The sequence below is a fragment of the Pogoniulus pusillus genome, chromosome 9 (assembly GCF_015220805.1).
Source record: "Pogoniulus pusillus isolate bPogPus1 chromosome 9, bPogPus1.pri, whole genome shotgun sequence".
Lineage (NCBI taxonomy): Eukaryota > Metazoa > Chordata > Aves > Piciformes > Lybiidae > Pogoniulus > Pogoniulus pusillus.
This window is the reverse complement of record NC_087272.1, coordinates 18498984-18620879: the sequence shown is the minus strand read 5'-3', so window position 1 is coordinate 18620879 and position 121896 is coordinate 18498984. Positions and strand designations below refer to the sequence as shown.

General features: G+C 37.3%; 5 long non-coding RNA genes across 10 annotated transcripts; 2 read left to right on the top strand and 3 right to left on the bottom strand.

The window, feature by feature from the left end:
• The first annotated feature begins 1444 nt into the window (after nt 1-1444).
• On the top strand, nt 1445-83262 carry LOC135178149 (uncharacterized). 3 transcript variants are annotated; one of them, XR_010303383.1, is made up of 11 exons: nt 1445-1635; nt 7905-8059; nt 18854-18926; nt 20596-20928; nt 30810-30970; nt 38412-38548; nt 39843-39958; nt 42649-42838; nt 47160-47263; nt 82933-83026; nt 83106-83262. It is a non-coding gene; the product is annotated as an uncharacterized LOC135178149 (long non-coding RNA). The 3 variants fall into 3 exon arrangements; XR_010303385.1 differs by lacking the exon at nt 18854-18926; XR_010303384.1 differs by lacking the exon at nt 30810-30970.
• On the bottom strand, nt 13929-18670 carry LOC135178152 (uncharacterized). Its single transcript, XR_010303390.1, has 3 exons — nt 18398-18670; nt 16191-16251; nt 13929-14099 (listed from the first exon to the last, which is right to left on the bottom strand). It is a non-coding gene; the product is annotated as an uncharacterized LOC135178152 (long non-coding RNA).
• LOC135178156 (uncharacterized) lies at nt 54908-70560 on the top strand. The gene is made up of 3 exons (XR_010303394.1): nt 54908-54982; nt 59980-60053; nt 70282-70560. It is a non-coding gene; the product is annotated as an uncharacterized LOC135178156 (long non-coding RNA).
• Nucleotides 83263-85031: 1769 nt separating the features above from the next.
• LOC135178155 (uncharacterized) lies at nt 85032-95993 on the bottom strand. Its single transcript, XR_010303393.1, has 3 exons — nt 95903-95993; nt 88262-88327; nt 85032-85840 (listed from the first exon to the last, which is right to left on the bottom strand). It is a non-coding gene; the product is annotated as an uncharacterized LOC135178155 (long non-coding RNA).
• Nucleotides 95994-97724: 1731 nt separating this feature from the next.
• LOC135178150 (uncharacterized) lies at nt 97725-109739 on the bottom strand. 4 transcript variants are annotated; one of them, XR_010303389.1, is made up of 5 exons: nt 109693-109739; nt 109359-109394; nt 109097-109179; nt 103273-103383; nt 97725-97875 (listed from the first exon to the last, which is right to left on the bottom strand). It is a non-coding gene; the product is annotated as an uncharacterized LOC135178150 (long non-coding RNA). The 4 variants fall into 4 exon arrangements; XR_010303386.1 differs by lacking the exon at nt 97725-97875 and adding an exon at nt 98545-99353; XR_010303387.1 differs by lacking the exon at nt 97725-97875 and adding an exon at nt 98545-99353 and having other exon boundaries at nt 103273-103380.
• Nucleotides 109740-121896: the final 12157 nt, after the last annotated feature.

Genomic DNA, 121896 nt, shown 5'->3' with positions numbered 1-121896 from the left:
GTGTTAAGGGAAGAGCTAAAATTCTGTCATGTATCAGAAACTATGGGAAACAAAGAAGAGATAGCTTTGAAAAGGGTGAAATATTAATAGTGATGTGTTTGAATATTAGAAGAAAACCTTTCTGGTTTGTTGTACTACTTGCATCAACAATCTGGAAAGGAGGCGAAATAAGTACAGCAGATAGATGGAAGTTTTAGGATGCTTCAGCAGAATGAAGTCACCAACATGATGACAGATACGATGAAAAGCTGATCATAGTAGGACAATGCCCAGTGCTGGCAATTTGCTAAATGCTGTTCAATATCTTTGGATTAAAGTATTTCTTAATTAAAGAGAAAACTTCTATGTATATTCTCAGTGACAGATATATTTCCCATCTCCCCAAAAAAGAAAAAGAACTTTTATGTGTTTTTGCTTCAGAGAGCAAATGAGAGAACACAACAGAAAGACACTTTATGTTGACTCCTGAGTTTAATGGCAGGCTTTAAAGTTGAATATATGTACATGCAGTATATTAGTTGTGTAAGCAGAGATCACCGTGACAGAAGCATTTGGGAAACTGAACTGAATTAGTTCCTAATACTGCAAAGCTGGTTGTTGTGTTCGCTTAGCATCTTGCCTTGCACGTTGTCTCACTGAGTAAAAGTATGAAACCAATCACCACAAAAAGTAGTTGAAAGTCTACTCTTATCCATACTATGAGCTGTGTGGGCTTAACTTGCTTCACCTATAGGCAAACAGGATATGTGTAGGTCTACACAAGTCCTTTGGGTAGGTGCAAAATCACAGGGCAACCTGAGAGCCTTCTGTGCTTCAAGAGAAAAGCAGTAACAGAATTTTCTCTTCTCAGTTTGTAGCTGAAGAAAGGATTGGTTTCTATATATATTAAAAAAACCCAAAACAAGAAAACAAAAACCCCAAACACCACTAAAAAAAAAAAAAGTCACTTATTAATTTCTCTAGACAAGACTTTGTGCAATGAATGACATGGGAGATTTTGTACTAGAGAGGAAAATACAGGCAACAGAGAATGAGTTCTAGCCATGGTCATATAGGAGCAAATTTTGCACTTGCAATCTAACTACATATTAAAAATTCTTTACAATGAATTCTGATATCTATACCTTTGGATCCATAAATATTTATGTATGATAATGGTACAGGTGTTACACAAATGTATGTTTAGAAATTAAACATGGAAATTCATACATTCGCATTATTTGTAATTAAATAAGGCATATATACTTTGTAGATACATTAAGTTAACTGCTTTATTTTGCTTGATCAGAATGTCTTAGTTATCAAGAGAAAAATCATTAATGTATTAATTTTTTCTTTCCTTTGGTAAACATAGAGTGAGCTCTGGTGTTATATGTGATCAGTCTTCTCACTTCTGGATTATTTCCTTGTCTCTCTGTTTCTTTTGCATCGCGATGTAGGGAAAACCCTCTCAGAGCTGGCTTTTCTGCTACAAGAATCATGTTGCACTATTAAATACTGGAAATCACAACCTTCTTGGACAGCCAGAACACATATTTGCCCAAGAATGGCATGCACACAGATCCAGTGTGGCTAGGAAGAGCAATTTGTGCTAACAATTTGCTAACAACATGTCATTATTAACTTCAGGAAAATGTGAGTTTTGTGGGGTTTGGGGTAATTTGTATTTTGAGGGGGTTCTTTGCATGCTTCTTTTGTTTTGTTTGTCATGTGTATGAGGTGGGTAGTTTCTTTGTGGGGCAGGGTGGGGTTTGGTTTGTTTGGTTTGAGCATTTTAACTCATCATTTAATTCACTTTCACTTTAGTCACTTTCCAGCTTTGGGGGTAAAGGGATTTTTTTTTTTTACTGGATGGAATAGTGAATACTAGTAGATAAAGAGTTTCTGAGAAGTGCAAGGTATACAAATATAAACAAAACTTTGGTAAGTGTTGATTTCTGGAAGCTGGGAAGAGTGTAGCCTGCAGCTATTCCATTGTGCATATACAAGATCCATTTGTAAGAATTTATCAATAAGTCATAATATTCCTAACCAGAGTTTTCCATCAGTTGTCTTACCTCTAGTGATAGCTGAAAGAGTCAATATAAATGGTGGGGTATTGGAGCTAGATCATAGAATAGAATCATGGAGTCATAGAATCAACCAGGTTAGAAGAGACCTCAAAGTTATCGATATTTGTCATTCCTCTGGTCCCATAATCACCAGTTTGAAAAAGGACATAACATTTGAAGCTTGACTGTTTCTTTCTCATCTGTTTCTGATGGCATTTGAATGCCATGTGTATGAGAAATACCAGAAGCTAGACACCCAGCATCTTATGTCATCAGCTAGGCTAGTGAGGCACAGGAGTAAAAACAGAGGCACACAGGAAAAAATCCAAGTCAAGCTCAGTCACATGTATAATTCTCAAGATGCTTTTAGGAATCTAGCTTAGATCACTTTTCTAGGACAGCTCCCTTTTTTTCCAAACTGAAATTATTTTTATATTTTGTATAACTGAAGGAGGAAGAAATTTCTTTGGGACTTTTGTAGGCTTTTCTGGTTTGGGGGTTTTTCATAAATTAGGTTTTACTTTCTATTTAAGTGCCGTTTTCACTGACATTTAAAGCGGGGCCATATCACTCTGGTTGCTCATGTTAAACAGAGGCATTTCAAACCAAAAAAGATTTAAGGGAGACTCAAATGCCTTAAATTACTAGAGCAAAGAGAAGGTTAGCTTTTTTTCCTCAGTTGAACATTTTCTTCTATTAAACTCAGACACTTTGATCACTTTTTCTGTTCATCCGCAAAATAAGAGCTATTATCTTCCTGGCTCTGCCCCAGTATCTACCCTTTCTTCTAATTCAAATGAGAGAGGAGGCTGGCAAGTGTGATTATGACAGAGCTGTTTCACCCATCTTTCCACTTTTGAGATGTTCTGAAAAGAGGCATAATTTCAACAGATGTTCTGGCAATTTTGAGGATAGCTTATGGACTAGAGAATTCTGTCACTTTTATCTACAGATCTGATGAGAAACATTTCCTTTCTTTTAAGAAAATCACCAGCTCCATTTACTGTTTTCCCTTCAATAAGAGCTCCAGCAAGCAATAAAATGTAAATCAATAATTCTGAGCAGCAACTAACAGCTGAGGTAGACTTCTGTAAGCATTTCCTCATAAAAAGCAAAACTATGTGGTTGCATTTGGGAGTTTTTTGTCATTTGTTGTTATTTGGAAAAAAAATGTACATATTCCTCACCTTCCCCAAAGCCTTTTCTTTTGTGAGGTATCAGTTTTGCTTACTGAAGCTGAAAATAAAGCATCAGAATGAAAAAGAGGGCATTAATGATAAAATTTGGGTTCGTGTCACTTCTTCAGTATCACTCTAATGGAGAAATATCGCTGCAGTGAACTCCTTATCTGAATGTGAATAGCTTGGCAGTCAGCCGTATACCTGCTTTATGTGCTGAATGATAGCTTTTGTCTTGCCCATTACAAGCATTTGTGCTAATATGTTAATCTAATAATCTATTGAGATTTTGCTAGCTATGATGCAACAATTAATCCAGCAATCCTTTCCAGTTTTCCCTTGGGCACTTAAGTTAGTGTTTCTTAAGCACCATAAGTAGGGAATACTTTAATAGATGGTTGTTCCTTCACCCCCACAGCAACCTATCTTACTCGCTAAGATTACAAAAGACAAGCTGCACCAGAATAAAAGAGTCAGTCAATGCAAATATTTCTATAATCCTGTCACAAGTTGCAATCATGTTACCAAGTTCACAAAGCTGACTTTGGTGGTCTGTGTACGTGGTAGATAGAATAAGTTTTAAAAAAAAAAAAGCTGAGTTTGTGTCAAGTGTTTTCAAAAAACATCCTTAGCATTAAAGCTTTGATCTCTTTTAAGTAACAAAGAACAATTCATTTCTTTAACAGAAAATCTGCACTCATTACTTAGTGCCATGGTCTAGTTGACTGGATAGGGCTGGGGGATAGGTTGGACTGGATGATCTTGGAGGTCTCTTCCAACCTGGTTGAATCTATGATCCTATGTATTCTTGTGCAATGGCAGCAGATCTAGTTCTTTGCTGCCCTCAACCCATGCACTCGTATGACAGGTACGTGTGGTGCTTCCATATAGTGTTACAAAGTGTTTCAGTTTCCTATTTCCTGGGATTTCTCTCCATTTTAGCTTGGGTTATTTTTCTGTTATATTTCGTCCATTTCTGGTTTTATCTGCTCAGATAGTAGTTTATTTGTGTTGATATGTTTGTAGGGAAGTCAGAGTTAACTTGTTTGACAATAGTTTACGCATATCATGTAACATCAGTGATATGAGCCTCAGGTGTTCTGTAGCATCTGCAGCTATGGAAGTAAGAGTTGTAACTTTTCAGTGGATACCACCTCTGTACAGTAGATCTAGACAGTAACAAAGGTTAATGTGGACCAATGTTTATCTTGAGTATTCTGCTGTATGGTAAGGGTCAATCATGCAGTACCCTTTTATAATAATTGCAATTTGTGGGATGACTTTTTGTCATAGTTGCTGCTGAAAGCATAATTCTTTAAATGTAATCATTTCTTGGAAAAGCCCTTGCAGATATAACAGGCCTGCTATGGCACATCCTAGGAAATTGCATTCTGTCTAATGGTGTACTCTGAAGACACACTTTATATATGTCATAGGGCTAGTATATAATTTTCTACAGAACCACATTACATACCTGTGGAGATTTTTTTTTTCAAATAGATTTAGTTTTAAGGGACTATTCAAAAAGGAGCACTTAAAGGATTAATTGTGATTATATTGCTTGGATTACATAAGGATTTATTGTTCATTGATGACTAGCCATTAGGTCCCTGTGGATATTGTTTGGTGTTTACATTAAGGGAATGTGGTCTGTGAAACACATCAAGTGTAATAATCTACTTCACAATAAGACTGCACAAGCTCACTGTACACTGGTTTCCCTCTATAAGCAGCACCTAAAAGTGCTGACATTTTCTGCAGTATAGGTTTAATGATTACAGGGATTTAGTTCAAGGTGTCTTACTGAAACAGGAAGTAATCAGTTATTCGCATTACAGCTAAGAATATCACTAATTGATACTGTTTGAAGGTTATATTACTAGTTTCTTCTAAAGTATTTTTATGGCCAATTCATTAAAGAGGCACTTAGGATTATTTAGTCACAGCAATCACCATATTCTGTTTTGCGACAGCAGTAATTACAGCTGTAATATAGAGAAGAAATAAAGATAGTGTAATCTGTCTCCTGCAGCAGAACCATTTAAATTATAGAAACTATGTATCCATATTGCCTATGATCTGGGGCATCCCTTCACAGGCACTTGCACCTGCATAGCCATACCATTTATGGCTACACCTGTGTAAGACTCTTATTCATCTCTTTAGGTACCTTTCAAAATGATTAAAGACTAATGTATCACAGTATCACAGTATCACAGTATCACCAAGGTTGGAAGAGACCTCACAGATCATCAAGTCCAACCCTTTACCACAGTGCCCAAGGCTAGACCATGGCACCAAGTGCCACGTCCAATCTTGCCTTGAACTGCGTCTTCATCTTGTTCAAGCCTGGGAAGAGGTGGCCTTGGTACCCTTGTCACACATGATGAAGGATAAGAGTCAAAAAAAAAACCCCAATCCCCTGAAAAAACTAAAATTTCCATGGGATTACTGTTTTAATAACTTAATATTTCCCATCAATCATGAACAAAGAATTTAGGTAGGCCTCTATTTCTTTCTGAGACAATCACTACAATTATACATAGAATTAGCCACTCTTGTTGATACTAGTATTTGCTCAATGGTTTTGCTTATATGGATCATGGTTTAAAATATTTTTGCCATTTTGAGCATTATTAATACTTTTTCATGGCACATATCTGTCTTTTCAGAGTGAGACACAGAGTGCTGTCTATTTGAACAATGAATAATTCTGCCAACTGATTCAAATGTAAAGCTGGCTGGTGGCAACTATGATGCAATAAATTAGAAACTATCCTGCCTACCTGAGATTTATCTGTTTGTTTACTTAACTTTTCCATATGTGCAAGGTGTTCTAGTCTACTTGGTCAGAGTGGTTTTTGTTGTGCTTTTTTTTTTAATGAAGTTCAGACTTTATCCATTACTTCAACTGTTTTAGAGTGAGGCTCTATTCCACTGGTGTGCTGAATTAAAAGTTGGGTTTTCTCCTCACATTTGAAGAAATCTTTTTTAAAAAGAAGTTTGATACATTTAAAAAAATAGAACACAGTTCTGCTTATTCTTAATATATATATATTTTTTTTTTTTTTAAAATTTATTTATTTATATAAAATGAAACAGAAGACAAGCCAGCCATGTTTTAGTTAAACTTTGCCAGTGGTAGCCACAACAAAAAAGCTCAAACAGACAAACAAAACATTAACAACAACAACCAAAAAAACCCCACAATATTTTTTAGTATTGTCTTTGAACCTTTTGCCTCCTGCAAAATTAAATAGGTATAGGTCCCTCTTCTTCCTTCTGTTGTGGTGGATGGGTATCCAACTTAGACTTAACATTCATGGGAGAAAAGGAAAAGGAAGATGTTTTGTGAAACCAATGGATCACTAGGGAGCCACAGACATGTTAAACACAGGCTCTGGAGAGGAGGAGGCTCAGGGGTGACTTCATTGCTGTCTACAACTACCTGAAGGGAGGTTGTAGCCAGGTAGGGGTTGGTCTCTTCTCCCAGGCAACCAGCAACAGAACAAGGGGACACAGTCTCAAGTTGTGCCAGGGAAGTCTAGGCTGGATGTTAGGAGGGAGTTCTTCACAGAGAGAGTGATTTGCCATTGGAATGGGCTTCCCAGGGAGGTGGTGGAGTCACTGTCCCTGGAGGTGTTCAAGAAAAGACTGGATGAGGCTCATAGTGCTATGGTCTAGATGACTGGCTAGGGCTGGGTGCTAGGTTGGACTGGATGATCTTGGAGGTCTTTTCCAACCTGGTTGATTCTATGATATGTATCATATGTGCATATATATATTCATGCAAGCATATATGTACATTCTCTTTGCTATGAATGACTTGAAGTTAAAGGGATGTACTACAGGTAGATGTCTAAACACAAAGTTGGTGTGTGTTGAGATGCTCTATTATTTGCCTGGTAGCCACTTTGCAAGTGTCTCAATTGGGAAATTATAGTAGAAGAAATTGTTGCTTTTAAATTGCAGTTTTTCAAATAGTAATCAGTCAAGAGCATGCTGATTTACTTATTCATGGCATATAAATGCAAACTGTAGAAGTTAAATCTTAGAAACTCATTTCTCAGTCTTGGCACAGATGTTAAATTGAAGCTCAGCAAAGGTACAGCTCAGCATTAGTGTCAGGACTCAATACATAGGTTACTGAAATCCTACAGGTATACAGAGAACTCATTTTCTTCTTCACTTTAATAGCTGTAGAAGACGCTCATTGCACCTTAACAAAGTTCATATTTGACACTTGAGAAAACAAGATGACCATTTTCTTCCAAGCCTACAGCTTGTGGTTTAGATCTTAGTGTTATGTATGCCTATTCTTTATATGCCTCAATTTCGAGGGAAGCTACTTCTCAGTTACCTTGTGAATTGTGTCACCAACTGTGCTGATTTAGTTTATGTTCCCTGTGATCCCTTTAAAGCGGTAAATTATGGTTTCTATTTCACGATGCATATAGTTCTTTGATTTACTTCTTTCCACCACATTTCATTATTTGTCAAACAACAGCAGGGATTCAAGCTTTAATTCCTGGTAACATTAATGGTCTGCTGTAGAACTCAGTGTTCTAATGTGATTTTGGACACTTTGATACATTGATGATATTACAACCCAGCTTTGGGAAGCTTTTACATTAATAAATGGCTGCAGGATGCTGCTTTTCTCTTGACATTTTAGATACAAGCATGAGGTAATAATGTAGGACAAGGAACTTTAAGCCTGCCAAATGTCAATGTCGGAAGTACAATTAAAACCTCTTCATCTCAAGTAAGCCATCAAGTGGTCCATCTTGGAATTCCCTATTATGAAATAGTGAAGATTTTTAACCTCATGTAAGTATCAGACAACCTCATTAGCAATGAATGTTCTATGATATATCATGGCATCGTTCTCCAGTTCAGTAAGTTTAAATAAGATTGTATTTATTTCTTTTGCTCTTTGAATGGAGTGAATTGACTTAATATTTTCCTTGGGGGTTTAGTCACTTTTTGAAACCAATGCTATAAAGTTAGGAAGACTTTTGCATATTGAACTATTTCCATATTTTATCTATTATTTTACAAATTAACTTTTCGTATTCTTTTTTTTGATGATACTAATATATGTACCAAAGAATGCATCTGTGTAAAGAAATTGCAGCGATGAGAGACAGGGAAGTAGCTTGATGCAAGCTAAGTTCTGTTTATTGTACTTTCAGCACTTGGTTATATACTTAAACATACAAGCTAAACGATCATGCCAAATCCTAACTGGTCATTAAGACAGACCTCAGTACATACCTCATCAAGACAGCCCTCGTACATTAGCAACTAGATAAGCAAAGATTAACAAACCGCAGGTTCATGCTTTACATTGTTTTGTCTGCTGCAACATTCTCTAAGATCATTTCGATCCTCTATTTACTTAACTCAGTACTTTTCCCCTTTATACATTCTGAACCCATGGCTTATGTTCCAGTATGTCAAGATCAAGTAACTGTACAGCACTAAAAGTCCTACCATTCCCAACAAGAAATGTGTTTTTGGTTCATAGAAGGAGAAGCAAAATATTTAGAATTCTCAATCAGCTGATGAGACACAATTCATGTAACCCCTCCTTCCTGATTATTGACTTTCTTTTAAATCCATCTGTCTTTCTGTCACACACATACACAAGCTGATATGTACTTTGCACAACTGTAAGATTTATAATTTGATACAAAACCAACACAGGCAATACTTAGATGTGCAGGGAGTAGAGCAATGTAAATATATATCTGCATTTGCATTAGGTTTTGGTGTGATTGTATAATGCACGGTACATTTATATTCCATTTTAGCTATTAACAATCCATTAACATATGATCTGTGCTTCTTTTTATTTCCATTGTATCCACAACTTGAAAATTACTTTAGACTCTACATATCTCTGGGATTTTGGGGAATAGTGGGTGATAGTGGGCTGTGGGCTGGGGTTTTGTTCTGTTTGGAGTTTCTGTTTGTGGTTGTTGGATGTGTGGGGTTTTGTTTGTTTGTTGTTTTGTTCTGTTTGTTTGGGGGGTTGTTTGATTTAGTTTTTTATTTAACATTTCTTATCTTTAACTGGCAAACCGCAGGGTTATTTTTTTTTTCCCCTTTGCATTTCCCAGTTGATACACCAATGGTCGTGAAAACCTGGTAAAAAGAAAAATCTAAATTCTTATGTATGCAGTTAAACAAGAATTTGAACTCTAATTCCTAAAATTATTTTTTGAACTCAACTGTATTTCATGTGATTCTCTACTTGAAAATTCAGTGAATTTAACACAAAGAAACTAGTGGCAACTGCTCTCTGGGAACAGTCAGTTCTCAAGTTCTGAGTAGCTCTCTGCCTAGAAGGGCTCTTATTTTCACAATTTTTGCTTTGGGGCAGAAGAAATAAGCATGCATGCAGCAGACATTATTAACTGGTGCATGCCAGAGAGTAGCTTCCTATTCTGTGATATCTTCGAGACTATCTCTCAAATGAGGTCAGAGATGCACCTGTAAATGTGTTGTGTTCCAAACCTTCTTTTGTCATAGGGACAGCTGAGAACCATGACAAGGCATGTCCTTTCCTTGCTTTCAGAACCAGCAGTAGAGTTTGCTTGCACTCACTGTAAATGTCTTGACAGAGGCACCAATGCTAGCTAGGTACACAGACAACAAAGACACAAAGAGAAGCTGTGCTCAAGGCATGGAAGTTAAGCAGTACAGGAACAGACTCTGACCACCCCAAGACAGAATATTCTGTGAGAGTAACCTACTTAGCCTGTAAAAAAATTAAAGAAACACTCCTGCCTTTGTAATTAGTTAATTGCATCTTGAGCAGCAGGAGCTGACTCCTCATATCGATGTGCTTGATAGGTTCCACTTCTTATGTAGTCAAATAATTTACTGCAAGCAGTTCCTAGGGAACTGCCAGGGCCTATGATTCACTCTAGGATGCTTCAATGTCAATACTGTGAGGCACTGAATTCAGATTATCATTTCAAAACAGGCATTTTGATGTATTGCTGCGAGTGAATGTATGCAAAAAACCCACTCTCCTTCATATCCTGCAGTTAAATCTATGGACCTAGATGCTGCAGGAGTCTGTGTTTACATAACAGAACTCTGTTTGGTATCTCCAAACACTGCCATGAACCAACACGTTCACTCTTTTCCTCTCTGAAGGGAGGACAAAAATCTCTGACTTCTCATTGATTGTATTCTATTCCCAGATTTAGAAAAAAATCACAGCAGGCTGCTTTGTGTATAGCAGGGGACACTGTTGCATAGTGAGACAGAACTTCCTTGGAGATGAATGAGCTTTTATAGCTATCTCGATAGTATTATGTAAGGGATTACACTAATGAATCTGAATTCCTCTTTCCTTGGTGTGTTCACATATCTGTTTAGGTATACAGTTGGATATGTCTATGTCCTTGACAACTGCTTTATTCCACCTTGTAATGGAGGAGCAGTAATTTATGTCAGGTGATGTTTATTTCAAAATTAATATTGTTTAATTTTCAATATTTTAAAGAATAATTAGGTTCTTCTGAAAGTGTCGTGGAAACATTATACAAAGGAATAACTAGATCTAGAAATAACTAGCAAAATATATAAACATTAATTGAAGTCAATTGAATTGGAAGAGAAGGTTCCTCTCATCAATACATCTCTTGCAGTTAGTTATACTGCTTGTCTAGTTGTACTAGATGGACTCCAGGGGCGACTTTGTGCTTATGTCAGAAGGCAATTAGTGAATTACTGGAGGCTTTAAGTATTTACAAAATTATCTCCCAACTCGTGGAGCTAGCTACAGCTTCAGACAATACCCAACCACTTTCAGGGAATTCTATTAGTGTCTTATCAGCTGCTAAGGCTTCTGATTCTTCCTCAACTTTACAGGATGCTGGGGAAAGGAGGCAGACAATCTCTGACCTAGTCCTGGATCCTCTGGATGATCTGTGTACCTCCAGGTCTTCCTGTCTCGGCAGGAGACTTTCAGGTGTGGGCAGGATGTCTTGCGATGTGCAGTCTCAGCACAATGTTATGCTGGCTATGCAGGCTGAGTGGAGGCATTTAGAGCCTGTTCCTGGTAAACTCAAGGAAGTGGAGTTTCCAGGCAAACAAATTCAAAGCATCAGAGTTTGTTCCTTTGTGGCAGAGCTAGCTTACAGCTTAGCATAGCAAGATGCAATAAGGTAGTAAGGTAGTATACTGTCAGGAACAGAGAGCAATAGCAGCAGCAGGTGATAGGAGGCATGAGTACAGTGGCAGAGCATGTTGTGTTACCTGCTCATCTGATCAATACAGCCCAAGAATAATGGACCTTTAGACACAGAATAGGCAATCAGAATGACAGTTATCCAGGCTTGACTCTATTAGGTGAAATCATAAGCTTGCTGTATCCTGTTTACCACAGGATATAAACAGGAGCAAAACATGTCTGGGCAAGCCAGAGTCTTTAGACTCAGTGGCTCCATGTTCTTTGTCCTCTTTCCTGTGGTTGCTTCTCCCCACTATCAGAAGAAGGGAGAGCAGAAAAACATGCCCGAGCAAGCCAGGACACATATAAGCCTATTTTGGCCTACCATGACAGACCTCTTCTAACTAACATGACACACATAGCTGCTTTGTGTTACCTGTAAGGTTACTTCACTCTGGGTACTTACTGGATAATCTACTGGATAACCAACAGTTGTGTCTAGTAGTTTACCCTTCTTTATTCCTTACCCTTCAACCAATGTATCTGCTGTTCTTTTACAGCAAAGCTGCAAATCTCCCTTTACAGTCATCCACAGATTTTCTACAACCTGTTATGATCTTGTTCCCTTGTTAATATTAAGTATTTCTTGTCTGCTAGCATACACAAAACAAAGTCTCATACCCTGCCAGCATTTTCTGTGGGAAGGAATTTTTGCTACCTTTCTTTTTATGTTTATTTTTCCCCAGCAACCCCTCGTTTCTGTGCTGTAATTAGAAATAGATTTCAGAGCCTTATAAAGTAATCTGTCTTAAATTAGAGTCTAAAACTAGTAATCAAATATCTTGATAATAGTACTTCATTATTGATTTGGATACATACCCTTTTCTACTTATGCTTTATGCTTATAAATTCAATGACTTGCATATGAAGTCACTGAAAAAAATTCTTCTAGATGTCCATAGCCATTAATAACCAATAAAAAAAATGGTTTTACTTTGTCTGCTGACACTACTGTATTGAATGTTTTGATTCAACTGGCTAGCCTTCGATCGTTTTTGCACGGATCTATATTCATGTACCAGCTGCTTCTTATTGATTCAAGGTTTCAAATACACATTTTTACATCAGCTTCTTTTCTTTCCTTCCTGTGTACTTTTTTTCCACCCCTCATAAGTTCATATTTGTTTTTCTGGAGGAAGTGATGCTGTGTAGGTTGGTTTTGGGGGGGTTTTTTGTTTGTTTGGATTTTCTTTTTTTAATTATGATATTTGTGTGATTAGGGAAACTAGGCACATCTCTTGAAAAACTTCCTTGGCTTATAAATATTTGGGTTACATGATAAAATACTTCAGGTTTAAAAAGCTTGACATACTTTAATGTAAATTTATACCACCTTAATATTTTTCTAAACCAAGCAAAATTAATCTAAGCATTATATACGAAGTGGGTACTCGAACTGAATGCATCAAAATGCTGCCTGTATACACAGTGACTGAATTAATACAAAGAATTTCATAAACGGACCTTCAGACTTGCAAAAGTTGCCTAGTATGAGTGTTTTCCCTTGTAGAGGGACAAGAGAAGGGAAATTACGTTGTCTTGAGATTTTCTGTATTAAGGAAGATCAATCACCTTTTCTTCCCTAGACATTTTGCTGACGACAAGGTGTAAAACTTCCTGTCTAAACAATATAGAACTATTTATGCAACATATTAATGTACAAAGTGTGGTGTATGATTCTGTCACAGGTCAGAGCTACACGCCTCTGTTGCTAACATCCCATGATCTGGGCTTTGTTGGGTTTTTTTATGTTTCCTTGGAAAAAAAATCAGAAAGAGAAGCACTCTGATTTTTCATTATTGAGTTAGGAGCTCCTTCATTTTTATTTGCAAAATAAATGTTAGGAGGCATGCCTGGCATGTTCAGGTGGCCTTTTGGAAAAGAGGTGATATTTTACACATCTTTAAGCATGCTGTGCCCCAGGGCAAAGCTAATTTTGTCTACTAGATTTTTTTTTTCATTGTTGAATTTGAGTTATATTACATAGCATGCATGGGAAAGCAATATGTTATTATCAAGACTAATATTATTATTTCAGTACAGGTACTAAAATCTTTTTATGAAATTATTCAGAACTTATGATTGCAATGGAGAATTATTGTCTTAGAAAATTATACTGTCCTATGGTGTTATACTCTCATTGACTTTTGCAAGGTATTATACACTGTGAGCATGCTCTTTACCACTGCAGAACTTATCAAATAGTTCAAGGATTGTACAATGGAAGTAAACAGACTGATGTATGCATGCAAATATAGCAAAATATTTCAGATGTATACATCTGTGCTCATTATAATACTCACTATAATATTATATTTAATAGTAGATTTGGTGTTGTTTTTTTTTAACATGTGCTGTATCTGGCAGCCTGTGTGTTGCAAGAAGTGCTGAGAAAACAGGAAATGCTTAGGAGAACTGGATGAATTAAAGCCAGGTAAAAAGGAGGACTAGGCTCAGTGATTTTTATTGGAAAATGTTATTGCAGTGAACCTAAAAAGCTTTATCAAAGGTACTAAGTTGAGACATTTCCCAGACTATATCTTTGGAACAAAGTGTTGACTCCCAAGCCTTTGCTTTAGAAACATCACATCTCTGTTTGGAGGTCATGACTTGGAACACCTTAAAATACACAAATAAATACACATAAAACTTATCACTCCTATAAAGATATTATTTATGTCACGTACAATTATGACAACAGTTTTCTACTTAGTTTAGTAGCAAAGTGCTAGTTAGGATTCTGAATATTTCAGGAAAGTGTTTGCAACTGTATTTAATTATTATTCACACACCCCTCCAGATTTAGAACAGTAACTTTGGTCTGTATGTGTAATAATAATTAAGATTATTAAGCAGGTAAGATGGTTTGCTAAGTTTTTTGAGTAGATGTTTTATCAACAAAAACTGGTTTCCTGGCAGTAAGAAAAGAATTTATGATCAGAAGAACAGTTTTCAAATTCACAGTATCATTTTGAACAAAGTCATATATGGACTTGTCAAGACAGCACAGAAAAGCAGGAGATGAAAAAGAAGAATAGATGCCCTTGTCATCAGTGCTTTAGTAGTCACATAGATTTCATTCTCCCTGAATAACTGAGTTCCTGAATTATTAAAGCATCTTCTTACTTTCCTTCAGGAGAAGATGAGAAACTTATTTTTAAAAGTGATATAAAATTCAAGGTGATCGTTCTTAATGCTTTTAGTTCAATACATTAATATGATTTAGTAAAATTCATTCTACTATCTCATGCTGCCTTTCTACAACTATATAGTTTTCTGAACCCCTCTAGTTTCAGTGATCTCCGTGTTTGACCAGGAATTTGTCTTGCTGTATTTCCCCTATGCTTAGAGAAGTGAAAAGTCCTTTCCAGAGAGTGATTTGTGTGTTCCAATTTGTCCTCTAAAGCAATGTCTCTCATTTTGCTACTAGTAGAAGGGGCCTCAGGAAATCAGCCTTACCATTATCCTTTGAGAATAACCAAGCCATCAGATTATCAAAGGAATTTGGTAAACAACAGAACAGACTGATTATAATCATGTTTAATTAGTGAACTGCTTTTGATGATTTACGTTTTTAACATCTTAACATTCTTGAATGAAGCAGCTAGTGAAACTGGGAGTTTCATTTTACCAATGTTTCACTCAATTTGGATGTTGGTGTGTAAAATTGTTAAACCGGGAAGGGTATCTTTGTTAACCTTCACATTTGTGTATTGAAAGCAGCCCACATCTATTGTTTCAGTATTGTACTAGTTCAGTTTTTTCAAATTCTCCAGGAATCATACCAAATAGAATAAACAAAATAGCAGCATACCCATATACTTTATTACCATCCAATGTGACCTAATCTTTTCAGTTATTCTAAAGTTAGTTTCTATATAGATTCTAGTTTTTGGTTTTACTTTGGCACACGTGGAACAAACATAAGTGACTTCTGTTGAAAGTAGAACTAAACAATACAGAACAGTGGTCTAGAAGGTTAAATATCTGAGCCCAAAAGCTCTATTGTCAAGAAACTGTTAAGAAAATCAGCTTTCATTCAGGTCTAATTCTTGGCAATTTAAATAGCCTTGTGCAGAGTGTAATTGTGAATGCAATGTTCCAAGAGCGAGAATTAATATAACCTAACTCGAGTTAACAAGGAGGACTAATTTAATTGAACTCAGGTTAAATTTATTTTGCTGAGATGATTAACAGAATCAAATGCCAAGTCAATTGAGAGTAATTCAACCTCAACTTGAAAACATTTAGGACATATTCAGTAACAAAATTTTCTTGAGGCAAGATTATGTGGGTTAGATTTGACAATACTGAAGTTCAAGTGTGTTCAGGAAATTATGCGAGCAGGAACGGCTGACAAAAAATTGTACCTAGAAGGCCAATCATGTTGATTTGCTTCAGTTTTTCATGCAAATATGAAATTGCAAACATTGGCCCTTTCAATGTAGTGTGCCAACAGAAAAATAATAATTTTACTGAATCTTCAATCATAGTAAGGATAAAAACCAAACAACCAAAAAATACCCCAGCCAAAAAACCCCAAAACACACACAAAAAAACCCCAAAACTCAACCATCAAATAAAAGAAACCCAAACATTTAAAATATTTATATCAGACATTTGTAATAATTTCTCAGTTTGTCAAAGCACTCTTCAGCCTGTAATAGAAATATAGGCTACTGTTCCACTGAAATAATGCAAAATTAGTACCTTTTGAAGTTAGAAACCTGATTAAAGGATGTATTTTTGGTGTATCAACCAACAGAGAAAACTACAAGGGAAGAGAAAAACAAGCAAACAAACAAAACCCCCTTAAAAATACTATTAAAAAAACCAAACCAAACATTGAATATTAATTATTGAATAGACAATGAAAAAGGAATGGATAAAATGTTTGATTAAAAAATGTTTTAGAGATATGGGATAAAAAAGTACCCATTTGAATAGTGTAGGGACCAGATGATCTTCACCCTAGAAGTTCAAAGTAGCTGGTTTCTAGACCCAAGTTAACAGCAGGGTTTTGTAGTGAATCTGCCAAGTTGGAGTGGCATCATTTTCAACAGGAAAATACGGTATCCAGCTTAGAAGAAAGGAAGAGATGCCAACTGCAAGCTGGTTAAGGGTTAGTGTTGAAATAACATGTTGTTCAGAAAAGCAAGTACGTTCTTTCAGAAGGAGCCACTGTGGTTTTCATTATGAAATTTTATGTCTTCATCTTCACCTTTAAGCAATGATGCAAATTATTACTGTTACATATTCTCTAGTGTCAAATGAGTTCCATGGATTTTATTGATAAATAAAAGAATAAGGGACATTGTCATGAATATTCTAGCAAGCAGGGCTAAGATTTAGGAAGGCTTACTTATGAGCAGCTTTGAAGTAATTTGAGGATCTGCATGTACACCTGTGAAATGGTCTTTGCAGGCTCCCACACTGATTTGAGATGTTACTTAGTGTCAATCATTATAATCAGCATATAAATATCAGTAAGAATTCTTAATTAATTGCCTTGAAAACTTTTTGCAAGCCATCTGCAATTTACGAGTTTCTGAGACTATGAGATTGAAAGCAGCCTGAAGTCAAAGAGCAAACATTGTGGAAAACAAGGAACTAAAGTAGGACAACCAGCTTTTTTTTGGATTGTGGATTTAATTGTAATTCATTCTTCAACCGATCAGCTCTTTTCAAGCAATGTTATGTTTTGCCAGACAAAACTTTTAGTTTAAAACCTCATAAGATATGAAGGGAAATTCTTGCATCTAAAGGGTGCATGAATTTGTATTTAAAATTTGTTGTAAGGTCTGTTGCTTGTCATTTTCCTGAAAGGTTGTTTCTTATTCAAAGTGTGTTCAGACACTGTAGTTTTGAGCTGCTTTCAAGTTTCCTGTTTGAGTTTTTGTTTCATTTTTATTCCATTGCAGTGCTAAACAGTCTATCTAGCTTTTGGAGTGCAAGAATTCCACACGGAAACTGCTAAATTTAGTGAACGGATAATAGAATCATAGAAACATTCTGTATACAGCTAATCAGACATATTTAATTAGTTATATGACATGTAGGAAAAGGTGAAAAGAAATAGAGGAAGGAACTATAATAGGAAAGGGTAAAAAAATATTCACATCAGGAAATGTGAAAGAAGAAATCTAGAGGCCACCAACCTGATGTAGTCGAAGAGAACTACTTGAATGATTGTGGCGTACTACAAACTACTGGCACCTACTTTAAACTATGTAATTATGCCTTTGAGTTTGTATGGTTGCAAGTAAAAATTGCTGTCTGCTACTGTATAATCACTTGTAGAATTTGACAGAGTATTCATAATAACTGGAAAGAAATGCCAGGGAAACTACAGAGGCAGTTCTGTGGCCTGCATCTTTGATCTGCAGTGTGTTACTAGCCTGTTTCATACAGGAATGTTTGACTATAAAATTGTGTCATATTGCAGAATAAAATGTACAAAATAGCATCTTTGGTGGAATCATACAATCACAGAATTATTTTATTTGGAAAAGATCTTTAAGATCATTGAGCCCAGCCACTAACTTAGTAGCACTAAGACCACCAGTAAACAGCGTCCCCTACAGCACTCCTACATGGGAACTCAGAGCATTATCTGATTATGTTTTCTCTTAACGCTGTGACAAAAAGCTATACACAGTGAGGACACAAAATTGTTTTCTGGTCTTTTCAATCTGTCTTCAGTTTGCCGAAAGCTTGGGTATGCAGCAGAATGGTTTTGCTGATGAACAATCAAAACCAATCAACAATCAAAAAGGGATAAGCGCATATCAGGGTTAATCCCTATTTATTTGTGGGACAGAATAATCAGGACAGTAGCCTTAAATGTTTACTGCAGAACAAAAGAATGGTCTCCTCTTGAGATATGGCAAGAAAAAGAAATATCAGAATGTTTTTACCTGTCCAAATTTCAGCAGCATCTCTTGAAGGCTATTTTTCTGTAACAAAATAGAAAAGATTCAAAAAAGAAAAGGATGTCTTTTTATGAGGCATGACAAATAATAAAAGTTCTGATAAAGCCTTTGGATAGTATTACCCCTGCACAGCACATCAATATGGTTTACTCTACTGTCAAACTGAAAGACTTCCCAAGAAAAGTAAGAGGAATGATCTGAAAGTAATGACAGGTTAAAGTTAAGTTACTAAACCCATAAATGAGAACTTCCTATTAAGCTTGCTCATCCAGCCTATTAAAAAAAAAGAGAATACAATAGCATTTTCCAAGTTAAATATTAAGTTGAACAAATGGATACAACATTCCCAGCTCCTGACAGGCACAGTAATAAGTATTCACATTTCACAGAGCTTTTCTTTTGAGACTGAAAATAGCATTATTGTAGCTTCTTGTGTTTCAGAGAGGTCTAAACCAAATGTGACAGAAAACACCTGCAGGTCTTACAGACACAACTACAGTAGTGCACTGGAAAGGTAAGTCAAGTGTCTTGGAGAGAAGAATGGCTTTCTTTTAATGAAATTATAGTGAAGATTGAATAGACTGTCAACAACATGTTAATTTCCTTCAGTTCTGCTGCCAGTAACTGTTCCCCACAGACCATAAAAGACCATAAAAGAGATTCCGATTTGACTTTTAGATGCCTGGCCATCTGTTTCCTGAATATTGTCTATTAATTGTCTGATGGAATAGAAATTTGGCAAGCACATGTAGTTTAACCTGTCCATTTGCTCATGTGAGCTGCATCATTAGTGCTACACTATCTATACTCCCTGGTTGTCTGTCGCTTGTACAAGTCCGAAGTCATCATGTGTATGCAATGTACAGCCTGTCACACCAAGAAAGCCGATTCTGAATATGGTCTCATGTAATCTGTCTGTCAAATGGTTACTCACAGTAGGATTGATATATGTAGGGTTTCTTTTGACAATTAATGAAACTAGTTGAAGCCCTCTTCTCCATCATACAAAATCTTCTGTGATAATCATATTTTTTCCATACATAGCCCTGTTTTCTTCAACTGGAATAGCTTTTAAAATGGAGTAAATAACAATTGTTCCTATTTGTGCACTTGGTGTGGTCCCTGATTTCATATCATAGATGTTACTGTGGCTGCAATAATCCCTAACAAGCTGTTGTTATAGTCTCTATTTCAGGTGAATTTGATGCTGCTGTTAGAACACTTAAAGCCACGTTCAAATTAAGACATTCAGTTGTTTTTGTTAGGATTGTCTCTTTCAACTAACCACGTAGAACAATGAATAATTTTATGTGGACTACAAAAAAAACCAAAACAAACACCCGTGAGTTCAACAAAGCGTTCAGTAGGATTGTCTGCTTATTTTTCACAAGGAAAAAAACTAGGAAAAGCTGAAGCTTGAAATGTCACCACCACAATTATATTTGGTAAATTCCATGACACACATTTTGACTCTTTATTAAGCTACAGAATATTATGTTATAATCATGACCTGTACTAAACTTAATCTTCTAGAAGTGGATCAGTGCTAGAAGACCTGTAAAGCACTAATGCAATAAGAGGTCTCTAAACAGACCTCTTGTTAACATTATTAACTCTATACCAAATTTCTTGCAGCTATGCTAAAGCTTAAACAAAAAGATTAGTCAGCTACATTTCATGAATGTGCCCTGAGAATTGAGGCACAGTAATATGTTCTGTTTCATGATAGGATAGAACTGATTCTGTGCAGTGATATTACTTTTCAGGTTTCTCCTCAATGACTGCACTTTCTGAAGTTAATAGTGTATTTTCACAGATAGTCTCTGTTTCTAGAAGCAATAGCACTAATGTTTGTTGTTGCTATATGTAGAAAGGCTCCAGCATGTACTTGTTTCTGTTGAAGCTAAGATCACCACTAAATCTAGCTTACCACACTGGGGAGCAGTAAAGTATGAAATTAGGCTGCAGGGAGGAATGGGCAGGACAGGTGAACCAAAACTGAGCAATATGCTATTCCATTCCATATACATCATGTTTGATATAAAACTGAATGACCATCAAGCCATCTTCTTCAGTGGCCAGCATCCAAATGTCATGGTATTCCTGGATAGGCCAAAATAGGCTTATACATGTCCTGACTTGCCCAGATGCGTTTTTCTGCTCTCCCTTCTTCTGCTATGTAGAGAAGCAACCAATGGAAACAAAACCAAAAGCTCTGGCTTTGCCACGTATGGTCAACTGCCCCCTCTCAGACCCTATCAGTGACCAGCTTCCTGGCTGCCTTCTGGACTAGGAGACCCTAGCAGTTTGGCTCTCCTGCTGTTGTGAGGTCAGCATCCTCCCACGACCGTCCTCTGACCATCCCACTGGAGATGAAGCGCTCAAGACATCTCTGAGTTTGGCGGCTCTGTGACTCATCTCTGACTTCTGTGGTGTGGATCTCTCAGCAACACCAGAAGAATGCTCCTGCAGAAGAATCCAGTAAGGGATCACTGCCAAATGTCTATCTCACCTTTGTGAGTAAGCTTTTCTCTTAATTTTCTGCTCAGTCTGATTGATAGTGAGGTAAAGCAGTGTTTATAGCTTAGCCTTTTCAATTTCCTGTCTTCCTAAATATCTAAATTTATCTATTTTATATATATATATATATTATTTAATTTTTTTTTACAATATTCCTGATCGAACTGAGTCTGCTAATAAACTAAACTAATTTTGTATACAGCTTTGGGGGCGGGGTTCCAGGAAAACAAAATCATTCTATCTTTTGTATTTCCTAACTCAGCTGCCTTAATTCCCTGCCTCCACGACAGCTCTTTAGTGTTTGAAGGCAAGGTTTGCTTAAAATGCATGAAACGGATAAATGTAATCATTTCAGAGATGATGACATTTACATATATTACTTAATGATGCATGAAAAGTTTCAAAAGTTCTGGATTTCCTACTATCAGCACTACTTCTGTATCCTTCTCATCACCAAATGTGAGCAAGATGTTACCTGAGTTAACCTTGAGATTCATCTTTAAAAAGCATGATGTATATTACACTGCATGAACATCTGCAGTTAGTGCTAATAACTAATATGAAGGCAATTTTGAGTGGTCAACCCAATTTCAAACAGAGAACATGTGTGGCAGTGTATATGTATTTTAAGAGACTTTTGAAGTCTTTTATAATTTTGTTATTGTTTTGGAAATGCTTAACCTTTTGAGATAAGGACTCGATTATCCTAGGCATCAACTAGGCAATCAAGTATTCCTAAGGCAGTTTTTGTCACTCTTCTATGAAACAGAATCACAGAACTTTAGAGGTTGGAAGGGACCTCCAGAGATCAAGTCTAATTTCCCTGCCAAAGCAGGATCACTTATGGTAGTTCACACAGGAACACATCCAGGCAGGTTCTGAAAGTCTCCAGAGAAAGCGATTCCACAACCTGTCTGGGCAGCCTGTTCCAGTGTAACATTTTATCATACTGGATAGTTTCCTACTTTCTCTGGTTTCACTTTCTTATCCCTCTTTCTTGACTGAGCTGGGATCACTTTCAAAGCAAAAGATTTCTGAGGCTGAACAATAGCATATGGTACTGCAAGAATACATGACCTCTTTTAATCTTGTCTGAATGGGTCCATGGTGGTGCAAGGAGGAGGGCAGGCTTGCTTTGAGCAGACTTTTCTGTCTTCTTTGAAATAACTTCTGTGGACAGAAGAAATGAAACTAATGTAGAATACTGTGCTTCAGGAGTGAAAATAGTCCTGAAGACTTAGGCCAACAAATGCTGGCAGAATTTCATAGCATCTGAAGACACTGCTTTTGACATCCATGCTGTGTTCATAAAACTGGTGTGAAATCTATGTGAATGATCACTGTGGCAGAACCTGTGCTTCTTTAAGGTACTTAGTCATCACCAGCTAAAAAACAAAACCTTTGGACCAATTTAAGAGAAGGAAGTGAGCACAAATACTCAGCAAATATAAAATTACAATCATCTTAAGAAAGTGTTTCTATCTTTGAGCTAACCTTTAAGAATTCCCATTAGATGTCTCAGCTTATCCCTACTTAAATGAATAATTTTCATGTCTTTGAAGTCCCCAATATGTCTATTTACTTAATATAGTGAAGTATGTAATTTCTCATGTCACTGATTTGCTAATGTTTGTAAATACTCCCGTCTTTCATGACCTCTTAGTGTCTTATAGGTAGCGTAAATGAATCATGAAGTCTGATGGAGTCTGGTTTTAAACCTCACCATATAAAATGTAAAGGAAATTAGTTAAAACCCAACCAACCCAGCACAAAGCAAAATGATAAAAAAGAACAAACCCACAATGTGGAAACAGACCTCTTGCACACCACTGTTCCCCAGAAGTAGTGCTTAAAGAAATGATATCTGACTAATGACTGTTCAAAGTAAATGCAAAGAACAAGCAGTGATTAGACAAGCAATAATGAGCGAGGAACCTCAGTGTCTCTGAACAAATTGCTAAACCGAGCAAGGTTGATATAGGTCAGCCTGCAACCTGTACAGCTAAGTGTTTATCCCTTCTGCAAACCTGCTGCAGTGGTTCCACAAAGGAATGCTGTGAAAATAAGGGGGACACCTGCACAAAGGTGAGCAGGACACATTAAGAGGTATCTTAATGTGAGGGGTGGAGAGGGGTGTTCTGGCTTTGAACTTGAACTTGGAATAGTATGGAATTTATTATGGAATGTTTAAACAGAGAGGGGAAAGCTTGGAAGCGGAGGGATAGGCTTGAGCGGGGATGGAACAAATAGAGAGATGAAAAAAGGGCATAAAAGAGGCTAGGGATGTCTAAGTGGGCTCTTGATCAGAGCACTTGTCTCACCAACCCTGCAAGTGATTGTCACCTTTCATTTTCTGGTTAAGCTCAATTTTTAACCGCTTTTTGTCTGAGCGTGATCTGTATTCTGTGTCTGACCCAGTAACATGCTTCAAGGGAGGTTAGCTGACAAGCAGGAGAAATCCGAGTGATGGTTAGTAGGAAGATCAAGGGTCTGGGACCTGGGTAACTGGAAACTTGGGACCTGAAAGCTCGGCTGCCAGAGAGATGGCAATCCTGGGAGACTGATGCTAGTGAGATCGGGAAGGGTATTTTTTTTTCCTCAGGAGTCCTGAGGAACAGGACTGAGTTACTTGTGCTGTCCCTATGTTAGTGGGGTGCCTGTGAAGGTACACTTCTATCTGTGTTAATCTGTTTGCAGGCAGGTGTGCCTGTACAGACCTTGTGTTTGTCCAGGAGGGCTTACTGCTCAACCTCATTGATGATGAAACATGAAAAGAGAGCAGAAGCCTCTCCTCCCAGCCAGCCCTGGAAGGGAATGGGACATCTGTGTTATTCACTCCAGTGGATTTGGATGTACATTGTATGTGATTCAAATACTCTTAAGCTCACCACTAATCTTAACATTTCTAAACTGTGTGGTCTGTGACTTCTCACAGGAGTCTTTTCTTTCTTCCAGGGAGGGGGACAGAAAAGTGAGGTTTTGTGGATTTTTGGTGGGCACTGGAGTATTTTTCCACTCATATCATTAATTTGGGTCATAATTGGAGTGGACATAAGAAAGGAAGAGTCATCAGAAAAAATTGTTGCAGCTGGATTCTACAAATCTTAATTGTCAGGAAGTGACCTGACATAGCCTGACTCAATTCCCTGCAGCTCATGTTTTAGCTGACTTTGATATTTAGGGTATCCACCCTGCAAACCTGAACTGAAGTTTTGCCTTTGGAGAAGAGCTTCTGTTTCAGGGTTCCTTCACTTTTTCAACAATTCATGTTTTACACATTACAGTGTCATGTCTTGTAGTAAAAGTCTGAGGTGCAATTTTGTTGCCATGAAAAGTTGCAGACCAAAGCAGTTTCTTCTGTGACTGTGATAAAGACAAAATACTGCAGGGCAGGTTATCCAGGTATTGAAAGAATTAAATGAGGTTACAGATAGCTTTGGGGTTTTACTTTCTGTAGGAAAAATTCTTTGGTAAAGAAAAGGAACTAACAAGTTGTATCATCTGAAGGAGAGTATGTTCTTTTTTTTGGCTCTATGGAAGTTAACATAGAACCTTGCTGGCACAAGACAATAAAGAAAGAATATTGATTTATATTTAAAAGGAAACATGAGACTTGAAAATCTACTCTCTAAGGTATTAAAATTATTTGCATCAAAATAAAATTATTTACAAAATAGAATTTTGGTGAAGCAAATTGAGTAGGACTTAGAAGACCAGCTGCATAGGAATAATTAGATGATTACAATGAAATTCCATAGACAGCAATTCAAATGACAGGAAAAATAATGGGAAAAACACATAAAACCCTGCATTCCTGTATTCTCTTCGTCTTTGCTGTCTTCATTACTGTTGCTTAGCACATAATGTCATGCAACAGAGGGTCACAATTTTTGCACAGTCCACCCTCATAAATCAGGAAGGGCTCTTGTCACCAGAAATTTTAGTTGAGAGGACACCTCTGAATAACAGGCAACCCCACTAGGATACAGGGGAAAGTGAAGAGCAGGGGGAGAGGTGCAGGGAGAAAAAATAAGAACTTCAAAGAAAAATAAAATTGTCTGAAGTAACATTTCTTATAAATGAAGGATAATTTGATCAAGGATGAACTAAAGAGCTGTAAGAGGTCTGAAATTAGCATCGTATCACACTGAAAGGATGCTGTGACTGATTGTAGTTCAACTATGACAAAGATGCCATTGAAATATTAACCATAAATGCAGATAAAAATCAATGATAAAAGTTGAAGGCTAAAAGAAATTTTGACTGTAGTAAAATGAATATTTTCCTACTCAAGAGTTCTCAAACAATAGTGTTGCAACAATTGCTATCAGGCAAGCTGATACATGAGACATACCACATAGAGTGAGTTCTTCTGTTTCCGATTGCTGTATCCTCTAAGGCAGCTAAAAATATTTTGCTCCATTTTCTATGTAAACAACTGCAGCAATTGCTAGTGATGAGAATTGAATTGGGAATATCCATAAGAAGTTTTCTGGTTAGCAGATAATCTCTGTTTCTGCTGTAAGTCATTTTTCTTGGTGGTATGCAAACTGCAGATAAGTCTTAAGAGGCTTGAGATTCTGTATTATATGCATTTCTTTGTTCTTTGGACATTGTAACTAAAAATCATCTCTGCAGGTTTTCAGTGAACAAGTCATGTTATAATATGCCAGTAGAGATTTTGTTTACAAAAGGAGGAAAATGTCATTAGGTAATCAGCATGTATTCAGCATACCTGTCTCTCTATGTCTCAGGCACTCAAAAATACCATTTTATTGTAGGAGCTCTCTCTGGTTTCAGTGCTTCTATTACCTTCTGACAATTACCATCACTTTTAGGCAGGAAATCTATCTGAAAGCCTGAAATATTGGAAGAGTAATTTTGCCTGAAAACTATCTGATGAATATAATAGCTATCTAAGGTATAATATCAACAGGCACAAAAAGTGCAACATTTCCTTTTATTATATTATTCTCCTCTTCTTTTTTTTCCCCCAACTAATTACTTCACTCTATTAGTTTTTTGTATCATTATTTGGGCTTGGGATATTTTACCAGTGCAAGACAATGTCTGCTGCAGATAGGAAAACAGGTCAGCTTGTCAACTTGCTTTCAGTTGTGTTCTGAAGGTAGGCAGGAGCAGTGTGTTTCCTAGTCCTCTGACTTGGGCATGTTATTTAAATGATGAGAATTATTTACTTTATTCCTGTTTATGTAAGAGACTATTTCAAACTTAAATTCATTACACTAACAAAGTCTTCACTGATGATCTGGATGAGGAGGTTAAGTCCACCATCAACAAGTTTGAAGGCAACACCAAGTTGGGAACATGGGTCCATTTGTTAGAGGGCAGGAGGGCTCTGCAGAGGGACCTGGACAGGCTGGATAGAAGGGCACAGTCCAACGCCACGAGTTTCAACAAGGCCAAGTGCAAGGTTCTGCGCTTTGGCCACAACAACCCCATGCAGCACTACAGGCTGGGGACAGAGTGTCTGGAGAGCAGCCAGGCAGAGAGGGACCTGGGGGTACTGTTTGACAGCTGACTGAATGTGTGCCTAGGTGGCCAACAAGGTCTGTATCAGGAATAGTGTGGCCAGCAGGACCAGGGAAGTCATTCTGCCCCTGTACTCAGCACTGGTTAGGCCACACCTTGAGTACTGTGTCCAGTTCTGGGCTCCTCAATTTAAGAAAGGTGTTGAGGTGCTTGAATGTGTCCAGAGAAGGGCAACAAGGCTGGTGAGGGAGCTGGGGTTGTTCAGCCTGGAGGAGGCTCAGGGGAGACCTCATTGCTGTCTACAACTACCTGAAAGGAGTAGGGTTGGTCTCTTCTGCCAGGCACCCAGTGCCAGAACAAGAGGACATGGTCTCAAAGTGTGCCAGGGCAGGTTTAGGTTAGGTGTTAGAAACAAATTCATGGAAAGAGTGACTGGTATTAGAATGGGCTGCCTGGGGAAGTGGTGGAGTCACCATCCCTGGAGGTGATTAACAGGAGGCTAGATGAAGCACTTAGTACCATGGTTTAGTTAATTAGAAGGGTTAGGTGACAGGTTGGACTCAATGATCCTAGAGGTCTTTTCCAACTTGGTTAATTCTGTGACTTATTTGTTTACCTTCCTTTTATTTAATTAGTGAAGGACTTGCATCCTTCAGTAATAGTTTCTCCTTTCTAATTCTATTTTATCCAAGCTATATATGTCTTCTTTTAAATTTCAAAAGTGGCTTGCATATGTTGGCTTAATATAATTTCTGTTTGAACTGCTAATGGCTTATTGGCAAGGCAATAATAGGGCTATACATGGGACATCTGCCATGCTGCATCTGCAATTACTGTCGTGATACGCACCTTACATAAAAACCTAGGAGATTTATTTCCCTTCTCTTCAATATAAGAAGTTCATTGCCAGTTCTATTACAAGCTTTTCTAAGTACCTTCTTTCCGTTTAATAGCTATTTGTATTAGTTTTGCAACATGGATCAATTCTTACTACATTGCAGAATTCATGACTAATGGAGTGTTCCTTGTAAAAAGATCATTATTCAGGTTTTACAAGAGCGCAAAGTGGTTCTTGGTACGCAGGGAATTTTAAAATGAAAGTAACAATAAATACTAGGTTGTTACTGTAGAACATCTTCAGAGCTCATGAAAATTCTCTGATGACATAATACTTGCTTTCCTTATGTCATTGTGATTTCCTGAGTATAACTGTCAAAGGTTAGAATTAATTGCCAAATTTTACACTTGTACTCAAACTTCCTTTTCTAATTATCACTCTTTATGGTATATTAAAGGTACTGATAAATACTGTGGCCACTCATTAACTAGTATTCAAACTTCTATCAGATCACTTAATGTAAGTTCTGCATTATGTGACAATTACCAGTATTAGAGATTCCTTTTTCCTCATTTTTTTTTTCAGTACAAGCCAAGAAACATGGACTTCGGTAGCTCCCTCACTTCAATTACTATTCAATTCCACTGATTTCCTTGTATATTCTTGATATTAGACAAGTATTTATAACCTTTGTGAGGTCAGCTCCTTTGCTTAAAAAAAAAATAATGCAGCTGAACTACTTGATTGTCGCAGAACCCTTCCAACTGAACTAACAGAATCATAGAATCAACCAGGTTGGAAGAGACCTCCAAGATCATCCAGTCCAACCTAGCACCCAGCCCTATCCAGTCAACTTAGACCATGGCACTAAGTGCCTCATCCAGTCTCCTCTTGAACACCTCCAGGGATGATGACTCCACCACCTCCCTGGGCAGCCCATTCCAATGCCAATCACTCTCTCTGGCAACAACTTCCTCCTCACATCCAGCCTATACCTCCTTCAGCACAACTTGAGACTGTATCCTCTTGTTCTGATGCTGGTTGTCTGGGAGAAGAGACCAACCCCCACCTGGCTACAACCTCCCTTCAGGTAGTTGTAGACAGCAATGAGGTCACCCCTGAGCCTCCTCCTCTCCAGGCTAAACAACCCCAGCTCCCTCAGCCTCTCCTCATAGGGTTTGTAACTGCTCTATTACAAATAAATAATTCTTGGTTCGCTAGCATTTTACACAACTGTATATTTGGTTCCATACTTGCTCCTGGAAAAATAGATTTTCTTGAGACCCTATAAAGCTATAAGATCCTTAGACCAAGATTCAGACTAAGGGTTTCTTTGGATAAAAAAGAACCTGACCATTTTTGAAAAATACTTTGATTATTTGTGACACCAGGCTCTACTCTTTTGTTTGAATTGTCATAAAGAGGTGATTTTTTTGCATTTGAGGAATTTAGGGAAGAAGTAAAAAGATGGCTTTTTTCCACTTGTGAAGGAGGCATTTCATGGTAGCTGTGGTGTTCTTTGAAATTATAAATTCCCTCATAATGATCATGCTCCTTTTCTTAAAATCACAGGTATTAAAATATATATATCTATCTAACTTCCTTTCAGATTTGTCATAGAAAGGAGAGAGACACCTAATGCCATGGAGTAATGGATATAAAAGGGCTAGGGTTAGGAGTTAGAGCTAGGGTCATGCTTCAATTTGGGGCCAGGGTTAGACTCGGGGTGAGGTTAGCACAGTAAAAGGAAGCTCTGCTTACTTTAAGCTTTCTGGATAGATGGATTTCTGAAACATAATCTTGCTGGCTCATTTGACAATAGTTTTCTCCTTTATAACCCGATGAACATTTGGAAATTTGCCACGTCTTTATCTTGAAATGCTGTTGGGCAATAAAATAGCTTCACCTTCTTTCCTTCTGCTGTACCTAACACAATAGTGACAATTGGTAATACTCCCACAGCTCACCCACAAGGAAATAATAATCGAATCTAAATATACAACCTTAACAAAACCAAACAAAGAGACAAATAAGCCCAACCAAAAAAAAAAAAAAAAATCAATGGTCTTAGTAGTCTGGCTACAGGAGAAGTGTAAATTTGACAACTGGAAAATTGTCAGTGCAGTTTTCTAGATTGCTAACTTGGTAAGTTTTAGCATAATTATGAAGGCTTCTTTCTGTCGAGAAGGTTCAATGCCAAATACCAAAACAATTACCCAGATATACTACTTAATTGAGGATGCCTTGGGTTTGTGTTTGTAGTAGAATTTGACAGGAAATAATGAAGCATAGAGGGAGTTATTTTTCTGCAGAGGTCAGGAGTTCTAAGCAAAATTCTTCTCCAGATAGTGAGAAAAATCATTTTCCTGAATTCTCTAACAAGAAGTGGCAGGGAGCAGAGTTGACATACACATACTTAATTTTTAAAAAGAGAGAAGAGAAGGAATTTGGAGTCATAATATATTCAAGTGCAAAATCAAGAACAAGTATATACACAGAAACAAGTTACTTTCCTGCAATGTGTTTTATTTATGCCTTTGACTTTAAACAGAATTCTGGATTATGTCTGTCTGTGCAAAGAAAAGAAACACAGGCAAACATGGTATTATGTTGGTTGGAAAATATTAAAGGATTAATAAAATGGATCCATAAAACCAAATTTTACTCTGGGCAAAACCAACAGACACAAAACAGTTGTAGTCAGGCCCCAGCATACCAGGGCATAAAAAAACTGCAGGAAATATTTCTGTTCAAGAAGCTGAAATCCATTTGTAAGGCTTTAAGGAGACCAGTCTTAGAGTGATATTAGCAAAATAATACTTGCAGAAAAATAAAAGTGTTAACAGTCCAGTATGAAGAGGGGGAAAACATTGCAAATTTTATTTTAGCTACCCTAGAAATCTTAGGAATAAGATGGAAACAATTGGAAAGAGTAAGAAGTTGAGTTTTACTCTACATCCTAGCTTGGTGACTGTGAAGGTGAAACTGCCATTTTACCTCTACCATGGGTGAAATCTTCTGCTACTCTCTACCTTCACTGCCATACTTTCATACAGGGCATGATCTTTTTTTTAATGATTTGCAGCACATTGTTTCAGGTATTCCTTTACTCTGCAACTGTGCAAATACAAACTGTCATAGTGATTTCATCATTGCTGCAGATCAGATTTGCTTAAACTTTGTGTTAGAGAAACTCCCCAGAGGAACTCAAAGGATGTAGACCTAAGGAAAAAAAAAAAACACAAACAACTCCTCCTCCCTCTGTCCCCCCAGACTTTTAATAAAAAACAAAAACAGTAAAAATGGGAGCTTAAGCATCAAAATTGAAAAAACTCAAAGCAATGAACAAACAGAACAGAAATAGAGAGGTTGGTGCATTAATCACCTGCTGCCTATCGTGTCACTGTAGACTGGAACTTTTGTGTTTCAGTTCCATTAATCTGTTGCTTTCTGAGCAGCAAAATTTGCTCATTTCCCATGTGTCCCAGAGAACCTTTTTCCACTGTGCTGTAGCTTTGCTGCCAAGCTCATTCTCTTTGCTCTTAGGCTCTGCATGAGCTCCAGCCTCTGTGATGGATCTTGCTTGCCAGCTCTGCAGCCACTTCTGCTCTAATGATACTTGAAAGGTCCCTGGGAAAAGCTCCTTAAGAAGAGGATAAGCGCATACTTGGGAACATAAAGACCTATATTTGAGCCAAGGTAGTCAGGTAAGGAAGTGCAGTTGTCTAGTATATGTTAGAAAAGGTATATTTGCTGGTGGATATTTATTTTTATTGCTTTCTTTCTAGCTAACACTTTAATTGCCTTTAAATTACATTAACATATTTATTGGACAAGGCATTATTAGACTCACTTGGAAGTTATGGGATATTCATTAAATAGAATGAGTTAAATGATACAAAAGATTCTATGACTGGATGAGGCACTTAGTGATGTGGTCTAGTTGACTGGATAGGGCTGGTTTGGACTGGATGATCTTGGAGGTCTCTTCCAAGATGGTTGATTCTATGATAAAACTGCACAAATTAGGATCAAAATTCTCCTTTTCTTCTGGGAACAATTTCTAGAAGAGGTATTAAACTACTAAATTTGAAATGCCTTGGCAGTTTTTCTAACGAAGCATTAGTACCGCATACTTTTCTTTGGCTTACTCTTATATCCTTTTCTCATGCTATCATGTAAGTCTTTCATCAAATGCTATAGCTGTAGTCCCCTTCCAAGATTCCCTTCACAGTTTTGAGTGCTTTGCTCGTTTTATTCTCTTGCAGCTTCTGTTCCTACAGATTAAACTTGTAATGCACAAGCAGTCAATATTAGTACCTGGTGGTGCAAAGCTAAAAATCTCAGTTAAGCACTTAACTTCATTGTTGGGGGGAAAAAAAAAACCAACAAAAGCAAACAAACAACAAACCCTTCATCTCTGTAACAACAACAATTACATAAACCCAGAACAAATCACAAATAACAAAAAGTCAGCAAACAGCAGTAATTCAAAACCACAAAGCAAAACAAGCTAAAGAAATGGTAACCAACTCAACATACCTATAGCACTTTAGATGGATCATCTTTGTGGCCCTCCCCTGTACTCACTCTAACAGTTTTATGTCCTTCTTGTGTTGAGGGCTCCAGAACTCTACACAGTACTTCAGGTGGAGGTCTGATGAGAGCAGAGTAAAAGGGGAGAATCACCTCCCTTGCCCCACTGGCCACACTTGCCTCTGTTCTAATTTAAATTCCCAAATAAATTCGGTAGAACCAAATAACAATTTATAGAGTGCCCTTCCCTCTTCCCCCTTCTTTCCCAACAGAAAGGAATTAGATGTAGAGAGAGGAGAAGGTAAGCACACCCAAATAAATGAATCTCACTCAATTTGGAAGTTAAAAACAAAAATTTAACAATAAATTTAAAAGGCATCTGAGGTGGGAAAGTTACAAAGGAGTAGGGAAGGGAAAACAAATACAAAATGTGTAAATACAACCTGATTTCGATGGTGATGCCTTTGTTTGCCTCGTGGGTGAAGGCCGCGTGGTAAAACCAAGAGGACCAGGATGGTGATGCTGGGAGTCAGGGAGTGCAGAGAGAGAGAGAACAGGCAGTGCCCCTGCTTTTATGCATCTTGAGACAGGAAGGGGAGTGGGCTAACCATCACCTGGTAGTGCTCAGCCCCACCCCTGGGGAGGGGTCAAGACCACCTAGGGTCAGGTTCAAGGTCACTGTTCCTGGAGGGTTAACCCTGTACAACACTTCTCTTGCTGCAGCCCGGGACACGGTTGTCTGTCTGGGCTGCACGTGCACACTACCAGCTCATGTTGAGCTTTTCTCAACCCAAACACCCAGGTCCTTCTCCTCAGGGCCAGATGTAGGAATACTGTGTAGATTGAGAAAAGTCACCTCGCTACAAATTAACAAACTGCATTATTGTCAGTTTCCATTTTGACTTTGCTATATTCCTAAATATAACTTCGTATAGAAATTCACTGGAATCTAGATATTTGACAAAAATTGCCCCTTTTCATGGTTCTGCAGAATTATTTAGTTGAAAGGTGAAACATAAACATTTTGAATTTCTGTATGGAACAATGTAAAATGACTGAGAGACTACAGTTGTAGAAAACAAGTAACAGAGGAAGGAAATGGTTAACCATCACAGTGGTTAAAACTGCTGCAGAGGATGCTTATTAGAAAAATAAAAACTTCAAAGGATTCTATTGCATGGTATATTAAGACACAGCTCACGATAAAGGTCTTGTGGGCATGCTTTAATCTTTGTAGAATGAATCATTCACTAAAACAAGAACAAATAATAAACCTGTCTAAACAATACGCTTTATATCTTGCAGATCAGAAAATGCTCCAATACTAAGTAAGTTAGCAAAAGAAAATGAATCAAGGAGGGAAAAAAATAAACAAGAGAAACTTGTAATTTTTTCTTCTAACCCTGCATGAGAGCTAGTGTCTATGTAGGAGTCGAGGTGTTCTAGTTCCCTGAGGGCAAAAGAGTGTAAATTGCCAGTAGCAGACATTGTGAGTACAATTGTACATAAGGTGGGAGAACAGGAGAATCTCTTTGTGATTGCTTTCCAAACCATCAAGGGGTTTTGAAATATGGCAGGCACAGGCTGCATCTTGGACTTTATATATTCTGTCTGTGGCTGTGCCATTTTTGTATAACATTCATTAAAAATATTTCTTTCTTTCTTTGTTTATAGAAGCTTTCCACTGAATTCGTTTGAAGTTTTACAATTTTGTTTTATTAATTTTCTTTCTCTGAGTAAGAGTTTTATGGAGCACACTCATTCTCTGCTCTTATTTCTACCATCAATGAGTCAATTCCAATGACATTGCACAGAAGGTTTCCCTTTCTTATCTGCATGAACAAACAGTCAAAGGCTCAAGTCTGGCCTGTAGCCTCACAGAATTTGTTTCTGTTTCCAGCTGCAAATATGAAATGCAGATCATATCTTAATGTTAATTTATAATGTGTAAAGATTTGGATGGTTTATTTGGAGAAAGTCAAGTGAATGAAGTGGAAGCAACTTGGACTACCTTACTTTCTCTTGCTCATTTTCTGTTTCTTTCTGGAACAACAGCCCCTGGATGTTTGGAGGAGTTAATGAAATTTAAATTGAAGGTGCTAGACCACTGAGCAAAAGAGAATGTGTGTGCTTTCTGTGAATTGGATTCAGACAGACAGTTGCAGAAAATGTGTTTTCACTTAACTGATTCAACACTTTACATTGGCTTTCTGCCTGCTCGTGGTTTTGTTTTTTGCAATCAGATAAAGCTTAGCATTCAGGGGGGAATTAAAATATTACCATAAAAATAGGTCAGCAACTTACACTTCTGCACAGTTTTAGACTGTCGTGTGATACTTCCAAGGAAGACTTTTATCAGAATAATAGTTACACTAATAAGTAGTGTGTAGTCTGGAGAAAAGGAGGATGAGAAGAGGCCTTATCTTTTTCTACACCTTCCTGTAATTAGGTTGTAGCAAGGTGGGTGGTGGTCTCTTCTCCCTAGTAACAAGTGATAGGATGAGAAGAAATTACTTCAAGTTAAATAATGTTTGGGCTTGATGATCTTAAAAGTCTTTTCCAATAGAAATGATTCTGTGATTCCAAATAAGATTTAAAACAAAGGGAGGGAAATTAAAATAAAACATATTATACAAATTATTATGTGAGCTGATCATTAGCTTTTATAAAATAGACCTACCATATTTCACTTAGTTCAATGCATAAGGAAAATCACGGATACTGAGTTGAGGAAAAGGTCTTGTTTGACAGTATAAACATGGCCATTTCTCTCCCAAACAGAAGCAGTAAGAACTTTTAAGTATATTGTCGAAGACTAATTTGCGCTTTAATAGTGAAAATATGTTGAAGAACTATGGCTTTGTCATTTTTTAAAGCATGTATTTGACCATGGTAGAAGACCTTGGACATAGGACCTGATGTAATCTCGCCTAATTCTAAGATCCCTGTCTCTATGATTGTATAGCACAACTATTAGTTTGGTTTTATTCAAGGAATTACTACATCCCCAGACTTAAGCATAGGCTTTAACTACTATTACACTCACTCTTTTGTTCCAGGGGAGATATTTCATGTTTGTTTTATTTTGTTTTACTGACTGATAAGGTTCTGGGTTTTGTTGGGTTTTGAGGGGGGTAGGGAGCAGAGAGTATTCTCACCATCAGACTGTTTAATACTCTGTTAAAGTGAAGTTACATAGTATTTCTTTCAAAGAAAGATGATTTTCAACTGCAAATATACACTGTCCCTTGTGGCAAAAGATTATTTCATCTAGGGTAATAAAAGCACGTTCAAGGTGGTAAAATATCTCAGAAATACTCAACTTCTTACGTACCTGTGCAAATGCTTTGAAAAGGTATGAGCTCATTATAACATACAAATGCATATAATACAGGCATCCACACTTTTGCACAACAATTGCTATCCATCCATCCACACCAAACCTGAAACACTTACGCTTTGATCTGCTGTGCAGACACACACACATATATATGCATGCATATATATATAAACCAGAAGACTATTTGTTTTAGTTTACTTCCTCATTATCTGATAGCCCAAAATATAATGTGTCAACAAAATTTTATTGTAAATGTCTATAAAGTTTTGGGAAGGTTTAAGTCTGTGCTAGTTCGAAGCAGGCCAGAATGTTTTGGTGAGAAGAACTAGACTACAGGCTGTGAAAGGAAAAAAATGGTGATGTCTAATTCCCTCACAGGCTTGCTGAGATGTATAAAAATAAGAATCAAAATGTAGGTAAGGCATTCTCCTCTTCTGCTGGGGAACTGGCTGAGCTGCATCTCTAACCTCATCCCTCTCTGCTGTCTCTTTGACTAATCCACTTTGCTTCCTAACCCCCTGGCCAAACCTCCATTCTTCCCTGGGACTGGGGTAAGGTTCAGTGGGGTAGGGGGAAGGTGAAGGGGTGGTTGAGAGCCCTTCCTGGGCACTCAGGTCTCTGGGAGGGCTGTTGTATTTCTGTATTACCTTTTACCTTGTATATTTCTGTATATAACTGTAAATATCTGCTTGTATATTGTGCTAGCTGTAAATAATAAGCTGCACTCATATTTCCAGAGCCAGCTGAGTCTAGTCTGGGTGATTTCTAAAGTGGGGGGTGGGGAATACCCAAACCATCACAAAGTCCAAGGATAACTGTCAGGGCAGATTAAAGATGAATATTTAATTCTAATGACAATGTGTTTATAGTCTTGTAAATGTATTTTGACAAACGCTGTCTCTGGAAAAAAATATTTTATTAACACAGAAATTAGTAATTCTTTATACTTTCAATTTAACATAGTGGTGAGCTGAACACAGTCTGCAAGAACTCTAGCCAATGCTTTAAAAAACCATGAATGGGATAGTTTTACAGTGATAATAAATACAACGGGAGCAGGCTTTTAGTAACATTTGTTATTGTTGAAAAGCAAAGTTATATCAAGAGCTCCACATAATATGCTGATAATCTTTATCACAGCATCTAGAAATTCAAACATTATGACCCTAAAGTTGCTGACAGAAATAATGTTTATCAGAAATTAGTGTTCCTATGACCATCTGAAAATTCTAATTTCCACTGTATGAGCTTGGTAACAAATGTGAGTAATATCCCTGATCTCCAGATATATTTTTTTGCTATATATGAGGTTTGATAAAAATAGAAATAAACCCCCAAACCATGGCCTTGATTTAGAGCTTCTAATCTATTTCTCTGCCACTTAAGGCTTGTTCTCACAGGTATGCCAATACTGCAATGAGAAAGGAAGACGGGAATGCAATTTTGTGTAATAAAACGTACAAAATAAGCAGTAAATTGTGTGTGGGGACAGGGGATGGAAATATAGATTCATGTAATAAAAATTAAAGTTACAGGATTCAGTATTTTGAGATGTAGCAAAGGTCAGAATGTATGTATGCTAAAAAAGGAGGAGGGTAGGCAAATCCACCAAGAATAATGAAATCCTTTCAGAGATTGTCAAACATAATAATCTGGATTAAAACTCTAGCTTTAGAGAGCCTTATAAACCATTCTTAGTCAGTACTGAAGGGAAGGTGAGAATCTATGTTGTTTGCTACATTTTTTTAATAGTAACAGATGCTTTTGGAAATACTTGACAGATGAATGGGCAACAGACCTTTAATACCACTCAATATTGCAATATTTCTGCTAACAAAATCTTCATCGGATTGAAACTTTTTTAGTAATTTTCATTTGATAACAATAAGCTGTCCAAAAGTCTTACAATTCCTTCTTTTGCTTTGGATAAGTAAAGCACAGGCATATGCCTTGGATAGATATTTAGTAATATACCAAATTCCTAAAATCCTGGTAGTTTCTGAAGCTAGCAATAATATGGAAGTCAAGATGGGCTGCAATGAAATGGTTTCCTCTAGCTGTGAGAGGATCAAAGGATACATGGCCAGGCTAAAAAAATATGTATATTAGTAGTAAGCACATACTATGCTTTGAAACAAACTCTATCAATAAATTATAACTTTTATTTCAGGAGATAATTACTTGGAAATACATGTAATTAGTATTTACCAAAATCTACAGCTAAATATCTGATTGTGACCATTTAATCTCTTGTATGTACTCAAACTTAAAAGTTACAAACTCCAACAGGCGGTACTCATGATCATTTCAACGTGACTGGAAGAAAACGTGTAGTTAATAAGTCCTTCCTCTAAATATATATGCCCCCCCTTTGCAGAAGTAACAGAAACATTTAAGATGATGGTAAGTACCCGTGCACTGGAATGCTTAATTTGTTCTTCAAGTTTCTTTTGCCACTACTCAATCTACTTGTTTTTCCAGCCAATGTTCTTACTGTTGCAAGGATAACCACTTCCCCTGCAGATTAGAATGAAGCAATGCATTGGAAACATGCCACAGGAGAAAGAGGAAATAATGAATAACTTATAGTGCTTCAAAGATGATGTTTCACTAAAAATGTTTCCTAAGTGTAAAATCATGAAACCTACATGTACCCACACGTACCTATATACCTACCTATAGGACCTATGTTGTTGCATCATCAGTGAACACAATTTTCTAGTTGAAATGATAAAGCAAGGTATGAAATAACATTTTTCTCTAGACTGTTGCTTGGGAAAAAGAAGATACTACATTATGATAAGTCATTTTCTGCATTGAAGATATTTTCCCTACGCTAATTCAAATGCTATATTTCTTTCCACGCTGTTACAATACCTAATTGAGGCAAATTTCAAACTTTCAACACTAATCCAAGTGGAAAACATTTTAAAAAATAGGGAAAAAAACCCTGAAGTAGAATGCAAGTGTAGAAGAACATCAAAAATATTTACAAAGGATATAGATTAATAAAAAATAAAATAAAAAAAATACTTAATGGTAACAAATGGTGTTTTCTAACTAAAAATCACTAAAAAATTACAGTCTGTATTGTTTTCTTCAATTTGCTGTCTTTCATTTCAAAAGGAATTAGTTGAATAAATTGAGTATGCTTTTTAGTTGCTTTTAAAAGTGTATACTTTCTTAATCTAGAAAAGCACTCTGGAAAAGCTGTTTTTCAAAGTTACTTGATCAGAATGTTTAACGATCACCTTTTCATCTTTATTTATAAGGGAAAGTCTTGTAATCTCAGAACATTTGCTGCACTACAGAACGTCCTGTGGCATTTAAATGTTGTGGAGTTTGTGGGAAAGCAACAGAAGAATGGCAAGAAGGTTTGTAGACATGTTCATGTCACTTGCAGCTGGAGGTCAGACATATGTCACTCTACATGTCTGTCATTTTGTGCTTGACAAGTAGAACATAGGAAATAGTGACTTTTTTGAATAAAATAATTGGTACTTTTATGTATATGATACTTCAGCTTTGAAATCATCTCCACAGGATCACAGATTCTAAGTGACCTCTGGAGATTTTCAAGTTCAACTTGCCTGCCAGAGCAGGACCATATAATCTAACACAGGTTGCATAGGAATGCAATCTCTCTGGGAAGCCTGTTCCAGTGCTCTGTGACCCTTACAGTAAAGAATTTCTCCCTCAAGTTGAGGTGGAACTTACTGTGCTGTGATTTACATCCATTGCCCCTTGTGCTATCACAGGGCACAACTGAGAAGAGGCGCTGTCCCTTCCTTCTTGATGCTCTCTCAGTCTTTTCATCTCCAGATTCTTATATTCGTATTGGATTTTATTTGGGTCAGTTGTATGTAATGTAACAGCTCACCTATTTCCAGATGTTTTTGAGATTTGAGTGGAATTTATGACTACTTAAAGCTTTTCCAGGCACATAGAAGTAAACCAATATAAATTATGACCTGAATTATGATAAAAATCTAATCACACCTATGCCCACCAGCCTGAAGACCTGCCTTCCAGTCAGAGCCCAAATAAAGTCTGTAAATTTTATAACCATATTTGTGAAGTATACTGACAAAATTAGGAACAAGGAAAGAATATATTTAAAGGACTTTTTTCACTAATATAACAGGTGTTATTCATCTGGACTGTGTCTCAATTAATTCTAAATAATTTATACATGATTATGGCTTGAAATAAGACTCAGAAAAAAACCTAGTAATTCACAGTTTGAGAGAGCAGTCACTGATGAGAGTGGCTTATAGATAACTTCAGCTATCTAAAGCAGATTAAGTTCAATGAAATAAATCTGATTATTTTGCTATCAGTCTGAATATTACACACATTAGTGTTAACTTCTGTGCTAATAATCCCTGTCATGTATTCTGCATGACAGTTTTAATGTCAAAATAGAAGTCTTATTTCTGGAAAGCAGATAAATCTGTCAAAAAATGGCTTGTAAGTAACAACACATGTGACAGGAGATGTTGTTCTGTGTCTCATGAACTGACAGCTCCAGAAGCGACAGTATGTGACAACTTGCCCAAAACTTAAAACAAAAGGGAGAGTTGTTTTTTAGTGTGGTGTCTTTGTTTGGTTGGGGTTTTTGTTTGGTTTTTTTGTGGTCATTATGTTGTTGTTTGTTTTTTTTTATTATTATTATGAATGATCTTTAAAAATCATTTTTGCAGGCGAAGTGCAATCACAATTTGGTGGCATTTTGCAGAGAAGGGAAAGAGGTAACCTCAAGGATCCAGATAACAGTTTCACCATGACAACTACTGTACCACAGAGCAGGTCGATTAAGGTAAGGCTGGAGATTAGGATGGAATGACAGTGATGTTACTACCTGTCTTTTTCCCTGACTCCAAGTATAGACACAGTCTGCTAACACAGATAGTTATGTTTTTTCCTCAGGAAAGATGACGATGGCCAAGAAAGGTATATAACTGTGCTAGTTTGAAGCTGGCTAGAATGTTTTGGTGAGAAGGATTACATCACAGGCTGGGAAAGAGAAAACAGTGATAATGTCGACTTCACTGAGAGGCTTGCTGAGAGGTATAAGAGCAAGAATCCAGACATAGATAAGGCACTTCTGCTTGGGGCATTGCCTGGGCTGCATTTCTCTCTAGCCTCTCTGCCGTCTCTCTGATTAATCCACTTTGCTTCCTAACCCCCTGGCCGAACCTCCAATTCTTCCTCGGGACTGGGGTAAGGTTGAGAGGGGTGGGAGAAGGTGGAAGGGTGGTTGGGAGCCCCTCCTGGGGACTCAGGTTTCTGGGAGGGCTGTTGTGTTTCTGTATTACCTTTTTACCTTGTATATTTCTGTATATACTGTAAATATCTGCTTGTATATTGAGCTAAGCTGTAAATACAAGCTTCATTCAATTTCCAGAGCTGGCTGAGCCTAGTCTGGGTGATTTCCAAAGTGTAGGGGGGCAGATAATACCCAAACCACTACAATAACATTTTAATAGTTGTCCTCTATCAAAATAGAGAGAACCAGAAAAGCATTTATCAGTCTTTGCCCCTCTGACAGTATTTTGGGTCACTCAATTTGCTCTCTGATGGATATGTTAATGAAAGTCCTGTTATGTCCTATTTCTGTGAGCTATGAACTTTGACAACTTTCTGAAAGCTTATATAATGAAAGGTAGATTTTAGATTAATTAATCTTCAAGGTTTTCCTTGCCCTGGAAGGTTCCAAAGTCTCACTCAAGCAGGTAAGCTTTTTTCCAAACAGGGATAACCTTCAGATAAGAAGACATTTGGCCCTTCTGAAGAGTTTTCTTGAAAGAATTATATAATTATTTATGCTAACTGTAGGCTTTCTGCTGGGTTTTAGATTTATATGTGATGATGACAGCTTAAACAGTTTAAACTTTTAAGAATGTTAAATATGGATGCAAAACTTAATTTATCTAATAAGCCGTTGAAAAATGTATTTTAGCATATGTACTACAAACACAACTTAAAAATGCCCTTGATGGTAATAAATGCCAATATGGCTGACATACTGCTAGTCAACTGATTTGAACAGACAATGTATCATTACATCTCACTCTTACAAGTGTGGTTGCAGCAAAGGCTGCAGCAGTGCTTTAATTGGCCATTTGTACACGCTTGGTTCAGCAATGTAGCTACCACTAGCAGAGTAGCCAGTAGTTAGCAGAGAAAAACATTTCTGCTTGTAAGTTAAAGCATAGTAGACTGTCTTTATAAGTGAATCTGTTGTGTTTGTGAACATTGTGAAAAAAAAATTAAGTAGCATTTTAGGTATGTAGGCATGCTTCTGTTCCTGATCTCACCTTGGATGCTGACTTTTTAACGACTCGGTTCTGACAACTCTAAATCAAGGTTGTTGATATGACCCAGATCATAAATACTGGGGATTTCTGTCTAGCTGACTTGATGTTTTCAAAGTGCAGCACAGAAAGTGATACATATGAAAACGTAAAGTATTACTTTCCTTACACTTTCAGAAAAAAAGCCCCTAACTTGCAAGAGTTAAACTGCAAAAAACAGTGTGGAGAACAAACATTTTAGAATGCAAAAGTTTCAATTGGATGCTGACAAGAAGTTTGGTGTAGGTCAAAGGCACAGCAGCAGCAGCCTGCTGATTGCAATGTTTTCATTTCTGACCCTACATGATTTCTTTTTCTAAGTCCTTGTTTCACTGAAGTGAGTCTGACCTATCTCTTCCCTTAAGTGCAGAAAGTAGTTCTCTATAGAGAGTCACCAGCTGTACTAGTACATGGAACAGAATAGAAATGATAAAATGCAGCATTCTTAGGGGGCCTCTGGGGGAAAACAAACAAAAGGAAAAAAAGACAAAACAAAAATAAAACCAACCCAGATGATAGTTTTCCAGTCTTAGGAATCAATAACAACAATGTTAGCTACCAAAATTAAGTATTGGGTATAAAGATTGTTTTTAAAATGTTAGGTTTACTGAAGTAATATGATTTTATATGCCAAGGCTCACTCTGCACTGCCACTGTAGATGTGAGAAAATAAATGAAGTGAGTTATAAAAATAGGCTCCTATTCTGAAACTATATCCAAGCTGTTCAACTTGTCATAACCTACAAAACCAGGATCACGTCTAACATCAAAGAATTGGGGATTGATGCTCAGAGAAAGAAATGCTGGAAGTGCACTTGAATTCTACTTGTCTTTTCTCGGTTTTGATTGCTTCAAAGCAGGGATAGAATAGCCAAAGGCAGAAGTGTGTTTGCTTTGCATTCAGGTCCAAGAACAAGTTCTGGCACTGCTTGTCCAAGGAATGATTTAAAAGGGATCAAAATTAAAATGAACTACCTTCAAACCGTTTTAAGTCTACTTCAGCCAGATGTGGAATCTGAGTGAGAGGATACTCTGTCAAAAATTTTCTCTTGTCCTTTCAAGAGAAACGAAATCCTCTTCCTTTAAATGCTCCTTAAGGGAATACTATCCCAACTCTGACAGTCTTGCTATGGAATTCTGAAATTCTTTCCAGGTTTTGGTTTTATATAAAGACAACAGCAATAATGAGAAGTGCTTCAGTTTCTGTTGTTTTGGGAGATTTTTTAAATAGCTATTTCACTGGGAGGACTAATGATGCTGTGGACATCTGCTGCAAACAAAAAGAGTCTTCATCAAAATGGGGAATATTCCTGATGTCTGGAAAGATGGATTCTGTGATGCAGGTGAGAAAAACGTCAGCAATACATTACCAAAATATTCCTGTGGTTCTCATGACAAATATCCTTCAGTCATTATCAGTCATGTGATGAAACCACTGTCAGCCATCTCTAGGTGGTTAATTGGTATTTGATGTACTTCAGAGTGGAATGATATACATTTCACTATGACTACCTGAATACATTTATCTGTTTAAAGCACAGTAGTAGCCTACCAAGAAATTCTTTACTGATACCATATGGCAAGCCTCCGAATTATAGCCTAATTATGTATAATTAATCTCATAAACTCCTCAATTTAATAGATTCATAGAATGAATTAGGCTGGAAGAGACCTTAGAGTTCATCTAATCCAACCTCTCTGCCACTGGCATGGGTGCCTTTCAACTCTACCAGGTTACTCAAGGCCCTGTGCAACCTGACCAGGTAGGGAACATCTGCATCCTCTCTGGACAATTCATTCTAGAGTCTTACCATCCTCGTAGTGAACAATTTCTTCCTAAGAGCCAATCTAAATTTATTCTTCTTCAATTTAAATCCATTTGCCCTTATCCTATCAGTGGACACTTGTAAAAAGTCCCTTTCCAGCCTTCCTGTACATTCTCTTCAGTTATTGGAAGGTAGTTATAAGGTCTCCGCAGAATTTCTCTTCTCCGGCTTGAACGATCCCAGTTCCCTTAACCTATTCACACAGCAGAGGTGTTGCAGCTCCTGAATCATCTTTGTGACCCTCCTCTAGACTCATTCCAACAGATCTATGCCACTCTTACGGTGGGAACACCAGAACTGGATGCAGTATTCAAGGTGGGGGTCGCACAAAAGCAAAGGGGAAAAATCACCTCCCCTGGTCTGCTGACCACATGGCTTCTGATGCATCCCAGGATATGACTGGCCTTCTGGGCTGCAAGACCATGCTGCTGGCTCATGTTGAGCTTCTCATTTATCATGGAAATTACATAATAATAACCTGAAATACAGAAACATGGTGAGGATAGGTTATTAAAAAATAAACAGATTGTGCCAAAGGACTTCAATGTCTTTAGAATAACAAGGAACGCTGTTTTCCCCATCACAATATCTAATGTCATCTGCTTGCATCCTTTCAGGCTAAAACTAGAGAAAAGCAATAAACAAAATATCCAGAGGAAAAACAGCAAAGGAGAGGCAAAGACAATTCTGTTTTGGTTCTAAATATTACTACTGACTAGGGAAGAGCATTTCAGTTCGAATGATCTCTGAACTCTTTAAATAATACCTTTAAAGGAGAACCTGAAGTAATGTCCAGTGGTATGTAGTTAGTCTTCACTGTCACAGAACTTTTGATTGATCAGATCTTGTCTTCTCAATGAACTGGGCCCTGTACTGATTAACAAACACCAAGGAAAAAAAAACTCTTGTGATTTATGAGGTGTGAGATCCAAAGCCAAGTATTTGAATATTTTCTGCCATTGTAATTCAGGCTGCACCAGGGGAAATTTAGGCTCGAGGTGAGGAGAAAGTTCTTCACTGAGAGAGTGATTGGATACTGGAATGGGCTGCCCGGGGAGGTGGTGGAGTTGCCGTCCCTGGAGCTGTTCAAGGCAAGGTTGGACGTGGCACTTGGTGCCATGGTCTAGCCTTGAGCTCTGTGGTAAAGGGTTGACTTGATGATCTATGAGGTCTCTTCCAACCTTGATGATACTGTGATATTACTTGTATTAAAATTTGCTTTAAAAAATCTTTAATTCTACAGGATTGTTTTCCACCTAATTATAGTATGTATGAAATAGATCCTCTGCAAAGAAACCAAAGTTCTTAAATGTGAAAAGAATGAATTTAAAATTTAAAGGTTTAAAGTGGCAAAGCCTTTAAATAATCTATAAATAGATATCAAATAAGCAAACCAACGAACTTCTGAAACTTTGATAGGAGTGGTGCTTTGAAGAACTATGAGAGAGAGCCATGCAAGAAACAGAGAAGTACATTTGATAGGGATATTCAAACATGTTAAGGATGTTATGAAATGTGAACACATACATATAAGTGAAATCTGAATCAAAAGAAAAATAGGCTGAGAAATGGAAAGAAAAGTTTAAGTAATGGCATATACAAGACATAAGTAGAAAATTCTGAGCTTCTTACTGGTTTGTTTTTCACAAAGAAGGACTTAGTTCTCACCTGCACCCGAGGGTGGTAAATGTGATTTACCATGTCACATTAGAATAAAGCCTTAGGATTCTAACCACCTGCCGTTGGCATGTGTATTAAAAAAAAAGGTAATCCAAGTGTGTGACTGATTTTAAATGATTTCTATAATCATGAGAAACTTAGATCTTCCTTTAAACATACCTTTTTTGTTGATTAGGTTTAGCTTATCTGTTTCTCTACGCTGTTTAAAAATACAAATGTGTATTTATTATTTTAACTAGCTAAGCAGTTTTTGATGAAAATGACTGAGGTCACAAAAAAATTATGCAAGAGTTTTCTTCAGGTTTCATAATCTGCATTGTTGAGAAATCACACTCCATTGTGATGACGTTTTTATTCTGATTCCCACAGAAGCAAGAGCTAGAGGCTAACTGATTTTCAATGTATTGGAAAGACTAGGCAGCAGTCTGATAAAACTCTCAGAAGGCAGCTTTCCTGTGTCACCTGAAGGCAGTGTTCTATAGTGTTAGCAAAATTGCCAATGAAGTTAACTGAAGTCAAGATTATTAAAGAAAACATTTTTCTAAAGTAGTAAGAAAATGTCTCTGAAAGTAGATATTTGGACTCAGCTATATGCTCAATGCACTAATTGTTGCTGTCTGTGAAGAAAAATTGAATTTCATTATTGCTAGGCTTATTTCAGGTTTGACATTTTACTGCCTCCAAATTTGACTGTTTGCTGCATACATTCCTAATTTTGCTAAAGTTATAGTAACACACTGTATTCTAGATTTCCTAATTACTTTTATAGTTAATGTTTGTCCCTTAGATTACAGGAAGGATGAACTTTTGCTTCTCCCTTAGCAATGCTTCTTTCAGTTAGAAAACATGATGCAGAGGTCTTACTTTGATTTTCTCCCTCTGGCAGGTATAGGCTACAACGCTTACTGTCAATATGCCTACTAAGGCCACCTTATATGTCATAGTTGGTTATATCCTGGTCAGATCTGTCTCATCGCTATGTAAAAGATTTTCTCCAGAGTGGTGATCTTCATTCTCACATTTTACTACTTCTGTCTGACAGCTGCAGTTTGGCTGCTACTTACTTAGTCAAGAAATGTATTCTGAGGTGGAAAATGATCAGAAGATGTTACTTCTGCTGACTTTAGATAAACTCATGATGTGTGTTTCCAAAGCTGGCCACTCTGATGGCATGATTAGAGATCCAGATAGATAGACATAGATCAAAGTATATTGGGATTATTCAAAATGGGGAGAGTAAGCAGCAAAGATGAAAGAGTGTTTTGAAAGGATGTAAAGATTAGGCAGGCAAAGTTGGATAAGGGTGAGAAAGAGAGCAAAACTAAGTATGCTGTAAGCTTAAGTAATGTACTGCTAGGTTTCTCCGTCATGAAGTCTTGAAGGTATAGTGGGAAAAAGAGAAGTGTTCTGCAAGGGCAATCTGGTAGCTCTAAGGATAGCGTGTCTGCACAGGCATTACCTTTATACAGTTATAAGAAACAGAAAATCATAGAATATAGTGGCAATTAAAGCAACAAGTTCTGCACCTGCAGAACTAAATCATTAACTGGAAGAATATGCTGTAAATGACAGATTCTGTGGTTTAAAGTCTTTTAGCCACTGTTGTTATGAAGTTCCCCAAAAGACTTACCATGATGTTAGAACAAATCTCACTGAAATGAATGCCTACTTACCTCACTTTTCACCTTACTTGTCTCCTTGCTTTAAATGGCTTCCTGTCATAAAAAAGAAGAAGTAACCTAAACCCCAGACAGCAAGCTGGTATCTGTGTATGTAAGAACTATATTTTAATAGTATAAATTAGCAAACATATTGCAGTGTTTTTCTTTTGTTTCAAGTCTTTATAGCATGTTACTGAAGCATAGTCTGTTAGATGTGTCCTTAGTGATCGTCCTTGAGACAGGATCTGTTTGAAAATGATAATGTCAATCCTGACAAAGACATACCCTTCTGACACTTTAAAATGTGTATGCATGGATAACCCAAAGTAATAGTAGTATCTCCTAGCATACTGTGATAGTTTTTTGTAGTTCAGGCTGAAGTTTGAAAAGCTTATATCCCTGTAAAGTTTTGCTGTACTTCTATTTTTATGACTAACCTGATATTTTCAAACTTTTTTCCTTCCTTCCTTTTTCCTGTACGTTTGACATATCCGAAGATGTAGTTACTACCACCAGTCTGTGTGCAGCAAGATGAGATTTTGACACTTAACAGAGACATGTGCCAGAATATAAAATGAGGCCATGGAAAGATTAGAAACAGGTATGTTTTTTTTTTCTTGCTTTGTTGTGTTGGATGTTGGGGTGAGGGGGTGGTTTGTTTGTTTGCTGTTGGGGTTTTTTGTTTGTTCTGTTTGTGAGTCTACTTAGCTGTAGTATTGTTCAAGTGTTGTAACAATCATCAAGATTTTAACCAGACACAGGACCAAGGAATGGTTTGAGTTGAAAGTGACTTTTAACGGTCACTTAGTCCAATTCCCCCTGCAATGACCAGGTTGGTCAGATAAACTAATGCATAAAAGTACTCAGTATTTGATAATTTGATAATTATTCTTTCTTTTTTTGCCAATGATTACAATGCACAAGAAAGCTTGAAATCAAATTCTAAATTCTTCCTTAAAGAAAATCAGTGTTTTTATTTTTGCACAGGAGATTGTTTAGTACATTATGTAATGCAGTACAAATGAATCATCTGACAAGTTCTGCTGTAGTGCAGTTGAGTGGTCTCAGATGTAGCTCATGGATTAAATGCTGTAGAAGGAGAATGACAAAGGACAATGCTGTCCTAAAGAACTAGTAATTTAAGGATGGATGGATCAAGAATTGTTTAAAACAGACATATGTAAAGGTGTAAGAGACCTACGAGGTTATGCTGGTAAGTATGGAAAACAGGCATAGAACAGTATGTAACCTCCATGCTGTCATAACTAAGAGTTTTAGACTCTTTTCCTACAATCTTCTACCTGTTGTAAGAAACTGCTTAGATGATTAAATGGAACCCAGCAGAAAGGCATCAGCAGCTGAAACAACATGAATGTTTTAAGAGTTTGATAGGTCATGTAATGACATATTTTATAACACATCAGGTCCTTCTGTTTGTAGATGTGCATTTTGAATCAGTATAATAAACAAGTCTCTGTTCCTAGAGAGGAAAACTAATTCATGCAATTGTTGAGCAGGAATTGATTAAAACAATGAGTATGCAAGTTCTTTTCTGTGCCATCAAACAACCAAGAACACAGGAGTTTTGATGTGACATATCTGAAATTACCTTTAATTTCTCTCCAGCGGTGTTAACTGAAAATGCATATTATTATGCTTCAGACATAGAATTGCAATGACATCAGAATCAACAATGACTATCAATATGCCTGTAGTTGCTCACTTTAAACAAGGCTTAATCTGCTGTCAGTATCAAACCTTCCAAAAGATGAGGTTAGCTTTTACTTTCCTTTACCTTAAGAACCTGTATTGATCTATGGAATAACTCCATCGGGTTATAACTAAAAAAACAAAAGTGATTTCCCCAATATAAAAATAGAATAGAGGCAGTACTTTGGTAAGGTGATGCAATATCCAGAAATGTTCACTTTCTGATCAATCTATACAAAATCTGACAAACATATCAAACTCCTTTCAATTTGATACATGTTGCTTGGCTCTTTCAGATCTCAAAGGGACTTACTTTATGGTCGGTGGTGATCATAGTTTTTGTCGTTGTTGATTTCTGCAGAGTTTTTTGGGGGGGAAGCATAGCCTCCTGTATTCTACTGAAAAATCCCTACCAAATCTGTTTATATTTTTTTTTTAAAGCAGTTTTACTTTAAACCCATCTATTTCAAGTATTGTAACATCTGGAATTAAGAGCTAAATGCCTCCCTCTCTCAGTAAAGTTCCAGGAGGGAGATAAAAGAAAAATAGCTACAAGTCAAGCTGGGAGAAAGGGAATTATGGCATGGTTTTCTCCCATCTGCTAATTTTGGTACATTTCCATATTTGTTTCTCTTTCTGTCTTGTGCAGATTATGAAAGCTTTATACTTTGATTTTATACAGCACTTGAGAACTCTGATTAATATAAGCCAAAGTAGGGGCCATAATTAGGAACTGGTCTCTCAGCCAAAGGAAATCTTGAAAGGCCACCCCATTATTGACTTTCCTCAATATTGTAACCTGAACAAGCTATTCCTTAACGTGGGTGCATTAAAATCCTCAGCCTACTCGTGTTTTCTGTTCGAAAACACTAAAGCAGTGTTTTAATTAGTCCAGTAGCATAAACTTCCAAAAACTTTTCATTCTTGATGTTGCACAAATGCTTTATCTCTGTACAGAGCTGTCAAACAGCTAAGTCAGCTGAGGGGAACTCACGTTGTGTTGGCTACAAATGGCAAGTATAGACTTCTTTCCTGGTAGCAGCACAAGGCTCCTAGAACTCTCTCACGGATGATTCTAAACAAAAAGTTATAGATGGTTTTTCTTTTGCAATTTCTGATATTTAAAATAATACTGTTAACAATCATAACAAAATATTATTACTTTGTAAGTACCTGTAACTTTCTGATCTGCTTAAAATTATGAAACATCTCTGAAGGCTTCTAAGATTGATGGTATCCCCATGTATCTTGAAAAATTCATCTCAGTCCTGTGCATAAACCTCAGTTTTAAGCTTCTTCAGTCTTAAAGCTCTTCTAAGAAAAAGGAGTCAGTTTATACTCTGCCATTATGAACACCAGTGGTAGCATGTCAGATCAGTGGCTTTGTCATAGAAACCTGACACATTCCTGTTGGCATAGGTAGCTAATGCAGAATTTGACTATTATACTTCTCTTGTGTGTTTTGCCCTTGGTCATGAAGACATTATCCTTAGAGCTTTCAAAATGAGTCTTCAGTATAGGAAAGAGTTATAAGCATGAGAGGCAAGAATATAACATAGGAAAATAATCATGTCTGTCTCTTTTTATCTGTCTCTTTTTTTGTTTTGTTTGTCTGTTGGGATTTTTTTGCCAATCACATATTTACTTCCTTAGGAAAATTGGATCCTGAAGAAACATAGAATCATAGAATGATTTGGATCAGAAGGGACCTCCAAAGGTCATCAAGTCCAACTGCCCTGCAACGAGCAGGGACAGGTTACCCAGGCAGGTAGGTCACTACCATGACCATAGTGGAACACTGGAACAGAGACTGCAGGGGAGGTGATTGGGGGCCCATCCTTGGATATATTCAAAGTGAGGCTTGACAGGGCTCTGGGCAGCTCAATCTAGCTGAGGATGCCCCTGATTTCTGCAGAGGGAGTTGGACTAGATGACCTCTGGAGGTCTCTTCCAATCCAGATCATTCTATGATTCTACTCTTCTTTTTAAACAAACCACAGTAAGATGCAGAACAATTACTTATTTGTCTGGATCTATGAAAAAGAGAAGGAAATCCTCAGTTTATAATTACAGATTGGAATCCTGAACTTTGGCATGATTAACTATTTATAGTTAATTTAATTAATTTACAATATAAAAACGAATTTCAACAAATTTTTGGTTTCACAAAATTAGTTTTTCTTGGCACAAGCTAACCTAGTTAGCATAATTGACAAAGTCAGTCTTGTTGGTTTCAATCACATGTGGTAGCACTGATATTGGACTCTATTACTGTGGCTGAGCACAGCTGGGTTGCTTTAGACTAGTACTGCTGGAGCACTGTCAGCTAACATCAGCAGCAATTTTTCTCTTCGACATCAAGAAAACTCTATGCTTCCCCAAGGACCCGTGTTGACCCAACTGTTTCTGTAGTTACTACGTGTTGCCTCTTGAATAGCTCTATTAGAGGCCTGGACTGATGTAGGAAGGTGTTCTCTAGCCATATATTGTAAGCTGCTTAACAATTGTAGAAGGCAGTAGACCCTTTGGCTTTTATACTAGAAAAATCCCAAAAGAGCTGTTTACAGGACTGAGTCTTTGAATTACAAGCTCTTCAAGACACAGATTCCAAATTCCTAGATTTAAGCTTAAAGTCTAGTCAATTCTGGGTATTGGAGAAATATATCTGCTTTAAATGCTGCTCATATAAAAATGTTGTAACACATTATGAGAAGGGCTTGCAAGACTTTGAAATAAAGTTAGGAAATTCTGAAGTTTGCTGGTGGTTCTCATCCAAATGCATTGCTTGAGAGAAAATCAGACCTTTATGACAATTATACACAAGAGATGTAGTTTCCTGGGTGTTTAGGGTTTTTTCCCTATCCATCTTGATCATCTCCTAATTTACTATGTATTACTGAAGTCTGTCTTTTAAAAAAGAAAAAAAATGCTACTTGGTCTTCTCATTCTCTTTGGTGGTTATTACTCTCCTCTTGCTTTGTTTCCAAAACGCCAGCTCTGATGAATACTTTCACCAAATGTGGCACTCTCTTCCTACTCTGTAATCCATCCCACTCTACCTATCACCCCACTCTCATTTGATTCCCAAGTCCCCCTCTACAGTTGCCCAGTGTTGAAACTTCCAGCACAGAGTCCAGCCATTTTTCTAAATGAGTAACACTTGTCAGACACTGCCAAAAAATCTGCACTTGGACCTTTTGTTATCCTACAGATTTATTACGATCCTACCTTATATGAACACATACTATAGTGCTCATATTTTTGGCTGCTCATTCCAGGTTCCATTTGCCTAGTCTGCATTAACTCTCTCAACTCCTTAATCACCTTGCTTAATCACCTCTCCTTAATACTCTTTCTCTGCCAGACTCCTCCTCCCTTGCTCAGACAGAATGATTTATTCTTGCTTCATATTTCTCATCAGATCAGTTTCTCCTTTCTCTGTTTATGGAAGCAACCCAACTCACACCAGGGCTTCCTCTGACTTCTAAATTCATACCTTTACTCATTTGGTCCCAGTTCTTCACTCACCCTCAGTATTTGTGGGACTTGAGTCTTTATGCTTCCCTCCTCATGGATCCATCTGTCTCACAGCTGAATTAGTATTAGCCGTATGTCATAAATGAAAATGTTTGACATGGTTATGATATAGCAGCAAGTCATAGTATGAGGTAAATCAAAAAGTGTAGTTTTACCAGCACTCGATGATTGGCTAATTTAAAGGTTAGTAAGTGATTCAGCAGAATATGTCATAGTGAAACTGACTTAACTACAAATTTGAAAATTACAAGATTCATGCTAACACTACAGGATATGCTAAACTGGAAATATATATATAAAAACCAAAAGATACAAACACTCAGAGACACGTAGAAATAACTGGATACAGTGAAATTCTGGATCCACTCAAATATATGGGCACCCATATTCAGGAAAGTAAATGTGCAGAATCAAACACATAGATAGGTGCAGAAGTGGATTGAAGAGGTTAGCATACAGTTAAAATCTCCCTCTTCTCAAGTTTGGAGTAAATGCTAACAATGCATTGGCATTCCTCAAAGGATGATAACTGAGTCTTTAGAAGGTTGACTTGCCTTTGCTTTCTGTCAGCTTTGCTGGCAGATAGTCCCAAGAGTCATCTCAGCCTATGGGAGATTTGGGTCACAGATCCAGAAAAGCTCAAGGGCTGCCATTTGTGATCTCTATTTATAGGGTCTGAAATAATTGACTTTTTGTCATGTATTTTTCCATTTCAGCCCACTCATATGATGAAATATTCAGATACATGCAATCAGTTGTGCAAGTCCAGAACTTGATAGATTGTGGAGTTTGTGGTATTCCACCCTTTGCAAACCACAGCCTAAGTACAGACAGACATGCTAGACTGTCAGGAGGTGATTGATAGTCATGCTTATGATCTAGGTTGTTAAAATAGGATTTTAATACAATCTCCAAAGAACAGAGGAAGCAGGAAGAATATTAAGGGGGTACCTCGACATTCTAGTACACTGCCTTTCACAATCCATAGTTTATTTATCCTAGATTTTATGTGTGACCCAAGGATAGATAGGTGCACCAAGTACCAAGTGGTGCAAAAGTGGAAGAGTTGTATCACCAGACTGCCTCAGCTGCCACCTTAATTTCTGTCTTACCCTTTCTTCTGCTCCATAATAAGTCACATAGTCCAGACCATATCCTATCAAATAGCAATTATTTTTCTTATAACACAATGATTCTGTTAATCATAAAAATTGCTATAATTTGTTAGTATCATTGAAGCTTACTTTTATCAACCTAACAGTGATGCAATTAATTTTGCTGAAGTCTTCCAAATATTTAGTCGAAGTGAAAACATAGGTAAAATTCCACTGAGGGAAAAAAAACAAAGCCCACAATTTTTAAATTGCATTGAGATTCTAGAATCATAGAATGGTTTAGGTTGCAAGGGACCTCAAAGATCATCTAGTTCCAACCTCCCACCATAGGCAGAGACACCTCCCACTAGAACATGTCGCTCAAGGCCTCATCTAACCTAGCCTTGAACATCTTCAAGGTGCTTTTGGTTTTCCATGTCGCCACTGAGCAACCCTAAAAGTTGGTGATAATGCATACTACTTATTAAATAAATAATTTTTATAGTTTTAGTTATGAACATTGTAATTTCCTTAATGCCTCTATTGCGGTCTAAAATGAAACATGAAACCAACAATTATCATGCAGTAAAAGGAAACTGCTGTACAAAACCTTGGAAATGAGATATCATTTAGTAACTTTAGTTTGTTTCATGACAGCTATTTTATCTCATATATTTTATATTTTTAATTCTGATTCTTAAAATGTATTTGTTAGTAATAGTAAGAATGAGCACAATCAAAAGTATATTTTTGAAACAATAATAATGAAAAGCAATCAAAATAATGGTTTTTAAAAATCATTTGCCTACATATTCCTAGTACTATAACCAAAGAAGCATATGAATATTTCATTACGTCAAAACATAGGTATGTATATGTTAATGTTGGTATAATTTAAATGTGTCCCTACCTTATTCCTCAACAAATATTAAAATTTGAATCTTTTAGCAGACTTCTGTCCTTGAAAGGTATTTTAAGAGGTCTCTATATATAAAACCCACATGAAAGTTCTAGAAAAAAAATGGGATAATAAAAACTCCTCTCAAAATAATTTATCATTAAAAGTAATATCCCTCCAACTCCACTGTAATACCCCTATAAGAAAAAGCATTCTCACTAATCTTAGCGCTCTTTGTCTTCTAGCACTTGGTTATATTTCCTTAGACAGATGTTAAATGCGGTATTGCAAAAGGTAACATATGCCGTATATGTGGCAGGAAAGTAATAAGCAATAAAGCTCCTCACCTCCTTTTGAGATAATCAATTATAAGAACAGTGCAGCAAAAAGAGTTTGCAAAGAAATGAATCTTTAAAATAAGTGAATAAAGTGTGTGGATGATTGGAAAAAGAAAGAGGAAGGAAAAAAGGAAGTTTGAGCTTTCTAGAAAAAGAAGCTGAGGAAGGTTAAGCATCTAAAAGGTGTATTGCATTAAGGTATTTGTCCCGATAGCCAACAGAGATAAGCAGCAATTGTCTAAAAGACAAGCAGGAAAATAGACCTGCAAGTACCTAATGCCCTTGCAAAAGGAGCTATAAGGGAAACCTTCAAAGCAGAATAACTTCTGGTGAAAAGAGTTACAAATTAATACAAAGGAAGGAGACAACAGATGCTTGAAACTTGATAGAGACTCGAATCTTAAAACAAAACATCACAATAAAGTCATGGTCAACTTACATTTTCCACATTACAAGGCTGCTGTGTTGTTGCTAATGAAACAGAGTGATTTTTTTTTTTTTAAAGAGCCTTTACCAAAGTGTTCACAACAAAAAAATATAAATAATTGCTATTCATGATGAACAAGAACTTAAATAAAGTTGAGCGACATTAAAATACATTTTTATTCTGTGATACAGTGCAACTTGAGTGACATGTATGTATGCAATACTATGTAGGTGCACATGGATGACTGAGTGAAATCTTGTGGAGAACAAGAAGTCACCTGAGAGCCAGACAAAAGCAGTTTTGAGGCTTTAGCAAGGTACAGCTCTTCCATCTTTACTTTGTGTGTTTATTGCATGGCTGACACCCCCTTTATAAACAATGTGTGATAAAGACACAACTTTAAAGTACAAAGGATAAAAACAACGGTTAGATTGAAGTAACACATGAAAATTTGATGAAGTCATCAAATTTGAAATCCCACTAGATGTTGATATTGATTGGACATCAAATTGTGCTAAACATTACTTTTTAAAAGTCCTTTCTAATTATGTGAGCTGATCAACCAGATAATTTCATCCCAGTGGAAACTAATACAGGTAACCAAAGGCAATGTGAACACTGACAGTTTTGTGTCATGACAGAAGGTGTAACAACTTGTAATATCTTCAGAAGTTAGGAGTGGGGAAGGACTAAGATGGAATTTCTTTTTTCTGTCTTAAGTAAATTTTATCTCATACTGGAGTTATGTTTCTCATCAGCTCTTTTTTTCCTCTATATTCTGAGGGAATAGGATTTTAGGCAATAAATGGAATTTTTAGATAGCTAACACCTCAGGCCAAGTGCTTTAAAGGAAGCAAGACGTATAAACTTTAAGGTGAAATACTTTGTGCAGAATTGAATTTTTCTGTCTCATATTTCCACTGCCACTAGTTCTACCTAATGATTTTCTTCACTTCCTTTTAATCTTTGGAAGGTGTCTGTACCAAGTTTAGACCATTACTGTAGATACACATGATAATTCAGCTTTTCTGTATGAAACCCATGGGTTTTTAACAACAGAAGATATTTTCATCAAATAGTCCTGCAATACAAAGGGAGCTTCTTTCTGTGGAAAGCATTCTTCAAACATGGCCTCAGTAAAACCCTCTCTAAGATTACCTATCTTTTAAATTACCATTTCTGGCCATGATAACTGGCTTTAATCATGCCATATTTTTAGTTATTCTGAACTGTTCCTCATGTTGTGGATTCACACAGAAGGCCAACAGAGACTGTTAACCTATTACTATAACCTATATAATGTTTTCAATTTTCTATTTGTTAAGCCAAAATTAATGAGTTAAAAACAAAGATTCAAGTAACTGTCATTACTCCTCCTTTCTTTTGCAATAAATGACAAAATAAATATTTTGCTTTCTGGAGGAGAAATTTATGTCCCAAAGAGTTGTAATAATTTTAAAGATTTTAATGTTTGGGTTTTTTAATGTAAAAAATAGCAATTACTTTAATGGATGATGATGGTTAGGAGTGAATAATATGAAAGGGAGTTTCGGACTTGCAACCACTCATGTTTGGGGATCTTCTCAATGCTTATAAATGTCTACTGGTTGGGTGTCAAGAGGATGGGGCCAACCTCCTTTCAGTGGTGCCCAGTGATAGGACAAGGGGTAATGGGTACAAACTACAACACAGGAAGTTCTACCTAAAGATAAGAAAAAACTACTCTGAGAGTAATAAAAGACTGGCACAGTCTGCCCACAGTGGTTGCAGAGTCTCCTTTTCTAGAGATATTAAAAACCTGTCTGATTGTGTTCCTGTGCAGCCTGATCTAGGCTAGCCCTGCCTTCTTTAGCAGGGCGTTCGGACTGCTTGGTCACCAGGTGGCTCATCCAACTCCTACTATTCTCTGATTGTATCATTCTGTTTTTTATCATTTCAGCTTTCTTTTTTAATAAAATTAATATCCAGATTTTTTAAATCTATATTTTTAATTTTAAAAAAACCATAACCCACAAATTGTCATTGTGTCCTAAGAATAGCTCTTCAGAAGGCTGCAGAATGGAGGAAAGACAATGTTAAAGACACAGTAAATAAGAATGTGTTCTAACTCATATCTATCATGAGACCAATCTTCTTAAATACTGCTCTAATTCTATTCTTGTATTTCCTGGTCTGCAGTTAAGAAGCATGCCTATTTTCTAAGTAAACATGAGATAGAATATTTTTTCAGGCTGTATGAAATTATGTTCTGCCCACCACAGTGATATCTGAAAGCCACTTGTTAGCTTACAAAAAATATACCAGATCCGCATCTGGATTCTGGTATATGTCTATAATACATATAAAAGTACTTTTACTAACAGCACAACATCCATCATTTACTTTTCCATTTCACATATGGCCACTGACCCCATAGAAGACAATTTTTTTAAGTTAATGCCTTGGTAAAGACAGACTTCATGGAGAGCAGTCCATTGGTGGAGACTGTCATTGACAGTCATCATATTAATCGCACTCTTTGCTCTTCCTTCTTTCTTTTTGCTTAATCTTTCAAGAGCCTCCTCAATGTTGTGATTCCCAGTTTAGCTGACCCATCTACCTGACCTCTAACCATGATCCTCACTTGACCCTCTGTGTTGCAGTACCTGAGTTTTCTACCATACCCAGGCCTGCTTTTAACCACAGTCCTGCCCTTTCTCTTGAAGTTACCCCTTTTCTTCTCTCTGAGGTTTAGATATCAGTTCAGATATCAGTTCTTACAGTTAACATTGGCTTCAAAACAAACCCCGCGCAGATTTAGCTACTCAAAATGACTTGAAGACTGTAAATTGAATAACACTTTCAGAAAGTTATCATCCCTTTAATAGTCTTGTGCAATATAAGTACGTGTTATGTCTTCCATTTGTAACACTAAAGTTATTCTTGAAGAAATACTGGATATAGCAAAACCCCTAAAAATTACATAATTGTTATGTGGAAGGAAAAAAATGTGCATATTATTATTTATTTATTTAATCAGGAAATAAATTAACATCAGACAGTGTTTTGTAAGCTAATCTGTAAATTTTCAGCTAGATCACTGGTCTAGGTGACATGAGCGATGTACTTTATACAAAGTAAAAATGCAAAGTAACACAAAGTGTGCCACCACCAAAAAGGTCAGTAAATGGTTGGTAAGCTTATGTCTGTTCACATAATAGTGTACTAATAAATGAACTCAAGGACTTCAATAACTGAGAATAAAAAAGCATAAACTAATAAAAGGATGAAAACTTATATTTGCTATACAGCTACTTGGCTCTGTAGTGCTTTCTAGCTTTGCTGTTACACATCCAAAAGAGTGAAAGAAATTACATAATATCTCCTACAATTTCATCTAAACCTCTGAAAATGCAATGAACTAACAGGCTTTCTCTGAGAGCTCTTTATGTGAGATATTCTTTGTACTGGCAGCTGATTCAGGGGAAAGAAAGCTTTCTTAATTGCTGCTTTGTAGTTATTACTAGAATAAAACGGGAAGCATTTCATAAATGCATTTTCCTTTTCTCTGTCTGTTAAAAAAAAACAGAAGTGTAAAATACGGATTTGTTTTCTAGATCACAGAATGTAGCTCCGTAACTGATGAAGTGTACTTTAATAGCTGGTTCCTAGCTAACCCTCATATCATACAAGGTGGCAGCCTAGAAATGGCTGCTTGTTTAGAGCTAGAGATTCTTGTCAAAATTAAATAGATTCTTTTCCTATTCAGCCACATAATTAAATTAATAGCTCCCATTTTCAAGAGTTATAAATGGAATAGGCCTGTTTGGTTCTTTGGTTTTGTTTGTTTTGTTTTGTTTTTCACATTGGTACAGATTCCAAAGCTCTGTATATTCTCTCTGAAAGGGTTTTCTGCATAAACTGTGCTAACATTCAATGCAGAAAATCTAGGGTTACTGCAGCTGGCCACAGCCTTCTTGGAATAAAAAGGAACTAATCAATCAGAAAACTCATTCTCCTATCTGTCATAAATAAAGCAATGTGCATACACTCAAAGTGGATATGCTCCACTTGTTTGTTCATAGAGATGCTGTAGATTTAAGTGGCAATTAAAACTCATGACTCTTTGCTGAACATCAGCTGCCAGGAAATGCTCCACCCAGATGAAAATTTTGCTTAATTAACAAAGAAAAAAATGTTCTATGAGGAGTTTTATCATGGTTACTTTGCACTGACTGTGTTATATTTCCCTTTTTATGGGAACAAAACCGTTCAATTTTATGATTTTCTTCACTTATGAAGCACTCATAAATATGAACTTGATCCTGGAAGATGCTGAGCATCTGGCCCAGGCCCAGAAAAGCACTTCAGTGCATCTTTAAGTATGAAACTAATCTTAGAGTTTAACTGACTGTTATCTCATCTGCTCATGTGCTTTCAAGAGTTGATAGCCCTGTGAGGGAAGAAGGCTTTGGAAAATAACATTTCTGTCTTTTCATACTAGGCACTCTTAATACAAGGTTAGTGGAAGCCTCGCTCTGGCAAATCATTCCTTTACCTTAGTGACCACCCTTTTTGGTGATTCTGGAGAATATACCAGAGCATAGTGATTGCATAGTGACAAATGCACAAAAAAGTGATGGTAGTTCTTATTTCCTGTGAGTATAATCAGAGTTTATAACTCAGTGCAAAGCTATGACATAGCAAGGAATCTGTACACACATCCTTGTTTAGGTTAAGAGTAGTTCTACTGTTTCATAAGCAGTCAAATGAGAATACTTAGATGCATAATTCAGCACATTGCTATTTGCTAGTTAAGCATTTGATCCATAAAAATTAATGGGTTTGGTAGGCTTTGAACAGGTACAAGAATATGAGAATAGTTTCACTGGCTGATACCAAGCACCAGTCTAACTCAGTGTTATTTCACCAACAGTGAACCTAAGCAGACTTAGAGAGTATCAGGAATAGAGGGAAATTATGTCATTATGTCACTGCAATATCCTCTGAAGGTCAAACTAATTTTGTGTGAATGGATTCTTCAGCCCAAGCACCCAAGGTGGCTACCCTTTCAATATTTCTCACACTTTCCCTGGGGCCCTCTAAGCTTCTTAAATCCAGATCATAGTTTAGCAAAAAACTGTTGCAAGAAAGTACTTTTTATTTTCTGGTTTTAATCTGACTCCTACTGACTGGCAGTTTTATGAGTCTTCTGAATCTTACAAGTGTGAGCTTTGCAAAGTTATGAAGATTTTATCCCTACCCACCTTCGTAATGAGGAAAAAAATCAGTATCTTGAATATCTCTTTGATAATCTATCTTCTCTTCTTCCAGGCTTTTAATCACCCACTTCTCATGCCAGTCCACTCTTTCTTTTCTGGGGGGAGGAAGGAATACGACTTCCCATGGTATTTCAGTTGACTTGTTTTTGCATGACGTTGTTTGAGTTACCATACATTGTTCTATTTAGGCTATGATAAATAATATTTAGTGACTGATAATATCAGATAGCTTTACCCTAAAGCTTTCTGTCCTAATAGTTTGGATCCCTCATTTTCCCTCAGATAGTTCCTTACATAGAACTTTTGCATTAATTTCACGCTATAGTAATTAATCAGTTTAAAGCAGACCAAAAAAAGATTTGGATCAAAGTGATAACAGAAACAAATATTTCTTCTTCTTATCATGTTCACAATTTTTAAAATTTGGTTTAAAAGTTGGAGAGATGAGAAGAGAACAAAAATATAAACAGGATTGTCCTTCTCAGGGATCCAAATACAAGGAAGAGTTATTGTGAGATGGAAAGAATATGACTGCTTTAGATTCAGTTTCAAGCAGGATGAGTGAATATGTGTAAAATACTCAAATTTCTAGCCCATGAGGTTGAACTCAAAGCCTTTCAGATCAAACCAGCACTGTGAGCATTTTTGCCAAAAACCAAAATTATATTTCTAGTCCACTCATGAAGAATTGTGCCTGGGAGGTGAGTGAGGCAGTGGGGCAAGTCTTTTTCTCTAAAACCAGATATTGTAGTCAACTATTTCTATGATTATAAAACCTAAGACAGATGAGGTGTTTTGGAAGACCATGAATTAAATTCAGGCTGGATGAGGCTCTGGTCAGGCTGATTTAGGGTAGGGTGTCCCTGCCCATGGCAGGGGGTTTGGAACTAGATGATCCTTGTTGGCTGTTCCAACCGTGACTGATGCTATGATTCTCATATATGTACAGATATTGCTTTTCAATTTTTTGTACTCTAACATGTGTGTCATTCTCTTCACCATCCTCAATCGTTCTTCAATTTTAGTGTCTTTGCTATTTTCAGGTTCTTCTTTGTGTCCATATCGTCTCTTGTTCCAAGTATGAATTGTAGCTAAAATGCAATCATTCTTAAAAATATTACTTACAAGTTCTGGATTTGTCTGGTATGACAGACTCAATATAATGTCAGGGCAGTTTTAGGCCAGGGAAGTGGTTAATTCACCATTCCTGAACACATTTAAAAGACATGGAGATGTGGTGCATATTGACATTGGTTTAGTGGCGGGCTTGAGAGCGCTAGATTAACACTCAGATTTAGTGATCTTAAAGGTCTTTTCCATTCTAAACAACCCTGACTCTGTGATCCTTGATGACTGTCATTCTGAGTAGGAAGGCTTCAAATAGTCTTTAAGGTTACGGTCTATGATGTCCTTCCTTTTGGTATAACAAGAATATTTATGTTCTTGATAATATTCTTCACAGCTGGCTAATGTTAGGTGACCTTTGCATCTAGAACAAGCACATCCTGTGTTCTGATTCAAATGGCATTCAGCTAATCTTTCATTAAATCCATAGACATCCATCTTTGATTTTGACACCACACAATTATTGCAGGAGGCAGTTACTCCTTTGGTATTGCTTTATGCTTCTGCACCATATATGGTAACAGTATTATGCAACCTGTTAACCCTACCAAAAGTACTGTTTCAAGCATTTTTTCATACACCAATGCTTTGATGGCAGTACATTTTGTACCTATTTTCGAAGGCACATAAGTTATTTTATTTGACTCAGTAAATAACAAAGGGGACAGCTCCTGATAAATTGAAGTTCTTCACCATAGGTGAAAAAAATTATGTTGTATCATTTGAGCACAATACCACTTCCTAGACTTTAATTCTTGCTTTGTAAAATTTTGTGCTTGTGGTCTTTTCATTTAATCATTTCCCAGATATTTGGGATTCTGTCACTTTTTAGACTATGCACAGTTTATACAACTTTATTCTTCCTCTGCATGGCAGTATTCTCTTCTGGGTCCAACCAGGCAGCAATTTATTACATTAAAAACTACTATTTTGATTGTTTTAATAGTCTCACATTTTTTCTACCATTCTTTTTCATCTAAGCCTCACAACTGTTAACTGTTTCTGCACAAAACACCACTAGAAAATTTGTGTCATACTCTCTTCCTATACTTTTTAGTACAATCATTTTTTTTACTCATATCTCTTATTCCCAACTGGTTGCCATTTTCCAATTCACTTTTAAGGCTCAGGTTGATTTCTAAAACTGCCAAAAATGTCAGTGGGAATCTCTGACCTACAACAGGTCACACAGTTGTGTCAGTGATGGGATCAAGAAAGCAGTAGTAATCGTGGGAACTCTATGCCACCATCCATCTTCTTCTAGGCACGTATATATATCAAGTCAAGGGATCATTAGAGTTGACAGAAGGAGGAAAATCAGACATGAATATTTAAATTATAGAATACCTTCCTGTGATCCAGTTCTTCAGGGCTGAATGAAAGGTTCCTGAAATGTCTCTAGCTCCATAGAATGGAGAGAAGCTGTATGTTACCTGGCAAGAGATGTTATAAATTAGAGCCTCAGCACGTGTTCAAGTCCATAGGTATCTTCAAACAATATAATTTTTCTGAACCACTAGAGAAGTTAGTAACTGTTCTGGTTGCACCAGCTATCGAAACAGTACAATTGAGGTCGAACTAGAAGTCCTGTATTGTCTACATTCTGAAAAGTTTAATTCATTTACTTTAGTAAAAAGTCAGCAAAAGCAAGAGATGGCAACAAGAGGGTGGTGTATATATATGCTGTGAGACCGTCAAACAAATGTGGTATTTTGTGGTGAGGGAAGCTGTACAAAAAGTGGAGGGTTCTTAGCAAATCAAAGCAAGAGGTTTCCATAATGCATTTTGTTACTGAGTGTAATAAGCAAATCTTTCCTTTTAAACTGGAGCTGATTCAGATGTACCTGATCATTAGATTTACAGTGAGATTTTACTTTACCTTATGGTTTAGAAATTGAATTTCTCACATCTTTCACAGAGGCATATATTGTAGCTAAAAAGACTACTTCTATTTGATCGGCTCTTGAGACAGATCAAAGATACAGTAACTTGCGTATTTGCTTACTTAAATAAATAAAACATTTCAGTATCTTTCTGGCCCTTACGTATTAAAAAAACAACTCATTATTTTCATTAAGAATTGAGTCTTATTGTATGAAGGACACAGCCTTGTCTCTTAGATGTTGTGATACATATTGGAATTTGAATATATTGTCCACTCTTCATACTAATATGATAGCAATAGCCTTTGAAAGTTTCTCTGTTTCTTTTATCCTTCCAAAGAAAATAAGGCACAGAAAAAGACAACAGTAAAAGAACTTACTAGACATCAGTAATATCATGAAGTATAAAGCTCTTTTGGGTCTGCTGATAGCTATATGCTTATGGCTGATGTAAGTGATATATTCCTCTGTTTTGAATAATTTTTAGTAGGGTAGATATTGACAGACTGAGCTGTCCAAAGAAGAAAATGTTTCACTCACTGGTTTGGAAAGACAGCTTTTTGGTTTGGGTTTTTTTTTCCCTTTTTGTGAGTAAGTGACATCGATGGCAGCTAATACCTAATGTGTCAAGGTTGCCAGGTAACAGGCTAGTGATATGTCAGTGAAGGCTGTTCCTGTGAGAAGAAATCAGTAGGCTACTCTTTCAAATACTGGAAATAAACTATTGCTCTCCTTTTTTATTTATTATTAGAATAACAAAATAGTTAGTGCTTTAACCAAGGGAAGTTTATGTATCAAACAAAAGATACACTACATGCTTAAGTCAAAAAATGGGTAGCTGTGCTAATAGTTTGTGACACTTCTAAATCTTAAGACTAGTGGAATATTTATCATGATATACTCAGCTACAATTTCTAGAAATAAATACCTGATGGAAAGATTACTTGAAAGTCTCATAATTTTGTGTGAAATTGTTTGGGTTAAAGAAGTGCTATTATCAAAGCATAAGATTAATTGCCAAATCAGTTTTAAACAACCATAATTTGCTTGAATAGAATAACAAGGTGGTGATAAATGGCCGGTGCTAATTTGTTACGAAAATACCAAGTCAAGTAAGTAAATTTTTTCTTCTTTTTTCTCGTGGTCTGTTGGATATAGTAATATTAAATGCAGTGACTTTATAGAATTGTGTGACTCTGGTGCAGCTATTGTCCAGCCACAGACAGGAGAGAGTTCAGTAAGTGCTAAGTCAGAGATGAAGTGGAAGGTTGGAATGACCTTAGAGACTGGTGTAGCAAATGCACACAAGTGTAAGCCTGGAGTCTGTGGTTTTTGCCTATCTCTGCTGACAGAATTGCCCTAGACACGATAGATGTGTTGTTGAGAGAATATGAAGAATGTCTATGCCAAGCAGTGTGTAAACCTAACGTAGTCCTAATGTAGGTGTGTATACTAAATCAGAATCTAATATGATGTTGTGATCCTACTATGTAGCCGCCTGATAAAAAAGTATATAAACCCATGCTTGGGGTGCAATAAACGGATTGGGAACCTTCTCCCCACCTCTTATTACCCCTGATGCTATGGTATTGCAGCCTGTGACAATGGTCTGAGAACTGGGAGAGCTACAGATGTGATTCCTTAAGAACCACTCTTTTGATACTGACTTCACTGATCCCTTGCTTACTCTCAGGCTGCATTAGGAGAATTTTGCAATGGTCTGTGCTAGACAAGATAGTGGTCAATATCTCTATTAATGCTTTTCATTATGGAATAAAGTGTTTCCTTATAAAATCTAATGGGAACGTTTGCATGTACTTTGGAGAGCAGGGTTAGAATTCACAATGTTTCTTGAATGACTCAAGAAACAAACAAATCAATAAGATAGAATTCAATAAGGACTAAATACACACAGGAGAATAGAATCAAATCAAGCAAAATTACATCAGTGCAGAATTGAAGAATTAAATCATAAAACAATGCAGTAGGTCCTTCTCAGGCACAATTTGAATGTTTTGCCTTAATCTGTGTGTCCTTTTGCTGAGATTGTTCCAGTTTGGGCCACGAGCATACCCAGTTCAGGAGATCAGAACTGACTCTTACCCCCTTTCAGAAGTAAGAATGAGGACACTGTACACTGATTGGAAATTTAGAGAGAATTTCTGTTTATAAGAGTATATATATGTGTGTGTATGTATATATATAAGGCAATCAGGTGGAATTAGTATAAAATCCACCTGGCCCAATCTGGGCTTCTAGAATCATAGAATCATAAGGTAGGCTGAAGCTGTGCCCCCCAAGCTAGACCTACAAGGCCTCAGTGGCCCAACTCCCTGCTTGCCCACTCCCCCACGAACCATGAGATAAGAGGAACATGCACTGTTCCAAGAGAAGAGGAATGGAAGCAAGGAAGGCAGAGAAGGAAGGGGAAGTGGTGCAGCCAAGCACCATCATCTAAGCTGTGATACCAGAAAGGGAATAGAATAACAGTATTACAATATCCTGGAATATCCCCCAGGGATGGGCCTCTGTCCCTATGGTTGTGTTTGAGGGGGACCTGGGACCCCTCAAACTACAACAGTGACTTAGGATAAGCAATCTTTTGAATAAAGGAAGTTCCACCGAAAGTGTATTAGGTTGAACTCCTTCTTGACAGCTCTGTAACTATCAAGAAACAACTCGTGTTTGGCTAATATGGACAGGGCAGGTGTAGATCCATCCAAGCCTGAGCAGCACAGCAAGACCTTAAATTGCATACTTTTAGTGAGCGTGCCAGAGCCAACTGCCCGTGGTTTATGTGTGAAGGAGCAAAATTAGGCAACCTGGGTCCTTTCTACGTATCTGGCCAAGAATGTGCTCTGTTTACAATGGTGACACGCATGAGATTTACATTTGGTTTACACAAAACCACAATTGCATTTATTGATAATTTACGTAGGCTTTACTATCCAAAACATAGACTGTTTTGAAAGGCAAGTTATAACTTTATTTCCATGGACTGTAAGAATGTGTGCTTGCCTGCTGTAAAAATTTTACTTAAAGGGCAGAAAAGGGCAAACCCAGAAATAATATCCACAGAAGTTTAACTGAAGTCTAGTAAATTCAATATAAGCTACCACTGCAAAGGGCTGCCTTCCTACCTCTAATGTAATTCAATTTTATTTTTTTTTCATTTCCTCTCCCCAGTAGTTTTCCTCATTAGCATCTTACCAGGAATGTAGATCATTACAGGTTGTTTTAAATATTGCAAATAGTACTTGCTGTTAATAAATGCTACAAGTACATAAATGTATAAGATAAAAATACTTTAGATACAAAGATTATAAAAACTTGTATGGGTGAAACCAAAGTTTTCAGGATTTTCCCTGTCCCATTTCAAAAATGGGAATGATCGTGGTGGAATAACACATGCCTTGATTCAGGTCTTCTATTTTCCTGTTGGTTATGTCTCACTTTGCCTAAATCAGAGAAATTATAGTCTTGACATTTTCATGATTAAGATGGTTTCTTTTGTCTGAACTTTGAGTAGTGGTGTGCTAGAGTTTTTTGGTGGGATTTTGTTTGTTTGGGTTTTTTAATTTTTTATACAGCTTTCTGTATGTTTTCAATATACCTCTGTGCAATACAGAACCTCTGTAATTAAAATACATTTAGAAAACAAACCAAAACATAAACCAGAGGAAGTCTGTATATCTTCTAACACATCATATATCAGTATTGAGAGAGAAGATGACGGAAAAAAATCAAGTTTCATTTATTTCTTCTGCTAACCTAAGTCTTAGGCCCTAGTATTTATGGAAAAAACAATCTTTTCAGACATGGGATAAACTGAAGTGATCTAGAGCAATTTTAGTGTTATCCATATGCAAAGTAATTAACTACCTCAGCTGACAGCGTCCTTTTTGCTTGTGATAGAGGAGGTGAGAGTTATGAAAGGAACTTTAGCCATCAGCGTAACCCACAGTGACTTCTTGTCTCCTTTCTGAACTGTCTGTTGCTGCTCTTGTTCCCAATGGACTCACAACAAGGTTGCCAGCAAGTGGCAGAGTCAAGCTCCTGTGTCTTCCACTAACTCATCTTCAAACCTGAGCTTTCCTAAACTTACAGATCTCCCAACCTTGTCTCTTTCAACCTTCACTGTTCTTACTAACACTCATCATTAATGTCAGAAACCCACCAAAAAAAATCCTTTATGCTCCATTTTTCCTATCTACAGCCCTTAAAAAGCCTTACTGACTTCTTCCCAGTGCCCCACAACAGAACTCAACCAAAACTTCTCTAAATTCTTGCTGATTAAAAGGACAGTGTTGCTTTGCTATTTCTCCCCATTATAGTCAGACTAATGACTTATGTGGCACTGATCTAAATGATCAGATAGGCTCTTATTCACGTGCTTACTCACTGCTACTACAGCTGAATTGGAAGAGCAAAAGTAAGGAAACCTCACGGGGTCAAGGCAAATACAGTTTGAGTGAAGCAAAGCTGTGTGCGCAGAGAAAAATAATGAATAAGGAAGATGAAAGCCACAACCACTAACATTCCCTCTTCCTCCTCCTTTCCTTGAGCTTGTAGGGATAAGTACAATGTCATATGTTCACAAATCCAACACAGCACCATGCAGACTGCCCTGAAGAAAACTAACTCGATTCCATCCAGATACAGTGTACAGCAAAACTGGATGTTCCCTATATTACTAGGAAGTGTAGAATGAGATCTGGCTTGAAGTTTGAAAGTTCACAACAGTTCAAAACAAAGCTGTGAAACCAGGTTTCTATTAAGAGAACTGATGCTTCTACATTAGCAATTCCTTACAGAAAGTCTAATTATTAATGCCAACTTTTTCTGCTTCAATGAAAGTCTTGCCAATTTCTTTTCTAGTTTCTTGTAAATGACAGTATCTCCTATTTAAGCAGCATTTCAACAGAAAGCACAATATATGTATGAAAAGCACATTATTAATCGTGAAAATAAACATACTGCTAATATATGAAAGAAACTGCTGGTTTGATTTCCCTGTTTAGCTTCTAAAAGTGACAAAACACATTCGTAAGAAAGGAAAAATATATGCTGGAAGTCAGTTTATGTATAATTCTACTCTATCTCCATAGACATAACATGAAGATTTTATGCGTTGGTTGATACATTTGCAATAATGGCAAACATGTACTGTTCCTGTCTTTCTCAAGTATTCAAAAATGCATTACAGTAACATTTTAACAGCTTTTTGTTGAAATAGAGAGCTTGTCAGTGATATTTCAAAAGCAGTCTTAAACTCAATAATTACTTCTGTTTTCATTCTAATTTCCTTTAAAATTTACAGGCATATTGTGCCACTGAGTAAAGAATGACAATTTTTCGTGACTTTACCAAATGCTAAACTTGTGGGGGTTTGTATTGAAGTTTTCTTTCAGTGTTGTTTGTTGAGAAACTGTATTTTAAAACCTTGTTCTGTTCTTGCAATCAGTGAATGTCACATCCTTTAAAGCTGTGAAGTGGTTCATGTTGCATTTGTAAGCATTCACTTCCTTTTTTTAGATATTTGGCTCTTTTGGGGGATTTACCTCTGAAGGTATCACTTTGTTATCATTTTTCCAGTTTGCAGAATACCACATTAGGAATCAACAAAACCATTTCGTCTCCATTTGTGTCCTACGTGCCCTATTCAGCATTTCACTTCTTCATTCTGCTTTGTTTCTGTTCAAAGTGCACTCTACATACATAGCCTATTTTCAGGTATCCCAGCATTTAATTTTCACTAGCAATAATGAGAGTGGTTGCTTTTCTTTTATCTCTAGGTGGATGAGGGTGACACTTCCAGAAATAAGCCAGGAATTCCTCTATATTTTACACAAATGTGTACAGGACAATTGAATAGTGCTTTCAGGAATCTTGGAGAGAGAGAAAGCACCTATTCAGCAAGAGTTTTTGAAACTGAGCTAACATACAGTGTTCCTGATAAAGTATTCAAATGCACATCAGTAGTGCCAGCACTCAATCCATTAATACTGGAGAACTGGGGGGAAAACCCTGTAGCTACAAAAGAAAGCCTCCCACACAGCAATTGTTTTGCATTTTTTTTCTCAGTATATCAGTATAATTTTACATGTAACAAAAAAATACATTTTGCTGCAGTGTGTCTAGGTTAATGGGATTGAGCTTTCAGAGAGTCCCCTGGGAGATCAGATTTGGTGTTTGCAGAGATAGTAATAGAAATCATAAAATGGGTATTTCTAATTATATTGCTCAATGACAGGGGGAATAAAAGACAAACAATGTGGCAGTTAAGCCACAAATGTCCTATACTCACACATTACAGTTTCAGAGGATTTAATGGCCTGGCACAGGGATCTGAATATCTTAAGTCTGAACAACAACTCTTATTAATTGCATGCAATTTATAATTAACATATGGGCTTTTATATATCAATGTTGGCTAGTTCTAAGACTCACTAAGGTGGTTTGAGACTGGGCAGATTTGCCATTGGAATGGGCTGCCCAGGGAGGTGGTGGAGTCATCATCCCTGGAGGTGTTCAAAAAAAGACTGGACTTTGTGTGGTTCTGAGTAGGAAACCTTCACATTGGCCTGCTATATCTTAGATATAAATTGCCCTGCTCAGAGAATTATTCTTTTTTAAAAAACACTGGTTTGGAATAGGATTACTTCTTGACCTGTATGTCATATGTCAGAGAGACATTCTGATAGAGTGCTTCTGAGTCATGGACCAGATATATTTTTTTCTCACTGAAATCTTATGTGTTGGTTGATTTTCTTCCCAGTATGAAGAGATATTAAAATGGATTTTGATATGAATGTCTAATTTGTGTTGTAGAATTCTGCTTGGAGATTCTTAAGAAGTCTGTCCTAAACTGACTTCTCGAAAATAATTGCCAACTTAAAGCAGGAAACCTGAAGGAAGGGAGTCATAAACCATTTCTTAGTGTTGTTATTTTTCCTAAGACACATAATGTGACAACGAAAAGAGACTGAAATGCAAGGTTCAGGCAAACTTCTAACTTGAGCTTCACTCACAGCTTTAACTGCTTGGGCCCTGCAATTACTATGCAGTAATTCTAAGCATGCAGCATCTAAAGATAGTCTTTGTGAAGTCCTTACTAATAAAGAGATTATGAAGATTACAGGCCCATACAGGCAAAACAAATATTTTAAAAATTATAGTTGTTATTTAAAATATAACCACATTAAAATAATGAGGATTGCATACAGCAGCATGAGTCTGCACATGCATATTTTATACCACTAAGTTTGGGGTTTGTGTCTTTCAAAGCATTCTTTTGTATTTGATTTTTGAACCAATAAGGTGATAATGGTTGCATGGTCTTCTAGGTATTGAATCCAGTGCAAATGCAAATGCACACCTGCAAAAGGCCACTACGGAATTATGTAAATTGATTGGCCTCTTTGAGGCCACTTTCAATTGTGATCTTGTTTGGGAAACATCTAGTAATTGACATAAGTTTGAAATAATGTTTGCTTTGCTTCTATCTTCCATTTCTTAATCTTTAAGTAGCATTTAATGTTCATCACTGTCTAAAACCGGACATTGTGTGGAACACATACCTGTGCAATTACTTGGCTCCCCTGAACTGGATTCAGTGGACAGTTTAGGCTCAGTGAAGTATATAGTTGTTGTTTGTCTGCAAAATAAAGCATATCTTCCATGAGCCAATACTGGATTAAATGAAACAAAGCAGAATAAACAGATCTATGGAAGGTTCTGTTCTGACTTTCTGCAAGTATATGTGAAAGATAGCTAATAAAAATTCTCATGAGGGGTAAAAATGAGGAAGACTACATAAAAGAATAACAAACCAAGACACAGATAGGTAGTTGAAGGAATGAGGACCAAAGCAGTCAAACAAAATCTTGCAACAGAACATCACAAGTTCCTAACAACAATGAGCAAGTTTCATTTTGGTGGTGGCTTTTCTATCCTACAAGAAAGATGTGTTCTTGTCAGAAGTAAGGGGCAATTCGTTAAATACAAAAACATCACAGCTGATCAGCCTACTTCTTGTTTATTTCTTATGATGATGATATAGTTCTCCTTACATGTCCATATGTTGTCAAACTATCTGACAATAGCCATAGAACAATGTCAATAAGATATAGTTATGTATTTTTGTATAATCTAAATGGTTAACTATCGGCACACTCCCATTTCATTTAAATGATGAAAATTCAGCAGAAACTTCTTGGAAGATGTGATTTTCAAAATCTTTCTGAGGCATAGACCAGAAAAATGACAGATGGGAAAAGGAATGATAAATTCTGACCAGCAGTGAGGTTTAGTTATGGAGATCTATGTTTGTCACTCTGAGCCTTGCAGGAGCCTTTCAGATAGTCAGGGACTGACAGGCGTGAAAGCACATGGACATGAAAAAAGTCCTTAAGAGAGAAACTGAAAAATCAATCCAATGACTTTCTACTTTTCAGAAAAGTTTAATATATTTTATGCAGATTTTAAAAACATTAATCTGTTAACCATCAAGGAAAATGAGAGACCTGCAAACTGTGAGGGCAGCAATGCATGAAACAGGTTTACACTGATCAGTTTAGAACATCTTCTCTCTCCTCATTAGGCTGTAATTGTTTATGCCTTTCACAGATGCATTTTACAGTGAATCTGATAATTGTTCTAAGTGTCATAATTTCTAACCTATTGTTTTCTTCCCTCCCCTTAAAAAAATGGTAAAAGACTTGATAAATCTGATGCAGACTGAATAGATGCTGGTTTGAATTTTCTGACAATACTTTTATCTGTTTCACAAATTTCATATGTACAGCCCTGCCTGATGTCCTATTGATACACAGGATGACTCATTTTCCCCAAAGCAGATAAACAATGTCACATTTAAGCATAATATAAGACATTAAGATTTCCCATTCAACTTGGATCTACTGTATTGACTTGCAGGCAAATAAATTGTGAGATGGAATGGCAGTCTAGAATGGTGTGTTGCAGGGTGAAGCTTTGAGTTTCAAAGGGCGTGCAGTCACTTTTCTGTATGGGGAGGACACTGCAGCACACTGTGAGAGAGAATGTCACTGCAGCTCCTGCTCTAGCGCAGCAACAGAAGACACTGGCATGCACAGAATGAGGTCACTGGACCTTCTAGCATCAAAAGATGCAGCAAAGCTCTGAAATGCCTACATTTCTGCTGCTCAGGATGAACACACTGCCTTCAGTAGAGTTGTTCTGTGTCTACATCCTAATGACAGTGGGATTCACAAATCAAACCTCCAGGGTACGATCTTGCAGGTCTGCCAGAGTAATCTGAATTCTGTGGGTGGAAAAACAAAACCAACCAAACAAAAAGAACAAAACCACCAGAAAAAAAAAAAAAAAAAAAACACAGAAAACCAAACAAACCCACCTGACAACAACAACAAGCCCCCAAACACAGAGAAGTGTCTCCTGCCACAGATCACAGCTGCACAGCTGACTGGGATCATCCAGGACTCAATGTTTGTTCTGTATCTGGTGAAAGTATTTTACATCTCAGCAGAGTGCCCTAATTGCAGCGTTACCAGGTAGTGAGGGATGTTGTTGTCTTGCTCTGAATTTCTTCAGCTAAAGGTATTTAATTAATTTCCCTACCAGAAAGCAATGGAATAGTCACCAGACTATCCAACTGAATAGAACACCAGAGCCTCTTAACTGAAAGGTAGCATTTTCCACAGAAGATAAATTTATCATGGAATGCAGCCCTATGGTTAGGGTATTTGGTCAAGTATTAGCACACACCTGAGATATGCTGAATTACTTGAGATTGTAGCAGGACTTACATAGCCAGCTATTGGGGAAAGAGGAGGTGCAAGGAAAAATTTCTTCCTTCATATCCCTGGCACTATATTCTCGTCTCTTCCTGTTCCCTTAAAGCTCAAATACATGATTTGCTATTGTGAACTTAAATCACATGGTAGAACATATGCCTGTAATTATTGCAATACGTAACTTTTCTCTTCGTGTCAAATATAGCCACTCAGGAATTTTAGGAATTGGGAATGGGAGCTACTTGCAATCTTGATTTTTCTCCAGACAAGCGGAGGTGGTTGCGTTTATGCATTCAGCTTTTGAACAGGTTATTTTAAAACAATATGAAAATGTATCAGCAATACAAAGTCATGTTGGAATAAAAGAGATATTAGGCAATGTAAATAAAAGCTGAATCAGACTGTATTTAAGTCAGTGATACAATTAAGTGTATGTCAACATTATCTCTTGTTACGGTTTTGTCTAATTGCTCTTAAGAATGTGTACACACAGGTCTTTATGCAACTTGGTAATGAACCAAATGCATGTAGCCAGGATTCAGCAGGTAGCTAAATGATGTAAATTTACTGTGTCCTGTGGGCTGTATATAATACTTCTGATATTCTGCAACCTGAAAGCTTTTATTAGGCTGCACTTCAAATGAATTTAAACGCAGCCTCCCAATTGCATCTTCAAGTGTTTTGAGTCACCACACACTTCATTAAAGTTATATCAACACAATATCAATTTTTCTTCCAATAAAAAGCATTCACAAAAAATAGTCATTGTGCAAGAACACTTCTCTTTACAAATCAAATCTGATGAGAGAAAATGTTTGCACGCAAAACTTGCATGGTCCAGTTTGACACCTGTGGCTGTTCACTGGACCTGCTCCACAGGTTTATAGCTTTATTGTGCTGTGCACACCAGAGCTAGACGCAGTATTCCAGATGGGATCTCACTAGAGTGGAGTAGAGCAGGACAATCATCTCTCCTGACCTGACAGAGTCATACCACCTTTAGGAGACTGAAGCTTCCAGTGTGATGCTATTAACACTCATCCACTTAACACATGCAATTGACAAAAGCAGTGTTACTGGTGTTACATAATGGATCAAGGAGTAGGAGCATTTTTCATTTCAGGTTTGGCTTTCTGCATTTCTTAGCACATCTGAAAAAAAGCCATTTTTTCTATCACCCTGAACATTTGTGATCAATCAATTTCTCTTGAGTTCATTCATCACTTTGTCACCTGAAGAATCCAGTATTTTCATAGGTTTACATTAAGACCACCACTGTTCTGCTGTGCAATGTTTCCATTTTTCCAAATGTGTCTTGGCTTGGTTAAAAATTGACTGCTAATTCAGTGCTAATATATATTTTGGGTTTCCTGCTCATCTTTTCAATATCTTGCTTAAGGAAATGCATTTATTTTGCACCTACAAAGTGTTACTAGATCATCATCATTTAGTTGACTTCAATTACTACCTTTCAATTGCCTAAATATTTCCAGGACCACCTGTTTCTTTCCAATATAGTCTACATACATCATATTGCTTTCAGTCTCCTCTAAATACAACTGTTTTCTCCATTACTCCTATAATATCTGGGTTTAATTATTAGTTTACAGGGGTAACATTCTCCTAGTATTGCTTGAGTAATTAAAACTGATATGCAAATAAGAACAATGACTTTGGCCCACAGTTGCTTGTTAAAATCTTCTCATTAATGATTTTTTTCCATTCACTGGTTACATTTTGTCACTCTGACAATCCAAATGGGACATAGAGTACTAATTATTTTTGTTGTTATATCATTTTTAAATTGCTTCATTCATGCATATAAGAATTAATACTGCATGGCTCAGGGGAATGATGCTTCACAAAGGGTGAAATGGTGTCATTAACAAAACACATTACTTTTTAGTCTGTAAATAGTTATATAAGCAAATGTATTAGAAAAATAGAGTTGATTAATGAAGGATTTTTCACATGTGAAAGCCAACATTTTAATCTCTATTATTTGAAATAAAAAGTGTAACCGAGAAGACTATTTGGGAACTGTATAATAGATGCTATGCTAGCAAAGGGTCAGCTGAGTTTCCACTGAAGACAATGACAAGATTGTGCTTCTTCAAATGTGAAAAGCTCTAGAAGATAAAGACATTTCACTGCTTGCTTGCATAATGTGTGCCCTCGCTCTGAGGGCCTGGAATAAAAGAAATGCTCTTTTAAGACTGTGCTCATCCACATACAAAAAAATAAATTATTTAACTGCAGTTGCTACACAAGATTCTCACTTGATTTTATATGTGACAAGAAGCCGTAAGTTAACGTTATCCCTCTTTTTCATCTTCTGAAGCTCAAAGGATAACACGGGAATCTTATTACTGTGGAGGCAGAAGTGATACATATATATTTTTAATGTGCTAGTGCTGCTGCCACAATTGTACTATCCTAACAATACATGTCATCGCCTCTTTCTAATTCACTGATTTTGGTAGGAATGTGGTGCCCAGAGCAAATTCTGTAGCAAATTTAGTTGGCTGAAGTTTCTTTTTAAACACGGAGTCAGTTTTGTTTGTGTCTGCTTCCTAGGAAGCTGTTAACAACTGGAAACAATTGCCTTTGGCAGCAAAGTTCAGTTGCTGATTAGGAAAATAGTTGCCCAATGTAAAATGTTAGATATAACAGTGTCTGAAGCGACTGTGGCACTTGAACAACGGCTTCAGAAGTAGTGGTAGCTACTCAGATGCCTCTTAGATATCTTAGTACATTAGTGTACATTCTGAAATGATGAGCAGAACAAACTTTTTTTCTTTAAAACCTCCAAGACAATGTTGGAGATTCCCTGTTACAAAAATATCTAAGAGCTTTCCAAGTACTGGGACATCCTGAGCCTTCTCAGACTAAAGCTTAAACTGAAGTTTTGTTAGTAAGAGAAGATAGAAGCAAAGGTGAGAAAACCCACTCTCTTCTTACACTACACAAGATATTATTGTTCATTTCTTATATTTTAATAAAACATGTACTGCAGGCATAACATAAAAATCCAAGTGCTTTGAGATGGAAAGTGGTAAGGTTTCTATCACTAAGGTAGTTAAGTGGCTATTCATCTTTATGATTGCAAGTCAACAAAAAGGTGTTTTTCTGCTCTTCTTTAATATACAGTTTATACAGTAGTGCATGTGTGGGTTCATACATGTTTATAAACTAAATAGTTAAGGCTGGCACAATAGTATCAATGACAGACAAAAGACATTCACCTCTCTTTAAGTGCTAAAGAGCTTAGCTAAAAATACTGTTTACCATATCTAGTGTATCATATTATCTCTGGATCTAAAGGCTGAATTTTATTGAAGTGCTTAATGAACTGTTCCCCTTTCCCTCTATTCCAAAATGCCAATGACTCCTGCAAACAACTGAGTGGCAAGTACAAACCTGGTAACTGTAGAATGGAACAGCTAATGGGCACAGATGGTCCTGCATCGATTTATTCATACATCTTTCTGGTATTCTCATGTTAATGGAAAACACTCATTTGTCTGAGAATGCAAATCTGAAGTACACTTTATTATATATGTAATGTATACTGTAGGATTTTTCCCTCATTAAATAACAGGCAAACAATTCATTGGTAGATCTCTAAAGTCTTTTTAAAACTGCTATATGTGTATGAACCACATACCAAGTTGTTGCTCTGGCTAAGAGCTGAGTACAATGCAAGCAGCCTTGTGAGTAGTTGCACTATCATAGAGGGCCACAAGCTTGGCCTTCTCAGCTAGTCTTGGAGATGTCTGTCTGAGAGAGAAACCTGATGGATGTATGTCTGTTATGTTTACAGTGGAGCTTTCTTGGCCTGTGCTATAGCTGCAATTAAAGGCTACAGAAGTGCTAGTTTACCTGACCCCAAAGTCTTACACCTTGCTGAGACCACTGAGCTATGCAGACATCGGATGTCTAGTGCACAAATGCATTTAGCTATTTCCAACAGCTGACGCTAACAGTACTGGGAATGCTTTAAGTACAGAGATAAAAAAGAGGATATTTACTTCAAAATATTATTTAACTATACAAAACTGGGGAAAAAAAAAAAAAAACAGTCATACAATCACGTTTTAAAAACGTTACAAACTGCTGCAGTGTTACTAAGTGACACCTCAAACAATACAGTTACAAGATGTAGCTCTCCTCAATTCCAGGACATTCTTGTAAGGGTTGATTGCCTACTAAACATTTTGTCTATAATTATGGAAAGGAAAAAATATATTTCTCTATTTAATCACTGCTTTGCAAGTGGTTGTGTTCCCAGCAGAAGACCTGAAAGAGGGTGCCCAGAGAAGTTGAGGAGGCTCCAACCCTGGGAATATTCAAAGTCAGGTTGGATGGGGGCCTTGAGCAACTTGGTCTAGTAGAAGGCGTCCCTAATCATGGCAGGGCTATTGGAGTTAAATGATCTTTAAGGTCTCTTCCAACCCAAACCACTCTCTGATTCTAGGGTTCTATGATAAACATAATTTAATTCCATCATAAATTGTAATGTGATAGAAATAGTGACGAAAAATAATTAGAATGAAGCCTATTCTTCATGATCAAACATTCTATCACATAGGTCAACTTCATGGTATTCAGTTTGACATATTTAAGATGTATATATGAGTTTGTATTAAACAATTAAAATTTGAAATATTCACTGATACTTAATCACTCTAAATAATGCACGATAGTACTTTAAAACAGCGTTTTACAATGATGTAGGTTTAAATTGTATTTCTATTCAACACTATAAAAATAAAACAAAGCCCCAAAATCTTCCTCAAAATTATTGCCTTTATATTGAAAATACTGAATTATGTAAGATTGTTGAAACAGTAAAATTCTTTAACGTTATCTAAACTAGAGGGGAAAAAAAAAGCAACAGAGTAACGAATCATTTAAAAAATTGCATGAAAAGCTATGTTTCACATAACATATTAAACTTTCTACTTAAAGGTTTTATTTTGTGCATTTTGATAAAATGAGCATGACTAAATGTATAATCAAGTATTAGAGAGTCTATCATAAATGTATTATTAAGGGTATGCCACAGAGAATTTTAGCCATATATTTCTCTGCATGGAGTCCCCTGCATATCCTTTCAGTCTTTAGGATGCCTTTCCAAGCCAAGAATGGTGTTACGTGCAGTAGCATGTGGAACTGGATAAGTTTCTAGTCATCCGGTGCTGGCCTCTGCATGCCAGCACATACTGCATGCCAGAATGAGAGCGAGGTAAAATTATGTAGTCAATCTGCTACGCTTCACCATACTTTTACTTTGACCATACCATAAGGGTTTGATTTGTTTAGCCTGCTTACTAGCAGCACAAACGTCACAGTCATGAACGACTTGGGTGATAGCATCTATGGAATAACCAACTGACCTATCGCATGCCCATCGGTATGTTGCATCTCTGCCTTGATGTCCAGATGAATCATGGGGCCATCAAGCTAGAAACAGCTCACCTCGGTGTTTCCAATCAAGCTCAAGATCAGAGTTTGTATCAACTTGAGAAAATTTAGCAGCTTGGTCTGCCTGCTGGTTGTGCTGATGTTCCTCAGTGGCTCTGCTCTTAAGCATGTGTGCGTCTACGTGCTGCACCTTCACTGGAATTCTCTCCAGCCGTGCATCAATGTCCTGTCATAGATCAGCACACCAAATAGGCTTTCCTTTCCTCTGCCAATCATGCTTCTTCCAGTCCTTTAGCCAATCTCATAGAGCATTGGCTACCATCCATGAGTCGGTGTAGAGGTAAAGGATAGGCCAATTTTCACGTTCAATCACTTCAAGAGCAAGTTGGACAGCTTTTTTCCTCAGTGAACTGACTGGATGCACTTCTCCATCTCTTGCTTCAGTAACTCTCCTGCTAGGACTCCAGACTGCTGACTTCCATGATAAATATACCATGGTATTATGTGCATAGAACTCACTACAGGGGTCTCTAAGTTCAGTTCATCAGAGATGATGAATACTTTTCAGTTGTTGTAATATTTCTTGACTTATTAAAAACAGATCTGGTAACAGTTTCAGTAACATTAAAGCCAATCCAACCCAGACAGTAGTCTCCAAAGTCCAAAAACATCCCTTTAAGCTTTCTCCATATCATATCAAAAAATCAATGAACGATTTTTCACTGTCAACCAACAGTAGAAAAACCATAGCCCTAACGGCTTTAAAAAAAAATAAAATAAAAGGTAAAATAACACCTTCTTAACTTCCAGACTTAATTAGCACTCAATCAAATTTAATTAGCCCCACTTGGAAGCACCAAAATAAAGTTGTGATGGTTTCTGAATTACCTGTCCCCCCACTCTTAAAAAGTCACCCAGACTAGACTCAGCCAGCTGGAAATTAAGGAATGAAGCTTACAGTTTAGCACAATATACAAGCAGATATTTACAGCTATATACAGAAAAATATGAGCTAAAAGTAATACAGAAACACAAACACCCTCCCAGAAATCAGAGTCTCCAGGAGGAGCTCCCTACCACCCTTCCACCTTATCCTAGAGTATGCCTTATGGTCAAGGTAAGTTTGGGGTTAGAAGCAGAAGAATTAGTTACACAGATCCAAGCAGAAGGGAAATACACTCTCCGAGAGACAGAGACACACACACTCTGTGTTGTATCTATGGTTGTGTTCTTGTTTTTACATGTCTCAGTAAGCCTACAAGTGAAGTAGATGTCACCATTGTTTCATTTCCTCAACCTACAATCTTTCTCATTAGAATATTCCAATTATCCTCAAACTAGCACAGCAGATGAACTGCCCTCCTGAGACCCTTGTCAGGCCTTTTCCTATGACTTTGTGTTCAATAAAAATACGAATATGCATTATTTCATATTGGACCATGACATGCAGAATCAAGGTACACATTAGCTGAGGTGAGCATCGCCATAAAGTATACACAAAATGGCCATTCCCCAAATCCTAAAGCAATCTTCATGTACAGCATGACAATTACAGTCAAAAAGAGCCTGCTACATTTGCTGTGTAAAGGAGACTGGAAAATGGTAACACTGCAGATACACACCAAAATGCAAAAGAAAATTACACCCATGGGACTGCTTTAGAATTATAAATTGGTATAATTTATCAGAGTTCATCTGCAATATGGAAAAGCCAACAGATGCAGAATTGAAACTGCCATCATTAGCACAAAATTTGTATTTTCATTCCTGACCTTCTCACATCTCTCAGTAACAAATAAGTGCATTAAATCTAAAGCTCTCAATCTCAGTATTTGAAATATTCATGTTATTGAAGGTAGGAATCCTTTATATGATTATGCTGAAGTGTGACAAAAAAATGGTTCCACTTAAGAAGAGCGAGAAATTATAACTACCAATTATAACAGCAGCAGAGTCTTATAAATAATTGGATAATCTCTGAAGTTGTACTGACAATAGTAAACCATCATGAACGCACTAGAGAAAATACAGTTCTGAGATTCACAGGACTTTTCAGTACAGAATCAGTTAATCAGAAGAGTATTGCCAGGTTAAAAGGAAGAACCAGTAACAGTTGGATAAACTGCAATTTTAAAATTAAAACATGCTACAAGCATTATAAAATAGCCTCATTGAGATAGCTGGCACACCACACTTACTGCCTCCTTTATTCCTTTTGTTGTTGTGCTGCCATTACATATTCCTCCCTCATGATATTTATTTGTTGTAATGTTCTCTGTGAGTCTTTCCCAAACACCCCCCCCCAACCACACACTTTCTTTCTATTAAAAGCAGGCATTGTAATTACATAGTGATCACGGGGTTGTCCAACATGGACTTTATACAATCATAGGCTCTTGTGTTTCCAAACACCTACATATATGTCTGAAGGTCTCAAAAAAAATCAGTCAATGTTATTTTACCTCCAGAGTAAACTGTCTGTTTTCACAGTTTGTTCAAATTTTCTACTGACTTTTTTAAAGATGAGAAAAATAACACTTAAAATCCTTTAAGATTTTAATTCTCTGACTGCCTCATAGGCTGGCAAAGTAATTCTTCATACTCTATGAAGAATCTGTCAAATCTTTCACAATGGATGAACAACACATTCTATTGTTTTTACCTTGGGATTTTATTCAGAGTCAAATAAACAGCTGATGCTCATTCCTTTTTCATAGGCCTTTGTCTCTTTCTCCTGTTTCTCCAGGCTGCAGCCTTTCTATGCTCTGATGGCACTGGCTGTTATTTTTCATCTCTTCTTAATTTTATTTGTTTTGAATGTTTTACTTTCAAGCTCATCATCTTACAGTGCCTGTGTTTTCCTTCAGCAGCAAATCTTTTTATAGCACTAGTCTCCATTTTCTACGTTCTTGAAGACTTTTCCATAAGCACTTCACACCTAAGCTCCTCCCATTTCCACACCAGCTCCATAGCCACCACGTCTTGGTCAAGCGAGACTATGGTCCCTCACTTCAAGATTAAAGAAGAACAAATTACCTCTTCTGTTATGGTTGCTATCTCCTCCATTTCCCAGATATGTAATGGCAGGAACTGTGTGAGACTTTTTTTTTTCTTTTTCAAAATGAATATCATTTATTAATTTTGATATTCAGGAATCTTGCTACCGACCACCATTTTTAATAATAGGTTTTTTACAACTGTCATGAAAACATTACATGGATGAGAACAGAGAATCTAGAGGCGCTTTTCGAGTCCCTCTAGTGGGCGAGCAGTATAATCGACTGCAAGAGCCTCTCTTCCAGTTCTGATAGTTTAATTTTTGTTGTATTTTGCTAGGTATTTCTTGTTATAGAACCTCTGTTTCCCACCTGTGTACTTTTCATGACTCTGTAAAGAACCTGATTAAAAATAGGCAATGCATCAAGATTAACTATATTAACATCAAAACTAATAAACTACATTAATTTGAAATAGTAAGAATCTTGCACCATACCACCACCACTCTGGGTCAAACAGGAGAGGAAAAGAAGACAAACAGAATCTGTCTGCCACTGCACTTGAATCAATAGGAACTAACAGAAACAGGAGCTCATCATCTGATAAAGTCCTATGTGATTGATTCAGTCTCCTGTTTCGGCTGTCAGTAAAACAGGTGGAGAATATAATTTCACAGGATCATAGGATATTAGGTGTTGGAAGGGACCCAAGGAGATCATAGAGCCCAACCCTGCTGCCAGAGCAGGACCACACAATCTAAGATCACAGAGGAATGCACCCAGACAGGCCTTGAAAGTCTCCAGAGAAGGAGACTCCACAACCTCTCTGGGGAGCCTGTTCCAGTGCTCTGTGACCCATACAGTAAAGAAGTTCCCCCTCGTGTTGAGGTGGAACCTCCTGTGCTGCAATTTACTTAATCTGTTATATTGTATTTATTAAAATAAGTAAAATGGATGAAAAAAAGACTGTAAATTAAATCAGTTAAGATTACCTGAAATAATTTACATTCACACCTAGTTTTGGTCAATTTACTTAGATCTATGTTGATTTACATTGTCTGAGAAACTTGTCTGTTCCTAGTGTATGGCATTAAAGAGGCCACATATCATATCAGACAGGGAAGCCAAGAGCTTGAAATGTGTGACAGGTTCTCCCCAAATATTTATTGCTGTTAATGGTTAGCTATTACGACTTTCATAGACTCATAGTTGAAAAAGATCTTTAAGATCATGGAGTCCAACCACTAGCTCTGCCAAATCTTGTGCTAAACTATGTCCCTTATCATCACATCTTTCAAACACCTCTGGATTCAACCACCTCCTGAGGCGTCTATTCCAGTGTTTGTGAAGCCTTTCAGTGAAGAACTTGCAGACATTGCTTCTCATCTATGAGGCAGTTGTAGAGAATAATCATTCTTCTCTCAACCTCCTTCTCTCTAGAGAGTTCAAAATCACATACAATATAATTTCCTTGTTTATAAAAGCTTCTTTTTGATAAATATCAGAAACTGATATGAAAGACTTATAGTTTATATTGAAATTCAAAGGCATTTTAACCTTTGCTAATAGTTTGGAGAATGCAGTAAGAAAATCTTATTCTAGGAAAAAGTTTTGTGGAGTATTTTTGTGGGGTTGTGGGAAGAGGTTTATTTGGTTGTGTTTTTTTCAAAAGAACAACAAAATTTCCTTAATGTTTCACATAATCTTTTCACCTGTATCTCTCATCACAATGACATATGTTTAGCAGTAGCTTTGTTTTCTTATTCATTTTATACAGAATATTAAGATATGTTCCTAAACAGACACAAAATATTTACAGAGATACCAATATAAACTATGCCAGCACATCAATTTCCCTTTAATAAGGCCAGGTAAGTAAATCTTAACTGGCTCTGAAAAAAAAAAAAATCTGTGAAGTTTTTTTCTCAGTGCTCACTTCAGCTCTGTTAGCTTATAGGAGAAAAAGGTGAGGGTTGCTGTGGAGAGGACAGATCCTGACCTGAAGCTGTTCAGTCTCCCCAGGACTACAGGAAACACAGTGACTCTGCAGGTGTCAGTTTGTGCCTTACTTATCAAGACCTAATAAAATTTCATTAAACCTTCTCGATATTTCTTGCGTTTATTATAGCTGAGTCATCAGAGGTTCATGTAAAGATCTGGTGATTTACTAGTTTTGCATGGATGGCTTGAAGAGGTGCAAGTTTTGGTCTCCTGAAAAAGCCTTTCTTTTGCATAATTCACTGGGTTTGTACAATAAGGTAAAACCACAGAAAATTTGCATCCTGTTTAGGACTTGCCCCATGAACATCTTACACTCTTAGCTAAAAGTCTGAATCCAATTAATCATAATCATGTTTCTATTGCAACAAATGGTCTCTATCCATTAATAATATTTTCCTGATAGATATAGAAGCAGACCTTCTGCATATAAGAGTATAGGAAACAAAAGCCAAAGCTTTTGACAGATAGTATGCTGTAGTTTTCAGGGTATCTGCCATTCTCACTTATGATCATGCTGTTAGTCTGAACTCTATTTACTGAATACAATCATCAAAATTATATAAATGTGATCTTTCTACTGCTATTGATCTTTCCACTGAATTTCAGCATGAGCATTCTCTGACCTTGAGACCACTCTATCATTCTGTTTCCACGAGAAACTGCTTTCCTGATCTCCTGATCTTTATAACTTTTCCAATTCCACTTTTATTTCACACGTTCCAGTTTAAGTGAGGAAAAAAAAGGTAAAAATCAGTCAAACAAAGAGGCCATTGCATTAAAAAAAATACTTAGAAGGTGTGAAGATCTTTCTTGGGCTCAAGTGAAATACATTTTTTCTAGACTTTCACCTTTTATTTTGAAGTCTGAAGTGGGCAGATGGAGTCTTCACAAGAAGGAAGGTTCTCAGCAATGCCAGCTTATTGACATTGTTGAAAATAAAAGAAACAGGAAAATAGTGTAATGTGGGTGGGGTTTTAGTTTTAAACTGAAGATGTTTGAGCTTTCTTGAACTGAGTTTGTACAGTCAGAGTGTATTTTTCACAACAGCTAGCAACACAGCTCTTCTAAATATTAAAACACAGCGTTGTCTGCATTTTCTCTGATCAGTGAGTTACAGGGTTTTTTTTCTTATTTCATTTTGTTCAAGATTTGTTTTAGTTATTCTGTGATGTTAGAATATACTGGGCCCTCCTTGCCAAAGAGAAAACCAAACCAAACCATTATTTTTGTGTTTTCAACAGCATACATTCAACTAGCTACACTTTTCCCCTGTCAGTGCCAAAAGTTTCCAACAATCCATTAACTAGGAAATAAAACTAATATTTCACCACTTTACTATGAATGTCTTCTTTGCTGTTCAGGAGCACAAACCATGGGTATATGACCTCTGCAAATTCACAAGAAAAACTGGCTCACACTAAGTTTTAATTTTAAAGATCATGAAAAGTGTCCAGGAAAAGAAATAGAAACATACTGTGTTAGTAGCTATATATGTTCCATGTATTTGTTTTCTTTCAACTGCACATGATAGACAGCGTGTTACCATTAACCATTACAATGCATTTAACATACCCAGAAAATATTTTATTTTAATTGTACTTTTCAGTTTCTGCATGTGATTGTTGGGGAGTTACCCCCTCCACAGACACAATGAAATCACCCAGACTAAACTCAGTGGGCTGGGAGTTAAGGAATGAAGCTATATTTACATCTTAGCACAATTTACAAGCATATATACACACAATATACACAAATACAATTATATATCAGTTACAAGTAATACAGAAACACAAAATCCCTCCCAAAACAATCTGAGTGCCAGGAGGGTCCCGACGCAAGCCTACTTCCTCTTCCCCCCCCTCCCTTTTCCTCCCTTCAGAAATAACCAGATCAATCCCTGTATATCTCATGTGATAAATATGGAGAGATCTGAGGTGAGATGTCAAAAAGATGACATGGAGGTTAGGTTAGAGTTAAGGCAGAAGCAACCACACAGACCACGAGAGAGAAAAGGAGAGAACTGAGATGTGTGTAAGAAGTGAATGTCTTATCTATATTTTGACTGGTTGCATTTCTCAGCAGAATGACTGATTTAGGGTACTGTTGTTTTTTTCTTTCTTCTCACAGATAAGGATTTCTCTCAGTAAAATATTCTAATTAGCCTCAAACCAGCACACTGCAATATACACTGAATTTCATAATCACCAAATTATTTAAAAGTTGATTCTAACATACAATGTAATACTTGGTCAAATGTCTTAGTAGAAGCAATCAAGGTGTTCATACACTGTTTCTTGATTGCATTCGAGTAGATGAGGACATTATTTTTAATAAGATGCAGTCAGCAGCAGAACACAGGTAGAGACAATGCTCCAGGACTTTTTTCAGCCTTTCAAAACACAGATGAGACCTTCATGAGTTTTCAGGTGTTGTGCTTTATTATTTAATCAAAACTGATACTGTTTTATAACATCTAAACATGCACCACAAGCATTTTCATGCAGTTAGGAGTCACATAACCACAAAGATTGATGATGAAAGGCACCTGTGAAGGTCATCTTGTCCACTTTCAACCTTGCCCACTCAAGTAGGGCCCCTTGGAGTGGAGATAATAGCCCTACAGAGAGCTGTGTCCAGATAGCATTTGAGTATCAGTAAGCAAATGTAGTTCAGTGTTCATAATTCTGCATAGTAAAATTGTGGGTACAGAGCTGGAGTTATTGGAAGATGGAGATATTAGGATCACACTAAATTGCCATTTCTAGATAGGTATGCGTTGCCCATGCTTGTGAATTCCACTGTGAAGAATTGACAGTGTTTTAAAGATAGCATAGTAAAGGCTTTCATGCCACCTGACTTCGGGAACTTAAGCTCTCAAACTGAAAAACTAAGTCAAGTACTCTTCCTAGTATTTTCTACTCATTGGAGATTCTTTGGATTACTACCTAACTCTCTAGTTTACCCGTTGAGGGAACCTAGGGACAATAACCACTACTTCAACCTGGTGGTTATGACATCTCCCAAGCTAGTCCAGAGATAGGAAACAGGAGCAGAAGGTATTGTACAGCATGCCTGCAGCTCCTCACTCATATTAGCTAAGAAGTACCACATGATTCAACTCTGAGTTATTAGCATTCTAACTGATTCATGTTCACTAGCTGATAGTATTCTGAGTTAAAATTATTCCTGATATATGGCACAATATGAATAAAACCTATATAAAACCACTTTGTGCTAGAATGGATGTCATTAGAAACAACTGGAGGGCTCTCAGATGCAAAGGTAAGAAATATTTGTATAAAGTTTTCTAATCATACCTGTGAGTCTCTTTCTTATTCTAAACATATTTAAGAGTAGTAGGAAAACTCAATATGTGTGTGTGTGTCTTATTTTACTTCTCAGTTCTTAAGCCACTACAGTGATTTGACATACTTTTTCCTTAGCCAACATGTATTTAAAAGACAAGGAAGCTGATTTATTTCCATGCTAGTAGCTTTGATTCAGTTTTACTGAGTCCAAGATACTTAGAATCATAGAATCAACCAGGTTGGAAGAGACCTCCAAGATCATCCAGTTCAACCTATCAGCCTGTCATCCTATTTCAGGATGACAGCCTTGTTTAAAGTTTACCAAAGTCACTTAGGTCAGTAATTGGTACTGTGAAGGCATTTCCACTTCCAAACCTGAAACTGGAAACTACAAGCAAATATTTTATGGAAATGTAAGAATATTACAGTATGTGAAGGTATGGAGAGATTCATCACAGTGTTGCTGCAAGCTCTTCTCAGGGAGTGAAAAAAGCTCCACTTTTGTATATTGTGCTTTTATTCACTAAAATGAATATTTTAATCTACAGGAGAGTTCATGTTGTTCTGTCAGAAGAGTTGTGTAAATACACTTCCTCAGAATGTATTTACATTCTGTAAGTATTTGAATACATGTACTTACACGTGTTAAAATATTTACAAGTAAACGCTTCTACACGCTGCGTACAGGGAAACCTAAATTGTCAACCGGAATCTTGGGATTAAATATAGCCGCTCCAATTTCAGCAGCCTCTCCTGTCTTTTCTTATTCTTTCCTTTTTGGAAAGTCTGTACTTTACCCTTCACTACCTCAACCTTTCCTCCATTCAGTGTCACTTTTCTTTCCCTTTGGGTCAGGAAATTAGCAAGCTTCCATACCTACTTCTCAGTGTTCTCTCGTTAGCCTCCCTCTAAAAGAAATTGAGTTCTCTGTGGCATAGCACAGTCAGACCACAAATGCTAATAGTGTAATTTAAAAATTATTCAGAACAGCATTACTGAAAACTGTGCTTGAGTGGCTCAAAACTACTGTTCTCATTATCAAGATGCTTTTTCTGTGCCAACTGAAAGAGAAAAATCAGTGTATCTTTATAATAAAAGGTGCAAAAATGTAAGGAGGAAAATGCAGCAGTAACAATAAAACACTGAAATATTGTGTCAGTGCTTTGCTCTGACAGAACTGCAGTTAAAACAAGTTTTGACATAGACTTCAGCAAGAAAAGCCCTCAGCTTGTGATAACTAATGTCTTTTTCTTTGTTTGCTCGTTGTGACAAGTCTCTGAACATATATTACCTGCTGTCTGCCAGTGGCAAATATATAAGATGCTGACATTAGAGTTGTTTCCCTTCAACGTCTGTGCAACATTTTGTGCACTTTATGACTTCATGTTTGGGTTAGGATATGAGGGTTCTAAAAGCACAGTATCCCCACGTGGGACACTCCTGCTTTTCATGAACAAAATTAAATAGCCTGCACGGGATTTTGAACCCAACACTTTTTTTTCACTCTCTTTTTTTTTTTTTTTTTAATGTCAGTAGGATTTCGAACCCAACACTTTTTTTTTCTCTCTCTTTTTTTTTACATTGCAGTAGGATTTCAGCTGAGCATGAGGTAGAGACGCTTGTCTAAATTACTGTGCTCTGAAAGTACATGACAGCTAAAAGGTAGACTACCCATGGCTAAATTAAAGGTGACACACATGAATACATTCACTTATTAAGACTTTTAAATTCTTAGCCTCTTCACTGAAATAAGCAGACATGCTAACCTCAGAGCTTCAAGAAAAAAAATTAACTCACTGTACTCTGTGATGACTCTTTTTTGGCCTCAAAGATGTCCTCCAAATATTTTTCTCTTTATGTGCTCTGCAAGCAATGAGAGGGAAAGCATAATAACACACCCCATGAGTTTTCATATGACCTTGACATTTGACAAAGCTGTTACATTCAATAACAACAGAAAGGTGGGCAGTAAACTGGTTGTGCAGACAAGTGAATCCCCTTGTCATTGCTGTAAAGCCTGAAAACTGCTTGGATTTATGCTAGAAGGATTGCAGGTTTGGAAATGCATCAGGTTGATACACCAATATTGCTAACTCCTAACAACATGGTCATGTTATTGACAGTTGTCCTGTTAACTGCTTTCAAATGCACCACCATTTACAGATTAAGGAGTAAAGGTAGTATTTTGATAGGTTATTTTGGAGTATTGTGCTTTAATGTTAGTCTGGTTTTATTTGGACTGTTTACTTTTTTTGTTAAGCTAGTATTACACCATTTCACTCTTTCACAGTCTCCAATCAGCACTGTGCGTTTACCAAGGACAAAAACAGAGGACGTGCAATTAAAATTGTTTTAAGTAACCACTTCTATTATGTGAAGTGCTGCAAGAACTTATCATGCCTTTAAATCTAGGATGAAGCCTTTCTTGGCCTTAATATCATGATCTATTTCTGCCACAGCTACTCAATCCAAATATGTATAGGTGGGGCTGAATCTTCTTTGATGCACTGAATTATTCAATTCAAACTCAAGAAAACTAAACATGCTAAAAATATCTAAGTGCAAAAGTACCTGTACTAAAAATTACTTCACCTAACAATCTCAAACTGGACTAGTTGACTTGCTCTGCTGCAAACAAATACAAATTCATTTTGATATATATTTTATGTTGCATCCCTTTAATATTGTGTGGGGTTTTTTTGTTTGTTTGTTTTTCTTTTTGACAGGAATAATTCAAGTAATGAGGACAAAATGAGATCTAACACTGTAGTTACCTCAAACCAAAAGAAATTAGCCAAATAGCCTGTCTGCTCTTAGTAATTAGGAGTTACACTGGTTTTATTATCTTGAGTGACTTCAGCCCAGCTCTCAGGACTGGACATACATGCCCCAAGCTACATTTTTTGTCTCGCTAAGTACATGACTAGCCATTACCTATAACAATATAATCAAACAAATGAAGCAAATACAAAAATACCATTCTTAGCTGATAAATTAACAAAACCAACAATTACATTATTTGACCCATGTGCAACTTGTGCATACTTTTAAATCCAATCCCAGTGACTAGGGCACAAGTATTCACGTCAGAAAGAACAAGGTTTGAGCCTCTTTATATGAAATATGGAAACATATACACTGATGCTTTGACACAAAGGTTATAGATATTTCCATAACTACACATTGGATAATGGTGATGTTATTAACTCTGTCCACCTATTGTACCCATAGTGTATAACTCTACAATAATTATTCACAGATAATTCATATTAACATTCCAAGAAAAATCAACACAATACTTAGATTTTCCCTTTTCTTTAAAAGTAAATTTTCATCAAAATAATGAATAACATTTACAAACACTGAATCACCAGATTTTGACATACGTTGTAGGATGGCTCTGCAAGAGAAGGTGTAAACGACAAATTTGTTTTAAATTTGCATGACCCACAACTTGAAACATTTTCCCTATGTGAATTACAAGATGATCTCAGAAAGTTATAAAATACAGCAAGTCTCATGTAACCTTGGTCCTTATAGCAGATGCAGTGCTGTCAAGAGAAACTACACAGCTGTGGTTTCAGCTGATGTCACTGAAAAAAGAAAATTCCACAGCTTAAGGAGTATGTGAACCACATACATGATTCATTTAGAGTTCGAGACACCGTGTTAAATTTGGTGCCTGGCTCAAGTGCTAACTTTTTAAAATAAAACACTAAAAAAAAAAAAATTCTCAGAGAAGACTGTAAAAATGAGGAAGAAAACTGTAGTCAAAGACTCTGGGAACAGAAACAAAATTAAAAACAAAAACACACAAACAAACAGAAACCCCCAAAAAAATCAAGAAACCAAACCCAACCAACAAACAAAAGAAAACAATGAGAAAGACCTGCATATTCTACTCTAAAGAAGCACCCAGTCCCAAATTCTCCATGACTGAAACCCTGACTCACTGACAGAGATTTGAATCTAGCTCTTGATATTGAACTAGACTACTAATAATTTTGTTGTCAGTAATAACAAGTGATGTTATTTTTAAAGAAAAAAGATAGCTGCATTATCTGGAAATAAAGAGTGGCTTAAAACTGGTAATATATATACTTTAACTTCCTCAGTGGTTTTAATCTAGAAAACAGAAACCAAAGCAATCCACAATATTATCAAGTATTAGTATGATTTAAGTGTTTTTAATGATTTTATATCCTTGTTATACATAAATGTCATTTTGCAAATTGTATTCTGTACCAAATTTCTACTTTATGAGGTGCTAATCTTTAGTTTAATGAAAAAAAAATCCAAATCAGCTAAATTTGAATTGCAGTACTCTTGCATAGCTTGTGTCAGTGTGTGGGATAATGACCCACTTGTCTTTTTTGCCTGACCTTTTCAGCACATGGGCTAGACAGAGCTAGTGCTTCAGCCTCTGAGCTTCCCTGACAGTGCATACTAATTCCAAAGGGTAAAGTAAGGAGTATCAAACTGGTAAGGCTATATATAAATTGTGCATGAAGACAGGGCTGCACCACCACTTCGAGGTGGAATTTTAGGCACAGCCTTGTAGACAAATGAGATCCAGAAGGCATTGCCTTCCAGTTGACTCAGTTTTGATCTGAGCTACATGGCTGACACATTCTCACTCTGGTATTCACATGCCTATTTTATACAACTCTAGATCTGTAAGAGCACATCATGACAGGGGCGGGGAGGAGGATAAGATTCAGCAGTTATAGCAAGAAAAAAAATGTTACAAAAATGTACTCTAGTTTCCTTAGTGAGAGTTTACCTTTTCAAACATATGGCAAGTCAAGATGCTTCTACTTGTTTTGAAACACCCTGCACTGCAACATAAGTAAATGCTTAAACCCTTCACTGATATGAATCAGTGCCAATTGTCCTGATAAATGAGGTATCTCCAGATTTAGTTGAGTAAACAAGGAGAATTGAATTTGGCCCATGAGAAGCTGAAGGTAGTCATCATCTTGTAGGAATAGAGCCAAAGTCTGGGCATTCCCAAAGCTGAAGAAAGCAGACAAAGCATATGCTGCTTCTTATGAACTAAATGTCACACTTGTCTTCTAAAGCTGCCTTTATTCTAAGTTTGCTATTATTTGTTTCCCCACAGTTCCCATAGTAACTATAAAAATTTCATTTCTACTCTAAATATTTAAATCTGTTAACATTTTTGAGAGTAAACACAAAGGAGCTATGTGATTACCCTGTTTCAGGCTTCACTGGAAGGTTGTATCTGGCTGCAACTGTTTTTGCATTTTGAAGTGTAGCTATTGCTTAGTAACTTCAAATATATTGCTTCTGTGATAATTTAATTGTTCCAAGAAGAGCTAGTTACAACACATTAGTGAACCACTAGCTACTGGAGTGTTCCTTCATAGTTAGTTGTTCTTGCAGGCTCAAACATTTAGGAATCAAGGAGCATCATTTCATCAGGGAGCTAGAATTTTTCAAGCATTTCCTGTGTTTGAGCTGACATCACTTTAAGTATCAGCACTTTCTCAGTTGTGATTAAAATTGGACATTGACATGGAAGGCTGAAATAGGCAAAAATAGGCCTAAATATGTCCTGGCTTGCCCAGATGTGTTTTCTGCTCTCCCTTTTTCTGCTGTTGGGAGAAGAAACCGTGGGAAAGGAGGACAAAAGGCCTGGCATTACCAAGTCTTCTCTCCTTCTAAACTTATTTACAGGGTCCCTGCACTTGTTTATACACTCATTAGTGTTCTGCCCTAAAACGGTAAAAGTAAGCCCTGACTTCACCTAATATGGTTTTCTAAATGCCATTCTGCTTAACCCATCTGTGGCCAAAGAACCACTAGTGTCAGGATGCACTGATAAAGAGAGGTGAGCAGGTAAAGACAATGTGCCCTGCCATTGCTCTGCCTCAATGTGCTTCTGCTGCTACTCTGCCTCAATGAGCTTCTTCCATTGCTTTCTGCCTTTGCATCCTGCCATGCTCTGCTAAACTATAAACTAGCTCTGCTACATAATAACAAGCCCTGATGCTTCGTGTTTCTCTACTTGGAAGCCTTAATTTACCAGGGAAGAGGTTTTAAACGCCTTCATGCAATAGGCTTGCTTAGCCAGTGTGACATTGTGACTGTCTGCACACCTGCAAGACATCCTGCCTGCACACCTGCAAAGTTCCATGTCAAGTCTGAAGCCAAGAGGAACCAGGATCAGTTCAGGGATCATCTACCTCTCTCCCAGCAACCCTGTTAATGCCTAAAACTAGAAGGCTGAGAAGACACTGACAGAACTCCCTATATTTGGGTTCTGTCTGACAACTGTAGTTAGCCCTGGGAGTCAGGAGATATAATTTTTTTGAGTAAATACTCAAAAGCCTCTCTAAAAGAACTCTGCAGTTCTCTATATCTAATACCTACTCCTCCTCTGCTGCTGGCATTTCCTCTGACTTTTTTTATTCTATTTCCTCACTCTGTCCAAAACAAACAAACAAAAGGCTAATTGCCTTGCATAAGCTGATAATTTCTTTTCTTCTCATTCCTCCATCTGTCCACAGGCTAACCTGTCCCACTGTTTAAGTGTGATCTTCTAGAAAAATGAGGAAGTCTTGATGGCTGATGTAAGAATGCTGAATGTATCTGAGATCGACAAGTCCATTAGTCTGAATGCAAGTTACACACGTGTGTATTCATCTTAAGTAAACAACAAAGATCAGAAAGTGAAGTGTCATTACTTGTTTCAGAATTTGTTTGAAATCTACCAGGCCTTCATGTAAGATATTAATTCACTGATTTGTGGAACATGACAAGAGAATAAACCCCAAAATATATCAGATAATAGTATTTTGGTTTTTTTTCTTCTCGGGCAGAATGGAAATACTGGATTGAATGCTGAAATACATTAACAGACACAAAAACTGTAAAAAGAAGGCAAAATATTTTATCTTAACGCCCTGTCCTACCCCTTTGATCTCATTCATAATGGAAAGTATATGATGGAATAGAAAATCTAGAGATAATATTCCATAACTTGCTCAAACTATACAGCACACATACTTTCAAGTGGCTAAAGGAAAATATTTACATTCAGAATCAAAGTTTTTATTACACACAAAGAAAAGAAGAGAGAGCAGAAGCTTTAGAGTTTCTTTCAGGTGCTACTTGCCTGAATCAGAAACTGTATCTTTAAAAAAATCCAAACCACAGATCAATTGCATGGAAGGCCCAAGCAGGGGCACAGTAGATTGGTTGGAAAACTGCTAATCAGGAATAATTTTACATAATATTCTAGCTTGAGTATGATTTGAGTTAGCAATGAAGAAAAGCTAATATAATTTCATGGTTGTTTAGTGGCCTGTGTGACACTTAGGGAGAATCATTTCATATGTATTCAATTTGCAATGGGCAATATTTCATGTGAGACCTTCAGACAGTAATCCCAGTAGAGCTACTAAGGATTAAAGGGACGGTCTGCCTCCCTGAAGTAATTCTAGCTCAGGGCAAGGCTGACTAAAACAGTAGCACAGGGATTTGTACTCTTCCTGAGCACCCTGTGTCATATGAGGAGGCAAAGGCAGGGAGTACAATGAAGTGGTATGCCTTATAAATAAAACAAAATCTTACAACATATCTCCTTAAAATCTGGCCAGCTAAAATAGTTTTTCATTTACTTATGCTGACAGGTGACTTCCTTTGACTTTGACAAATTATTTTTGGTCCCTTGAAGCAAGATTCTAAAGGAATTAAAGTATGAATAAGGCAAAAAGAAGATACTTATTATTTTTTGGGTAACTTTAGTGTTGATATAGGACCAATAACAGTAGATGCATAAATAAGACAAAGTAAATTATAAACAATTTTTTTTTGCTAGAATTTTGTTTCATCATCATCACTGTTTAAAAGATTTTTAGAATTGGTTATTACCCAAACTGTGAGGCAGCCATTTTCACTGGGAAAGCTGATATGCTTGCCTGCTTTCAATCATCTTAATTCATAAACACAACAGAGAGGGTGGGGGTAAAATGAAGAGCAGGGATATAATTGATTTATAAACATAACAAGCAGAACATGTAAACACCTTCTCTAAAATCTTAAATAATTAGTCATGGAACAATATATTATCAAACGTAAGAGAAGAGAACCACTGTGTCTAGAGCCAAACCTGATGAAATCTGAATGAGACGGTCAGCAACATTTATAGCATCTACATACTTCAAAATAAAATTGAAGTATGGAAAACATGTTTCCAACATCTATGACTTTCATTGCTGTAACTTCCAAATGAAATTTATGAGAAAAATATTGTCAGAATTCTTACCAAAAAACCCAAACATCTTCATATAATTCTTCAATACTCAATGTATTCAATACTCAATGTATTCCATGAAGAATCTTCTAAGACTTTATTAACATAAATGGACAACTGAGTGCAAATTATCCGAGTACAAACAAAGACAAATTAATCAAATTAGCATACAAGACAAAGTGTCTCAGATGCATTTCATAAAGAACAGAATTACAGTAGTGTACACCCTGATGCTCACAGTTGCATAGATCAAAGGGAAAGAGAGGAGAAAGCTCTGAAGGTTAAGATTCTTTGCCTATTATAATTTTTCCCTAAGGAATGATGTCACTCAAAATGTCTATTCAGACATCTCCTTTATGAAGCTGGGACTGCAGTTTAGCAAGGCATATTCACCAGATTGAAAATGGTAGCAAAATGCTGGAATTTATCTCTTGGCATCCTCACCTGACTCTCTGAGTAACTCCTAACTTCATTCTATCAATATTAGAGGAAATAATTGACTTAAGCTACTCTCTGCCCAAAAATACACATGAAATCACTTTCAGGTGTAGAAAAGAGACGACACTGGAAGAAGAAATACAGGAAAAAGCAATAACATGTTGGAGCTCTCCTAAAAGCCATTAAGAGCCGAGTCATTTCTCAGCCATGTCTGAACTGTGTAAGGTATCACTGTATAGACATGCCCCAACAAGCACTGAAACTGTTGATACAGCATACTAAGTGGTCTTATTGTTTTAGATTCCAGACAGAATGTAAACATATTTGTACAGCAATAATACGGTTAATCTCTCCTAGATGATAAGTATGGTTAATCCCACCTATATGACTAATCTCACCCTTCAGGCAGGCGGTTAGGTTCTGTTATGAAGGGGGCTAGCTGAAATGTGAGTTTGGGGTAAAACGCAATGAGGCCGCTTTAAAAGTTATTTTAAAACGTATTAATATACACAAAATAACTCCCCCAAACTTATTTACAGCTATCCACACAGGTTCTTTGATGCGGTTAGCAGACCTGTTTTACAGAATGTCGTCGTACAATGGAATTTTTACAAGGTTTCAGAAAGTATCTTTAAGAGAGAGTCCGGCGGCTTAATTCACCGCTTGCGAGGTTAATTAAAATCCTTTAGCAACTGGAACAAAGAATTCGGAATACTCACCAGTCCTAACGTCCGTGGCCCAAGACATACGCAGCAAAATATTCAGTGGAAGTCCTGTGGCGAATTCCACCTGGGCTGCAAAGTGCAATCAGCTGCTGGCTGAGGCGGCTGAGGCGCCTGAGGCGACGGGCGGGCGGGCGGGCAGCAGGTGAGCGAGGAAGGAAGGCGCACGCAAGCAACTTGCCCACCTGCTCACCCCCAGTTACAGGGTAACGGCCGAGGCGCATTGGCCACACACTCACCCAATCACCTCAGTAGACCCAAAAGGCAGAGCCCGCAGGCTGCTGTCTCCCGGCGGCGGGGGGCGCGTAGGCCTTGCACGCGGCCGGGGCCCGGGCCCTAGGAAACCGCTCTCAGGCGAGCGGCAGGCGAACAGCACAGGGCATGCCTCAGCCTGGTCTGTGCCCTTTGGGACTATTCGCCACAGGTCCGCACAAAAACGTCGTGCTGTCTCTTTCTTCAAGGGCTGACTCCACAAGCTGGCTTCACCTGGAGAACAATTTCCAGAAAACATTCCTATCCAGCTGCAGCAATATTCTGCTGTTTTAATTCGCAAAGCAAATGGCAAAATGGATTCATGACCTCTTTTCGTAAATATTTAAGCCACAAGGGTAGAATAGCAATGATTCGAATAAAAACACAGTGAAAAAACCACTGATAAGAAGGAGGAAAACACACAGGTAGCTCGGAATTCTCACCATCTTTTGCATGTATGAAAAACATGGAAAGGTAGCGATGTGTTGGGCTCTTCTAATAATTCATGTATGTATCATGGTAAAATACTCCTATTTTCTCCGTAGTGACACTGATACATATGTTGTATATGCATACACACATTTATATTGTAACCTGGGTTTTAAAACCAGGAATACAGGGAGCATAATGGTAGCTTTAAATAAGGGGGCTGCCTAGAATTATTTGAAAGGCTCTGTATGCTTTTTTGGTGCCTGCAATAATGTAATGGGAAGGATCAAATACATTTCACTTATTCCTTACAAGTACTCTGTTCAGTAATGACAAGATCAAGTAGTCATTTATTTCTACATCGTGAAAACATTGCCTAAAACCACTTAACAAATGGGAAGGTGAGGGGGAAAAAAAAACCAAGACTACAACGTGAGAGATAAATAAGTAACCAGGGTTATATGAAGTGCATGCAGATGTTAATGATTATGCTGTATGTGCAGAATGGTTATAGTTCATTTGTTCTAAGTTTAATATGAACAGTTTCATTCATAATGCAAATATATTTAAAGAGACATAGATTTCTATTGATTTATAATGATTTACAGTTTTTTTCCAGTTACTTGTTGGAGATTATAGACATCTGCATATAAAGCACACAACATGCATGCAGGCACACACACATATGTAAGTGTAGATGCACATATGCATCCCATCATTATGGAAATTGAAAACGGTCTCTGTATAGTAAAGCTTAAAGGAGATACAGTGCTTCTCAGTTCAGGTTGCTATGCAGATGGGTTGTCTCAAATACACTAAGCAATTATTGCACCAGTGCAAATTCCAGGTATGGAGCTCTAGCAATGGACTACAAAGACTCTGTAAACTTAAGAGCAACATTTTTGCCTGCTGGCTTGTCCACAGTGTCTTGGAAAGGAAAAAAAAAAAACACATCCAAAACGCAACACTCTCCCCCTCCCAACCAAAACCATCCACTCCTAGAAGATGGAACCAATGGAAGTATCACGATTCAGTGTACAACATTCAAGATGGAATAGTATCCACACCCTGATTCTATACTCACGTCCTGCATACCTGTAAAAAAAAAGCCAAACGAAACAAAAAGCCAACTAAATGAAACAGAAAAAAAGAATCAGAACCAAACAAACGATGGAGTCAGACTTTCTGCTGTTGAAAGATGGTTTTACTCACTATATGACAATCATCTTAATTGCCCTTTGTAGTGTTGACTGATGGAATCAGTTTCATTTCCATACAGCACACATACTCTAAGAAGAAAAAAGTAAATGCACTTTAAAGAATGGAAAGAGATTATAGGGATTCCTTGATAATCTATTACCTGGGATAAGAAACAATCTCTTTTCAACAGAACTCCTAAATTCCAGGAGTTGTAGCTTCCTTATGCAGATTCATGGGTTGCATCAAGTTGGATGGGACCCTCAAAGGTCATTTTGTGCCATCTCCCCACAGTGAGCAGTGACATCTTCAAGTAGATCAGGCTGCCTGGGGCTATGTCAAGTTTGATCTTGAATGTTTGCAAAGACAGGGCTTTGACCATATCCCTCCGCAACCTCTTCCAGTATTTCACCAACCTCATTGTAATCGAATTCCTCCTTATGTCCAACCTAAGTCTACCCTGCCAGAGTTTAATACCACTGGCCCTTGTCCTATTACTACAAGCCCTTCTAAACAGTCCTTCCCCGACCTTTCTGTCGGTCTCCTTCAGATATTGAAATGTGGCTATAAGGTCTTCCCAGAGCCTTTTCTTCATCAGAGTGAACAGCACAAATTCTTTCAGCCTGTCTTCATAGGAGAGGTATTCCAACCCTCTGATCATCTTTTCATAAATCATGATATGTAAATATATATCTTTTCTGTGTCTTCTAACTTCGAAAGTAGTCAGCAAGAACAAACAAGTAAATAAAGAAATAAACCCTCTCTAGTTACAAATTACTATTTCATTCATTAAACATAATATTTCATGCACAGAACCAGGCAGAGGCATATGTGTTTTTTCACTCTTAGAAGTCAAAGATACTGTTTTCACTGAGTTTTGGTTTTCTGGTCTGAGTTTTTTTCATGGCATGAGCCATGAAACCAAGCACATGAAAGTAGATTTATGTGGTCCTGAAGTGGGCATTTTGAAAACAGAAAGAAATATGCAGATTTTTTTTTTTTCTGAATTAAATCTCTGAGTATTGTCTGATTGCATTTGAATCATCACAATTTCATAGACACCTCTAAGCAATGTTTTATAATTTTCTACATGTAAAAAGACACATTTACATATTAAGCATTAGTAACATGAAAAATGCACATGCATTAAATTAAAAACCTGCTAATACTTATCTCTACGCAACAGAAAGTTCAACAGAAAAAAAAAAAAAAGAAATCAAAGCAGAATGAGTTGAAATTTCAGGCAGCAACATTTTTTTCCACATATCAATTATAGTTATCTGCAAAGGTCTACTTTTCCAAGCAAATGACAAGGCCACCTTCATTGCATGTAATAGAAAACTGACCATAGCTATATCATAGTCATCCTATTTCAGATAATACACTTACAGCCAAACAAGAGCTCGTATTTTCATTACATCAGAAGCTGCCTCTTGACAGCAGTCAATAGGAGCTGGTTAAAATAATTGGCTTAATAATACTGAAGGAAAAGTCACTCAAGCAGAACCACAGATAAAAAGCAGAATAATTTCGTCTTTAGGAAATTAGGATATCAAATCGGCGGCAGGAGCTGTAGAGAAATTAGGAAACAGTGAGGAACAAAGCATGTGTATTCCAGAGATTTAATGGAAATGACAATGAATGAGAAGGTTTAGCATAGGTGTTTAATAAGGTAGGTATTACTTTTTTACATTCCCATTGATTCATCTCGGATATATGTCTTGGGATAGTTTTTATTCCTTGAGAAAAGCAAAATGTTTGCATTTCAACAAGTGCAAAGCATGCAGACCTTCAAGAAAACAAAGGAAGAAAGGAAAAGAACATTGCCTTATTGTCACTTTATCAGCCAGCTTCTCTCCATAGGAACCATTTTGTCATGTGTGGTAAAAATGCTTATGAAAGTGTCAGCTCATTGAACTCATATTTGCTGCTTAGCACATTAGGAATGTTCTTTTTCCTTTAGCATCTGAATATATGAAGGAAATGCTCAGCTGGCTTTACTCTAGTTTCTTTCAGTACACCAAGATAAAAGCTTGTTTTGTTGGGTTTTCTCTCAAGGATGACTGGGTAGTGAGTGAAGTAATTTTAATTTCTCCCTAATAGCTCAGTTATTAAAATTCTAAGATTCTCCAGTGGATCTCCAAAAGGACTTATTTTCTTTCCTCAAGAAGAAAAAGAACAGTTTTGCAAAGGAGTTGTATGGTAGAAAAAGAGAAGTCCAGCTATAAGGAGTGTCTCACTAGCAGCAACTGGAATTAACTTTCCCTTGTTCCTCAGCTGCCATCTTCAGAACCCAGCAGCTCTAGTCTCACAGTTTAGCCTGTATTACATAAATACAGATACAAATACTCCTGGACCATGAAGTCTCGTCAGGTCTCACAGACTTACATGTAATCAGATTACTCAGATGTTCACAAACCTGACCTTCTCTTACTGCTCCCTCAGACCCCATCCTCCATAACCAGAGACCAAATGCAAAATAGCATAACCTAGATAAAAGAAATCAAGTGGAAACCTTAATTAATGGGAGTTATGATGATTAATCAGAATAGATTCTATATTGTACAGAAGCCTAAAGTCACAAATCTTTAGCCCAGTAAGTGAAACACTGTCTAACAATCAACTAGATCTAAATCAGAAGAAAAAAAATCTGTTATTTTTATACTTTAAAGCCTAAATCTAATGTTAAATTCAAGCCCTTGGATTCATAAATTGCATGTATCATTAGTCACAGATAAGTATCATCAAATGAAGAAGTGTTCTTTTCTTGTCAGTTTATAATATAAAATGCCAGCACACATGGATGATTTTTATGAACTTGCACATATCTTAAATTTTCTGGAAGATTTATGCCATCAATAATAGAGTATTTTCCAAACTGTATATAAATCATTCCAAAGATATAGTAATCTGTTACTGATTGGCAAGAACTGTTGAGGTTTTTTCCTAGCACTAATATAAACCCCCAAGTTATGAGATAATTCTTTAGATACGTAGTAGTGGCAAAGTACAGGCTCAGTGATTAAACCACTGTTAATCATTGTTTGATGAGAATCACTGTTGAAAACACAGTTTAGGGTTGACTCCTAAATCTCTTCATCCATATTGTTGCAGAGCTTTATCACTACTTCCAGTGTTTTAACAAATAAGAGTTTTTTTCACAATGTTTTAACATTTGTAGGCTGCTGAGGTAACAGAAGCTAACTCCTGCCCTCCCCAGCCAGCAAGACATTTACAAAAGATCGCCACCGTGTAGGAATAAATAACAGAATGGTTGCTGTTATCTAGCAGTCTGTACCATCAGCAAAGATTATGCCTTCTGAATAAAAATTACTATTTCTGAGAACAAAATAACAGGAATTGCAGAGAGAGGACCAAAGGAATTGGGAACAATGAAAAAGTAAATGTAGAGCATAGATTAAACAGAAAAGAAGATCAAGACTACTACAATAGCCTACTCTCTCTATTTCTTTGACAGGATTTTCTGTATTTTCTGCCCTGGAATTCTAAAAAGCCAATCTTTACTTAGTAAATGAAAAGATCACAGAAGGTTTTCAGGAAGATCTGATATATCAATTTACTTATTTGCAGAAAGTCTGTGAACTTAGACAGGAAATTCCTCAGGCTAGGGGAGTATCCCTTGTGGAAGAGGTATTTAGCACCCTCTACATGATAAATTCCAACAGTTGTTCTTCTATGGATGCAGTACTGAAAAAGCAGAGCTAATATTGAATGCTTTACCTTGACACATTAAACAGCAATAAGAAACCAGTAACAGGTTAATAAACATAGCATAGAAATACCATATTTTCCCCACAGATTACATAACCTTTATTTTAAAAAGCATTATTTAGGCTGAAAAGTTTAAATGTTAAGACACAAAGATTTACACTTCCATGGACAATTGCAATTCCTTTGTTATAGTGTTTATGGAATGTGACCTATCTTTTAACTTCAGGATCACAAGTATTCACTACAGCATGATATCATCTTGCTCTAAGCTAAAGATGCATGAGAAAATTACAAACATTTCTGGACATCTGATGATGTTTTCCAGTTTTCCTTTGGCTATATATTTTGATAGTTAGCAGCAAAGTATCTACATTAATTTACACTCAAGCTACTATAGGCATTTTTGCTGTATTTGGTTTCAATGTGTAGTAAGCTATCACAAGCCTAATATCTTCTGATGCCTTTCTTAATGCTTCCATAATTGTGCCTCCCTTCACACACCACGCAATAGTTACTAAATTTATATGAACACTGACTAACTTTAAACATCATGCAATATAGAACCACCACATGTAAGGCACAATTAGTCAGTATTCTACTTGCTTTCCCTAAAAATATTTCTTCCATGTAAACCACATGGTTTTAATGAAAATTAAAGATCTCAAACAGCCATAATAACTTCTGCCTATACAGAAATTTCCTATGAACTGCTTCTCCAGCCATTACATATTGCTTCCTATGAAGATGTAAATACTTTTTTTTTTTTTTAAATTTAGTGCTCACCAGGTAGGAATTCAAGGCAATAAATGAGTTGTGTTACTAAACTGGTTTGATATATCAGTTGTTGTCAGGCTCTTCCTCTAACACCAACAGGATACAGGGCAAGATTTAGCTCTCTTCTCTGGGTATTAAATGTGTGATCATTAAAAGTTGAAGAGAATTGTTGCTTGCAAACTAATGCTATTATGTCAGTGTGATTTTAATGTATTAAATTTTTCTTCCTTTGCATAAAGAAACTGCAGGGAAATGATGTGCACTAATTGACAGCTTGCCAGCGGGAGTATGGTTGAGAGCATTTACTAGGAAACACAAAGGTAACATGTCTTTTCCTGCAAACTGCAGTGGAAGGCTATCAAATTCTAGTATGTCCTGTGCATAGCAAACTTCTGTCTCTGTTATGTTGTTCTGACTGACGTGAGGACTATAAACTATTCTTAGCCATGTACTTTTACCTTTTCTATTTGCATGCATTTTGAAAGCATTTTGAACATTTATTATGCCCATAACCTAAGCTCCCAGAGTTGTTCATCACCTGATGGGAATAAAGAGCCTATGCAAAAGCAGCAGAAGGAGCTTCTCTGTAAAAATGTAGACTTTCAGCTGTAACATCAAATTGAGTTAGCTGTTTGCTTTATTTTCTCTTTTTCCATAGCTTAGAGACTTTATGGTTTAGTCACTTTTGATTTTCTTCCCATTTACCATTTATATTTCCCCCCACAGGCATTATATCATTTTGATGGCAGAATTTTTAAATGTCACATAGAAGCTTCCTCCCCAGAAATGATTTTCTAAAATATATCATTCCAATTAAGGCCAGAAGTCTTTAAACCAGACATGCCTTGTAATTGTTTTGATTTTTGAGTGCCAGTTTACATCCGATTTTTCTGAGGCAGACAGTGCTGTGACTCTGGTAAATACAGTGGAGACTATGGCAGAATGGAACTTACAGAAATCTGAGACAACCATCTGTCACTCACCTTTATTGCAATTGGCCTTTATCCAGAACCCATTAAAGACAGCTTGGTTAACTTCAGTCAGTCTGTTAGATTAAGATCAAGGTTTCATCAGGGCATTCACCTGTTTCCCTGCTGACAAAAAATAAAACCTGATTTAAACTCTACACCATGGGAAACAGGCTATAGATATTGATATGTTTCTCCATGGGAGGCTCAGAAGAGGCATGTAGAATGAGAATAAATGAAAGTAGTAAACATTAACACCATTGTTCTGAAGCACTCCAAATTATTTCCTTCCTCTCCCCCCACCCCCTCCACCCCCGGGTCCCTGAAGCTTTGAATGGGAAGGAGAAGGAGTGAAAAACTGCTTTACACCACCACCTCCGGCCCTGCAGGCTTGAAGGCAGAAGAGCAGAAGGCACCTGTGTGGTTGGCTGGGTTTTTGCTCCCAGTATAAAATGGCAAATGGACACTTTGTCTAGAAAAGCATAAATAGAGCAAGGGAGAAGGCACAAGGTAGTTCCCATCCTGAAAGAGTTCCCGCCTTGGCAGAGCTCCCAACAGGACAGGTTCCTGCCATGACAGAATTCCCATTTTGGACCGTCCCTGCTTTTGGATGGCACCCACCTTTTGCACAGCTCAGTTTTACACTGTGCCTGCTTTGGGGCAGTTCTTCCAGCTTTTGTGCCATTCTGTGCAAGCTTGGGAGCAGTTTGAGAGAGCTGCCAGTGGCACCTGGACCCAGCTACTCTTGGACCATATCAGCAGCCAACTTCCTGGCTGCCATTAAGCACTGGGGAGACCCCAGCAGTTTGGCTCTCCCCTGCCACTGCGGAGGGAGCACTGCTTCCACAGATCCCTGTCTTGTGGCAGCCGTGTTTTGAGACATTTCCAAGTTTGGCGGCTTTGCCACCCACCTTGGGCTTCTGCCACATGGACCCAGACTATTGGATATTGCTTGCAGTGTCAGAAGGCAGTAGAACAGCAGAAAAATCCAGCAAGGGATCATCACAGAATACCTGCCTCACCTCTGTGAGTAAAGCCTGCTGTCCCTTCATTCTCTGCTCAGCATGATTTAGCCTTTTCCATTTCCTGACTTCCTACATCTCTGAATGTGTTCATAACATCCTTTGAGGAATTCCCAATCAAATTAGAATCTGTAAACAAACCTAAACTAGATTTGTATATAGTTTGGGGGTTGGATTTTCAGGAAAATAAAAATAATTCTATTTTTATAATTTCTGACTTGGCCACATTAATTCCCTGCCTCCATGACAACCATAGAAAAAAGGATTAAACAACTGTCAAATGCATCAAAAACTGAAGCTTTGCCTTTATATAGCCAACAAGCTGAATTATACTTACCAAGGTGTATTCCAAAACAAACTGTCTTTCAGCCAACTTCTTTCGAAGAAGTCTTGAGTTTTTAATGTGAGATGAATTTTTATTTCCATTAGGATTTGTCTAGGTTGCTGTTCTGCTTTTTAATTTGTTTTCCAACATAAAAATCTGTAATGTTCCCAGTATTTTATGTAGAATCTTTTTTCCAGTTTGAGAATTAAATATACAAATTGTCACGTAAATCTCTTCCTTATTTTCTGAAGTAAATTCCCTGTTGTATTTTCCTTCTTTGAGGCAGAACAGTGAAAATAATAGAGGATGAATCAGCAGAGGAGAAGTACAATGGAGCAATCATCTCAAGTAGTGTTCTCACCCACATATCTAACATAGAAATCAAAAGCGTAACGTGTTCCCTTTCCCAATTTAGTGTGTCTCTTACACTTGAGAAAGGTGAAGGAGAGTTGCCATGGTGGGGATGTGTATTACTTCCTCTTTTCCATCCCATCAAATGTAAAGACAGCTGACTGGCCTAATTTTATATCTTTCCCAATATTTTCCTTACATAAAGAAAACAAAAAATGTATGTGCTGTTATAATACTTAGCCTGGCACAAATATACCCTCAAAATTCCAGTCAGCCTCTAAAACTATTGGGTTCCACCACCATTTGTGCACCAGCAATAAGTCCTTCAAGAACATCACAATCAAGTCAGGAGTGTTTAACTATTGCCCAAATTGGTATAATTACAGTAGGACCTAAGAACAAAATGTCAGCTATGTAATCTTACTCTTCATTCAATGACAGTTTGACCTGGACACAAGTGTACAATCAAGTGCTGAGCACTCTAACTGAAGAAAAAAGGTGTGGTTTGGGTAGGCAATGATCAGATGAGAGGAAGAACAATTAGTAATAAAGATGCACGCTGCTAGAAAATTCCAGGGTGGGGAGAAGGAAAGAAAAAAAAGTTTTATTTAGTCTTGGAAAAAAAAAATCAAATCAGCAACAACAAAAAAACCACCCACAAACCACACAGAACCCAAACACCTTCATAATTTTCAAATATTAACAAAATCTATGTCAAAGCACATTCCTCTCTTTTTCTTCTAATCCCCAATGAGGAAGAGTGAAATGCAGGGTGCCAGAAAGACTGTGGAATCATAAAGGAGACAGGGAGATGCCATTTTAGAGGTGCAAGGATAAAATATCAAAGAAGCTTAAGCATTGTAGAACACCATTATGTCTGTCAGGAATCTGTCATTCCATCTGTCCGTCCATCTGCCTGACTAGTGGAATACTAGAGATTAAACAAAGCACCTTTCTTTCCATTTTAACTCTCTTTTATATGAACAACCATTTTCATTCCCTGATACCCCTGCCTACAAAAGAAAAACCTTTGGAAGCTGCTGGCTAAAAGTCAGTATGACAATCAGAACAGAATGGCAATTAACAGAGCTACATCAGAGCAAAACCAGAGTAAGATGGGCAATACATTTTGAATCTTGACTTTTCTAACCATAACATAGCACACTTTTACCTAAGACTTCCTTTAAGATCAGATGATAAGAGACAATGAGCTTAAGAAAAATACTCCATATACTTGGCCTTTACATATGCAACTGCAATTGAAGAAAATCCAAGCTTTACAAAGCCTAACACTAAGATTTAAGAAATCTTACTTTGATTTCCTATTCCAAAGTTGTAACTGCTCACAAAAAACATTCTGAATATTTCCACACAATGGTCATATGCTTAGTTAAATCAAAGTGACATACCTTCACTGATTTTGACATATATACTTTGATGTGTGTCAGATGGAAATTTAGCCCTTCCAATTTTACACATTTTTGTTTTAAGTACTTGCATGGATGATAAAATTTCAAAGTTAAATAAGCCAGAAAATAATAATCCTTTTTTTTCTTTTCCATTTCAGATTCCTATTTTAAATCTTGTTGTCTGTTATCTTTCCTTACAGTATGCCCTCCTTTATATTCACAAAAGACTTACATTCAAGTAGAACACACATAATTACAATTCAACACAGTAAACAAAAAAAAAAAGGAGTTTTAACATGTGAAAAAATGCCACAGGATAAGAAGTATGAGTATCCATAACCTAGTTTTGTTGCACAATAGAACATTGCTTGAAGCATAATGAATATTCATGTGGCTTTATTTTGATTAGTTCCAACTTAAGGACATGAGGGAGATGGAAAGGAAGATCTCTTACGCACACTGGGCTTACTGTTTTGCAGACCAAAGATGAGATAACTAATAGAAATATAGATGAACCAACCTAAAATGCCATATTCAAATCTTGTGGATGACACAGGGCAAATGTCTGATCAAATATAGAATACTATGATTTAGATGTCTATGTCTTGTTAGTCATCTGGTTTCCTTCATAATTAGTAGAGGCACACCTAGAGTACAACTCACCTAACAAAGGTGTCCATAAATGTCAGAAGAGCCTGGTTGATTCTATGATTCTATGATAAGAGCTACACTCTGAAAATGTCTATTCCTCTTTATTGACTGTAAAAATAGCTTATGCTGATAATTTGACAAGATCTACACAGTACTTATCTATTGGATGAGATTAATTCCATCATTAATCTCCTATTCCCTCATTTAGGTGTTTAAAAATAGTAAGGACATCGCACGAGACCTGCAAATTATACAAGCTGTGTGTTTGTAGTACGAACTTATCACAGTGAGAAAGTCATGAAGATCACTTCTACAAAGCATACACTGTCTGGATGAATGCAGACTTTGAACAAAACCTGCTGGCTTTGCAACTCACTCTGAATTAGCAAGACCATGCTAAAATATGATTCATGACAAACCAAAAAAAACAAACCAAACAACAACAAAGAAGCATGAACAAACAAAAAAGCAATGCTTATTTTAAAAGTTACTTTCAGATTAATTTGAACATGAAAAAAAATGTGCAGAAGCTGTGATGATACAAGGCTAGAGAAAATTCTTGGCTGGCTGATATCACACCATATCGCATTACAGATGGGCCAAAACTTTGTCACTAGTCTGTGATGAAGTTTTCTTTACAATACAATTTAGGCTGGCTTTTTTTGGAACAGAGTTTCTATCAGGAGCGTTATGTACTCACACTATTAGTTTTTATACTTTATATCCTGTCAGCAAGGAAATGCTCTTGAAATTAATTTCATATTTGTAAGGAAGGCCTGCATTTTATTTCATTTCATTTATTTTCACATTAAACTGTTTAATTATACAATTAGAAAATAAATTAATATTTTACCATCCCTTTATGAGCTCTGAATTGATGATTAAACTCAAATATATACGATATAGTGACACTGTGTCAGCAAAGATTTTGCAACTGGAACTCCTTATGGTCCAAGTACAGTTGGCTTGTAAGAGATTACTAAGCAGCAAATCTGTATATTCAATTGATATGTTGCAATTAGTGACATATATTGCCAAAAATTATGTTGTACCTGCTAAGAGCAGCAAAACAAGACAGACATATAGTTTTTTCTTTTTAGGAAGGAAATGAAGAACCATGGAAAACAAGGACAAAGCAAAATGTTAGAAATAACCCCAAATAATAGATGACAGTTTCCCTGCTGGTTTTCAATGAATAGTAAATGTCCATTTATATTTAAAGTCTTCATTTCAAATAATCTATAAAGAAAAATTGGCAGGTGAAAAATAAAAAAAAGCAAAACCAAGCCAAAGTGAAACAGGAGAAAGAAATTGACAGGAGGGATTAAATGGAGTAATTCTTCAGGGAATTAAATACTGATTTAAGAATCCAATAATACAGATATAAATAATAATTGTTCAGAGTTCCAGGATTATAAATCATACAAACATAATATGACTTCTCTAAATATATAAGATAAATATCGTGGTTTAGTTATATCTTTGTCACTAATCATGCTCACTGTAATGGCAGTGGCAGTGCTGTTAGCAGAATTATTTAACAGAATTTGTTCCTTTGTGAAATGATAGCAAACCAAATACGTTTCAAAAGCTATTTTGAGGCTTCCTGCATGTTAAACACAAATATATTCTGTCTAAACAGCTAATTACAGACCCTGAAGATAGTAACTTTCATTAGATATCGATAGAAGATTAAATTGCAAGGCTGCAGGATTCAGTAATCTGCATTCTCAATGCAGCAGCAGCAACATGAAGTTCTGGCTAGCTGCAAATACTTAGACAAGCTTATCTTTTTAAGAAGTTCTGTTATTTCCTGTATGATGTTCACCCCCGAGTGTCTGGTTCCTATGGGTATTCTTACAACTTAAAAATAAGTTTTATGCAACGCTGCTCAGTGACATATGCAAAGAGCTAAGGATTCTCTATGCTAGGCACAGCATGGAACATGAAGCTCAGGACCAAAGGGTAAAAATAGATCTCTGACTTTCAACTTATTGGGCAAGAATCCACAGCAACTCAGAATCTCTAAAATCTGTGCCCACAGGCTTCTTGTCATCATTTTCCATTATCATGAGACCTACCGAGGGAGCGGTGGGATGGTTCGCCAGAGCCATGTTCTCCCACAGGTGTAGGTTGTTCCCATCCTCCAAATACTGTTGCAATACTGAAAAGGGACAACAGCAAAGAATTTGTTCCTTCCTTACATATACTCAAATGCCAAAGAACTTCTTTTCAAAACCTGTGTGATATGAAAGCGCTACAGGTATCTCAGTTACTGATAATAATGTTATGGATCTTTTCCACCCTTACAGTTTGGGATTCTGACTACACAAGTGTACAAACCTGAAATAAATCAGCAGAGCAGCAGTTTCCCCATATCTGTTGCAAGAGAAAATAGACTGTCAAAATCTGTAAGACAAAGAAACACACACCTGGCTAACAAACCAATCCAACCAACATCTGTCAAGAAACAGGGCACAAAAACCAAAGAGAGGTACACATCCCCCAGCAGGATAGCAAATTATCTGCTATAAGGGTAACCATCACACTCTCAAAGGTATCAAATCAACACCAGTGTGGAGGGAACTCTTCCACTGTGACAAAAACAGCTTCCTATGATATAGTACCAACTAACTACTAGACATCCATATTAACTTTGACTCCAACTCATACCTACCATTACTTTGTTGCCTTGCAACCTTTATCCTTCCTTCCATTCCAGACCTGGAAAAATGAGGAAAAAATATACTTGTTAATTAATCAGTCAAATAAGTCATCAATCTAATAAAGGAAAGTTAACTGACATAATGAAATAACCTCTGACATTCATCATCTAAGCACAAAATTCCTGTTGCTGTTTTTTTCACAGGTTGCTAAAATAACTTAGATCAAAACTAAAATAACTTTTCCAGATAATAAGTTTAGTTTGTTCTGATATTAACTTTTTTTTTGTTTTTGTATTACAGTAAATTGAAAATAATTCTGTTTAGCAGAATTATATGGAGAGAGATTTTAATGACAGTTTTCTCTGTTTAAAGCTTTTTTCAGTTCTACAAATAAAATCCATGAAACACTAAAACTAGATTTGAAACATACATTATAGTAATTCTATATTACATTTATCTAATGCAGATAAAAGAAATTTGGACAAGATGATTTTGTTATGAGAGGTACTATGAGCCATAAAGCAATGTTACAGTAAACTAGGTGTGAGAGGAAGAGGAGTTGTCTTAACATGATGAAAGTGATGATTCAAGGAGAAGTAGGTGTGATGGTTTGGGTGTTACCTCCCCACACACACACACTTCAGAAGATCACCCAGAGTAGACTCAACTGCTGGAAATTAAAGAATGAAGCTATATTTACAGCTTAGCACAACATACAAGCAGGTATTTACAATATATACAGAAACATACAAGTTAAAAAAAAAGTAATAGAGAAACACAACACTTCTCCCAGAAACCAGAGATCCCAGGAGGGGCTCTCATCCACCCTTCCATCTCCTTTCCACCCCTCTACCTTACCTCAGACTTTGCCTTACGTTCAAGGTGAGTTTGAAGGGTCAGCCAGGGGGGGTTAGGAAGCAGAAGGATTAGTCAGGCAGCAAGTTAGGTTAGAGAGAGAAGTGCAGCCCAAAAGCCAGATAGATTTTGTGGTATCTATGTTTATGTTCTTGTTTGTACACATCCCAGTGAGCCTATGAGTGAAGTAGACATCATCATTGTTTCCTTTCACAGCCTATAATCTAATGCTTCTTGCCAAAATATTCCAGCCAGGCTCAAACACAGTAGGCCTAAAGTTAGGAAGAAATCCCTTTTCATATAGCCACACCTCAAGACTTACTTTTGGACCATTTATTCATTTATTTGCCCTGCCAAAAGCTCTTTTGCTCCTGGCTATAGTTCTAGAGTCAAGAAGAGCCTCGGTAAATATTTATATATATTCCATTCACTCCTGCAACTGAACTTATCACATTTTCCTTCGCTTTTCCCATGCAGAGTGTGATTTCAGTCATGTTTCATTTATCATAAGTTGTTAATGAGCATTATGTGCAAAGTCTGATTTTACTGCTTCTGGTTTTTAAAAAAAGCAGATTTTATAAGGCTCTTTTGGGACTTCAGCTTTACTGCTTCGTCTTTATGGATGGTTTCTCCACTCCAGGAGAGTTTTCCTTTCCTCTCTAAACCATCAGCAGGTGTCCCACTATTTGCATTCAGAATCAAGAGCAAGAAACTCCACAGTTAAAAAAGGAGAAGTTTTGCACTTACAAGTCTTTGTCCTCAAGTTCGGTGCATTAATTTAGACTACTTACTGCACAGTCCTACTAGACCTGTCAGTCACCTAAATAAACTCACTGCCTCTGTACAGAATAATGAGGGTGTCTACACAGTTGTAGGTCACTGATCATAATCAATACATTTTGGATGACAAGTAGTTTAACCTCCCTGGGGGTAGAGGGTGAGTGGGTGTTAATATGCTGAAATTCTGCATTGAATGCCTACTGGCATGCTGAAATTTGTGAGGACAAAGGTGGTTGGAAGTCCTTCAGACAAATCTGAGGTGTCTCTGTTGCTCCCAGGTGCTGGGGCTTGTATGCTTCCTGCAAAGCATGCATGGGAACTTAACCAAAAAATGCAGGCCATTCAAACACCATCACCAGAGAGACGAATTCTCATTTTAAGTCTTATAAGTTTCTCTTAGGAGGTGTCTGACTTCTTCTCCCTTAGCTGTTTACAGAGATTGAATTCTCAGCTAATAACTATTCTACCAAACCAGATTCTTATTATTAAGGGATCAAAAAAACATAAATTAGTCACCTTGAATAGAAATTCAGAATACAGACCTGTGATCTAAGCAGGCACTTCGTCTGTTACTGTCTTCATTGCTTCTACAGTTTTAACAGGATGAAGTGTAGTTATCACATTTCTTAACATTTAAAAAAGTATTACAATTGCACATGCAATAAAGACATGCTTGCTGACAGCTACCTTCACACTCCAGTAGCCCAGTAAAATCACACATTTGGCCCAAACTGCCTTCTCCAACAGAAAAAAAAAAGTGACTGCTTGCTTTTGATACACATATATATGTCATTCACTATTGGAAATCCTTGAGTACTATTTGGCCTTGTAAAATCAGAGTTAATCTCGTTGTCCTGACATGTGTTGCAGAGAATCATTTAAGGCACAGGTAGTGTTAAGTGCTCTGTTAACATTTCTGTAGTGTGGCTAGCATGGGATCATCCTTCTACAAGAGCAAATTAGATAAGGTTAGAACTTTAAGATAAATATTATATTACTGTCTACTGAATTAATTAATTTGTACCACAATTTCTTGCTAATCAATTGAAGATTTCACAATAAATAATTGCTGGACAAATTTGTGTCGAATCTGAAACAGCAGTGTGCGTCCCACGGGGAGGATGGTGGGAAGCACTGGCTGCCTAGGAGAGATATTAGACCATAAAACCATAGAATGGTTTAGGTTGGAAGGGACCTCAAAGACCATCTAGTTCTAACCACCTGCCATAGGCAGGGACAGCTCCCACTTAGAACAGGTTGCTCAGTTTCTCATCCAACCTAGCCTTGAACACCTCCAGGGAGGGAGCAGCCACAACCTCCCTGGGCAACCTGTTCCAGTGTTTCACCACCTTCACTGTAAAGAACCCTTTCCTAACATCTAATTAGACTCTCCTCTATTCCAGTTTAAACCCATTACCTCTCATCCTGTCATTACAAGACCTTATAAATAGTCCCTGCTCAGCCCTCCTGTAGGCCCCCTTCAGATACTGGAAGGTTACTACAAGGTCTCCTCAAACCAGTCTCTTCTCCAAACTGAAGATCCCCAGTTTTCATTGCAGTATGCTCGTATGTGCAGCAAGTGGAGTTCTGCACAGCAATGCATTTGGATATTATAAACATCCTTCCTTCTGCCTCCTGCACACATACTTTGCCACTCACTAGAAAACCAAACAAATCAGCAGAATGCATTAACATAAAGTAGGAACAGTAAAACTTCACTTGCTGCTCCCTCTTTCCTAAACTCTCCGTTTTCTCTGTCTTGTCCCTCACACTAAGAATCTACTTGTCGCTGCCTAGTATTGCAACTTCAATAATGAAATTAAAGCATTTATCAGCTTAGTGGTTACATCATTCTCAGGAGCAGAAGCACACACTCAAATGTCTGGGTTCTAGTTTAAATTTCCCAGAGACTCAAACATAGCTAATAGAACCAATAACAACGTATAGGATGCCTTTCCCTCTTCCTCTCCTTTTTCAAAGAAAAGGATTTAGATGTAGAGAGGAAAAGGTAAAGCACATCCAAATAAATAGTCTCACTTTGATTTGGAAGTTAAAAGAGACAACTCTAATAAATAAAAGGTATTTGTGGTAGGAAAGTTACAAAAAAGGTATAGGGAAGGGAAAACAAGGTACAAAATATATACATACAACCAGATGGTGACGGGTTTTGTCCACCTCGTGGATTGATGGCCACATGGTGAAACAAAGAGCAGCAGGAAGAAGAGGGTGGTGCTGTCAAGCCAGGAGCCAGAGTAAAACAGAAAGTTCCTCGCTTTTATAGGGGGCTAAGTGGGATAACCACTACACCTGGAGTAAGGAAGAGTCAGGAAGACCTGGAGTCAGGGCCAAGACCACTCCCCCAGGAGAGTTAACCCTTTACATCAAACAAAGGAAGCCTAAAAGCTCATATGTCACTTTCTAGGGGTGTGCTCTAACTTTAAAGCTGTTTTTTTTTTTAAAGGTAACAATTCCAATGCTGGTTTTGTACATATTCTGAGGGAAACTCTCGTAACTCCACCTTGACTGTGTTTACTTGGTGAAGTGTCTGCTCTGAGAATCCATGAAGTTCTGTGCTAGTTTGAAGCAGGCTAGGGTGAGAAGAACTAGATTACAGGCTGTAAAAGGAAAACAATGGTGATGTCTACTTTGCTCATAGGCTTGCTGACATGTATGGGAACAAGAAATAAAAACATAGATAACCACTCTCATTTGGGCTGCTGGCTGAGCTGCATCTTACTCTCTTACCTCACCCTCCAGTTTGGACTAATCCACTTTGCTTCCTAACCCCCTGGCCAAACCTCCATTCCTTGGGACTGAAGTAAGGTTGAGAGGGGTAGGGGGGAGGTGAAGAGGCGGTAGAGAGCCCCTCCTGGGAACTCAGGTTTCTGGGAGGGGAGTTGTGTTTCTGTATTACCTTTTAACTTGTATATTTCTGTATATCACTGTATATACTGTAAATATCTGCTTGTATATTGTGCTAGATGTAAATATAAGCTTCATTCATATTTCCAGAGCTGGCTGAGTCTAGTCTGGGTGATTTCCAAAGTGTAGGGGGGCAGGGAACACCCAAACCACTACGAGTTCAAATATCTCTGAAGACTTTTAACAATTCAAGAGCCACATCTCTAAACTATATAGAGATAATAATTCAGAAATGTAGAGAAATACACAACCCAAAATAGAAACAGCTGTAAGTACTGAGTTGACCAGGTTAGTAGTAAAAGAAAGTGCCTGGCCTGAATAGAATCACAGAATCAACTAGGTTGGAAGAGACCTCCAAGATCATCCAGTCCAACCTAGCACCCAGCCCTATCCAGTCAACTAGACCACGTCACTAAGTGCCTCATCCAGTCTTTTCTTTAACACCTCCAGGGACGGCGACTCCACCACCTCCCTGGGCAGCCCATTGCATTGCCAATCACTCTCTCTGGGAAGAACTCCCTCCTAACATCCCGCCTATACTTCCCCCAGCACAACTTGATGGACCCCAAGCACTCTAAGGTATCCGTCAGTACTGGAAGATTATCACGGTTCTTCTTCAGACGCCTCAAACATACGAACTGTTTTCCTCACCCAGATGGGTATAAAGTCTCTGAGCAGGGGACTACAGTGTCTGCAGGATGGCACCAGCCCTGGGACTGGTATTGACTGGAATTGGAGTCACACTGGTGTGGGGGCAGGTTTTCACAGCATCTCAGAATGGTGAGGCTTTGAAGGGACCTCTGGTGGTCATCTAGACTAAACCCTCTGCTAAATCAGAGTCACCCACAGCAAGCTGTCCAGGATCACAATGTCCAGATGCACTTGGAATCTCTCCAGAGAAAGAGACTTAAATTTGAGTTAAACATGAAGGTTAGGCCACTTTTGTATTTCCCATTCTAACTTAAAGCAGGAGCTCTACTGTGTCCTGTAAATAGGGAATTAATAAAGAAATCACAGGTATCTGTTCTGTATATAATGGTATTAGGTTAGCATAGAGAATGAAAGGGAAAAATCTTGCTTTACCACTCAAGTAAAAGAAAATGTCTTCTGTCTTTCCAAAGAGTCCCACAAGCTGCCATTTGTTTTATAGCACATTTATGGTCAAAAATCTACATTTCTGAGCGCAGATATCATACTTTCTATCTGCCATTTACTGTACAGACACTCAGAATGCTCATCTACTTTTGGGTGTCAGTAGTGTATAGACAAAACATTAGCCTTAGAAACTTTAGCTTGATTTTATGTCAGTATAAAGAACTTTCCTTGTATAGAATGATTGGCAAAGAATGCCTACATTCTGCCTACACATTGTCTGTAAGACACAGTTGTATCTCTCAGATTTTGCTAGGTACATGCCACAGGCATTGATATTCTTGGCCTAGTTGAGGCATGCGTGAAACACATAATTAGATTCCTCTGACTAAACAAGTTACTAAGCGTCTTTTAAACCATCAAATACATATGCAGCATATATGAGGAATTTTGGCTATGTTATTAGACTTGCCATTAGCCAACCTGTTGCCCAGATTGCTGGTAGATCTGCAAATATTCCATGCCAGAATGGACAGAGCTCTGAGCAACCCAATCTAGTTAAACATGTCCTGCTCACTGCAGGCAAGGTTGAACCAGATGACTTTTAAAGGCCTTTTCCAACCAAAACCATTCCATGATATCCAATGTGGTTGAGTTGGTATCATTCAAATGCTGTTCTTAAGTCACTTAAGCATGGGGTTAGAAGTTCATAAGATCAGATCATTGAATTATGAGGTGATCAGGGAGCAGAAATGACAAAGCTGTGCAATTTGGTGCACCAGAGGAAAGGCACATCCACATCACACAGCATATTAAAGATGTCATTCATGAGTTATGCACTGAACACAAAGGCAGGAAACAAATATGAAAGTCATTTAAAACTATAAGAAGTGGATGACTTTATATCTGCATCTTTTCTTCTCCTGACACTTATAGAAAACAAAATAAGAACTGCACTGAGCAATACCAAAAGATTCATCAGGACCTAAATGCAGCACAGCACTACCTACAGAAAGTTATATGGGAAATAAAAAATGCAAGCTTAGGACAGCAGAGAAGGGGAATTTCAAAAATGAGAGGAAAGATGTGGGCTGAAATGAAAATGGACTTAATGAACAGGAATTCTGATACCAATGCCAATACAAATTATGCCAAGTTATACTCAGCCCAGTGAATGCACAGTGGTCACAATAAGCAAGAAGTCAGGCCTCGGCCTCAGGCAGAGGAGAAGGATCATAAAGAGCCCCAACAAGAACTCAAACAAAACTTTTCATTCCCACCAAACTTCCTCTTTTGTACTGAGTGTGACATTTCTGTTCTAGGTTACATCTGTGAGCCAACTTGGGTCGGCTGCTCTGACTGACTCAGAACTGCTAATGGCCTGTCATTGTGTCCCAGCAAAACCAGGACACGCAGGGATGTAGATTAGAGTTGCTGAGGTTCATTAACTCAGAAAATATAATGTTCTTGTTTTATTTCAGCCTTTTGTCCCTTTCTACTGTCCTAAACAGAGCATTACAGCAGACTTTGAAATTCCCAGACTGACAGAAGAAGCGCTGGACGCAAAAATCTTTAGGAGATTCAGGGGACAGAGTGAAAGAAAACTCTGGCAGCCTAAATAATAACTTTTTTTGATACTTTGTTAGTAGCTTTCGAATTTTATTATGTGATGATCATTTTTTTCACCTCAGGTCAGCAAAGACTCCAGTCAGAAAATCCTGTAGACATTCCTAATGCAATCTATTCCAATTTCACATTGTAAGGCCAAAATAGCAAACTGAACTGAATCACTCACTTGTAATCCTGAAATTGTCTCTGTATTTTTTCCTAGGCTTTGATCAAAATATTCTCTCTGGCTGTGTAGAGTTCACTAAATGTTCGCACTAAAAAGTGTGAACAGAGATGGTGTAGTAAATCATACCCTCTGAAACGACAGCCATGATATCTCCCTGCATGAACACTTTCCCCTGCAATCTGAGCTGGCTATGTACCTTATCTCAGTGTAACCTTGAAGCAAATGATCCTCCTTCAGGCAGTCACGGCTCAAATTTCAAGGTGGAGTGTGACTTGTTTTGGTTTTAGCTGAATGTCACCATCAGACTGTGCTTTTCACAACACTGCGTTTGTCGTATAGAAAGACATACACCAGCTTCACAGGAAGGCTACAACTCTGGAGCATGGAGAGCAAGAGACCAAGGGGCCAACTAGGAGAAAAAAAAAATGAAAAAAGAAAATCCCATGTCAAGACAAGACTGAGTAGAGCAGCAGTTCAACACATTAATTTTGTCAGAAGGAAGTCAATTTTATTACTTTCTCCAGTAGGTTTTTAGAAAGGTTTGATGCACTGGTTATATTTTCACATAAACAAGGAAATTTACATCACACAGAAGCATCATTTCAATCCTCATAGTGGTTACTTTAGAACACAACACTTTACAGCTCTTGCATTATATTGAAGTGAGCTCTGGAAAAATTACATCTTCAAAGAACTAGTGACAAAGAGAAGAATACTATTGAAAGTGAGAAGTTACTAATGTTCTCTGGCAATGCTGCAGGGTCATGGAGAAGCATGGAGAGTTGGACTCAAAAGCAGTTAGAAAAAGCACCTTTTATATATATATATACACACATATATGTATCAGTATCTGAAGCTCTCTGTTTTCTTCTCAGGGTGATGGTTTGGGTGTTACCCACCCACCCACACACTTTAGAAAATCACCCAGGCCAGACTCAGCAGCTCTGGAAATTGAATGAAGCTTTATATTTACAGCTTAGCACAACATACAAGCAAGTATTTACAATATATACAGTCATATACAGAAATATACAAGTTAAAAAGTAATACAGAAACACAACACCTCTCCCAGAAACCTGAGTCCCCAGGAGGAGCTCTCAACTACCCTTCCACCTTCCTCCCATTCCTCTACCTTACCCCAGATCTTGCCTTGTGCCCAAGGAGGATTGGAGGGCTGGCCAGGGGGGTTAAGAAGCAGGTGGATTAGTCACACAGATGGCAGGTTAGGTTGGAGAGACAAGTTCAGCTCAAAGCCCAGACAGCGACTGCCTTATCTATGTCTGTGCTCTTGTTCTTATACATCTCAGCCAGCCTATGAGTGAAGAAGACATCACCACTGTTTTCTTTCACAGCCTGTAATCTAACTCTTCTCACCAAAACATTCCAGCTAGCTTCAAACTAGCACTCAGTAAGATACTAAAGGAGGACGGAATAACTGCCTCTGAAAATGTACAGGAAAAATACTGTACTTCTAAGAAAAGTGAAAACTTTTGAAGGACAACATTGTCATTGTGTGCCTCTCAAAGAACAGAAGTCCTTCATTTCTCTAAATTTGGGGAATGTTTGACTGACAGTCGCTTAACAAGTCAGCCGTGTAATTATGGCACACTGACTGATTCTGTTAGAAGAGATCAAACAGTGATTGGAATCAAAGATACAAAAGTACTGGCATGACAACTACAAGATAGAAGCTTGAAGCAGGAAAGGCAGCAAGGACGTGTCAAGAAGATGCTAGGAGAGAACAGAGGTGCAGTTACCCTGGATAAATAGATTATCACAAGAGGAAATTAGAAAATGGAAAAACAAAACAAAGTGAGAAACAACACAGAACAACAAGAAACTGTGATGGACAGAACGTGCATCAGCTGTAGAAATATGCACAGATCCAAACATCCAAAATCTGTAGTCAGCATGAACTTAACAAAGTTACAACATCTTGCAATTTAACAGGCACATCAGTGCTCCATGTGATGAGAAAAATCACGTATCAAAAATCTGAAAAGGATTTGAAAAGGGAATCTAAATCTTCAAGAGCTGCAAACGGAGGTGACAAGGTGCTGACATCTTGACTCACACATGGAGTGAACACTTCTGAATTATAGACTGGATAGCAATACCAAAGAAAATATTGGATGAGAAATGTAGGTGTGAGCTTTTGGATGAGAGAAAAAAAAAAAAAGACCACTAAACTCTCCATAAACAATACCTTTGTGAGTGTGTGGAAATAGTTCTTCCTGAAGAATAACATGACCATGAAATGAAAAATCAAAGTGGAATCAAGTGGGTTACATTTGTTGTTGTAATTGCTAAGCCCATAGATAACCTAAGCATTTACCAGCAGGTTTGAAATTCAGAATGTGAAAGTCAGAGAGACCCTGAAACTGTGATACACAATTACAAATTTGGTCTATATTTACAGATGCTGGCTAAACCAGTTTGATGTTACATTATTCTTCACATTTCTTTGAGACTGAGTTCTTTGAGCATCAAACATGAAAAACTTTCAGAATTATAAAACTGTTTTGATTGGAAAAGACCTTGAAGATAACTGAATCCAACCATTATATAACTCTACATGTCTGGTGTTAAACTGTCCACGTCTCTGCACCTTTTAAACACCTCCAGGGATGGGGATTTTACCACGTCCCTGGAGAGGCTGTTCCAATGCTTGAAAGCCCTGTCAGTGAAGAAGTTTCTCCTAATATCCAATCAAAACCTCCCCTGGTGCAACTTGAGGACATTTCCTCTCATCCTATCACTTGTTACCTGGGAGAAGAGATCAGCACCCACCTCACTGTGACCTCCTTTCAGATAGCTGTAGAGAGTGAGAGTCTCTCCTCAGCCTTCTGTTCTCCAGACTAAACAATTCCAGTTCCCTCCACTGCTCCTCCTAAGATTTTTTCTCCAGACCCCTTACCAGCTTCATTAGCCTTCTCTAGACCCTCTCCAGGACCATATTGTGTTTCTTGTAGTGAGGTGCCAAAAACTGAATGCAGTACTCAAGGTGTGGCCTCACCAGTGCTGAGTACAGGGGGACTTCTGTGGTCCTGCTTGTCACATTTCCCGGTGCAGGCCAGGATGGTTTTGACCGCCTTGGCCACCTTGGTACAGTGCTGGTTCATATTCAGCAGGCTGTTAATCAACACTCTCAGGTCTTTTTCTACTGAGTAGCTTTCCAGCCATGTTTCTGGTGCACCTTTGCAATATATTTAAGAAGCATGGCGTAATACATCATGAGAGTACATTAAATTAGTATTTATAGGACATGAAATTAATTTTTATTGTGATGGTTCACAATTACAGGATCTAAAGAAATGGAATCTCCTGAAAACTGTTTGAACTTATTGTTTTTTCAGAAGAGACTGTGTTTCAGCATTTAACTGTGATTGAGCATTTTGATGGACAAGAAATTGAGGCAGTTAAAAGATAATTCAAAAGGTTACAGAGGCTGTAAGAGTTTAGCTCCACTAAACTTAAGGGCATCACCTTTACAGCACAGTGTATCACCACTGAAGTTGCACTTAGTGGGGAAAAGCAGATACTCAATTTAGCAGAACTGTAGCAGACAGTAGAACAAATTGTAAAGTGTGGCAAGAAAAACTGATAAAGACACAAAAAATGCATGGCACAACAGAAATTCAGAAGTATGAAATCCATTATAAAGTGGATCTACAGTTCATTTCTACGCAGGTACTTTAAAAGACTAGAGCTATCAAAAAGGTTGCTCCTCATTTCTGTGAAGCACAGTATCCTGAAGATGAGGTTCTGAGGAAAATGAAAGGTAGATGGCAATCAGTTCTTAAAGGCAAATAGGCAGAATTCGCAGAGACAGTCCACCTAGAAAAAATTATTCTACAGAGACCTCCAAAAAAGCAGTAGCAGAGACTGCAAAGGAATCGAACCAGAAATATTTCATAGGAGTTCAGCTGGAATTCAGTAAAGATTCACTGAACATTGCTAGAACACTTTATGGAGCTGTGGTAGCTTTTGAAAAGAGGAGTATGTGCTGTCATTTTCAGGAAGTGAACCAGATCACCAGGAGGCAAGTCAGAAACATAATTAACAAAAATATCTAGTCAGTCTGTGCCCAGTTTTAAGAAACACAGATTGTATAGCTCACAGGCAAACCGACACTCAAGGATTTCCCTTCCCTTGTGGTTTTGTGGCATCTTCTTTGTGGTACTTGTGTCACATTTGTCTTTCTCCTTCAGTTGTTATTGCACAGTCTGACCAAACTAACTTGGAGAACTCTTTTTTCTTTAAGTCAATAACGCCTTGTGGTTTTGAGCCTGATTGATATGAATTGCTGTTTCAGCTGTCCCTCCACTGCTGCAAACTACCAGAAAACTACATGACTCTCACTGGCTCCAGGCAGGCAGTTTTGCTACTAGATCAGACTGTCTTGCCCTGCCTGTTGAAAAACGCTGATCATCTCAATCAAAAAAGCCTAACTTACTCAAACAATCTATAAAAGCTTGGTGTTCAGGTGCAGCTCCCCAGGAAATCTTCCTGTGTATTCTCACGCATTTGCAGGGGTCTGGTGGCCAGCCTCTGCCCCCTCCCTGTGCTTCGTACCTGTCCATACCCCAAATACACATAAGCCTTTTCTCTTTGGGTTAGCTCATGTAAGGAGTGCGCATCCTGGGCATTCAAGCCAGGCTGAGGTCTAGGAAGTCCACACAGGCACTGTATCTCTTGATTTGCTTCCCTGAGTCTTTGGCCAGGAACCTTGGCTGAACCCAGGAGGGCAACAAAGGTAATCTTTGTTGAT